Source organism: Monodelphis domestica, chromosome 4 (assembly GCF_027887165.1).
Source record: "Monodelphis domestica isolate mMonDom1 chromosome 4, mMonDom1.pri, whole genome shotgun sequence".
Lineage (NCBI taxonomy): Eukaryota > Metazoa > Chordata > Mammalia > Didelphimorphia > Didelphidae > Monodelphis > Monodelphis domestica.
In genome coordinates this window covers 212738610-212882788 of record NC_077230.1, presented here as the reverse complement: position 1 = coordinate 212882788, position 144179 = coordinate 212738610, and positions in this window count along the sequence as shown.

Here is a 144179-nt window from a genome sequence, read left to right as displayed (position 1 = left end):
ACTGACTTCCGGGTAATCATGGCTGCAATCTAGACGCTGCACGCTTTCTCTCCCCAGCACCGAACGAAATAGACTACATCAAAGGAGCATAAAATCACCTTTGGAGGAACAGAAGGACTCCCCAGTACCCCACAGAGGCAAAGGTACGTGGGGCTTGAACATTTCCACACTGAAATAAGAAGGAAAAGCTTGCACAGAAAAGTGAACTGAGCCGCCCTTCCCCCACCCCACCTCCCCCACTAAACCAGAGTGAGCTACCTGAGCGCTCACCGGGACAGCGAGTCAGTGGGGAGCGTCTCTGTCTGGGGGGGCACTCCAGGGTCCTTGGGATCTGGGGACTGCCAGGAAAAAACGTCTCAGGGCGCTTTCACTGGAGAAGCCAGCGGACTTCGGGCGGGCTGCGCTGAACAAGGCGAGCTGATTATCTGGGCGGAGCTGAATACCTGGGCTCAGCTGAATACCTGGGCGCGGAGGCTGGGAAGAACTGGTCTGAAGCAACCTAAATTCACAGAAAAACCACTCTTATAACCCAGACCCCAGACCAAAAAGGAAAGGGAAATAAAACCACCAAAGGGATGGCTCACATGGCCCAAAATCAAGCCTCCAGGAAGAAAGGGAAAAAAGTGACTATTGAAAACTTTTATGGTGGAAGTACCCAAGGAAAAGAGAATGAGGAGGAAATCCAAAAAAATTCAGAACACGCCTCCCAAAATGGAAACTATCAACAAGCTCTGGAAGATCTCAAACTGGAACTTATCCAAAAGATGGAAACCTTCTGGAAAGAAAAATGGGAGAAAGAGATCAGCTGTCTGACAGATAAGAATGCTCAATTGGAAAAAGAACTCGAAGCATCCAATACAAGGGCAGACAAGGCTGAAAAGCAAATCCAGTCCCTAATGACCAGAATCAAGCACCTAGAAGAAAGTGAGATGATAAAACAGCAAGAATCAATAAAGCAAACCCAAACAATTAATGAATTGGAAGAAAACATAAAATATCTCACTGAGAAGGTCACGGACCTGGAGAACAGAGGAAGACGAGAAAATCTCCGTATCATCGGTCTCCCAGAAAAACCAGAGGTAAACAACAAATTGGATTTTATTCTAGAGGAGATTATAAAAGAAAATTGCCCCCACGTTCTGGAGCAAGGGGGCAAAATAGAAATAGAAAGGATTCATAGAACACCTTCTATACTAAATCCCCAAAAGACAACGCCTAGGAATGTAATTGCCAAATTCAAGAGCTTCCAAGTAAAGGAGAAAATCCTACAAGAAGCCAAGAAGAAGAGCTTCAGATATAAGGGGGCTCCCATAAGGATCACACATGACTTAGCGGCTAACACACTAAGAGACCGCAAAGCATGGAACACGATATTTAGAAAGGCAAGAGAGCTGGGTCTCCAACCAAGAATCAACTACCCAGCAAAACTGACTATATACTTCCAGGGGAAAGTATGGGCATTCAACAAAATAGAAGATTTCCAAGCATTTGCTACAAAAGACCAGAGCTCTGTGGAAAGTTCGATATCCAAGCACAGAAAGCAAGAGAAACATGAAAAGGTAAATATGAAAGAAAGGGAAAAGGAGATAAATCTTATCTTTCTCTTTAAGTCAAACTCTCTTCTATAAGGACTACATTTATATCTAATTATATATATTAATATGTGGGGAAAATGTTTTGTGTAACTCTCATAAATTGTATCATCATAAGAGTAGTTAGAAGAATCATGCATAGGGAAAGATTGGGGAATCAAGAAGATTTGGGGAAAGTTGGGGCAAAAAAGGAAAAGGGAGGGGGGAACCGTGATAATACTAAGATTAACTTCAAGAAATAGGGGGGGAGTCAATAGAATAAACTTTCCCATATAAAGATACACATGGGAAGGGGAGGGGAAGAACTCTCATATGAGAAGGAGAGGAAGAGAGCGTGAAGTGGAAGTACTTAAACCTTACTCTCAGTGAAATCAAATCTGAGAGGGAAGAACATCTAGATCCAGTGGGATCCTGAATTCTATCTTATCCATTAGGGCAAGAAAGAAAGGAAAATTAAGGAGGGGGAGGGGGGAGGGAGTACAAAAAGGGAGGGAAGGAGAGGGGGGAGGGGAAGGGAGCATAAAAAGGGAGGGGCTAGAAAGGGAAGCATCTCAAGGGAGGGGACTAGGGGGACTGACCTAAAGTAAATCACTGGTTCAAAAGGAGAAAGCTAAAGAAGAAAGGTCAGAACTAGGGGAAGACATCAAAATGCCAGCGAATCCACAAATAACAATCATAACTTTGAACGTGAATGGGATGAACTCACCCATAAAACGCAGACAAATAGCAGACTGGATTAGAACACAAAACCCTACCATATGTTGTCTTCAAGAAACACATATGAGACGGGTTGACACTCACAAGGTTAGAATTAAAGGTTGGAGTAAGACCTTTTGGGCCTCAACCAATAGAAAGAAGGCAGGAGTTGCAATCATGATATCTGACAAAGCCAAAGTACAAATAGACCTGATCAAAAGGGACAGGGAAGGTAAATATATTCTGCTAAAAGGAAGTATAGACAATGAGGAAATATCACTAATCAACATGTATGCACCAAATGGTATAGCATCCAAATTTTTAATGGAGAAACTAGGAGAACTGAAGGAGGAATTAGACAGTAAAACCATATTAGTGGGAGACTTGAACCAACCACTATCAAATTTAGATAAATCAAATCAAAAAATAAATAAGAAAGAGGTAAAAGAGGTGAATGAAATCTTAGAAAAATTAGAATTAATAGACATATGGAGAAAAATAAATAGGGACAAAAAAGAATACACCTTCTTTTCAGCACCACATGGCACATTCACAAAAATAGATCATACACTAGGTCATAGAAACATGGCACTTAAATGCAGAAAAGCAGAAATATTAACTGCAGCCTTTTCAGATCACAAGGCAATTAAAATATTGATCGGCAAGGGTACATGGAGACCCAAATCAAAAATTAATTGGAAATTAAATAACATGATACTCCAAAATCGGATAGTTAGAGAAGAAATCATAGAAACAATTAACAATTTCGTTGAAGAAAATGACAACGGCGAAACATCCTTTCAAACCTTATGGGATGCAGCCAAGGCAGTACTTAGAGGAAAATTCATATCCCTGGGTGCATATATTAACAAATTAGGGAGGACAGAGACCAAGGAATTGGAAATGCAAATAAAAAAACTTGAGAATGAACAAATTAAAAACCCCCAGAAGAAAACCATACTAGAGATCCTAAAAATTAAGGGAGAAATTAATAAAATAGAAAGTGACAGAACTATTGAGCTAATAAACAAGACTAGAAGCTGGTACTTTGAAAAAACAGACAAAATAGACAAAGTACTGGTTAATTTAATTAAAAAAAGGAAAGAAGAAAGGCAAATTAATAGCATCAAGGATGAAAAGGGGGATCTCACCTCAAATGAAGAGGAAATTAAGGCAATCATTAAAAACTACTTTGCCCAACTATATGGCAATAAATTTACCAATCTAGGTGATATGGATGAATATTTACAAAAATATAAATTGCCTAGACTAACAGAAGAAGAAATAGTTTTCTTAAATAATCCCATATCAGAAATTGAAATCCATCAAGCCATCAAAGAACTGCCTAAGAAAAAATCCCCAGGGCCTGATGGATTCACCAGTGAATTCTATCAAACATTCAGAGAACAGTTAACCCCAATATTATATAAACTATTCGACATAATAAGCAAAGAGGGAGTCCTACCAAACTCCTTTTATGACACAAGCATGGTACTAATTCCAAAGCCAGGCAGGCCAAAAACAGAGAAAGAAAACTATAGGCCAATCTCCCTAATGAATATAGATGCAAAAATCTTAAATAGGATACTAGCAAAAAGACTCCAGCAAGTGATTAGAAGGGTCATCCACCATGATCAAGTAGGATTCATACCAGGGATGCAGGGCTGGTTCAACATTAGGAAAACTATCCACATAATTGACCACATCAACAAGCAAACCAACAAGAATCACATGATTATCTCAATAGATGCAGAAAAAGCCTTTGATAAAATACAACACCCATTCCTACTAAAAACACTAGAAAGCATAGGAATAGAAGGGTCATTCCTAAAAATAATAAACAGTATATATCTAAAACCATCAGCTAATATCATCTGCAATGGGGATAAACTAAATCCATTCCCATTAAGATCAGGAGTGAAACAAGGATGCCCATTATCACCTCTATTATTTGACATTGTATTAGAAACACTAGCAGTAGCAATTAGAGAAGAAAAAGAAATTGAAGGCATCAAAATAGGCAAGGAGGAGACCAAATTATCACTCTTTGCAGATGACATGATGGTCTACTTAAAGAATCCTAGAGATTCAACCAAAAAGCTAATTGAAATAATCAACAACTTTAGCAAAGTTGCAGGATACAAAATAAACCCACATAAGTCATCAGCATTTCTATATAATTCCAACACAGCTCAGCAGCAAGAACTAGAAAGAGAAATCCCATTCAAAATTACCCAAGACAAAATAAAATACTTAGGAATCTATCTCCCTAGACAAACACAGGATCTATATGAACACAACTACAAAACACTTTCCACACAACTAAAACTAGACTTGAACAATTGGAAGAACATTAACTGCTCATGGGTAGGACGAGCCAATATAATAAAAATGACCATCCTACCCAAACTCATCTATCTATTTAGTGCCATACCCATGGAACTCCCAAAAATTTTCTTTACTGATTTAGAAAAAAACATAACAAAGTTCATTTGGAAGAACAAAAGATCAAGGATACCCAGGGAATTAATGAAAAAAAATACAAAGGAAGGGGGTCTTGCAGTCCCAGATCTCAGACTATATTATAAAGCAGCGGTCATCAAAACAATTTGGTACTGGCTAAGAGACAGAAAGGAGGATCAGTGGAATAGACTGGGGGCAAGCAACCTCAGCAAGACAGTATATGACAAACCCAAAGATCCCAGCTTTTGGGACAAAAATCCACTATTTCATAAAAACTGTTGGGAAAATTGGAGGACAGTGTGGGAAAGATTAGGCTTAGATCAACACCTCACACCCTACACCAAGATAAATTCAAAATGGATGAATGACTTGAACATAAAGAAGGAAACTATAAGAAAATTAGGCGAACACAGAATAGTATACATGTCAGACCTTTGGGAAGGGAAATACTTCAAAACCAAGCAAGAATTAGAAAGAATTACAAAATGCAAAATAAATAATCTGGATTACATCAAATTAAAAAGTTTTTGTACAAACAAAACCAATGTAACCAAAATCAGAAGGGTAGCAACAAATTGGGAAACAATCTTCATAAAAACCTCTGACAAGGGTTTAATTACTAAAATTTATAAAGAACTAAATCAATTGTACAAAAAATCAAGCCATTCTCCAATTGACAAATGGGCAAGGGACATGAACAGGCAATTCTCAGCCAAAGAAATCAAAACTATTAATAAGCACATGAAAAAGTGCTCTACATCTCTTATAATCAGAGAGATGCAAATCAAAACAACTCTGAGGTATCATCTCACACCTAGCAGATTGGCCAACATGACAGCTATGCAAAGTAATGAATGCTGGAGGGGATGTGGCAAAGTGGGGACATTAATTCATTGCTGGTGGAGTTGTGAATTGATCCAACCATTCTGGAGGGCAATTTGGAACTATGCCCAAAGGGCGATAAAAGACTGTCTGCCCTTTGATCCAGCCATAGCACTGCTGGGCTTGTACCCCAAAGAGATAATGGACAAAAAGACTTGTACAAAAATATTCATAGCTGCGCTCTTTGTGGTGGCCAAAAATTGGAAAATGAGGGGATGCCCCTCAATTGGGGAATGGCTGAACAAATTGTGGTATATGTTGGTGATGGAATACTATTGTGCTAAAAGGAATAATAAAGTGGAGGAATTCCATGTGAACTGGAACAACCTCCAGGAAGTGATGCAGAGCGAAAGGAGCAGAACCAGGAAAACATTATACACAGAGACTGATACATTGTGGTACAATCGAAGGTGATGGACTTCTCCATAAGTATCAATGCAATTTCCCTGAACAATCTGCAGGGATCTAAAAAAAAATACTACCCACAAGCAGAGGATAAACTGTGGGAGTAAAAACACCGCTGAAAAGCAACAGCTTGACCACAGGGTTGGAGGAGATAAGACTGAGGAGAGACTCTAAATGAACACTATAATGCAAACTCCAACAACAGGGAAATGGGTTCGAGTCAAGAACACATGTGATAACCAGTGGAATCATGCGTCGGCTATGGGAGAGGGAAAGACGGGGGGGGGGGGGGGAAGGGAGGGGAGGAAAAGTAAACGATATTTGTTTCCAGTGAATAATGTATGAAAACGACCAAATAAAATAATATTAAAATTAAAAAAAAAAAAAACCAAGGAAGACTTAGAAAGAGTCACAAAATGCAAAATAAATAATCTGGAATACATCAAATTAAAATGTTTTTGTACAAACAAAACCAATGTAACTAAAATCAGAAGGGAAACAACAAATTGGGAAACAATCTTCATAAAAACCTCTGACAAAGGTTTAATTACTCAAATTTACAAAGATCTACATCAATTGTACAAAAAAATCAAACCATTCTCCAATTGATAAATGGGCAAGGGACATGAACAGGCAATTCTCAGCCAAAGAAATCAAAACTATTAATAAGCACATGAAAAAGTGTTCTACATCTCTTATAATTAGAGAGATGCAAATCAAAACAACCCTGAGGTATCACCTCACACCTAGAAGATTGGCTAACATTACAGCTAAAGAAAGTAATGAATGCTGGAGGGGATGTGGCAAAGTAGGGACATTAATTCATTGCTGGTGGAGTTGTGAACTGATCCAACCATTCTGGAGGGCAATTTGGAACTATGCCCAAAGGGCGACAAAAGAATATCTACCCTTTGACCCAGCCATAGCACTGCTGGGTCTGTACCCCAAAGAGATAATGGACACAAAGACTTGTACAAAAATATTCATAGCTGCGCTCTTTGTGGTGGCCCAAAACTGGAAAACGAGGGGATGCCCATCAATTGGGGAATGGCTGAACAAACTGTGGTATATGTTGGTGATGGAATACTATTGTGCTCAAAGGAATAATAAAGTGGAGAAGTTCCATGGAGACTGGAAGAACCTCCATGAAGTGATGCAGAGCGAAAGGAGCAGAACCAGGAAAACATTATACACAGAGACTGATACACTGTGGTACAATCGAAGTTAATGGACTTCTCCATTTGTGTCAATGCACTGTCCCTGAACAATCTGAGGGATCTAAAAAACATTATCCACAAGCAGAGGAAAAACTATTTGGAGTAAAAATACCGAGGAAAAGCAACTGCTAGACTTCAGGGGTTAAGGGGACATCTCTGAGGAGAGACTCTAAATGAACCCTCTAATGCAAATACCAACAACATGGAAATGGGTTCAAACCAAGAACACATGTGATACCCAGTGGAATCATGCATCGGCTATGAGAGAGGTGGTGGGAAGGGGGGTGGGAAGAAAATGATCTTTGTTTCCAATGAATAATATTTGGAAATGACCAAATAAAATAATATTTAAAGTGAAAAAAAAGAAAAAGAAATTGAACAAGTTATCAAAGAACTCCCTAAGGAAAAATCCCCAGGACCAGATATATTGACAAATGAATTCTATCAAACATTCATAGAACTACTAATACCAATACTATACAAACTATTTAACAGAATAAGCCAAGAAGGAATTCTACAAAATTCATTTCATGACACAAATGAAACTGAATCCAAAGCCAGGAAGGTCAAAAACAGAGAAAGAAAACTACAGAAAAATCTCCCAAGTGAATATAGATGAAAAAGTTTAAATAGAATACTATCAAAAAGACTTCAGCAAGTGATCATGAGGATTATTCATTATGACCAGGTAGGATTTATACCAGGAATGCAAGGATGGTTCAATATTAGAAAATGATCCACATAATTGACCATTTCTATAAGCAACCCAACAAAAATCACATGATTTTTGCACAATAGTTGCAGTAAAAACTTTGACAAAATACAACACTCATTCCTATTGAAAACACTAGAAAGTATAGGAATAGAAGGTATGCCATCAAATTAATAAATAGTATCTATCTAAAATCATCAACAAACATCATCTGCAATTTTAAAAAATGAGAAGCATTCTCAATAATATCAGGAATGAAAAAAAAGATGTCCATTATCACCGCTATTATTTAACATTGTACTAGAAACACTAGCAGCAGCAATTAGAAAATAAAATAAATTGAAGATATTAAAATTTGCAATGAAGTGGCAAAGCAGATGATATGATGGTCTACTTAAAGAACCCAGAGAATCCACTAAAAAGCTAGTGGAAATAATCAACAACTTAGAAAAGTTTCAGGATACAAAATAAACTCACATAAATCATCAGCTTTTATATATTTTCCAATACATCTTAGCATCAAGAGTTAGAAGAGAAATTCAATTTAAAACCACCCCAGAGAATATAAAATATTTAGGAATCTACCTGCAAAGACAAACACAGGAACTAAATAAACACAACTACAAAAAGCTTTCCACACAATTAAAACAAGATCTAAATAATTGTAAAAAACATTAATTGTTCATGGATAGGATGAGCTAACATAAATAAATGACAATTTTTCCCCAAGCTAATTTACTAATTTACTGCCATGTCTATCGAAGTATAAAGAAACTTTTTACTAAATTAGAAAAAAAAAACATAATAAAGTTCATTTGGAAGAACAAAAGATCAAGGATATCAAGGGAAATAATGCAAAAAAAGTGAAGGAAGGTGACCTAGGTCTCAAACTATACTATAAAACAGTTGTCATCAAAACAATATGACACTGGCTAAGAGACCCAAGGGACAATCAGTGGTAAAATTTTGGGGTTAGTGACCTCAGTAAGACAGTCTATAATAAACCCAAAGATCCCAGCTTTTGGACCAAAATTCACTATTTTACAAAAACTGCTGGGAAAATTGGAAAACAGTATGGGTGGGATTAGGACTAGATCAACATCTCACACCCAACACCAAAATAAATGTAGAATGATTGAATGACTTGAATATAAAGAAGGAAACTATAAGTAAATTAGGTGAACACAGAATACTATACATGTCAGATCATTGGGAAAGGAAAGATTTTAAGACCAAGGAAAAGTCAGAAAAAAATTACAAAATGTAAAATGAAAAAGTTTGATTATATTACATTAAAAAGTTTTTGTACAAACAAAACCAATGCAACCAGAATTAGAAGGGAAGCAACATATTAGGGAAAACATTCATAATCAAACCTCTGACAAATGTCTAATTACTCCAGTTTATGAAGAGCTAAATCAGTTGTACAAAAAATCAAGCCATTCCCCAATTGATAAATAGGCAAGGGACAAGAATAGGCAATTTTCAGATAAAGAAATCAAAACTATTAATAAAGACATGAAAAATTGTTCTAAATCTGTTATAATCCGAGAAATGCAAATGAAAACAATTCTGAGGTATCACCTTACACTTAGCAGGTTAGCTAATATGATAGCAAAGTATAGTAATGAATGTTGGAGTGGATGGGTTAAAATGGGACATTAATGGATTGCTGGTGGAGTTGTGAACTGATTCAACCATCTTGGAAAACAATTTGAACTGAGGCTGAAAGGGCTAGAAAATAGTACATACTCTTTGACTAATCAATAACATTACTAGTTTTATATCCCAAAGACATGAAAAAAAAGAATGACCTCTGTGTACAGAAATATTTACAGAAATTCTTTCTGTGTGGGCAAAGAATTAGAAAGTTAGGGGATATCCATCAATTGGGGAATAGCTAAGTAATTTATTGTATAAGATTATAATTGAATACTATTGTGCTGTAATAAATGATAAACAGCAGGAACTCAGAAAAAGCTGGAAAAACTTCTATGAACTGAACCATAGGGAAATGAAAAGAACCTGAAGAACAGTATATTCAGTATATTCAGTGATAGGAACACTGTAAAATAAATGAGAATGACAACTGCTCTCAACAATACAGTGATTTAAAACAGTCCCACAGGACTCATAATGAGGGATGCCATCTGTTTCCAGAGAGAGAACTGATGGAATCTGAATTCAGGTAGAGGCAAACTTTTTTTACTTTATTTCTTAATTTTTTTTTCTTGTTTGAATTTCCTTCCACAAAAAGATTAATATGAAAAGATGTTTTACATGACTGCAAATGTAGAATCTCTACTGATTGTTTACTATCTCACTGTGGGAATGAGGAGGGAAAGAAGAGAATTCAAGACAAAATTATTTTTAAAAGTTTGGAAACTGTTTTTACATGTAATTGCAGAAAAAAATAAAATAAAACTAATAAACAAAAACAAATATTTATTTAGCACTTGCTATATGACTGTTACTCTGTCAAGTCTGGAAAGTAAAAAGAGAAAAACAAAATATCCCATCCTCTTAGGAACCTTAAAGCCTACTGAGGTAAAGAACATAGATTTCTGTCCTTTCTCCCCACCCCCTTCTGTCTCTGTCTATAAATCTGTCTTTCTGTCTGCCTATATGTATATATGTATATATATGGAGAGAGAGAAAAAGATTTGATAACCTAAAACATATTAAAAATTATTTCAGATTGTTTGGAGGAGAGTTTATTAGTAACTAGTAATTAATTTTAATAGTAATAGTAACAAGGATGGCTATGAAGAAACAAGAATTGGTGGTCACAAAAAGGTACTTTAGTATGCATAGTTTAAAACTTTGATACATGTGGTTTCTGAATATAGCCATTAGGCTGAATTTTACAAGAGTATGTCAATTCCCAAGTCTTTCAATCTAGTAGAGTAAATTTTTATTTAATTAAGATGTGTGAAGTAGATGTAGGCTGGGTATGCCTAAGGTGGGAGTCCAAATTTCATTGGTCCTGCCAGGATCAAAGGAATCACAGAAGTAAGGATTGATATAGAGTAATGCAGCACATTTCACGTACTTATGCACAGCCAGACCAGAACTGTCATATGAGTTACTATGTAGTGCGCTGTAAAGGGAAACCCTAGATTACCACTGAAATACCACTAGATTACCAATTCTGAGAATCTGTGATTTCTCAAGATAAGACTGGAACAGAAGGCTGGGGTTGAAATTTTATGGCCTTACCTCCTAAGCCAAAGGTTTACTTGAGTAAATCAGGAAACACTTAATCTTTTGACCCAAGAAATAACCTAGTCAGTTTGATGATTTAGGGAGATTTTGCAGTGGTGTGAAGAATGAACTGGAAAGGGGAGAGATTGAAGTGAGGTGGCCCAATGTATATAATAGCCTAGGTAAGGGATAATTAATCCCAATGACATATATAAACAAAGTTTCATTTCCAAAGATTATTCACAACTCATTTTCAATTATTTTACTGGAACAACAAAGCTAGAAGAGTAGGAAGTAGTAGAAACAAGAGGGACATTGAAAATAAAAGAGACAATGGTAGAGGTTGTTTTTTTTTTCCCAATTGTTTCAGCAATTTCCAACACTTCATGATCACTTTTGGGATTTTATTGTTAAATATACTGGAGGGGTTTACCATTTTCTTCATCTCATTTTACAAATGAGGAAACTGAAGCTAACATGGTTAAGTGATATCCTCAGGGTCACACAGCCAATAAGTGTGTGAGGCCAAATTTGAACTCATGAAAATGAATATTCTGACTGTGTGCTAGCATTTTACCCACTGCATTACCTAGTTTTCCAAAGTACTCACATAAGGAAAAAAAAAAAAACCTTTCTATAATCTTTTCATGCATATCCTCTCCATCCTTTGTGTAGGTATTTGGTATCATTCTTCCAGATAAGAGCTACTGACATTTTTTTTTAGAATGACTAGGAGTTTTTATGGTTAGTGAAACAAATTCACAGGGTATATATCTCTGAAGGTATCACTGAAGCTATCTATTCCTATCCATACTTAAAACATTAATCATTTCTGCAATGCAAGTTTTGACAAGTTTTGGTTTAAATATATCTAGTGAAGGGGATCTTACCATAGGCTTGGATAGCCCATTCTTCCCTGGAAAAGTCTTGGAAATTCAAAATTATTTTCATTTCAGCAAACTTAAGCCTTCATCTCTACAACATTTCCCTATTATTTTGCCTTATAAGGTAAAGCAAAACCAATCTAATATTGTTCTACTTAACAAACTTCTAAATACTTTGAAAATGACTATCACACCATTTCCTGGCAAGGTCTTTTTCTCAGACTAAATATCTCTCAGATATCATGGCATGAAATCAGATTTCTTTACTGCTTTCTTTGCCCTTCTCTGGATGCTCTATAGCTTTTTGTTGTTATGTGGATATATAATATAATACTATAGGTCAGGTATAAAATGGCAGTTTTCAGTGGGTCTATGACTCCTTCTTATTGTTACAACAGAGTGGATTAAGACCTGACAGTATTTGGTATTTATTAGGCAGTCACTAGGTTCTAATTCATGATTTTACAAATGAGAGCATCTGGATCTATAAGCATAAATGAAACTGCTCAATTCTACTTATATGATAAAGGACAACATTGAGTGAATTAAAGAACCCAAGTTCTTTAATTTCATGCCCTTAAGTTAAAAAATAAGACAATTATACATAAAAAAATTAAAACTTGTAGTCTCCAAAGTTATCTTTTAGACACATCAAAGGAACTTTAATATATGAATTCATACTGCAATGAGAATTTTAATATATTTTGCATATTTTAAGTACATGGTAATTCTGGATACACTTTAGTGCATGGATATGGATTTTTAAAAATATAAGTGCAATCTTTCCTTTTTTATTTTAGAAACAAGAGACACAAGTGTCATAGCTTTTGGACAACCATTTGTCACATACCATCTCTAACTTCCAACTCAGGCAGGAAAATGATCTTGTGCATTAAAAAATGACAACTTAGGGACAGAAAGTACTGAAACCTCATAAAGAAACAGTTTTTGCAAACTGGCTCAATAACATTTCGGCTAGTATAATCTAATCACTTTCAACAGTTCTGTTTTGATGACATTTTTGTCAAAATCCATGAGTAAATAAAATTTGCAATGACAGAAAAAATACTCTAAGTCCAGTGGCATTAGTACTAGTCAGAAGCAAAGCTTCTTTTATTGCCTTAAAAATAATCTGTGGGTGGTGGATTCAAGATGGTGGCATAGAGGCAGGAAAAGTTCAGACCTCTGAAAACCCTTCCTTACCAATTACAAACTAAATGCTCCTAGGGTAATGAGAATCAAACCTAACAACTAGACAGAGTCAAGGAACCCTCCTGCTGGACTCAATTCAAAAGGTACACCACCCAAAAGAATTTGAGAATATTTGAGTTTAAGGGGAAGGAAGAAGGAAGGTCCCAGGGCCACTCCCTCACCTAGAGTGCTAAGCCTCCAGTGGTAGCAGGAACATCTCAGCAGGCAAAGGCACTGATCTGGAGGGAGTACCTTGCAGGCAGAGCTGTTCCAGGCTCACAGCATCCAACTCAGGTGGTGGGGAAGGAGCTGAAGAGGGACCACACAGCAGGCAGCCTGGTCAAAGCAGCAGAGACACTCCATATTACTCTAGCCTTCCTGGAAGTTTTGGCCTCAGGGCACATCCAGCCCACCCCAGCTGAAATTAATCCCATCAAAAGTCTTCAGAGGTCAGGGAAACTCAAGCTCTAACACCCCTCTCTCACAGACTGGTTGACTTTAATCCAATCAAAACCTCCAGAGGACCTGGAAGCTCAAGCTCCAACACCACTAACCCACAGACTGCACTGAGAGATCTCCTGAAAAAGCTACAAGAAGGGAGACTGACAGAAAACCCCATAATAAAAAATGAGAGGAACAAGAGCACAGACATATGCAGGGAGCAAAGAAGGGGTAACTATGAGAAAACAACAGAAAAAGAAAAAAAATTACAATCAACAGATTCTACACAGGCAATGAACAAAGAGCAAACAGAACAGAGAAGGAGGAAGGAACATCAAGGAATAAAACAGAAATCCCGGCAAATTGGAAATAAGCTTTGGAAGAAATCAAAATTCAATTCAAAACACAATTAAGAGAGGCTGAAAACAATTGGGAAAAGAACTTAAAAACTAAGATAAGTCATCTGGAAACAGAAAATAGTGTCTTGAAAGCCAAAATCAACCAACTTGAAAATGAGGCAAAAGAGATGAAACATAAGGCAAAGAAAATGAAACATGAGGCAAAGGAGATGAAAGATGAGGTAAAGAGGATGAAAGATGAGGCAAAGGAGATGAGAGATGAAATAAAGAAAATGAAAGATGGCCTCCAAAGAAAATCAGACCAGAAGAAGAAGGATGACCAAAAGGCCAGGGATGAAATTGAGTCTTTCACAACCGGAATACAACAACTAGAATTAAGTGACCTCACAATGCAGCCGGACACTATAAAACAAAACCAAAAGAATGAAAAAAATGAGGAAAATATGACACATCTCATTCACAAAACAGAAGATTTAGAAAATCGTTCCATGAGAGACAACTTAAGAATCATTGGTCTACCAGAAGACCATGACAAAAGAAAAATCCTGGACATCATACTAAAGGAAATCATCCAAAAAACCTACCCCAATATTCTAGTACAAGAGAGAAAAGTGAAGATTGAAAGAATCCACATATCACCTCCTGTACTTAATCCCCAACTAACAACACCCAGGAATGTTATAGCCAAATTCAAGAACTATCAGACCAAGGAAAAAATATTACAAGGTGCCAAGAAGAAGTCATTCAGACACCATGGAAACACAGTGAGGATAATACAGGATCTGGCTGCATCTACACTGAAAGACCAAAAAGCATGGAATATGATATGGAATATGAAAAGCAAGGGAACTATATCTACAACCAAGAATCAACTACCCAGCAAAACTGACTATATTCTTATAGGGGAAAAGTATGGTCATTCAACAAAATAGAATTCCAAGCATTTGTAAAGAAAAGACCAGAACTGAATAGAAAATTTGATGCACAAGTACAGAACTCAAGAGAATCATAAAAAGGTAAATATATGGAGAGCAAGAAGGGAGCAGCCCCTTCTGGTACACTCTGGCATGCATACCATGGGTTCATCAACATGGGCCTAGGACATGGAAGAAGCATCAGCAGGGGGTCTTGGTGTTAATTGCAACAGCAGAAAAAGTGTTGGGAGCTCTCAGTTCAGAGATGGTCTAGAGAAATGATACCTGGTCAGAAAGAGACTTCAGGGGACTTTTTGCTGCCCCTTATTGTAGCTGGAATTTATTGGCAACTTTTTTGCCCATTAGAAACTGGGTCACAGTTTAAGGATGGAGAAAGTACTTGTGATTGGTCACAAGGGTCACAAGGGAGCAGAGACCCTGATCATGGGATCAGAAATAAGATGAACAATAATACTTTTAACAGAAGGGGAACAGTAGCTTTTAAACACCAGAGTATTGAGCAAGACAGAAACGAACATATCTTTCACAGTATAACAACACTGTGGATGTGTCAAAATCTTTTAGATACCTAGAAATAGCTCTGAAAACAGGATAAAAGACCTTAAAATAGGACAGTGCCTTCCCATCTCTAAGATAGCAGAGCCTAACTTTTAGTTCATAGTGGAGAAAGTGATTGGGAAAATGAGCAAAAAATGAAAAAAAAATATTTGATTCTAAAAAGCTACTATCATGCCATGGAAGACCAAGACCAAGACATAAATTAAAAAAAAGACATCAATCTGAGAACAGATATAAGCAAAGTTTCAAAGAAAAATGCTAATTAGTCCCATGTCCAGCAATAATTCCTGTCAGAATTCAAGAAAGTTATGAATAGCAGAGAAAAAATTGGGAAAACAAATGAGTTATGAACAATAAAATTATGAAAAGATAATCAATAGCTTTGTCAAAGAGTAACAAAGAAAAATCGTTTTAAATAACAATATTTGTTTGATGGTAAAAGAGGCATAAAAATTAACTGAAGGAAAAAAATGTTTTTAAAAACCAGAATTGGTCAAATGTGGGGAAAAGGTATAAAAGTAAATAATTCCCTAGAAATTAGAATTTGGCAGTAATAACTCCATGAGACATAAAGAAACATGAAGAAACAATAAGACAAATTTGCAGAAATTAAAAAAAAAATGTGAAACATCACACTGGAAAAACAACTTGACCCAGAACTAAAGATCAAAGAAAGATGATTTAAGAATTATTGGACTCCTGAAAGTCATGATGAGAAAAAGACTAGATTATTTTATGAAATTATATAGAAAAATAACCCAGTATATTAGTAATAGAGGCAAAATAGAAGTGGTAGCAGTGAGCTAAAGGAGTAGATGTATCTCTACCTTTGAAAAGCATCTGGGATAGATATGGAACATCCAGAAAAAAGGAATACCACTAGACTTTTAATAAAGTTAGCTCGTATTTATATAGTGCATTAAAACTTTCATCTGATTTTACCCTCACAATAATCTTGTGAATTAGGTGCCATTACCATCCCCATTTCTGGGGATGAGGAAACTGAGGTATGCAAAGGTTATATGAGTTGCTGATAGTCACACAGCCAGTAAATACCTGAGGTTGGATTTTAATTAAAAGGCTAAGTCAGGGCAGGGAAAGGAAGGCAAGAAAAATAAAGTTTCAAGCTTCTTAAGAAAACAGTTTGAGGGGGCAGCTGGGTAGCTCAGTGGATTGAGAGCCAGGCCTAGAGATGGGAGGTCCTAGGTTCAAATCTGGCCTCAGACACTTCCCAGCTGTGTGACCCTGAGCAAGTCACTTAACCCCTATTGCCTAGCCCTTACCACTCTTCTGCCTTGGAGCCAATACACAGTATTGACTCTAAGACGGAAGATAAGGGTTTAAATAAAAAAAAAAACAGTTTGAGTAACCAAGAGTGAAAGATGCAAACATCTATAGATAAGTGGGAGTTCTAATAATTTATTGATAGGGCCTAAGGGGAACAAGGGAGTCTGCCACAAGTTCAAAATTTATTATGAATCCATGCCAATATATACATATATGTATACATATAATATATATATATATAAGTTTTCTCTAACAAATAAAAGGAATATTACAACATCATTGACCAATCATAAGTTCTTGAGCATTACATCATCCTTAGGGATATAACTTTCTCACAAAAAAATTGCATGTTGAAAGAATTTAACCAGAATATTTTACTCAAACCCAAACTACTAAGGGATAATGACAATGACTTGAGGGTATACAGAAATTATGGAAAAAGAAAGTCTAGGTCATTTGATCATGATATTACAGAAGCTTTTTTGGTTAGCAAAATAATGAACAGCTCAAGGATTATTATGGAGGAGGCTTTCAGGACATGTCTATATTTTGGTTATAATTAGACAATACTTTCTGAGCTGGTTTCTTTTTTCTTTCTTTTTTGTTTTTTGAGATCTTGGCCTTTCCATGAGAACATAGTCAAACTCATAAGTATGTATTGTATGGCTGCTTTTTTCTCAGTGGATCCAATTTGTCCTAAGGTTTATTCATAGATCCTCACATTCCTAATTAGTTCCTAAATGTAGTCTTTCTTTCCTATGTCTAGATAAATTTGCTGGACTGTCAGGAGATCTGAGTTTTAATATTATCGGGTATTACCTCATTGTGTCATCTTTAAAAAATTATTAATTTTTCTGGATCTTATTTTCTTTACCTGAAAAATGAACAACTTGAATAGATGACTTTTTAGGTTCTTTTTGGCACTTCTGTAATAGGAGAGAACTGACTTCTTAGGCCACAATCCTAAGAATCACATATGGTTCAAGCTTATATGGATTCTTGGGAACCTTCTTCTGGAAACACATGATGATATAGAATAGAGGGGTCATCACTCCAATTCAGTACATGTACAGTATAGGTAGTCTTTAACTTTTCTGTTTATGATTATAAAAAAAATTAGATGTTAAGCCAAAAACAGAGTATGCATAAAAGAGTTTTCTTTTTTCTGGTGTGATTGACTTTTGAATATTAGAAAATGCATGGCCCTAAAAACTCAATGGAGTCCATGAGCAAACAGAAGCAAATTGTTCATCAGTTCTCTTCCTTTTATTTATGTAAAATAAAAATTGAAAGAATCAATTACCCCCTGAAAAAGACCCCAAAATAATAATTTTTAAAATCCCAGGAGTATTACATTCAAATCTCAGAATTTCTGAATCAAGCAGAACATTTTTCAATCATCCAGAGATAATTCAGATATTATAGAGCCACAGTCAGGATAACACAAGATTTAGGAATTTCCATGTTAAAGGAGCAGAGGCCTTGGAATATGGCATTCCAGGGGACAAAGGAGCCAAGATTACAATCAAGCCTAACTTACCCAGCAAAACTGAGTATCATCTTTCAGGGGGAAATGAATATTTAATGAAATAGAGAACTTACAACTATTCTTGATAAAAAAAAAGAAAGAAAGGAACCAAATAGAAAATCTTACGTTTAAACGTTTTAAAAGTATCATTAAAAGGTAGATATGAAAGGATAATCAATCACAAAACCTTAATCATAATCAAGGCACTTAGAGGAAGTCTTCATAGACATAGGGCACAGTTTTGAGTTAATTATATTGGAATCATCTCCAGAAAATATGCATGGGTTAGAAAGAGAGATACACTAGTAAGGGCGAAGAGAGGGAGAATAAAAATAATTTTATCACATAAAAGAAGATCACAATGAACAGCTTTTATAGTGGAGGGGAAAATGGGAACATGATAGGCAAATGTTTGAACCTCATTTTCATTAGAATTCATTCAGTTGAAGGGAAGAGGTCAGTGGTAGTAACATGATCTGAGGCAAAACAAAAGCAAAATTTGACCTGATTGAAAGAGATATTCTAGGAAATTATATTTTATTAAAAGTTACCATAATTAGGGAATTAATATGGAAAAAATTATACCAAGTTTCTCTGATAAAGACATAGTTTCTTAAATATTTGGGAAAGTCAAATTTATTAAAATAAGAACCATTCCTCAAATGATTAAAGATCATAGAAATAAAAAGGCAGTTTTTCATAAGAAATCAAAGGATATCTATAGTCATATGTAAAGAAGTTCTAAATTATTATTGATTAGAGAAAGACAAATGAAAAAACTCTGAGGTACCAGAAATTATAAATGTTGGAGGGGATAAGGGAAAATAGGTACAATAATAAACTATTGGTGGAATAATGAATTGGTCCAATGATTTTAGAGAACAATGTGGAACTATACCCAATGGCTATAAACTGTATATATTGTAAGGGGTAAATTTTATGGTTGGACTGAATATATATATTTTTTAAGTTGGTCGCCAGGGATTTATATTCTAAATCCCAATGAAATACTCAAGTCAGAATGGAATTTTATGGTGGTTTATTTACAATAGAAGGAAGAAATTAAGAATGAGATAGAGGAAAAAGGGAAGGATACTTACCCTGGCCTGGTCTGAAACAGTCAGGAGTTCAGAGGCCTCAGTCAAGGTGTCTCTCCAGAGTCTAGTGACTCCAGAAAGCCAAGGGAAAGGCAATCCGAAGAGATGGGTCTTTCCAGGGCCGTTGCCTCCAGAAAAGCCAAGGAAAGGGGAATCAGCCTTATAACTCACCACATGATCATTTAAGGGAACCAGTTTCAGGTCTCATGCTCGAGATCCTCCACAGACAAGTTCCACCATCAATTCCCTCTCACAGGAAGTGACTTGGAATATAAAGGCAATTCTTTATGTCACTTCCTGTGTTTTACGCATACTAATGGAGGCTTAAACTTGGCTTTGGATGGTCCAGGGGGTCAGTCATTTTTTTCTGATTTGTCACTTGCTAGCACATGTGGGTCATAAACCTTTCTCCCCCACACTTAATATTTAAGTGGGGGTGTATACATTCCTTGTTGATAAAATTCTAAAGACTAATCAAGGTGGAATAAATCTAATATTCCACAATATTCTTTGATATATAGATTGTAATGATTATAAGTGAACTAGACACTGGTGTTACTTTAAGGCTGGTAAGATGGTCAAAGGGGGCTTGTGAAAGTGCTGTTTAGTAGTAGTCTAGATGGGCAGACTCCTATACTCTCTCACGCATCCTTGGGTAATGCTGTCAGAGTTTGTTACTCAGTAAATTGGGGTTCCCCTGTTATGTGAGTGTGATGGGAAGATGAAAGAAGGTCTCCCCTATCAGGTGAAATAAGAGGTACCCCAGATTTCCCTGGCACAAGGATGTTATGGAGACAAGACCTAGTCTTTGACTCAGTGGGGAAGGGGTCTTGGTTCGCACTCTATTATGACTGATCTAGCTACAATAAATACCCTTCCTTTTAGCCCCAAGAAATAAGCCACATGAAATATCTGACTGAGTGTATGAAGATTTAATGAGCAATAACAATAGGAACGTTGGGGAGTTGGAATGATGAAATTGGGGTCCCTGATCTATTCCCCTAAAAGTCCACTACTCTGGCAGCTGTCAAGTCCACCAGGGTTTCTCCTTTCCTTTCTCACTTATTCTCTCTATCATATTTATAATACTATTGGGCTAGAATAGCCTGAACAGGTACAAACGGAAAAGGGAGAGAACTGGGCTCTCTGGCAGAGAGTCCCCTACCCTCCTGGGTCTGAAGGGTCTTGACACTCTTTTGAGATGTTCCTTGAGGAAATATGTTGTAAAAATACCTTGGTAGGAGTAATACACAGGTGGATCCTTTATTGACTCTTGGCAAGATCCCCAGCAAAGAAAATGCTTCCTACCTGTTTGAGGTCTCCACTGAAAAGCCTCCAGAGTTCTTCACAGATCTTTGCTAAGTCCCTTCTTCTCTCCCAGCATCCTTTGCCTCCAATGGTCTTTTCTGTCAATCAACTCTTCTTTCAATATTCGATCTTTTCCCCTTCTGCAGCCTGCCCATACAAGATATAAATATAGATCTATAAATAAATAGATACATAGATACATAGAGAGATATGTATGTGTATATATATAGATATAGATATGTAATAGAACTAGTAGTGGATGTACATTTATGTACACATTGATACTCGTCATTTTTGAAGCTGAAGTCCAGTAACTTGTGCTTGAAGGTCAACACAAACAGAAGATGACAATAAGCAGAAATGAAAAGAATTGAAAATTAATACTGATCTGATCCATTACAGTGTCTTTGAAAGTTAATGTAGAATAGTCCTGAACCATTTTAGGGACTAGACTAGCTGCCATGGGGAAAATCTACCTTGGCTACATACAGTAAGTAGCAAAGAACTGTCAATATATTGAAGTTATATGACTTGCCCAAGATAAAAGAGTCATTATAATTGTAGGAAGATCATGGTTCAAATCTGGCTCTGTCTCCATAAACTCCCTTGCTGCCGCTAAATGGAGGATCTTGCCAAATACTCAACCAAAGAATTGAGATCTTCCCTTGACTACTGTTCTTATATCTTTCCTTTTGTTCATAGCCAGACCCCACCAAAAAAGCTCCCTGTATGAGTCTCAGGTTTTTCATTGTAGATTCACTGTGAAATCCCTAGAAATGTGGCTTCTGACCATGATTCTCAACAGAAACTGTTCTCTCCAGAATTAACAATGATACATTAATCACCGAATCCAGTTTTTGTCCTCACTGAACTTTGACATCATTTATGAGTATATTTTCACTGAGTTATCTTTCTGGTACAGTAGATAAAGCACTGAGCCTTATAAAAATTAAAATTAATGTGTAATAATAAAAATTTTATATTTTAGGAGATTTATTAATAAGCATTAGAAATAAAGGAATAAAAGGGATACAAAATAATAACCATGTGCCCATGGCTAAATAGCCTATTCAAAAGCCCTGAGTTTACCATCACCACCTTTGTAACATCAAGCCAAAGAGAGAGAGTAGGACCACCCCCTCAATTTATTCCCTGTCTACAGGAAGTACGTAATGACAGGAAGTCAGTGGGTTCCCAGGAAATGTAGTTTTTTTTTTTTAGGATAACACATTTTCAATTATTCATTCTCCCCTGAAGATCAATTTGAGGGGGTGGCTAATCTCCCCTATTTGATCATTTAACATAATAAACTTTTAAATTGCAGTAATTTGGGGATAAAAGGGAAAAGAACAAACCCATGTTTTCTAGGTGAATTGACAAAAATCCAGTTGGGGGCAGTCCCCTTAGGCATAAGAGTATACTTACAAAAATAAATGCATTTAACCCCGCACAGTTCAATTCATGACATTCCAAAATTCACTCTGGATCTTCTGGTGTAGCATGTTGTTTGTGCAAGCATCTTCATGGTGCCTTCTCCAAGCATTTTACTTTCTGGATTCTGAGAGGTAGCATGTTTCTTATCCTAAAATTACTCTCAAAAAGAATTTAAACTTTGAATTTTAGAATAATAATACATTCCCCTCCTGAAGAGGGTGTTGAAAAATACAGGAATCACATAGGAATGTATGACTGAGTTATGAGGTATATGAATCAATTGGCAAGAGAAATCCAAAGCATAACAAAATCAAAATTAAAAAATAATTAGTGGATAAAATATAGACTATCAAAATCTTATGTGTAAAAATTCTAAGTAAAGGAAAAATTAAACTATAACAGTTCCTTGAATCAGGGCCTGATTAAAATGATTTAAGCAATTATGCATTTACCCAGTCAGTAACAACAACTACAGAAAACTTGCCACTCTAGCAATAGATGGGAGCCAGGATGGAGTCAGAATAATCGATGTTATGTATTTTATATAGAGTGTGTAGTACAAGGAAGACCTGCACTTAACACATGTTAAACAGCCACAACCTCAAGGCTCACACATGAACAAGTACTTGTGCTCATTGCCCAGAATGTCATCAATCCACATAGGATTGGTTTCATCTCTTTGACCTTGTGTTCGACTGACACTATGCAAGTAGTTTTGTGCTTCTTTGGAGCAACTGTTCAATGTCTCTTTTTGTATTTCCTTCTCCTGGAATCATTAAGCAAAGTCTCATAATTTTTCAAACAAACATTGGCATCATTTTTATAGTATAAACCTTTTTGGGTACGCATTGACATTAAGGCAAATGTATTTTAAACTTGTCTTACTGAAAAATAAACAAAAATATTCTCAATACTGTTGACATGTGCTTCAGATACCAAAAGGAGAAAAGAAAATAAAAGTCATGCTATATTGCACATCAAAGGAAAAACAACAATAAAAAGTTTAAAAAATAAAAAAAATTATAGCTTACAAACATTGGCACACTGTGTCAGTTAAGAAAACGTAGAATACAAGGGTTTCTCACCCCAAAATGAGATCCATTTCCTTTCCAAACTTGGCCATGAACTACTGTGAGGGCAAGTGATTTTTTTACAAAGTAACAGTTTTTTTTTTTTAAATAAAGATCCGTAGTATAACAGCTAATGAACCTTCAAGAAGTATCAAAATCCCCAAGGTCATAATAGCTCATTTAATGACAATAGCAAACAAACCCACTATCATTAGGATTCACATGTCTGCTTTTGACAAAAAAAAAAATTTAGAAGCCAATGGATACTTGTCACAAGTTTTTCAGGTGTAGCAATATTTCAAAATTTTCTGAGATATTTTATAAAAATTCTATTACTGCCATCATTACAAATGTGGCAGAGAAGCCTAGGAAAAAACAAACTCTGTATTGTTGATGTAGGGTCTAAAAAATATCACAAACAATCCAGATCATTCTGGTGGAAAGGTAGAGTAAGCTGAAGAGTTACAAATGGGAGATGCTCCCTCTTGGGAGTCATCAAGGGGTATCATGCCCTGGGAAGAACTTCCCAGCTCCTTTGGTATGAAACCATTAGGTCCCATCCATTCACATTTTTATAAATGTGGAGGTGGGGATATAATTGCACTTCACTTCAGCTACTAAATGGACCTTTTATCTCTTGTTTCAAATAATTCCGAGGCAGGCAAAATGATCAGTCAGAGTTGTTGAAAAAAATTCTAAAAGTCATGTCTGAAGACTCCTTAAAATCAAATTGAGATATTTAGCTCATTAAAATTTCCAGTTTGTTAATGATGTTGATGGAATCCATTTATCATCTATGTGACAATTAACAAAGCCAGAATGGAAAAAGAAAAAGAAATCTATTTTCATGGGCTTATACAATGATATTTTGTTCAGTAGATAGGGGAAAGATAACAGATTATATCTAATAGTTAAAACATAGTAGATTAAAATGAATCAGTGTAACAGAATAATATTGATTTGCTTTGTAAGGAGGAAAGGGGGATGATTTTTAAAAGGGTTGGAGTGAATTATTTAAGAGTATCGTCTCCAGAAATTTAATTTATTCCAAAGAGATTTATTTACAATTCATTTGCAAAATGTGGAAAGGGTGAAATAAGAAAATCAGAGAAAGGATATGGTAAGACTTCCCTGAGGTTAGTTTTTTCAGAGAATCCAGTAGTTAAGAGTCAGCTTTTCACTCACCAAGTGTCAATTCAATCAGTTCCTTTGTATTTCTTTTACTCATAGAAAACTCCACCATTCAAATGGTCATTAAACAGTCCCAAAATGACATCCTGCAGGTGTCTCAAGCTCAATATATCCAAAATAGAATTTATTATTCCTCTTCTCCCTGGAATCTTCTTTTTTTCCCTTCTACTTTTTTCTTGGCAGCATTACATCCTGACTTTCACACAGATTTGTAAATTAAAAGTCATCCACAACTCTCTTTCCTCAGGATTTTTGTCAGTTCTACCCTTAAAATATCATATATTTGGCTATTTACCCCACTGACAATGGTAACAGTTATATCAAGTTCCAATCATACTTCACCTGGGACTAATTAACCCTCTAATTCTTCTTAACTGTAGTCTCTCTCCTCTCCAATTCATTCTCCACTGAACTATCAAATTAATATTCGTTCCTAAAACTTGCATATGAATTATATCACTCCCCATCTCAAAAAGGTTCAATGACTTCTTCTCTCTTAGACAGGGGAAACTGTGAATACATTTCAAGGGGATGGTTAACTTTTACAAGAAAAACTGAATTTTTATATTTAATTAATATTTGTATAATTCATAATTTGACTTATTTAATGCATTTAAAATAATATTCTGAAGAGAAACCCAGAGGTTTCACTAGTCTATAAAATAAATCCATTACTCATACACAAATACACACACACATAGTTAAATATTCATGCTGTGGTTTAAAATGTAAACTCTTTTATTTTTGACATTTGATATTTGACGTTTGACATTTTGATATTTTACAATCTGATTCCAGGTTATCTTTCCCATTTTAGGGCTTGATATTTTCTTTCACAAACTATCATCTAACCAAATTATACTTATTTTTGTCACAGGATAAATTAATGGAGGTTAGTTATCCCATTTATGTTCCTTTATCCAGGCTGTTCTCCATGACTGAAAAAAAGCAAACAAACCAAAAATAAAATTATCTTGTCATCTCTTGCCTTTAGAAGTAGAACCCTATATCCCCTCAAAGCCCAATATAAGATTCACATGTTAGAAGCTTAAATTGATGATATTTTGTTGATTACTACTTCCTTCCCCCCAATAAATCTATATATTTTCACTTGTCTATGTCTATTTGACTACAGTAGAGTGTATATTGCTTAAAATAAAAAATAAACTTTAATTTTTTTATCTTTGTTTCTCCTGAACCTAACACAAAACCTGGTGTGGATAGAATACGACACAATGTTGAATAAATTATTAAACCTTAATATAATAAAATAAAGCTAGAAGAAAAAAAGAAGCAAGCCAGACTACTTGCAGAACTGAATTTAGAAAGATAAAGTAAAGGTTGTAGGAATTAAAATTAGATGGATTTTAATCCATTCTGCTTTTTGCTTCCATTTTATGGGTGAATTGATCCCATTTATATTCACAGTTATGATAACACTCTGTATTTCCCTCCATTTTGACATCCTCTTCTAATCCTAACCTTTCTCCTTTCATTCTTTCCCTCCCCTCCAGCGTTTCACTTTTAATAACCCTCTCCTCCCCGCCCCCTTATATTACTCCCTTTCCCACCAACTCCCTACTTATTCCCCTCTTATTGTAGAGCATTTTGATCACCCATTCAACCTTTCCCTCTCTTGTATTACTCTTCTTCCCACCACCCCATTTCTTATTTTTTTTCAAATTCTCTATAGGGTAAGATACAACGAATCTGTCAGTTCTTCCCTCTCTTAACCAATTTCAATGAGAATAAGGTTTAAATGTTACCTTTTATCAACCTCTTCTTTCCTTCCATTGTATTGTTCTTCTACCTCCTCCTCCCCTGAACTTATTTATGTGATATATTTTACTATTTATATTATTTCTTATTTCTCTTTTCCCATTTCTCTTAGTATTATCCACTTTTTCATTCATAATTTTGTTACTTTTTGACATATTATCCTAAATGCCTTACTACTATGGCCTTTATGTATATTTCTCCTAACTACTATGATAATGATAATTTTTAAGAGTTAGAAATATCATCTTTCCATATAGGAATATAAGCCATTTGACTTCATTGATGGATTTAATTTTTTTTCTTATTTATAATTTTATGCTTTTCTTGTATTTTGTATTTGGGCATCAGATTTTCTGTTTAACTTTCATCTCTTCTTCAGAAAATGCAGAAATCTTCAGTTTTAGCAAATTAATTAAATTCAATGACCATACTTTCCCCAGAAAAAATATAGTCAGCTAGGTAGTTGATTCCTAGATTTGAAACCAGTTACCTTGCCTTCAAGAATATCATATTCCAAGTCTTCTCATCCTTCAATCTAAGGCTGTCAGATCCTGTGTGATCATGACTGGGGCTCCAGGATATCTGAATTGTTTATTTCTAGCTGTTTACACTATTTTCTCCTCAGCCTGGGAGCTTTGGAACGTGGCTATAACATTCCTGCAAGTTGTCATTTGGAGATTTGATGCAGGGGGTGATTTGTGGATTCTTTAAATCTCTATTTTAACCTCTTATTCAAGAACATCTGAGCATTTTTTCTTGGATAATTTTCTTGGATAATCTTGGATAATAAAAAATAGTATGGTATCCAGGCTTTACTTTTGGCTATGATATTCAGGTAGTCTAATGATTCTTAAATTGTCTCTCCTGTATTTTTTTCCAGATCAGTTGTTTTTTCAGTGAGGAATTTAATATCTTCTATTTTTTTCATTCTTTTGATTTTGTTTTAATATTGCTTTTTTGTGTCTCTTGAGGCCATTTGCTTCTAATTGCCCAATTCAAAATTTTTAAGATTGAATTTCTTCCATGAAATTTTGATCCTCCTTTTCCAGCTGGTCCATTTTTCTTTTGAAGTCAATTTTTTTTTCATCCTGTGACTTTTTTTACCTCATTTTCCAGTTAGTCAATTCTGGCTTTTAGATCACTATTTTCTTGTTTGAATACATGTGATTCTGTTTCCAGATGACCTTTTTTGCTTTTTAAGCTATTGTTTTCCTTTTCCCATTTTCTTCAATCTGTCTTATTTGAATTTTTAATTCCTTTTTGAGCTTTTTCAGAGTCTGAGTCCATTTCCCTGAATTTTTGGAGGTTTTGCTTGAAGTTCTTAGATCCCGTTGACCTCTGCTGCTTCTGTTCTTTGGTCTTTATCATCACAGAAACTTTCAATTGTTGCCTCCTTTTTTTAAACTCATCTTCCCAACCAACACAATGCCCTCACCTCCATCCCCCCAACCCCTTTGGACTGTAAACTTTGGTTTACCAGAACATACCATTTAAGCTGCTCTATCCTGGAGGGAATCTTCAGTCTTCCCTCTTCTCTACTGATATATTGGGTTAGACTGGTGGATCCATGCTAATCTTCCCTGAGGTCAAATCTTCACAGTAGCCTGCTGTCTCGAAGCTGAGGGTACCCAACTGCCACAGTTCCTTCTTACTACCCAGTTTTGGAGGCTTGGCCCTCATGTGGAGTATCTGACGTGCCCTGGTGTGTTTGTAGCCCCTGCCTGGGAATCCCTCATTTAGTCCATGTGTGATCTCAGGTCTCAGCACAGTAGGTGGGGAAGGAGTGTCAGTTCTCTCCTTAAATGTTGGGAATTTACTCTTTCTGCCTACTTTTCATGTTGTGTTCAGCAAGAGAGTCCTATGGCTCTAGCTTTTTGTTAGGTTTGGATTTCTGTCTTTTTTGAAGTGCTTTTTAAAGATTGTTATGGAAGGATAATCAGAAAGGTTTCAGTTTTTGCTGCTCCTAAACCACCATATTGACACTGCCCCCTAGTAAAATTGGATCAGCTCTTTGAATTAGTTGTTAGGAGGGTCAGAAATTGAAATCCAAGATATTCTAGTGGTATTGTTTTTATTTTTATTTTATTTTATTTTATTAATATTTTGTTTTATTTCATTTTAATAGGAAGACCAAAATGCAAAAAATATTAGAAGAATAAAATTTAAATGACCAATGAATTTTCTGGATCATTAGTCCTCTTTTTAAAAATAAATAATATCTACTTAAAATAATTTAAAATTAAAATGGATAGAAATAAATTCTTGTAACAGTCTTCATATTTTCATGTATTATCACTGAAACAATCTACAATTAAAATACATATCATACAAGCATTTTTGTACATGTACATGTACATGAGATATTCTAAAACTGTTATTGTAGTTTTGCTAAATATCAGGAAAAATTAGACTAAAGAAAATATTAAAAACAATTTCATGAATATCATCATTTAGTTACTTTTCCCTTAAGATGTAGGTTAAAATGTAAATACTGGGTTGTTTAAATTATTATTCCACTACAGACATATTTATTCACTTGGTTTATTCTTTTTCATAAACATGTGAATAAGAATGCTTGAGAATTGGGATATAATTGTTAAATGAATGTATTAGTTAATTCAGTCTCAATTAGGAAATCCATTTAAACTCAATCTGTTGTCACAAATAGTTTTTGAATGTCCTAAATCACTATTAATTAGAGAAATAGAAAGCAAAACAAGTATGAGGTACTACAGCTATCAGATTGGCTATCATGGCAGAAAAGGAAAATGACAAAATTTGGGGAAGTGGGAGAATTAAGACACTAAAATACTGTTGGAGGAGTTGTGAACTGATTCAACCACTCTAGAGAGTAATTTTATCTAAACTCAAAGGACTATAAAACAGTACATACCCTTTGGCCCAGAAATATCATTACTAAGTTTGTACATCAAAGAAATAAAAAAGCAAATGGAGGAAGGACATATTTGTAAAAATATTTAAAGGAGCTCTTTTTGTGGAAGCAAAGAATTGGAAAAAATGTGGATACCCATTAGTTGGGGAATGCATTTCTTAGTATGTGGTTGTAATGTAGGAACTCAGAAAAATCTGGAAAGGCATGAACTGAAGCAGAGCAAAGTAAGGATAATGTGGAAAATAATGTACAGAAAAGTAGCAATATAATATGGTGCACAACTGTGAATAAAGTTATTCTCAGCAATACAATGATCCAAAATTATCCCAAAGAACTCATGAAAAGATTCCAAATGGTTCCAAATAAAGAACTGATAAAGTCTGAATCCAAAGTATTTTTTTTCTGTTCTCTTTTACTTATTTATTTATTTGGTTAGAATTTCCTTTGCAAGAGGATTAATGTGGAAAAAATGTTTTAGATGATTTCATATGCAAAAACTACTTTGGCCTGCTTAACATCTCATAGGGGGGAAGGAGAGAGAGAATTAGATATTCTTTTTAAATTTTTGGAATATGTTTGGAGATGTTTGGCAACTGTAACTGGGGAAAATAGATTTATATTTGTATATATATATATTAGTTTTCTTAATTTTCTTATTAATTTACTCTAGTGCCTTAACACATGATTTACTAATATTCTTGGAATAAGAATGATTGGTATATATCTCAGGAGACTATCCAAATATGTAAAGACCTAGAAATGCTTTCAGTGTCCCTATTTTTCATTTCTTGGAGATCAGTGCACACATGACTAGATGTGCTTTGTTTTATTTTGTCTTTGATGATCACCTTCATTGTTTTGCAAAACCTTAAATTTTAAACAAAGTTATCTGGCTCTCCTGACTCCCAGTTTAGCTAGGAGATTATGTATTTTCTGGTTCAGGGGGTTTCTATATTCTTCCCAAATTCTCACTGTGACTGCTGCTAACATCTATCCTTACACTTTCTGTAAGAAATAATGATAGTTAAAGTCAAGACCTTTATTCCTGTTTGTCTCTCATTTTAATGACATCTTCAAACAGGTTATTTTGTAGCTTCCATAAGTACATTCAGAGTTTCCTTTTCTTTATCTTTATTTCTAATATGATATATACTTTGACCTTTATTCTAATCAGTTGATGATCTTTCTATAGACAATTTTGAAATGAATAATATTTCTTCAAAGACATTTCTTTTGTCTTTTCATAAGTTCATATAAGACATCTAATGGTTTTCTGAAGCCACCCCACTCATCATTTCTTATAGGAAAAAAGGATTATATCACAATGATATATCAAAACTTGTTCAGCAATTTGGCAATTGATGGGTATCCCTCACTTTCCAAATCTTTGCCACCACAAAAAAAAAGCTGGTATGAATATTTTTAACTAATTGTTCCTTTTCCCTTTTACCTCATCTCTTTGGGATATTGGCCTATTAGAAGCATTGATGGACCAAAGGACATGCACAGATTTATGTCCCTTTGAGCATAATTCCAAATTAGCCTACAGAATAATTGGAACAATTCAACATTCCACTGATGGTGCATAGTGCATTGCTTTTAACATGCTCTCCACCATTTGTTATTTCTTATAGGTGTGAAGAAATTGATGCTATCTTTAAACATGTGAAAAGTATTCTAAATTACTACTTAGAGAAACACAAATTAAACTAACTCTCAGATATCACTTTACACCTATTATATTGGCTAATATGACAGAAAAAGAAAATGACAAATGCTGGAGGGGGTGTGAAAATTATTCTTTGGTAATTGAATGATGTCACTGAATGAGTAAATTAACAGGGATAATTATCATTTTCATTATGTTTGCTTGTTCTAGCCATATTTCTCCAGTTGTTTAGATTAATCTTTATTTATGTGAAAGATATTTTGTAATTGGTTTCATGAAATTCCTGGACTTCACCTGACAGGGAGACTCCCAAATAATTTATATAGTCGAAAATTTTTTTAAATGAAATTTCTCTTTCTATATCCCTGCTGGGTTTTGTTGTTAGTAGGCAGAAATGCTGATAAATTATATGGACTTATTTTTTTAATGCAAGAGTAGTTTTGCTTCCTCATTGCTTACTTTTTATTCCTTCAATTACTCTTTTCTCATCTTTTTGCCATATTTCTAATATTTTATTGAATAATAGTGAGGATAGTGAACATCCTTGCTACACCCCTGACCTTACTGTGAAGACTTCAAATTTATCCTAATTATAGATCATGGTAGCTCTTCATTTAAGAAAGATACTACTTATTGTTTTAACACTCCATTGAGTTTTTGTTTTTCAGTATTTTAATAGGTATGTATAATTCATTTTGTCAAAGACTTTTTCTGCATCTATAGATCTAATCATATCATATTATTTTTGTTATTGATATGTTCCTTTATACTGATAGTTTTACTAATATTGAATCAACCCTGAATTCTTAGTATAAATTCCCCTTGATCATAGTGGTATATTGTGATATTTTATAGTATTTTTGTTGAAATGTAATGTTTTCATCAATATTAATTAAATATATTTTTTTTAAATTTTCATTATTTTTGTTCCCTTTGGTTTAAGTATCAAAACTATGTTTGTGTCATAAAAGGAGTTTGGGAGGGTTTCTTTTACCTACTCTTAAAATTGTTTCTATATTATTGGCATTAATTGTTTCTTTAATGTTTGGACATATTCATTTGGAAAGGACTTTCCTTTGGAGCAATTTATGACTTTTCCCATATGATTTTCTAAGATACAGTTACTTAAGAGTTCTACTTCCTCTTCTGTTAACCTAGGCAGTTTATATTTTTATAATATTCATCCTTTTCATTAGACCATAAGTTTTACTGGCATATAACTGAACAAAATAACTTTTAATATGTTTCAAATTTAATTTTCATTGGTTATATATTCAAAAATTTAATTTTAAATTTGTTTATTGTCATGTAAAACACACCTCAGTATTGGCAATTGTTTTAACAGCACACTCATACATAACCAAATTCCCCAAAATAAAACAAATACACTGATAAGAAAAATAACTCCAACAGCTATTTCTCTCTTGGCGGATAGCATTCCCTGTAATAAATTTTTTAGGATTGTTCCAGCTCATTACATTTCTGAGAGTAGCCATATTTTCATAGCTAATCATCATAAAAGATTGCTCTCGTTATGTATAATGTTTCCCAGTTCTACTTATTTTACTCTTCATCACTTCTTGCAGAAACTTCCAGATTTTTCTGAAATCATCCTGCTTATCCTTTCTTAAAAAATAATAGTATTCAGTCACAAACATGTACCACAATTTGTTTACCTATTCCCCATTTAAGGGACATCCTCTAAATTTCTAATTTTTGCTATTACAAAAAGAGCACTTATAGATATTTTTTTTTCTTGGTACAAATAAATCCTTTCCCCTTTTTTAAAATTTTATCTTTTGGATAGAGACCCAGTAGTGATATTACTAGATCAAAAGATTTACCATTTTTAGTAAAGTTCCAACATGCCCTATAGAATGATTGGATAAGTTCATAACTCCACCAAGAATGCATTAGTGCCCCAATTTTTCCAAATATCCTCCAACATTTACTTGTTTCCTTTACAGTCATAATGACCAATTTGAAAGGTGTGCAGTGGTACCTTAGCATTATTTTAATTTGTGTTTCTCTAATCAAGAGTAATTTAGAATGTTTTTCATATAATTATTGATGGCTTTTATATCTTCATCTGAAAATTGCTTCATATTTTTTGAGTGTTTCTTTATTGGAGAAGACTGTATTATTTTAAAGTTTAACTTAGTTCTCTATAAATTTCAGGAATTGGACTTTATCACAGAAATTAATTGCTATTCTTTTCCCATTTTATTGTTTCCCTTCTAATCTTGGTTACATTAGTTTGGTTTGTATAAACATTTTTAAATTTAAAATTATTCATTTTATATCTTATAATATTCTTTATCTCTTGAGTGGTCACAAATTCCTCTTTTCCCCAAAGCTCTGCCAGGTAATCTATTCTTTGTTCCCCCAATTTAGTTATGGTATCACTCTTTATATCTAAATCAGATGTCCATTTTGACTTTATCTTGGTATACGATATGAGATATTGTTCTATACTTAGCTTCTGCCATACTATTTTTCCAGTTTTCCTTCTATTTTAAATGAAACACCATAAAATTCCATTCTGACTTGAGTATTTCATTGGGATTTAGAATTTAAATCCCTGGCAATAAACTAATATATATTCAGTCCAACCATAAAATTTAACTCTTACATTAGCCAGTATCAGATTGTTTTGATGATTGGTGCTTTATAATACAGTTTGAGATCTGGTTTGACTAAATCACCTTCTTTCACATTTTTTTAATTATTTCCATTAATGTTTTTGACCGAATTAATTTTGTTATTTTTTCTAGTTCTATAAAGTAATTTTGTTATTTGGGTATGACATTGAATAAATAAATTATTTTAGGTAGAATTGTCATTTTTATTTTATTAGCTCAGCATACCAATGAGCAATTAGTACATTAAAAATTGTTTAGATCTGACTTTATTTGTTAAAAAGTGTTTTATATTTGGGTTCATATAATTCCTCTGTTTGCCTTGGCAAGTAGATTCCCAGGCTTTTTATTTTATCTAGAGTGAGGAATGAAATTAAATGAAATTAAATGAAATTTCTCTTTTTAACTCTTGCTCCTGGACTTTGTTGGGAATATATAGAAATATTCATGATTTAGGTAGATTTATTTTGTATTTTTCAAGTTTACAAAGGTTATTAATTACTTCATCTCTAAGAGTCTATAAGTATACCATCATATGATCTGAAAAGAGGGATATATTTTAGTTTCCTTGTTCCCTACTTCAGTTCCTTCAATATATTTTCTTCACTTACTGTTAAAGGTAGCATTTTAAATGCAATATTAAATAACAATGGTAACAATGGGCATCCTTGTTTCATTCCTGATATTATTGAGAAGGCTTCTAACTTATCCCCATTGTAGATGATACTTACTGAAGGTTTTAGGTAGATACAACTTGTCATGTAAAGGAATAACTCATTTATTCCTATGCTTTTTAGTGTTTAATACAAATGGATGTTGTATTTTGGCAAAAGCTTTTTCTGCATCAATTGAAATAATGATATAGCTTTGGTTAGGTTGGTTATCAATATATTTATTTATACTGATAGTTTCCCTACTATTAAGCCAGCCTTGCATTTCTGGTATACATATCACCTGATAATAGTGAATGATCCTTTTGATACATTGCTTTGATATCCTTGCTATTACAATATTTAAAAAAAGATTTACATCTATATTCATTAGTTAAATTGACACATACTTTTCTTTCTCCATTTTTGCTCTTCCTGTCTTACATAACAATGCCATATTTGTTTCATGAAAAGAATTAAAATGTCAGAAAGCAATAATCAAAAATTGTTTCTACATGTAACAGAAAAAAAAAGTAAAGACATAAGGAAAGAAGGAAGTAAAGGAAAGGAAATATATATATATAGTCTAATGTACTATTAAAAATTAAACCTTGTCTATGATAGAGAGTAGATAAAGTAAAGTAGTATATTAAATCAAGCTCAAGGTTTTGGTAAAAAAATTAGTGCTGAATTCAAAAACTTTTTCAGACATGTTAATTCTATATGAGTGATAGGAGCAACATCTAAGTTTCCTTAATATAAAATACTTAATGTTCCCCTCAAAGAACATAAAATTATACTCCAAATTGTAAAGAATAAAATTTAGGGGAGAGGGGGAGACTGAGGCAGGTAGAAATTAGTTACTCTCTGCAAGGAGTACTATATTTTTTAGAGGTTTATTAAAGGTTAAAGATTAAGAATATACAAGTAAGAAACATGTGCCTAGGCCAGAGGCCTAGACAAAATAACCTCACATCATGGAAGAGACGCCTCTGCTCCAAACGGGGAAGTCCAAAAAAAAGCCCGAGCCCTTCAAAAGCCTTTGCTTAAATATCTTCTCGATCTCGGCCCAGGTGAGATTACAAGGCATTCTGGGGAAGTGGAGCAAAGGCTCATGGGGATTGTAGTCCTGTATTCGAGTCTATTTTTTACATCCCCCCGTGTGATCATTTGTGGAAAAATTAATTTTTCCCCAAAAGGATCATAAAAACATAATAAACTTAAAAGATTACAATAGTGTGAGGATAAGAGAAAAAAGAATAAAACCAATAATTTCTGAACACATTGACAAAAAGCCGTTAGGGGGCAGTCCCCTTTGGCATAAAAGTATACATACAAATAAATGTTCAATCAACCACACCCAAAGTTCAATTTTGTGCAACTTGTGGTCTGGAGGCTTCTTCATGGTGGCTTCTCCATCAGTTCAGTTCTGGATTCAGAGAGGTAGCATCTTCTTTACCTAAAATTCTTCTCAAAAAGAATTTAAACTTTGCAATTTAAATAATGATATTTTTTTACATTCCCCCCGTGTTGTGGGTGATTGAAAGATTCAGAATCAGTTAGGGATGCATGGCTGAGGTATGAGGTATATGAATCAATTGGCAAGAGATATTAAAAAGACACCAGAAAATCCAAAAGAAAAGAAAAATTTCTGGATGAAAATATAGACTATCAAAGTCTTATGTGTAAAAATTCCAAGTAGAAGAAAAATAAATCTATAACAGGTCCTTGAATCAGGGCCCAATCAAAATGATCTAAGTAATGATGCATTTACCCAGTCAGTAGCCAGGACTACAGAAAGTTACCACACTATGAGAGGCAGAAAAGGGGACCAGAGTATATAAGCCAAGGTTCCGGGAGCCAAGTTTGAGGTACTTGGTAGAATGTGGAACAAGGAAGACCTGCTTTTAACACATGTTAAACAGCTGCAACCTCGAACCCCAAACAAGTTCAAGTCCTCTTTGTCTAGGCTCAAAGTGACGTCAATTTCTCCAGGATTGGTTGGTCTCTTTGACCTTACGCTCTATTGGCACTATGCAGTGGCTCTTTTGTGTATATCTTGTCCTAGAATCAGACAGAATCATTAAGCAAAGTCCCATAATTTATTTAAATAATTAGTGGCATCATTTTCATAGTCACAAGCTTTTTAGGGCATGCATTAGAAAATGTATCTTAAATTTGTAGCACTGAAAATCAAAAGGTTAAAGAAAATCTTAATACTGGTGACATGTGCTTCAAATATAAAAAGGAAAGAAAAAATAATTAAAAAAAACTGAAAAAGTATATTGCACATGCAAGAAAAATATAACAATAAAAGAGCTTTAAAAAATTCAAAAATATAGCTTATAACCATTGACACTCTGTGTCAGTTAAGAAAATATAAAATACAAGGCTTTCTCACCAAAAAATGAGATCCATTTCCTCTTTGTATCTGGCCATGATCACTGTGAGTAGAAGGCAAATGAATTGAATAAGGTTAACAATTTTTTCATCTTTAAAAATATAGTAGTACAAATATGTAGATATCAAAATCCCCAAAATTCTCAATAGCCCAATTAATTACAATAGCAAACAAACATACTTTCATATTTCACATAAGTTGCTGTATGACATTTTTAAAACCTATGAATTGATGGACATTTGTCACAATTTTTACAAATGTAGCAATCTTTCAACCTTGGTAATAAACATATTTTTTTTTTTAAAACAAAGTAAAACTCATCTTGGGTTAAGAACATAATCAAGAAATCTATATATCATCCTGGTAGAAGTAAAATAGTGAGCTGAAGAGCATAAATAAAGGGGTGCTCCTTGTTCTTGGAGGCTTTTCCCAAGGGTACAAATGCCCTGAAATTAACTGCCCAACTTCCATTCACATGTGGGAAGGTTGGGGGTTATAAAATACATTTCACTTCAGCTACTAGAATGGGCCTTACCTCGTGGTAGGGGCAGGCAAAAATAACCAGACTGTTAAAAAAAAATTCCAAAATCATATTTAAAAAACCCTTAAAATCAAATCATTTGAGGTATTTAGCACATTACATTTTCCAAAGGTTGTTAATACAATTATAACCAGTTCTGAAGTCCATCTATCCTCAGCAAAATAGAAAAAAGCTGTTTTTTCATATATGGGCTTATTCACAACAATATTTGTTCAACAGTTATAGGGGAAAAACAACAGAATTTTAAAACTCAGTACATTCAAAATAAATTCGATCAACCTTCAGTTCAAGCAGAATAATATTCAATCCAGTAATATATGAACTTAAAATCACAAAGTTATATCTTAAACAAAAAATGCAATAGTATACAGAGATGTTTATAAACCATTGGAGTCTGAAATGCCTTAGAATATAGCCTTTAGTCTCTTCAAAGTTCCTTGGGGTTTTTTTTTTGTTTGTTTGTTTTTATTTATCCATTTAAATGTCTATTGTCCGAAGGTAGAGTAGTAAAGGCTAGGCTATGGGGTTCAAGGGATCCGTCCAGGGCCCCACAGCTGGGAAGCATCGGAGGCCAGATTTTAGCTAGAGACCTCCCGTCTCTGGGCCTGGCTTCCAGTTCGCTGGGCCACCCATTTTCCTCCCCAAAGTTAAAGTTGAATCTTTGGGCTGAGTCTGCTCCCAGACGGGCAGGCAAAATCAATGAAACTGCCAGAAGAATCAAAAATCCTTTTAAACAGCCCATTGCTATTAAGTTTCTGTTTGAAAAGATCTGTTTCTTCTCTTTAGTCTTTTCTGTCTTTCCCCTCTCTGATACCCCAGTGGCCAATACCCCCAGCCACGTGGAGGCTTAGCCTAAGGGAAAATTGCCCGGTCTCCTCTCCCCTCCGCCCACGTGGCCAATACTGTTACCAGCTGGTCGCAATGAGTCCTGAGCGATCTGCTCCAAGGATCTGGGTGATGAGCCGGCTGGGGTTGTGCTCGAGGGTCTGGGGCGCAGAAATAGGCAGGCAGCGGGTCAGTGAGAGGCCAGGAGCTGGAGCTGGAGCGGCTGCGGGGGGTGGGCAAGGCCGGGACCAGGTACCAGGTGAGGACAATCAGGGCTGCAGGCTGAGGCAGGAAGCGGCGGGGCAGGTCCGGAGCCTGTAGCAGCTTTGCGAGGGTAGAAAACCTTGGCCACAGAGATATGGCTCAAAAAAAAATTTTTTTTTTCTTGGTACTAGATATTAAAACTGAATTTAAGATCAGAAAAGAAATCAGAAGACTGAAAGTTCTTTTTCCCATTAGGTCGCCATAACTGTAAAGAATAAAATTTAGGGGAGAGGGGGAGACTGAGGCAGGTAGAAATTAGTTACTCTCTGCAAGGAGTACTATATTTTTTAGAGGTTTATTAAAGGTTAAAGATTAAGAATATACAAGTAAGAAACATGTGCCTAGGCCAGAGGCCTAGACAAAATAACCTCACATCATGGAAGAGACGCCTCTGCTCCAAACGGGGAAGTCCAAAAAAAAGCCCGAGCCCTTCAAAAGCCTTTGCTTAAATATCTTCTCGATCTCGGCCCAGGTGAGATTACAAGGCATTCTGGGGAAGTGGAGCAAAGGCTCATGGGGATTGTAGTCCTGTATTCGAGTCTATTTTTTACAAAATATAATTTATCCAAGTGAAAAAGACATTAGCTACTGTCATATATCTTAGCCATCTAAATACAAAAAAATCCATCTGGCATGAGGAGTCAAGGGTTCCTTGATCTTGATACATTTTTTTTTCTGACCAGGCATGTTAGCATGGCAAATGTGGAGGCATGGAAACTGTCCCCAAATAGATGGTATTTTAATGTTGAATGTTTTCTCCTTTATTTTGTTAAGTGAACCTCCTTTTTTTTGAAGCATTAGTTGGTCTATGAGTATCTCATATTATTCTATTTTCAAATCTGAACCATTAGACTTGCTTGTAAGACAGAAGTGAAATAAAAACATTAAGCTTTGCTAAATCATCTAATCTAGCCACTTTATGCCTTGTGCTATTTTTATGACTGTAATATTCATTACTAGAAGGAGTTTACACACACACATCTTTTACATTTTGTATCAGGTCCATGTGTAATAGGTACATGAAAGATTTTATGGACATTATACTGTGGAAGATACAATACCAAACTATAGGGTTCCAAAGTCACAATTCCAACTTCCCTTAGAAAATGGATCATTAATTAAGAGACAAAGCATCCCAAGTAAAGTTTTGCCAGGATCTTGGCATGCGTTCCTCCTTTTTAACATTTTTTTCTAATACCATGGTAACAGTGAATGAATCAAATAAGTAGGTATAAATTCTCCACATGGCTCTTGATACTAAAATGAAATAGAAATTACTTTTTGAGAGGTCTTTGCAGGGCACTACAAACAACATTTGGATGACTGCTGCCAGAGATACCATGGAGTTCAATAAGTTTGATACTGTCTCCTGCCTTCTAACTGCACTTGCATGCAAAGACTAAAGCTGTTATACCATAAAAAGAGTGAGAGAGTGCATAGCTCATTTATAGAAACAATGAATGACAGCATAATGCATGCTGAGCAGGAAAATATATAATTTTTCTTGAAGTAGTTTTATGAACTGCTCAGAAAGTATTTAAATAGTCAAGGGAAGTTTTATATATTTCCTGGATGAAAAATATTGTGACATTACACATAAAAATGATTGGCCATTTAAAAACTCGTAACATAGATGAATGTCTTTAACATGGAAAATGAGTATATTCACTCCAACTCTTTGCTGTTTTTATTACTCTGCCACTGGAGCATTGAAATTTGTTCTTTTCCAGCATTTGCATTTTATTAACTATAAAGAATATATTGGAACTTCTAAGTGTCATTGTTTTCAGAAATCTTTGAAAAAGAATTATAGTTGTCTAAGTATTCAAACTGGGAAAGTATTACACAAAGATATTAGTTTTTCATAATGCTTCTCATTTGAATAGCAAATAACAAAATTATACCCTTCAAAAGACCTCAAAATATTCTGCAATTCTATAATTTTAATACTAATTTCAGAGGAAGTCTGCTTCATCCAAAAAAAATGTCTAACCTATTTGGAAATGATACTTGCAGTTCTTTAATATTATACTTCAGTTACTTAGGAAGAATATTCCACAGCCTCTCAATAAATTTCCAGTTTCTTATGACCTTGTTCTGCCATCACTGGAAATGGAGAATAACTATTTCATTGATTAAATCACTGCCATAAAGCCATTTCTTCATTTCCTCCAGACTCTACACTTTTTATTTCTTTCATATCTCCTCCAAAACCTGTCATGAGTTGTCTATATTTTAAAGTACAATTCAACTGTCTCCTACCCCAGAAAGCATTGCTTTATCCAGTTAGTAGGTAATGACCTTTCATATGTACTCACTCTCCCCTTGCCCTTCATTACAACATTCTATATAATCTTCTCTCATACATTTATACATTATAATTATTTGTGTATATTTCATATACTTCAATTATATAAAAAACCCATAAGAAGTAGGATTGTTTTGACTTTATAATCTGCAGTGATCTGTACAAAGCAGGATGATAATAAATATGTACATTGTTGCATCTCTCTCTGAATTCCCAATGCATTTTGAATTCATTTAAGATATAGTATTTGAAAATGAATGCAATATTCAAATAATGCCAGAATTAGTTCTGAATATAATAACAATAATGATAACTAATATTTATATAGGCCATTAAGGTTTTTAAAATGTGATGCAGTTGATGATTTCAATCTAATTAGGCACAAAGGGTTTAATAACATTCATTTCAAAAAACAAGATTGGCAAATAAGGAATTAACCACAGCATTTAATAAGAAGGTTTAGCAAAGAAAGCTATGAAGAAATAATACAAAAAACTATGATTCTTGCTTCAAAAACAATATGGAGGAGAAGGAAATTTTTGCACTGGCCTCTGAAAGTGTATAATGTAGAAAATGTAAGTTGGCCACCATTTTGTAAGAAAAGTTTTAATGACTTAAAGGTTCAAAACTATAAAGAGTAGTGTGCCCTTAAATTACAATTTATCAGGATTAAAGAAATACTTTTTTAAGAATTTCAAGGAGAAAATAGATGAAAGAAAATGTAGAGAATGAGAGAAACATATTAAGCTATAGCAGAATGTTGTCAGAGAGTAGGAAAATAGGACATGGAAAATGATTGAAGGACTATGAGCATTAAGGCCAAAAAATGGTCGTGACTCTTCTTTTTTTTAATTTTATAATATTTTATTTGATCATTTCCAAGCATTATTCATTAAAGACAAATATCATTTTCTTTTCCTTCCCCCCCACAACCCATAGCCAATGAGGCATTACATATTTTCTTGATTCGAACCCATTGCCATGTTGTTAATATTTGCATTAGAGTGTTCGTTTAGAGTCTCTCCTCTGTCATGTCCCCTCAACCCCTGTAGTCAGGCAGTTGCTTTTCCTTGGTGTTTCCACTCCCACAGTTTGTGCTCTGCTTATGAATAGTATTTTTTCTCCTAGATCCCTGCAGATTGTTCAGGGACATTACACCGCCACTAATGGAGAAGTCCAACACGTTCGATTATACCACAGTGTATCAGTTTCTGTGTACAATGTTCTCCTGGTTCTGCTCCTCTCGCTCTGCATCACTTCCTGGAGGTCATTCCAGTTTCCATGGAATTCTTCCACTTTATTATTCCTTTTAGCACAATAGTATTCCATCACCAACATATACCACAATTTGCTCAGCCATTACCCAATTGATGGGCATCCCCTCTTTTTCCAGTTTTTGGCCACCACAAAGAGCGCAGCTATGAATATTTTTGTACAAGTCTTTTGTCCATTATCTCTTTGGGGTACAAACCCAGAAGTGCTATGGCTGGACCAAAGGGTAGACATTCTTTTTGTCACCCTTTTGGCATAGTTCCAAATTGCCCTCCAAAATGGTTGGATCAGTTCACAACACCACCAGCAATGAATTAATGTCCCTACTTAACCACATCCCCTACAGCATTCATTACTTTCCTTTGCTATCATGTGAGCCAATCTGCTAGGTGTGAGGTGATACCTCAGAGTTGTTTTTATTTGCATCTCTCTGATTATAAGAGATTTAGAACACTTCTTCATGGGCTTATTAATAGTTTTGATTTCCTTATCTGAAAACTGCCTATCCATGTCTCACCCATTTATCAATTGGAGAATGGCTTGATTTTTCGTACAATTGATTTAGCTCTTTATAAATTTGAGTAATTAAACCTTTGTAGCAGGTTTCTATGAAGATTTTTTCCCAATTTGTTGTTTCTCTTCTGATTTTAGTTATATTGGTTTTGTTTGTACAAAAGCTTTTTAATTTGATGTAGTCAAAATCATTTATTTTACATTTTGTGATTCTTTCTATATCTTGCTTGGTTTGAAAGTCTTTCCCCTCCCAAAGGTCTGACATGTATACTATTCTGTGTTTACCCAATTTACTTATGGTTTCCTTCTTTATGTTTAAGTCATTCACCCATTTTGAATTAATCTTGTTGTAGGGTGTGAGGTATTGATCTATTCCTAATCTTTCCCACAATGTCCTCCAATTTTCCCAGCAGTTTTTATCGAATAGTGGATTTTTGTCCCAAAAGCTGGGATCTTTGGGTTTGTTATATACTGCCTTGCTGAGGACGCTTTCCCCCAATCTATACCACTGATCTTACTTTCTGTCTCTTAGCCAGTACCAAATTGTTTTGATGACTGCTGCTTTGTAATATAGTTTAAAGTCTGGGACTGCAAGTCCCCCATCATTTGTTGTTTTTTTTTTTACTATTTCCCTGGATATCCTTGATATTTTGTTATTCCAAATGAACATTGTTATATTTTTTCTAAGTCAGTAAAGAAATTTTTTGGGAGTTCAATGTGTATGGTAGTAAATAGATAGATATGTTTGGGTATGATGGTCATTTTTATTATATTGGCTCATCCTATCGATGAACAATTAATGTTTTTCCAATTACTCAAGTCTAGTTTTAGTTGTGTGGTGAGTGCTTTGTAGTTGTGTTCATATAGTTCCTGTGTTTGTCTCGGGAGATAGATTCCTAGGTATTTTATTTTGACTAAGGTGATTTTGAATTGGATTTCTTTTTCTAGTTTTTGCTGCTGAGCTGTGTTGGAGATATATAGAAATGCTGATGACTTATGTGGGTTTATTTTGTATCCTGCAACTTTGCTAAAGTTGTTGATTATTTCTATTAGCTTTTTGGTTGAATCTCTATGATTCTTTAGGTAGAAAAATCATGTCATCTGCAAAGAGTGATAACTTGGTCTCCTACTTGCCTATTTTGATGCCTTCAATTTCTTTTTCTTCTCTAATTGCTACTGCTAGTATTTCTAGTACAATGTCAAATAGTAGAGGTGATAATGGGCATCCTTGTTTCACTCCTGATCTTATTGGGAATGCATCTAGTTTATCCCCATTGCAGATAATATTAGCTGATGGTTTTAGATATATACTGCTTATTATTTTTAGGAATGACCCTTCTATTCCTATGCTTTCCAGTGTTTTTAATAGGAATGGGTGTTGTATTTTATCAAATGCTTTTTCTGTGTCGATAGAGATAATCATGTGGTTCTTGTTGGTTTGCTTGTTGATGTGGTCAATTATGTGGATGGTTTCCCTAATATTGAAACAGCCCTGCATCCCTGGTATAAATCCTACTTGATTATGGTGGATGACCCTTCTGATCACATGCTGGAGTCTTTTTGCTAGTATCCTATTTAAGATTTTTGCATCTATATTCAATAGGGAGATTGGTCTATAGTTTTCTTTTTCTGTTTTTAACCTGCCTAGTTTTGGAATCAATACCATGTTTGTGTCATAAAAGGAGTTTGGTAGAACTCCATCTTTGCTTATTATGTCAAATAGTTTGTACAGTATTGGGATTAACTGTTCTCTGAATGTTTGATAGAATACACTGGTGAATCCATCAGGCCCTAGGGATTTTTCCTTTGGATTTCATTTTCTGATATGGGATTATTTAAGAATTCTATTTCCTTACCCCAAAGAGATAATGGACACAAAGACTTGTACAAAAATATTCATAGCTGCGCTCTTTGTGGTGGCCCAAAACTGGAAAACGAGGGGATGCCCATCAATTGGGGAATGGCTGAACAAACTGTGGTATATGTTGGTGATGGAATACTATTGTGCTAAAAGGAATAATAAAGTGGAGGAGTTCCATGCAGACTGGAACAACCGCCAGGAAGTGATGCAGAGTGAAAGGAGCAGAACCAGGAGAACATTGTGCACAGAGACTAATACACTGTGGAATAATCGAACGTAATCGACTTCTCCATAAATGGTGGTGTAATGTCCCTGAACAATTTGCAGGGATCCAGGAGAAAAAAAAACACCATTCATAAGCAAAGGATAAACTATGGGAGTGGAAACACCGAGGAAAAGCAACTGCCTGAATACAGAAGTTGAGGGGACATGACAGAGGAGAGACTCTAAATGAACACTCTAATGCAAATACTATCAACAAAGCAATGGGTTCAAATCAAGAAAACATCTAATGCCCAGTGGACTTACGCATCGGCTATTGGGGGTGGGGGGAGGAAAAGAAAATGATCTATGTCTTTAACGAATAATGCTTGGAAATGATCAAATAAAATATATTTAAAAAATTCTATTTCCTCTTCTGTTAGTCTAGGCAGTTTGTATTTTTTATATATTCATCAATATCACCTAAATTGGTGCATTTATTGCCATATAATAGGGCAAAGTAATTTTTAATGATTGCCTTAATTTCCTCTTCATCAGAGATGATGTCCCGCTTTTCATGTTTGATGCTGTTAATTTGCTTTTCTTCCTTCCTTTTTTTAATTAGATTGACCAGTACTTTGTCTATTTTGTTTGTTTTTTCAAAGTATCAACTTCTTGTCTTATTTATTAAATCAATAGTTCTATCACTTTCGATTTTATTAATTTCCCCCTTAATTTTTAGGATTTCTAGTTTGGTTTTCTGCTGGGGGGTTTTAATTTGATCGCTTTCAAGTTTTTTTTTTTTTTTTGCATTTACAATTGATTGATCTCTGCTCTATGTAGTTTGTTAATATATGTACTCAGGGATATGAATTTACCTCTTATTACCGCTTTGGCTGCATCCCAAAAGGTTTGAAAGGATGTCTCACCATTGTCATTTTCCTCGATGAAATTATTATTTGTTTCTATGATTTCTTCTCTAACTAAATGATTTTGGAGTATCATATTGTTTAATTTCTAATTAGTTTTTGATTTGGTTTTCCATGTACTATTAATGATCATTATTTTTATTGCCTTGTGATCTGAAATGGCTGCATTTATTATTTCTGCTTTTCTGCATTTGTGTGCCATGTTTCTGCGACCTAATGTATGGTCAATCTTTGTGAATGTGCCATGTGCTGCTGAGAAGAAGGTGTATTCCTTTTTATCCCTATTTATTTTTCTCCATATGTCTATTAATTCTAATTTTTCTAAGATTTCATTCACTTCTTTCACTTCTTTCTTATTTATTTTTTATTTGATTTATCTAAATTTGGTAATGGTTGGTTTAAGTCTCCCACTAATATGGTTTTACTGTCTATTTCTTCCTTCAATTCTCCTAGTTTCTCCATTAGAAATTTGGGTACAATATTATTTGGTGCATACATGTTGATTAGTGATATTTCCTCAGTATCTAAAGTCCCTTTTAACAAAATATAATTACCTTTCCTGTCCCTTTTGATCAGGTCTATTTTTGCTTTGGCTTTATTAGATATCATGATTGCCACTTCTGTATTCTTTCTGTCAGTTGAGGCCCAGAAGGTCTTACTCCATCCTTTAATTCTGACCTTGTGGGTGTCTACCCGCCTCATGTGTGTTTCTTGAAGACAACATATGGTAGGGTTTTGGATTCTAACCCATTCTGCTATTCATCTACATTTTATGGGTGAGTTCATCCCATTCACATTCAAAGTTATGACTGTCACTTGTGGACTCCCTGGCATTTTGATATCCTTCTTTAATTCTAACCGTTCTTCTTCAGCTCTACGTTTTAGTCCAGTGATTTACTTTAAATCAGTCCCCCTTGTCCCCTCCGTTGAGATGTTTCCCTTTCTAGTCCCTCCCTTTTTGTTCCCTCCCCTCACCCCTCTTCTTCCCTCCCTTTTTTGTGTTCACTCCCCCCTACACCCCTTGGTTTTCCCTTCTCCCTTCCCTTGTTGGATAAGATAGAATTCAAAATCCCAATGGATCTGGATGTTCTTCCCTCTCAGATTTGATTTCCCTGAGAGTAAGGTTTAAGTTTAAACTCTCTTCCTCTCCTTCTTATAGGAGTTTTCTTCCCCTCCCCTTCCCATGTGCATCTTTGTGTGAGAAAGATTATTCTATTTGGTCTTTCTTTTCCCCATATTTACACATTACATTTTCCCCACATGTTAGTATACATAGATTGATATAAATGTAGTCCTTATAGAAGAGAGTTTGAGTAAAAGAAAAAGATAACATTTTTCTCCTTTTCCCTTTCCTTCATATTTACCTTTTCAGGTATTCCTTGCTCTTTGTTTTTCGATATCGAACTTTCCACAGAGCTCTGGTCTTTTCTTGGCAAAAACTTGGAAATCTTCTATTTTGTTGAATGTCCATACTTTCCCTTGGAAGTATATAGTCAGTTTTGCTGGATAGCTGATTCTTGGTTGAAGACTCAGCTCTCTTGCCTTTCTGAAAATCATGTTCCATGCCTTACAATCATTCAGAGTGGAACTTGCAAGGTCTTGTGTGACCCTGATTGCCATTCCTTTATATCTAAATTGTCTTTTTCTGGCTTCTTGTAGGATTTTTTCTCTTGTTTGAAAGCTTTGGAATTTGGCAATTTCATTCCTGGAAGTTATCTTTTTGCGATTTAGTGTAGAAGGTGTTCTGTGAGCTCTGTCAGTGGCTGTATTACCCCCTTGTTCTAGCATCTCTGGGCAATTTTCTTTGATTATATCTTGTATTACGATGTTGAGTTTGCTGTTTATTTCTGGCTTTTCTGGAAGTGCAATTATCCTTATATTATCTCTTCTCCCTCTATTTTCCAAGTCTGTCACCTTGTCAGTGAGATATTTTATGTTCTCTTCTAATTTCTTTGTCTTTTGGCTTTGCTTTATTATTTCTTGCTCGTTGTCTTCGAGTTGCCTGATTCTGTCTTTTAAAGCCTTGTTTTCCTTTTCACTTTGGTCAAACTGGTTTTGTAAATGCGTGAATTTCTTTTGCATTATTTTCCACTTTTCCTCCCAGAAGGCTTCCATCTTTTTGATCCTTTCTGATTCAAATTTTTCATGGGTTGTGGAGTGTTTCCATTTCCTTTGGAAGATTTCAGAGCATTTGCTTGTGTTTCCTCTTCTCTCTCCTCTGTATTTTGTATTTTTGCTCCATAAAATGTGTCCAAAGTCTCCCCCTTCTTCTTTTTTTCTTGGAATTTGGGGGCTTTTGTGCTTCTGTGCAGTTTGCCATCTCTATCTGAGTGGGGAGGACTAGGTTTTCTTATCTCTGACTGGTTTTCAGATGTTTTAGCCCTAGGTAGATTGTCCATTCTATATAGTTGTTGTTCTGTCTTCCTGGGGAAGCCAGGAATAGCTAGTGTTTCCATGTTACTGCTTTCCTCAGTTCCCTCCCAATGCTTCTCATTTGCATTACTTCCACGCTTTGAGCCTGGCTTGGCACTCTCTGTGAGGTGTTTCACTTCCTTTGCCGGCCAGCTAAGGCTGCACTGTGAGAGGCCTGAGCTTCCAGGAGCTCAAGGGCTCCTGATAAGATTAGCTTTTACTGGGTTGAACTGCGTATGCCTTGAGGCAGGGACCTTCCATGAGACTTGGATGGAGGGATCCAGCCAGGGGTTTACACGCTCCCCCATCTCTTTGTGTTTTCCTGCTGTCTGGGTGCCCCCATTGTTTTCAGGAAGTGGCCTTCAGAATAGCCAGCCCTGAGCCTCTGAGGTTCCCTCTGCTGCCTTGGACTTGGTGCTCTGGGTTGGGGGGGATGGGTCCTGGGACCTTTCTTCTGCCTACCCCTTAGGTCTGAGTGATCTCAGGTTCTGATTTGGGGGGGGGCATACCTTTTGATCCAGGTCCAGGAGGTGGGTTCTCGGGGTCTATGCTGTTGATCGTTTTGAATTTTGGTGCCCCAGGAGCATATAGTTTGAGTTCAGTAATAAAGGGTTTCCAGAGATCTGAACTTTAGCTTTCTCTAACCCCCATCTTGACCGGAAGTCCGTGAGTCTCTTCTCATAGAAGGAAAATCTGGAGAATTTCATGAAGAAAGATAAGAGCATCTTGTTTTATAAGAAGAAAAGTATTATGAACAAATAGATATCTCTTGGTGAGATGTTATCCACTAATATTTAGTCAGTTCATTAATAAGCATTGTTTAAGCATCTAATATTTATCAGGCACTCTGCTCAGTGCTTGAGATAGATAAGAAAAAAAAGAGTTATTGCTCTTAAGAAGCTTCTAATCTAAAGGGGGTGACACCTGACAAAAGGAATCTTAAATCAGGAAGAAGAAGGTACTTGACACAAGGGTATAGTGGAATCCAAGTGTAAAGGGATAGCTGATGGGAAATAAAGAGCTCTGAAAGCCCTCATAAACTTTGGAGAGTAATTCTTTATCCTGCCTTCCAGAATTCTGGAGGGGCAAAGAGTATGGAAGATATTAATGAGGGTGAGTATCAAAGTTGATGCAGTCTCTCAAGATGGTTAATTTTCAGTCACTAAGGTTTCCTGAGAACATGATTTTGGTGGAGTCCTAACAAAATATTCAAGTGCTGAGAAAAGAAAAGGAAGAAGGGACAACTAATTATAGTTGGTGATCCTTTATTGAGGGGACGCTAAGAAAGCCAATTTTCAGTCTAACATAAACAGAGTAGTCTGCAATCTTCCTTGGATATGTATGCAGCATGTTACAGAGAGCCTAGTGAAATTTATGACAGTACAGAATATTCAGTGATTTGATTAATGTTGGCTGATAAATGACCTGAATTGGAATGAAGAACACAAGTTTAAATCCTTTTTAGATGTCTCCCTCTATAGATCTGAACAATTCAATTTTTGTGCTTCAGTTTCTTCATATAAAAAATGAGGAGTTAGACATGACTGTCTTTATGGTATCTTATAGCTCTAAATCTGTGATTCTATAGTCATGTGTTAGAGAAAAATAGTGTAACTAGAGAGAATCTATGTTATATTTTAAAATCTTGAAATTTGAAGATTTATAAAGACCAGGAAAAGAAACTAAAACTGGCTTTAAGATATGATTAATTGGATGATCTTATTCTTAATTTATTTACACATCCATTCCATCAAAAGCATGTTACTAATTCAAAAATAACAATAATATCACACATTTATGTCCTAAAACACTTATTCAAATATTGGATTGCATTTAGGTCAGCAATGTGTTAGGTTATACCTCTGTTGATCTTTCTGCATTATGCTTAGTTTAATTTAACACAGTCGGAACAGAAAGAAATCAAACATTCTGTGGTTATGCTATTCACCAGCAATTAGCATGCAGTTATGGTTTTGGTTTCCTTAATGTTTATACATTATCCCTTGTTCTATTTTCCTGTCCCCTGCTTAACCTTTATTAAATTTCAGCCTTAGAATATCTTCTTTCTCTTTTCCTTCAATCGTACTACAAAAACTACAATGGAGGAAGTTATACACTTTTACTAACTGGGTCCATTAAACATTTATTTTCATTGTTGCTGGATAGTTTCTATTAATGTCCCACTCTTCATGATCCCATTTGAGGTTTTCTTGTCAAAAATAATACAATGGTTTGCCATGTCTTATTTCAAATAATTTTGCAGATGAAAAAATTGAGGCAAACAGGGTTAAGTGACGTGTCCAGGGTCACACAGCTAATATGTATATGAGGATATATTTAAACTCAGGAAGATGTCTTTCTGATTCCAGTGCTTTGCCTATGGTGCCAACTAGCAGCCCATAAAATGTATTATCAAATATCAATTCAGTTCTTACTATAGTATGCTAATTTTCTTCACTGAAGACTTTCTATTCCATTCTCATTAACATCTGTTTCAAATTTCTTCTTTAAACCACGAATTGTCCTCCTTTCCCTTCTTAGCAGAGAAATTTGACTCATATTTAACTTGAAATTGATTCTTTCCATTGTGAGTTTACTCTTCTGTCTAATTCTCTACTTTTAGAAATGACAACATTATGCTATTCATTTCCTTTACCCCAATTTTGTTGGATGAAATGACTCATTCCTAAATCTAACCCATCTGTATCTGTTATTATTCAATCTCCACTCCATCTCCTTTGGGAAATTGTCCTTTATTTTTATCAATAATTCTCTTCAGTATACAATGCTTTTCTTCTTTTCCCACAAATTCTCAGATGCCATCAATCCTTCAGAAACCTTTACTGATTCTAACATCCTGTCAAGTTTCTGGGTAGCTCTCCTCACAACTAAAATCTGGGAAAAAATGAAGGGTTTTTGTACTTTCCTCTTTTTTCTAACCTCTCATTTATTCTTAAGTCTCTTGTAACCTGATTTACATGGCCACCAAAGTTAGCAGCAATCTTTATAGTGCTAAAACAAATTACCATTTTTCAGACTTCATTCTTCATAACCTGTTCAACATTTGTTAATTTTTGCCACAGGCAGGAAAGTTCTAGCAATTATTTATCAACAAGCTCTCCAAAAAGTATGTAAAACAGAGTTTTAAATTTATTCTGAATTGTTAACACTTTAGCACTTCTTTAAGTCTAGAGAAACATAAAAAAACAATAAATCTAGCCATGATTTGAATAGCATTTGCTGATTCCTGATGTGCAAATACTCACACTAAACCTTTAACAATCAGCTCACAAGAATCAATTTTAACTGTTTCCAGCACACCCCTGGATACCTCTCTTGACTATTCTTTATTTCTGGAGTTTCACAATACTTATTTAATAAGATTCCTTTCCTATATGTCAAAGATTTTAACTTTTTTTTTCAGCCAGCTCTGAGCTCTTTAACTGTTTTTTTTTTTTCTTACACCCACTGACAGGGAGACCTGGGTAGCTGAGTCTCCCCCTATGTGCTAGGTTCTGACTTCTCCCTCCCACAAATGCATCCCCAAGTCTCATGTGCTCGGGGTCATGTTTCCATGGAGAAGGCCCTGCTGCCTCCCAGCTTTTGTTCAGATTCTGCTTGGATGGTCCCTGTGCTCTACTATCCCCATGGCATAGAGCATTCCTGATAATCCTCCTGCTGTTACTGCTGCTTGTATTTGCTGCTACTGGTAAGTTGCCACAACTTTTTTCCCATCCATTCCAGCTTACCTCCTATGTTTCTTGCTCAATCTGTGCCCAGTGGAAGTCCCTTTCCCCTACCAGACAACTTTCAACCCACAAGGAGTCCTGGGCCTCCCTCCTAACTAAGCCCTCTTCCCACTCCAGCTAAGGGGTGTATTCTCCCCTAAAACCATCCAAGGAGCCCTATCTTAAACCACCTCACTAGCAAACTCACATTGGACTACATAACCCTTGCCCTTACCACCCCTTGTAGTGTTGCTGCTTGACCACTAAAGGCTAACATTGAGCATTCATTTTTTTTTTGCTGAAATGTAGTATCTTCTTTTCTACCACCAGAAATAGTAACAATAATATTTTGCAAATAAAATCCAATAAAATCATATAACATTATATAAAACAAAATAATATAAAATACTCCTAGCCCTTACCCTATCCCCACCCCTAATAATAATATAAATTTTAAAATATAAAAATAGATAATAAATAGATAAAAATGCATTCAAAATTATTTTCTTTCCCCATTACCTTTAATCTAACCTTCTAATTACAACTCCAAGCAGCATAAATGCTACTCTGCAAGAAAGTCTTCTAACTTTCACTCAACTGGAAACCTTTAAGTTTCCAGAATGCCTCCTTATGCTTATGTTCTAGTATTTTTCCCATATCCTAAATGTTAAGATATCAAAAGTTACCATTCATAAAATGAATGCTGAAGTGCAGTCCTAGATATCAATTCAATTGGACAATTTCACACACTCTTTCCATGATCCAATGGCAAAGGAAGATTCCGTCCAGACCAAAAATGTCTGCTCTTTGCAAGTCTGTTCATGAACTACAGAGAGAGGAAAATCCTATTCTCCCAAAATAGAGATTGAAGACCCCTCCCTTATGTCTCAGGTAGAGAACCTCCTCTCTTGTATTGTGCAACTCTTGGCTAATCCTCCCTCCCCTGTTCCTTTTCCCAAAGCTCCTTCTTCCCCTATCCTTTTTCTGACCCCATGTTGAACCCCAGGTCCTAGAAACCCTCATCCTCCTACCATACAGGTTCATACCCATACTGCCTTGGTATACACAGAGACAACTCCTAAAAAGCCAAGACCACTTATTAATACCAACGAAATTCTATTCCCTTTAAGTGAAGTGCCCACAATAGGACAGAATGGGGATGTGTTGAACTTATTACATCATATGCCTTTCTCATCCCAAGATATAAAAGAATTGAAATGAGATATCCCCATGTACTAAGGCATTTCTATAGTGGTAATAAAAAAGAAGGCCAACATATTCTTTCAATATGACCCTTCTTATAAGGATGTTGGAAAAATAATCCAGGCCTTTCTAAAAGAACATGAGAAGAATAAGATCATCTCTCATATTAGTAAATTCCAAGGGCAGAATTCAGCACACTGGCCAACTCAGGATCCTCATTGGGACAATAAGGATCCTGGGGAATATTTGCTATTAAATTGTGCTAGGGATGCAATTCTCAAAACAATGTAAGAATGCTCTGAAAGACCAGATGTTTGGGCCAAAATTTAAAGCCTTAAATAATTTGATAATGAGACACCCACCAATTTATAGATAGGCTCATTGAGCTGGTAGGTAGTTACCTGGATCTTGACCTTTATATTAGGAAAATAAGATGATACTTTGTCAACAACTGTAGCAGAGTGGTCCAGGATTAATTTAAAGCCCATTGCCCAAGATGGCCTGAGATGGATATTGAAGAGTTGAAGAGAACTGCTGTTTTTGTCTCTAAATATCATAAAGAAAAGCAGGTAGAAACTAACAATTTACAGGAAAAGATTCAGAAGGAACTAAAATCATTAACTAATAGAATGGATAAATGAGAAAAATTGCATGATACTCAACTAATGAAACTTGACCCTCTCCAAGAATGTAACTTCTGATCCCTTATCTGCCATTTTTGTGAAAAGAAGGGTCTCATAATGATGAAGTATAGGAATTTTTTCCAGGGAATCAGAAATAATATCCACTTGAATAATAATTGCAGAAATGATTATAGAACTAATAATTACAAAATTATTTTAGGAATCACAACTTTAGGATTGAAAACAATTTTAGAAATATAAATCAGGTAACTCATAACTCAAATCAAATGACCCCTCAACAGTAAATTAAGTGGGGCTCTTCTCCAAACTAGTCTGGGTGGTAATGGGTGGTAATGCTCCTTAGGTGAAACTGAAGGACATACTCAAATATTATGAAAGTGTATGGAGGGCATTGGTATTTGGATATCCATGTATTCAGCCACAACCATTACTCCTGGCTATATGTCAATTTTTGGAGGGGATACAACCATTGCCACATATATCAGATAATTATAAACAAAATTGCAAGAACTCCACGACTCTGGAGCTGCTATTCAAGCAGGCCTCAGATTGCTCACTTCATGATTTAAACCCAGGTGATAGTGTATAAATGAATAATTTCAAAAATACTTGGTTGACTGAACCTGCTTATGACAGATTGTTCCAAGTCCTATTGACTACACCAATAACTATTAAAATTGGGAAGAGGGACTCATGGATTCATTGTAGTCATGTAAAATAAGTACCTTCTGTGGATAGTGAATAATTGCCTATACTGATTATATTTGACTATTGATTTTAATAAAACTTCCCTATTCCTGGATCTTTATTTTGTTGCATTGTATTGGGTTGATCCTTCTACTCGAACAAATTGCCTTTATAGGACAACATATATATTACTTCAAAAAAGAAAACCTGTATTACTGACCAATATTGACTTGCCCTTTTGTGGATATTTTTTTTTGTATTTTCTTCAATATATAATTGATGCAATACCTCAATTGCTTTATCTACCTCATTTGTACTCACACTGCAGATCATGGCAAGTTAAAGAGAAAATGAATCTTATTTTTTGACAAGTAGTTTCTATATTTAACCTCTGTGATTGTGAAATATATACATTTTTGATATTTTTCATTATTGTTTTTTTCTGCATGTGTGATACAGTATTTTAGCTTTTTCTCTCATTTTTTTTATATTTGAAGCACATGTCACCAGCATTGAAAAGATTTTAACTAGATTGATTTTTGAAATAAATTAGCTAAGAAGTCCATTTGCCTAACATATAAATGTGTACCCAAAGAGCTTTAGACTACGGCAATCTGACACTAGTTATTTAAAAATTATGAGACTTGCTCAATGAATATGTCTGAATCAAGGAAAAACAGACCATAAAGGAGTACAAAAGTTGACCTGCAAAGTTCCAGAAAAGCAGAAAAGGTAAAAAACAAACAAACCAATTCTATGGGGATTGATAATATTCTGTGCAAAGAGGTCAAGGATTTGATCATGTGTGAGACTCAAGGTTGTGGCTGTTTAACATGTGTTAAATGCAGGACTTCCTTGTACCACACTATCAAGTACATAACATTGATTGTTCTGGCTCCATTATCCCTAAAAGCCAAGAAAAGGGTAAAACTAGGGAATGCTATTACCCATTTGATATGAGATCTAGTCTCTTTTTCTATTTCCTTTTTTATGATGTAGCAAATTTCTGAGGTCAAGATTACTAAATTCGGTTAGTGAGTGATTGTTGTTGCAGGCTTATGGAACATGGATCAATAAAAGAACCTGTTGAGATTTATGAATTTTTTTCCCTTTTCCTAGAATTATTCACATTTTTGATATTTTACATTTCACTCAGAGTTTGTTTTTTAATTTCTTTGGATTCTTTGATGCCTTTGATAATTGATTCATGTGCCTAATGACTAAACCATGTATCCCTGTGAGATTCCCTGTATCCTACTCAGGAGGGAATGTGTTAAACTCCTCAGGGGCAACTATGTTATTCTTGTGAACTTTAATTTGAATTTGAGCCCAGTTTGGAACAAGAGAATACCTCCCAGAATCTAGAAGGTGAGCTTTTTGGAGAAGGTGCCACAAATATTCCTGTAGAGACTGCACACTACACTAAAAGATTCAGAGTGATCTTTGAATTGGAATGAGGAGGGTGGGGGTTGAATGTATTTATTTTGAAATGTACACTCTTATACCAAAGGTGATTTCCCCCTAATTGGTTTTTTGTCAATGCACCTAATATTGGTTTTTTATTTCCTTTTATCTTTAAATTATTGTAATTTCCCTTTAGAAACTACAATATTGTATAAACTGTTAGTTAAAAATCTTTAAAGATTAGTTAATTATTTTTAAAATGATCCAATGGGGAGACTGGTCTCCCAAAAGATCACAGAGGTGAATGTGAAAAATAGAAATTTGATACATCTGAACCACATCTATCCAGAATCCTTTTCAGTTATGTTCTCACTTTGCATCCTAACATTTGGTAGATAAATTTTGCTGAAAACCATACTGTGGGGCTTTTTGGACTTTTTCTCAGATAAAGTGCTGCAGGTGTGGGTCTCTGGCTCTGTGCTCTTCTCACATGGCTGAAGGAACCCCTTTTATCTCTCACTTTGTTATTATTAAATCCTTTAAATTTAAATACTTGGAGTATTCATTCATTTTTACTCATACCACCAAAATTTTTTATACAATTAGAGAAAATAATTACAAAGTTCATCTGGAAGAAGAAAAGATCAAGAATATCAATGGAAATAATGAAAAAATATGAATGATGGAGCAGATCAAATTATTCTATAAAGCAGTGATTATCCAAACTATATGATAGAGTTAGAGTTAGAGATAGAGATCAATGGAATAGACAAGGAGTAAATGATCATAGCAAGATAGTGTATGATAAACCCAAAGATCCCAGAATTTGGAACAAGAACCCACTATTTGACAAAAAGTGCTGGGAGAGTTGGAAAACAGTATGTGAGAAATTAGGCTTAGATCAACATTTGACACTCTATACAAAGTTTAACTAAGTGGGTACATGACTTAAATATAAAGAGGGAAATAATAAACAAATGAGGTGAACATAGAATAATATATTTCTCAGATCTATGGGAAAGGAATTAAATTAAGACCAAGAAAGGGATAGAGAACACTAAAAAATGTAAAATGAATAATTTTGATTATATTAAATTTGAAAGTTTTTCTGCAAACCAAAATTAGAAGGGAAGCAACAAATTGGGGAATATATATATATATATATGTACATATATATATATATATATATATATATATATATATATATAACAAAAATCTCTGACAGAGGTCTCATTTCTCAAATTTATAAGGAGCTAAGTAAATTGTACATAAAAATAAAGCCATCCCACAACTGAAAATTTGCCAAGGGACATGAATAGGCAGTTTTCAGGTAAAGAAATAAAAACTATCAATAAGCACATGAAAAACTGTTCTTAAATCTCTCATAATTAGAGAAATGCAGATCAAAACAACACTGAGGTACCACTTCACACACAGAAAATTGGCCAATATGACAGTAAAGAAAAATAATATATGTTGAAGGGAACGTGGCAAAATCAGGACACTAATGCATTGCTGGTAGATTTGTGAATTAATCCATCCATTCTGGAAGACAATTTGGAATTATGCACAAAGGGTTTTAAAATATTATATTCCCTTTGACTCAGCCATATTATTACTGGGTTTGTACCCCAAAGAGATAGGAAGAAAAAATACTTGTACAAAATATCCAAACCTGTGTCCTTTGTGGTGGAAAGAAATTGGAAAATGAGGTTGTATCTCTCAATTTGGGAATGGCTGAACAAATTGTGGTATATGTTGGTGATGGAATACTATTGTGCTATAAGGATTGGTGATCTAGAGGCTTTCCGTATGAACTGGGAGAACATCAATGAACTGATGTAGAATGAAATGAACAGAATCAGGAGAACATTGTACACAGAAAGTAAAGTATTGTGGAAAAATTTAATGTAATGGACTTTATTACTAGTAGCAATGCAGCAAGCCAGGATGCCTGAAGGAGTTGTGTAAAAGATTGATATTCATATTGAGAGGAGAGAGAACATTGGGGGTAGAAATGCAAAAGCCAAACATATGACATCACTTACCACATGTATGTGTGTGTGTGTGTATATATATGTATATATATATATATATATATATATATACACATATACATACCTATATATGCATATGAGTACATGATTTGGGGTTGAGTCCTGAAAAAATCAGTCTGCTGCAAAAATGAATAGTATAGAAATATGTATCAAGTGACAATATTTGTGCAAATCAGTGGAATTGCTCTTTGGCTCTGGGAGGTGGGAGGGGGAAAATGGAAAGAAAATAAACCATGTATGAATGGAAGTACATTTTTAAAAAAATTAAATAAATAAAATTTCAAAAAAAGCAAAAATCACCTTTATATCTTCAGGACTAATAAGCCACATTATAGTAGTTTTAATTAAATTCATATCTCACTTATTAAATGTTTGTGGAAGGGTATTACTGTCTCTGGATTTCTCAGAGGTTTAGCAGTCCCTGGCCACAATAACAAAGAGGAATCTCAAGCCTGAGTGGTGAAGGCTGTGTAGGATGAAGATAGGAGACACAGTGGGTTAAGAGTTGCAAAGAGGAAGAGTACCAGAAGCCCAAGCCTAGGGCTTGATGCAGTAATTCAGGAAGTCTGAGATGAGCTTCTACCCTGTATGTCTGCAGCCCTTGGGCATCTGGTGATGGTTCAGGTATCTTCAGCATGTCATAATTGAAAAGGGAAAACAAATTATTTTGGGGAAAAAACCTGATCTCCAAGAGCAGTTGCTGAATTCCTCCCTATCCTCTAGCCAAGAAGAAGCAGGAACCCTGAAATCATTCAGGAAGAGAAGAAAAAGAAAGGCAACACCAGGAGAGATCAGAACATTAAGAGAAACAGGAAGAAAATGATCACTGTAACAGACACCACAGCTATTCTGATGAGAGGAAGACCACTATCAAGAGGCCTAGTGATTGACTGAATCCAGATGCCCAAAACATTCAGGAACAAGATATAGACAATTTTGTAACTCAAAAATAGAGGAACATTATCAGAAGAAAGATGTGGGTGGCAGCAGTAATAAGAGTGAAAAGATTGTTCTGAAATCTTCTGTTGACCATAGTAAAAAAAAAAATTAATCAAATGAAGAGGAATCCCAGGTTTGTACTGTGAGGGAAACTTGTTCAGGATGTCAACACGTTCAGAGCCCAGGTGATAAAGTACAGTGAACACCCAGAAGCATGGATCCCAAAGAAATATTGGTGCCTTTACCATTTTGAGAATGAAGAGGTGTTCTCTGTCATGTTTATTCACCCACAAACTGTCTACCTCCTCAGCTAAATTGGCAAATTGCAGATATTCTGATTAGAACACTAATACTGCTCTAAGGAGGATGCAGTATTTCAGTATTGACTAGTAGAATATGCTGGTACTGATGGAACAGTTGGCCAAAGGACAATTGTTTCTCAAAGATGAATTTACAGATGATTATAGATGAAGAAGTTTTCACAAATTTCTATCTTTCCAAAAACACCTGGGTTTTTACTTCTGACCACACAATCCTTTGCTATTGCTGCACCAATCAGATCTTTAGCAACACTGTCAACTGCTTATGTGCTCCTGTAAGATTGAGTTATTCTTTTTCCTATAATTTTTTAAATTTAATTTTATATTTTTGGTTGCAATAAATCACTTTATTTCCCTCCCTCCCCTCTGCCCTCCCTTCCTGCAGCTGACGCACAATTTCATTGGGTATTAATTGTGCACTTGATCAAAACTTATTACCATGTTTTTTTTTTTTTTTGTACTAGGATGTTCATTTAGAGTCTACATCCCCAACCATATCCCTTCAATTCATTTTTCAACAGCTGCATTTCTTCTGTGTTTTTATTCCCACAATGTTTCCTCTGAAAATGAATAGTGGTTTTTCTCATAGATTCCTCCAATTTGTTCAGGGTGATTGCATTGCCACTAAAGGAAAAGTCCATTACCTTAAACTGTAGCACATTGTCTCAGTCTCTTTGTACAATGTTCTCCTGGTTCTGCTCCTCTCACTATACATCAATTCCTGAAGGTTGTTCCATTGCCCATGTAATTCCTCCACTTTATTATTCCTTTGAGCACAATAGTATTCTATCACCAACATACACCACAATTTGTTCTGCCATTCCCCAATTGAAGGGCATCCACTCATTTTCCAATTTTTTTGCCACCACAAAGAGTGAAGCTATGAATATTTTTGTATAGTTCTTTTCCTTAATATCACTTTGGGGTACAAACCCAGCAGTGCTGTGGATGGATTAAAGGGCAGACAGTTTTTAGTGCAGTTTGGGCATACTTCCACATTGCCCTCCAGAATGGATGGAACAATTCACAACTCCACCAGCAATGCATTAATATCCTTCATTTGCCACACCCCCTCCAGCATTCATTACTTTCCTTTTCTGTCATGTTAGTCAATATGCCATGTGTGAGGTGATACCTCAGAGTTGTTTTGATTTGTATATCTCTCATTATAAGAGGTTTAGAACATGTTAGCTTGTCCCACCCATGAGCAATCAAAGTTTTCCCAATTGTTTAGATATAGTTTTATTTGTGTGGAGAGTGTTTTGTAGTTGCGTTCATATAGTTCCTGTGTTTGTCTTGGCAGATAGATTCCTAAGTATTTTATATTGTCTAGGGTGATTTTAAATGGAATTTCTCTTTCTAATTCTTACTGCTGAAATGGGTTGAAGATATATAGAAATGGTGATGACATGCGGGTTTATTTTGTATCCTGTGACTTTGCTAAAGTTGCTGAATATTTCGACTAGCTTTTTGGTTGATTCTCTAGCATTCTTTAAGTAGACCATCTTATCTGCAAAGAGTGATTGCTTGGTCTCCTCAGTGACAACGTTAATACGTTCAATTTCTTTTTCTTCTCTAATTGCTACTGTTAGTGTTTCTAGCACAATGTTAAATAATAGAGTTGATAATGGGCATCCTTGTTTCACTCCTGATCTTATTGGGAATACATCTAGTTTATCCCCATTGCAGATGATGTTTGCTGAAGGTTTTAGATATATACTGTTCATTATTTTTAGGAAAGGCCCTTCTATTCCTATACTTTCTACTGTTTTCAATAGGAATTTGTGTTGTATTTTATCAAAGGCCTTTTCTGCATCTATTGAGATAATCCTGTGATTTTTGTCATTTTCCTTGTTAATATGATCAATTATGTGTATGGCTTTCCAAATATTGAACCATCCTTGCATTCCTGGTATGAATCCTACCTGGTCATGGTCAATAACCCTTCTGATGACTTGCTGGGGTCTTTTTGCTAGTATCCTATTTAAGATTTTTGCATCTATATTCATTAAGAAAAATTGGTCTATAGTTTTCTTTCTCTGTTTTTGACCTGCCTGGTTTTGGGATAAGTACCATATTTGTTTCATAAAATGAATTCATTAGAACCCATTCTTTGCTTATTCCATCAAATGGTTTGTATAATATTGGGATTAGTTTTTCTTTGAATGTTTGATAGAATTCATGTGTGAATCCATCTGGACCTGGGGATTTTTTCTTAGGGAGTTCTTTGATGGTTTGTTCAATTTCTTTTTCTGATATGGGTTGTTTAGGTAATCTATATCTTCCTTGGTTAGTCTAGGCAACTTATAGTTTTGTAAAGATTCATCAATATCAACTAGATTGCCATATTTATTGCCATATAATTAGGCATAATACTTTTTAATGATTGCCTTAATTTCCTCTTCATTAGAGGTGAATTTTTCATCTTGGATACTGTCAATTTGGTTTTCTTCTTTCCTTTTCTTAATTAGACTGACCAGTACATGGTCTGTTTTATTTGTTTTTTTTCAAAATACCAGCTTCTAGTCTTATTTATTAAATCAATAGATCTTTGACTTTCAATTTTATTAATTTCTCCTTTGAGTTTTAGGATCTCTAATTTAGTCTTCATCTGAGGATTTTTAATTTGTTTACTTTGTAGTTTTTGATTTGCATGCTCAATTCATTGACCTATGCCCTCCCTATTTTGTTAATATATGAACTCAAGGATATTAATTTCTCCCTGAGTACTGTTTTGACTGCATCCCATAGGTTTTGAAAGAATGTCTCATCATTGTCATTTTCATCAATAAAATTAATAATTGTTTCTTTGATTTGTTCTTTGACTAATTGGTTTTGGAGAATCATATTGTTTAATTTCTAATTAATTTTTATTTACCTCTCCGTGTACCCTTACTAATTATTTTTCTCATTGCATTGTGATCTGAGAAGTTTGCATTCATTATTTGTGCTCATTTGCACTTGTTTTCAATGTTTTTATGCCCTAATACATGATCAATTTTTTTGTGAATGTACGATGTGCTACTGAGAAAAAGGTGTATTCTTTTTTGTTGCTATGTATTTTTCTCCACATATCTACCAACTCTAATTTCTAATTAATTTCTCTAATCTCTTTCTTATTTATTTATTTTGGATTGATTTATTTAGTTCAGATAGAGTTCATGTTTCCTACTAGTTTAGTTTTTCTATCTATTTCATCCTTGAGCTCCACTAGTTTCTCCTTTAGAAATTTGGATGCTATGCCATTTGTTGCATACATGTCGAATACTGATATTTCCTCATTGTCTATACTGCCTTTTATCAGGATGTAATTACCCTCCCTATCTCTTTTAACTAGATATATTTTTAATCTTGCTTTGACAGATATTATGATTGCGACTTCTGCCTTCTTATTTTTGGTGATGCCCAATAGATTTGTCTCCATCCTCTTACTTTCACCCTATGCATATCTACCTTTCTCATGTTTGTTTCTTGTCGATTGCATATGGTAGGGTTTTGGATTCTAATCCACTCTGTTATTTGCTTGCATTATATGGGTGAGTTAATTCCATTCACATTCAGAGTTATGATTACCAGTTGTGTATTTCCCAGGATTTTGATTTCTACTCCTAGTCCTGTCTATTCTTCTTTCACTATTTCCTTCTACACTAATGTTTGTTTTTAATCAGTCCCCCTAGTTCCCACCCTTATTTTACTTCCCTTTCTACCCCCCTCCTTCTTATTACCCCCATTGATTTCTTTGAAGTCTTTTTAAAACTACCTCCCCACCCTCTCCCTCCCTTGTACTGCTTTCCTCCCCATCTGTCCAGTTGTAACCCTTCTTCTTCCATATATATATATATATATGGCGTGAATTTATTCTCTGAGTCAATTTCAATGCATGTAAGGGTTGAGGATTTCCTATATCCAAACTCTTTACCCTTCCAGTGTATTGATTCTTTGTGACATATAAATTTACCGCCTTTTGTTTCTTTTCCCATTTCTTATAGTATTAACCTCTTATTTAGCTCTACTTGTATATATATATATATATATATATATATATATGTATATATATATATACATGTATATGTATTTATGCATACATATATCTATATACTTATTTATGTCTTGTATTTCATCCTATAAAGTTTGTCACTCTTCCCTCTAAATGTAATTCTTCTAGCTGCCCAGGTGATAACAATAGTTTTTAAGAGTTACCAATGACCTCTTTTCTTAGAGGGATACATATCATTTTAACTTATTGAGTCTCTTAAAAAGGTTTTGTTTTGTTTTGTTTTTATTCTTTCCCTTTTTTTAATTACCTTTTGATGATTCTCTTGAGTTCTGTGCTTGGATATCAAATTTTCTCTTCAGTTGTGGTATTTTCTTTACAAATGCTTGGAATTCTTCTATTTTGTTGAATTACCATACTTTCCCCTGTAAGAATATAGCCAGTTTTGCTGGGTAGTTGATTCTTGGTTTTAGATCTAGTTACCTTGCTTTCTGTAATATAATATCCCATGCCTTCTGGTCCTTAAATGTAGATGCAGGCAGATCCTGTGTTATCCTTACTGTGGTTCCATGGAATCTAAATGATGTCTTCTTAGCAGCTTGTAATATTTTTTCCTTGGTTTGACAGTTCTTGAATTTGGCTTTAGGATTCCTGGGTGTTGTCAGTTGGGGATTAAGTACAGAAGGTGATCTGTAGATTCTTTTTATCTCCACTTTTCCCTCTTCTTCTAGAATATTGGGGCACTTTTCTTGAATAATTTCCTGTAGTATTATGTCTAGCCTTTTTCGTTTGTCATGGTCTTCTGGTAAACCAATTATTCTTAAGTTGTCTCCTGGAATGATTTTCTAAATGTTCTGTTTTGTGAATCAGATGCTTCATATTTTCCTCACTTTTTTCATTCTTTTGGTTTTGTTTTATAGTGTCCTGCTGCCTTGTGAGGTTACTTAATTCTAGTTGTTGTATTCTAGTTCTTAAAGACTGGATTTCATCCCTGGCTTTTTGGTCATCCTTCTCATTTTGGCCTGATTTTCCTTGGAGGCCAATTTTTATCCTCCTTGCCTCATCTCTCATCTCCTTTGCCTCTTCTTTCATATTCTTTGCCTCATCTTTCATCTCCTTTGCCTCATTTTCAAGCTTGTTGATTTTTGTTTTCAAGACACTATTTTTGGTTTCCTGATGACTTTTCTTAGTTTTTAAGTTCTTTTTCCAATTGTCTTCAGCCTCTCTTAATTGTGTTTGAATTGCCTTTTGAATTCTTCCAAAACCTATATCCAATTTGCTGAGATTTCTGATTTATTATTCGATGATCCCTCCTTCATTTCATGTGCTCTTTGTTCATTGCCTACATAGAAGCTGGCTATTGTAATTTCTTTCTTTGTTTTCTGTTGTTTGCTCATATTTACCCTCTTCTTTATTCCCTGTATTTGTCTGTGCTCTTGCTCCTCTCATTTTTTTTTGGTTTTAGTATTTTCTGTCAGTTTCCCCTCTTGGAGCTTTGACAGAAGATCTCTCCATGCCATCTGTGGGAGAGGGTTGTTGGAGTTTGAGCTTCCCTGTCCTCTGGAGGCTTTTGATTGCATTAAAGTCCAGCAGTATATGGGGGAGGAGTGTTGGAGCTTGGGTATCCCTGACCTCTGAAGACTTTTGATGGGATTAAGTTTAGCTGAGTTGGGCTGGATGTTCTCTGAAGCCAAAACTTTCTGGAAGGCTGGAGCAATATGGAGGGTGTCAGCCTCTGTGGCCAGTCAGCCTGTTCTGTACTCCCTCTCCAGCTTCTTCCCCACCACCTGTGTTTGATGCTCTGAACCTGACCCAGCCCTGCCCTCAAGGTACACCCTCCAGACCATCACCTTTGCTCCCACCCCAGAGGTTCCTGCTGCCACTGGAGGCCTAGGGCTCTAGGTGGGTGGGCAGGAGGGGTCCTGGGACTTTCCTACTGCCTTCCCCTTAAACTCTAGAGTTCTCAAATTCTGACTTTGGGGGGGGGGGGCATACCTTTTGGATTGAGTCCAGCAGGAGGATTCCTTTGCTCTGTCTTGTTCTTAGGTTTGATTTTTTAGTCCCCCAGGAGCATTCAGTTTGTGATCAGTTAGGAAGGGTTTTCAGAGGTCTGACCTTTTGCTATTTCTAGGCTGCCATCTTGACTCTGCCTCCTATCTCCTTTAATTTTAAAGGAATTCTTGTGGATTGAAGAGGGAAGGTTTTAAACAGGGAAAAAAGGAGCTGAAGAGGTTCCCAAGAAATGGGCCAACTCTGATAGCCTGAGGGGATGTCTTCTCTATCGATTGATGTTGAAGATACCCCAGAGCAGGTAAGCATGGACCACCCTGAGGGACAAGCCTCCCCCCAGACCAAGGTTGCCCAGCAGGTGTCCAGTAAGGACCTGTCATGGTTGAATGGCTGTTCTTAGGTTCAGCTCCCTCTATGTCCCCCTGAAATGATAGTCCTCTTATCTTACTGTTGTTATTTAACTCAAGATGAATTTATTAACAAGTTTGGACTGGGAAGATATCATGGAAAAGAGATTTGGGATTTTCCTATTTTTTTTTAGTCTTTCTCAGCTTTTGAGCTGAGGCCAGGTCTCACAGGCTGGTGGAAGGTTTCTTTTATAACTGTCTAAGCTAATCTGTGATAGTTTTTTTTTAAGTTCAAAGTCTTTAGCACTAGATAGCAAGAGGAACAAATGGTTCTGAATTTCAGAGCTGGTTGGTTCTGTCTCTTTGGGCTGATGCCACTAAAGATTGGCCTTACAGTTCAAACCACTTCCCTTAAATTATTTTGTTCAATGACACAATCACAGGAATCCAGGTAGAGCACACAGTTGGGAAAAGTCCAGGAATAGAGGTACTGCTATCCAGATAAAGGTAGAGAGGCTCCTTCCAGTCCATGGGGCAGGAAAGTGAGCCTCGAGACTGTCACTCCAAGTTCCCCTCTCCCCACCAACTGTCATTCTTGTCAACATCTTCTCTTTAACTTCTGGACACTGTAAACCTTAAAATTTCTTAGACTTATAAACGTTGGGAATTTCACCATTGGGAAATTTCATACTTGAAAAATTTCCTATTGAGAGTGGGAACTCTATTGGAATGTGAACCCTATTGGCATGGGAGGTTCCTCCTCCTCCCTTCTTAAGATTACTTTAGGACAGAAACCTTTTGCTGAACAATGGAAAGGGCTTTGACCTATGCTTAAGCATAGAACAGGAATTTCTTTGAGTCATGACTGATTTTAGAATTGATACAATGGAGATACTTGGAATGACAGAACCAGGTCTTGGAAATTGCAATCTCCACCCTACTCAGTCCTAACAGGATTTAGGAAGGGCTGCAGCATAGATCAAAATTTAATTATTCCAATCTCTACCCTACTCAGGGTAACAGGATTTAGGAAGGGCTGTAGCAAAAGATCAAGATTTAATTATTTGAGAATATGACCTTCAACAGACATGTGCAAAGCCACAGACCTCTGGGCAGTCCTGGGTTAAGCTAGAGCCACCATTGGCACAGGGAGACATGGACAGTGATTGGTAGATGTGAGAACTGAGGGGAGGGAACTTGGATGGTTTCCTTAAAGATAGAGGGGTCTGAGGACTGAGGGGTGGTGGGAGAGTTTTGTCTCTGAGTGGTTGGAGAGGGGCTCTGAGGAGCTTGCTCTGAAGGAAGCTGGAGGTGGAGGCCCCTGAAACTGTTTCTCCATTTTGGTCACGTGAGTAATAGGGACTGGTCTCCTTTCTTTGCCCCAGCTATCTAAGGGCTTGGGCCTTTTGGCCCAGCCTAAACAGAAGGGGTATTTAAGCCCTATTCCCTTCTCTCCCCTTTCTCTCTCCCTCTCTCTCTCTCTATCTCTAATTCCTTTCTTCCTTCTGTTTGTAATTAAACTCTATAAAGGGTTGAAGGCTGACTTGAGTTTTCATTAAGGAATTACATAGCTGAATTCCTTGGCGACCTTAAATTAATATATATCAGTCTTTTAAAGTGATTTCCTTGTCACACCACACAAAGTTGTGCCATTACTGCACCAATATGATCTTTCGAAGCACTGAAAATTGTCCTATGTACCCCTGTAAGATTGATCTATCTACAGAAGAAATCTACTTGAGCAGAAACTCAGAATTTTTCCAAAGAGTCAATTATTAAAATGGGAGACAGGTGATGATGAGACAAGAGCACCAAGATCAACTCACTTCTGAACTTTGTCTCCATGCTTATCTCTCAGAATGCCCTTTCTCAACATTTGGCCATACCATTCCATGCGCAATAAGGAAACAATGGGTGACCTACCTGATATTACCTCGGTGCTATCCTCTTTAATATTAACTTGGAAATAATGCAGAACTACTTTTACCAGTAAAGAGATAGTTATAGTAATCAGCTGATATAATAGGGCCATGCACCAAGATACTATACAGAGTTAAAACCCTGGGTCTCTGGGCACAACATCTCTGGGAAAATCACCATGGGAGATAATTCTCAAAAGAGTAATAGAACTTGGGAATCTTTTATACCTGTTGGGGGCTTGGTACAGCAAATATACATAGACAGGTAGTAAGCAGGCTTGGGAAAGAGGCTGCAGGCTGAAGTTGGATTATCAGGGGTGGTCTCCTACAATTAATACAAAAGGAAAGGGTCAAGTCAAGGGCTGAGCTACTTGTTAGAGTGCTTTAATTCAATGGGAGAAACTACTAAGACAAATAAGGGTACTTAACATTTGACTATGTCTACTAGTCCCACCCAAAATGGGGTCTCCAATGTCTATTGTTCAGTCTGAAACAGGTGAGTCTGGTACTTTCCTTGGGGTGAGTTCTGAGGAGGGAGGGATGAAACTTGAAACTTGTAACAAGTCCAATTGACAATATCTAGGATAACAGAGATAGGGAGTCAAAAATCTTGAACCAAAATCCAAGTTCTGTCACTAGCTTGTTCGGTGAACCTGGAAGAATCTCTTAATATATCTGAGCTATAATTTCCTCATCTTTAAAATGGGGATTCCATCTACCTCAAAAACTTTTTGCAAGGAATGCATAAATAATGAACATAAAATGTTTTATAATCATTAAAATATTTGTGGAGTTGAATTGAATGATAGATACTCAAGCTAATGTCATGAATTTAAGAGGGGAATGTAAATTGTATTTAGTAAACTATGGTCTCTCTTAGGAGACTTGTGAAACCATGATTATTTATAGTGACCCTCATGGGGCTTGTCTGGAAACAATTTGTAGCAAGTTTTCAGATAAAGTAGTCAATTTTGTGCAGGCAAGGGAGGGCAATGATTAGAATATATTTGATCAATTTTTGCTTTCTCAGGACAAATTACCTACATATACCCAGCCTTTAACTTATCCAAAGAGTTTTTGACTTTGGAAAGAAAGAGAAGCCTTTCTGATCAATCTGAATCAGAAATTCCTTAAATGGGGAAATAATGGGTGCTATACTTATTCATGTATTTAGTGGTAGAGTGTGCTTTCTGTGCAAAGATTAGGCTTGTGCATTTGGGAATAGGATTAATTAACTGAAAAACATGCGCCTTGGAGTGCTTTGTCTGATATTCAAAAAATCTAACATTTCTGTCTAAGATATAGGGTATTTAAGAATGAGAAAAAGCAGTTTTGGTCTATCTGCCCTTATTCCCTAAATGTACTCTTTGAACTTGCACAAAGTTAAACATTACCTAATGTACCCTTTCTACATAAAAAAAACTATTTTGTGTTGTAAATGTCATATTTCATGGTTAAATATAATCTATTAGTCTCATATCTATAGGTCTCAGCAGATAGATATAGGTTTTCTGTTTCAAAGTATAAGATTAATTGTAAAACGACAACAACAGTTTTTTAAAGAAAAGTGTCATATTACCAGACTAGCTATTCCATCTTTTCCTGATGTAATTTCTGTAGTAGACAGAAATTATTACCCTCAAAACAAATTTTAAAATGACCTTTTAACACATCTTCCATTTCTTTATCTTTTTTCTCCTATTCACCAACATAATTTCTAAAGTGGACCAATTTTCTCTTTTATCTTGTCTGATCTGAATATGTGTGAAATATCTTCTTTTTATATTCAATAATATATTATTAAATTCAGCTTTCTATATTTTCTTTGTCCACAAAATTGTTCAATCACTGGTTTCCATATAGCTTTGCATGAAAATAGAACAATTTAAGCATAAGAACTAATGTGAATAAATTTGAAATTCTCAGAACAAGTAAAGTTTTGGGATCAAAGCACACTCATTTTCTCATTCCAAAAATTGAACCAGGTTATTGTTTGTGATTTTCAAGTTTTATTTTTTATTTCCATTATATTGTTTTCTCTTATGAAATGAGCCCCTAAAGTTTACAATGGAAATTACACATGAAGTAGAGTAAATTACTTCATTCTATTGAATTGAGTTTTTGCTAGCAACTAATTTAAATGAATGAATTTTGTAAATAGCATCAAGTTATTAACAATCCATTATTAGATAGGTATTCCTGATCTTGAAAATCAACATGTTCACAAAGATAGCAAAGTAATCCTCAGTAGCTCTGGGCAACCATGAGAATCCTCTCCAACCAATGAATAAAATATGCCACAAAATGAACACAAGAGTGAAAGAACCAACAGGGAAGCACAGTGAAACAGCTTTCTGGAAAATAAAAACCCCAAAGGTAGTCAATGAACATCCGGAGCACTAGGGTGAGAGGAGAATATACCTAGCAAGAAGCTTTGGCAAGGAAGGAAGAGTAAACAAAGAACAAACTCCACACCTCACACCCCACATCTGCTGTACAAGGTCCTGGAACCTATACCTGAGCCAACATCCAGAACCTAAGACCCTCCTGGAACAAATAAAGGTAAATGAGGAATCAAGAAACAATAAATCAGAAGCAAAGGAATAAAAAATAGAGGAAAATATGAAATATCTCATTGGAAAAAACAACTGAAGTCAAAAATAGATCTAGGAGAGACAACTTAAGAATTATTAGACTACCTGAAAGCCAAGATCATGGGGAAAAAAATCTTGGATATCACATCACAAGAAACTATCAAAGATAACTGCCCAGGTTTTCTTAATAAAATAAAATTGAAATTGAAAGAATTCACAGATCACCTCCAGAAATAAATCCTCAAATGACATCTTCTAGGAATATAATATAAAATTCCAAAGTCACCAAGTCAAGAAGAAAATCCTTAAGTAGCCAGAAAGCAACCATTCAAATACAATGGAGCTACAATCAGGATCACACAGCACCTAGTAGTTTCTATATTAAAGGACTGAAAGGAAAGGAATATAATATTTAGGAAGGCATAAGATTTGGACTTAAAACTCAGAGTCACCTATCTAGGAAAATTGTGTATTTGCTTTGATGAGAAGAAATAGATATTCAATAAGACAAAATATTTTCAAGCATACCAGAGGAATAAGTCAGACCTAAATAAAAATTTGAAGTTGCAATACCACACACAAGAGAAGATGAAAGGTAAATCAGAAAGAGAAATTTAAGGAAGTCAATTAAATAAAAATATTTATATTTGTATATATTTTTTATATTTTATATATTTTTATATAAATGGAAAGAGGACTTCTATAAAAGTAAAGATTATCAAAAGGTAATCATAGTAGTAGAGAAGATAGAAGGAATTTATTAAGAAAGAGGAAGGAGAAGTAAGCAGATTATAATGATATATATATGTAAATATGATCATATGGAGCTGTATGTATATATATATGTATATATATATATGCAATGATATGTATGCATATGAATGATATGTATGAAAATCAATCAATGGCTGAGAGGGTTGCCCTGAGAGAAAAGAGAAGGGAGAGATAGAATGGGGATAAATTATATAACACAAAGAGGTGTTGAATTCATTATAGAGAGGGGAGGGTAAGGATGGGGACAGGCAATGCTTAAACTATACTCTCATTGTAAAGGGCTCAAAGAGTATAAAGCAAATATATACTCAGTGTGGTATAGAATTCTAATTTACCCTACTCAATGGGATATTGAATTCTCTCAAACCCCACAAAGAAGTACAAGGGGAATAAGACAATGGAAGGAAGGTAATAGGAGGGAGGAGAAAGAGGGAGCAATGACAAAAAGCAAAATACTGGTGATGAGGAACAGAGAGAAAGGGACTAGAGCAGAATTTAAAAGGGATAACATGATGGAGGGCAATACACAGTTAGTAATCATAACACTGAATGTGAATGGGATGAACTTACCCATTAAATGGAAACAGATAGCAGAGTGTATTAAAAACCAGAATCCTACTATATGTTGTTTTCAAAAAACATATTTGAAGCATGGTGACATGCAGATTAGAGGTAAAAGGCTGTAGCAGAATATCTTATGCATCATCTAAAGTAAAATAAAAACAAAAAAAAAAACAATAGCAGCAATCATGACACCAGGCAAAGACCAGGCAAAGCTAAAGTAGAAATTGATCTGATTAAAAGAAACAAGGAAAGAAATTATTTTCTGTTAAAGTGTTATATAAGTAATGAAGTAATATTATTACTAAACATTTATGCACCAAATGGCATAGCATCTAAATTTCTAAAGGAAAAATTAAAGGAGTTCAAGAAGAAAATATATAGTAGTATCATAGTAGCTGGGAATCTCAAACTTCCCTTTTCAGAACTAGATAAACCAAACTAAAAATAAATAAGAAAGAAGTAAGGGAAGTGAATGAAATGCTAGAAAAATTACAGTTAATAGATATTGGGAGAAAACTGAATAACAATAAAAAGGAATATACCATTTTCACAGCAGTATATGGTACATATGCAAAGATCCACCATAGACTAGGACCTAGAAATATTGCAAACAAATGCAGAAAAGCAGAAATCATTAATGTAACTTTCTCAGGTCATAATGTGATAAAAATTATAATTAACAATGTCTTGTTATGGGGAATTTAGGAAGGGGGGAAAGGTCTATACAAAGGGGAAAGGCACACGTAAATAAATGAGTTTATTAACAAAGAAAGGGATGATAGGGAAGGAAAAAGGGGAATGGATTGTATCTGTCTATTTGCCCCAACATATTTAACTCAGTATAGTTAATTCCCTAAACTTAACCTGTCTAACTAACTCAACTAAAATTTTCTAAGGATAAGTCCAACAGGGAACCCAGAATCTCACACACAGAATCCTTGGTGGGACTGGTAATAGAAATCCAGCTGTTGAGTCCTCAGATATTCCAGAAAGACAGAGAAAGCCTCCTCCAGAATCACTCTTCCACCAGAATGTATGGGGAACTTCTCAATCCTTTTGATCTCATTCTATGGCAGCAGCTTACAAGTTGTGGTGGTCCAGGGAGAGAATCCAGATCCACACCCTTCAGGCTTGACCTTCTTCTCCAGACAGACAGTTGGAAACCTGTCCCTTCAACAGCTTAGACCTCTTACCCAGCCAACTCTTGGAGAATTCTGTGGCTTGAGAGCTATCAATAAATTCTTTGCACTTCTGTGCACTTTGTAACTTCCCTCGCTACACCATGGAAAGGCAAATTTAAAATTAATTGGAAATCAAATAATCTAATTATTTAAAACATGTAGGTCAAAAATAATAAATCATAAAAACAACTGAGGATTTGATTAAAGAAAATGACAATGAGGAGTCATCATACCAAAACCTATGGGATACATCCAAAGCAGTCCTGAGTATGTAAAGCAACAATATCCTTACAGAAGAATTGGGCTTCCAACTTAAAAAAATTAGAAAAAGGACCATTTAAAAATCCCCACATAAAAACTAAATTGAAAATACTAAAAACTAAAGGAGAAATAAATAAAATTTAAATTAAAAGAACAATTGAATTAATAAATAAAAATAGGAACCAATACTTTTAAAAAAAACAAATAAAATAAATTACTTGTTAATCTAATAAAAAAGAGAGAAAGAGAATGAAATTCATAGTATCCAAAATGAAAAGGATGATCTCACTTCTAATGAAGAGAAAATTAAGATAATTATTAAGAACTATTTTGCCCAATTATATAGCAGTAAATATGACAATATATGTGAAATGGGTCAATATTTTAATATATATATATAAATTACCTAGATTAACAAAAGAGGAAATAGAATACTTAAATAATTCCATCTCAGAAAAATAAATTGAACAAGTCATCAAGACATTCCTAAGAAAAAATCCCCAGGGCCAGATGAATTCACAAGTGAATGTGGTCAAATATTTAAAGAACAACTTATCCCAGTACTATTCAAATTGTTTGACAAAATAAGCAAAGAAGGAGTCTTACCAAATTCTTTTTATGACACAAATATGGCATTGATTCCAAAGCCAGGCAGACCAAAAACAGAGAAAGAAAACTACATACCAATCTCCTTAATGAACATAGATGCAAAGATCTTAAATAAAATACTGGCATAAAGACCACAGCAAGTTACCACAAGTATTATTCACTGTTACCAGGTGGGTATTATATCTGGAATGCAAGAATGGCTTAATATTAAGAAAACCATTCATATAATTGACTATGTCAATAATCAAACTGACAGAAATCACATGATTATCTATATAAATACAGAAAAAGCCTTTGACAAATTGCAATACTCATTCCTATTGAAAACACTAGAAAGTATAGGAATAGAAGGGCCTTTCCTCAAAATAATAAACAATGTATATTTAAAACCATCAGCAAATGTCATCTACAATAAGGACAAGTTAGAAGCCTTCCCAATAATATCAGGAGTGAAGCAAGGATGCCAATTACCACCTCTATTATTTAATATTGTTCTAGATATGCTAGCAATAGCAATTAGAGAAGAAAAAGAAATTAAATGGATTCAAGTAGGCAACGAGGAAACTAAACTATCACTCTTTGCAGATGATATGATGGTATACTTAAAGAATCCCAAAAATCAACTAAAAGGCTAGTGGAAATAATTAACAACTTTAGCAAAGTTTCAGGGTACAAGATAACCCACATAAATCATCAGCATTTCTATATATTTCCAGCAAAACTCAAAAGCAGGAGTTAGAAAGAGAAACTCCATTTAAAATAACTCTATTCAATATAAAATAGGTAGTAATTTATCTATCAAAACAAACATAAGAATTATATGATCACAGCTATAAAACTCTTTTCATACAAGTAAAACTAGATCTAAATAAAAATATATTAATTGCTCATGGATAGTGTTAAAGGGAGTTTCTTAATCTCTTCCTGTCTCTAAGAGCAAAGTTGCTAAGTAAGAGCTGCACAGATGAGAACAGCACTGACAGACTTATGTGAAAAATGAAGATTCCATTACCTAGGAGACAAGGAAGATATATAAGGAATGAAAGAGTTGATGGTTGGACTTTTTTCCTCAGAACTTTGAGGGAGCAAGAGTTTGTCTCTGAGGGGACTTTTTTCTTTAGGACTTTGAGGGAGCAGGAGATTGGTTTGTCTTTGTCTCAGTCAGACTGATTGTTGAACTATTGACAGTTGGGATAGTAAACCAGATATAAGGAGGTTATAGGAGATTAGTTTTTATTGATGAGGTAGTTATGTAGCAAATATGATTTTAGGTAGACAGTGTAGAGAAGTTAGGCCTGACCTGGTTCAGGCAGAAGCACCTGTCCTCAAAGACAGTTGGATTTTGGGTTTTTTTTTAATAGAAATTTTAGTTAGGATTGAGATTTTAGGTTTAACTATAAGATATTATAGTAATGTTCTCACATTCCTCCTTCCTTTTTTCCTATCTGAACTTCTTCCCAAAATAAACTCTTTTGTGTTTTATGAAAAGTTTCACCTCATATTTTGTGAAAAGAAATTTTAACCCTTAACAATAGGATGAGCTAACATAATAAAAATGACAATGCTATTGAAATTAATCAGTGCCATACCTATCAACCTATGAAAAAAAAACTTTTTTAAAGAATTAGGAAAAATATAACAAAATGTTCTTCTGGAAGAATAAAAGATCAAGTGTTTTGAGGGAAATAAAGAAAAAAATGTGTAAAGAGTGGGGGCCTAACAGTACTATATCTTAAACTGTTTTATAAAGCAGTGGTAATCAAAACAATATGGTACTGGCTAAGAGACAGAAGGGAGGATCAGTAGAATAGACTAGATGTAAATGACCTCAGCAAGCTAGTGTTCAATAAACCCAAATATGCCAGCTTATGGGAAAAAAACCTATTATTTTACAAAAACTGTTGGGAAAATTGGAAAACAACATGGGAAAATTAAGTTTAGATTAATATCTTACAGTGTATACCAAGATAAATTCAAAATGCATAAATTACCTAAATATAAAGAGTGAAATCATAAATAAATTAGTTGAATGTAGATTAGTATACCTGTCAGATCTGTGGGAAAGGAAGGAATTTAAGATGAAGAATGAGATAGAGAACATTGCAAAATGTAAAAAGAATGACATTGATTATATCAAGTTAAAAAAGTTTGTACAAACAAAATTAATGCAACCGAAATTAAAAGGAAATAAACAAACGGGGAATTTTTTTATATCAAAACTCTCTGACAAAGGTTTAATCTCCCAAATATATAAGGAATTATGTCAATTGTACAAAAAAAAAATCAATCCATTCCCCAATTGATAAATGGTCAAGTGACATGAATAGGCAGTTTTCATATGAAGAAATCAAAATTATCAATAAGCACATGAAAAAATGTTTAAATCCCTCCTGATTAGAGAAATGCAAATTAAAACAATGCTGAGGTACCACCTCATAACTGGCAGATTAGCCATATGGTAGCAAATAAAAATGATAAATGTTGGAGAGGATGTGGAAAAATTGGGACATTAATACACTGCTCTTGCAGTTCTGAATTGGTCCAACAATTCTGGAGGGCAACTTGGAATTATGCACAAATGGCTTTAAAAGAATGCATACCCTTTGATTCAGCCATACCACTGCTGGGTTTGTACCCCAACAGAGATAAGAGGGAAATATTTATACAAAAATATTTTTAGCCATGCTTTTTGTAGGGGAAAAAAACTGGGAAATGAAGAAGTATCCATTGATTGAGCAATAGCTGAACAACTTATGGCACTGATGGTGATGAAAATACTATTGTGCTGAAAGTAATAATGGACTGGTAGAATTCCATGTGAATTGGAAAATCCTCCAGGTGTTGATGCAGAGTGAAAGGAGCAGAACCAGGAGAACATTGTACACAGAGACATATATTATGACACAATCAAATGTAATAGACTTTTCTACTAGCAGCAATGAGATGATCCAGTAAAATCCAGAGGAATTTAGGAGAAAGAGCACTATCCATATATAGAGAAAGAAGAGTGGGGACAGAAACACAGAAGAAAAACATGATCCATCATGTAGTTTGATGGGGATGTGATTGAGATCTTGATGCTAAAAGATCACTCTACTACAAATACGAATAATATGGAAATAGGTTTTAAACAATGTTACATATATATGGGGTGTATGGGGTGTATGAGGTGTTCAGGGAGGGGTAGTATCTCTGGTATGAAGGGTTTCTCATGCCCTCCTAGGGCAGCTCTCCAGCCTCTGACCCCCCCCTGACACCCAGCTCTCACTTGTGGCTCCCAGTAGCTGCTAGCATGCGGCAGCGGCCACACCCTGGGCAACAGCTTCGACAGGCCGGCTAAACCTTGTAAGGGTAGCCATTGGGTCATCGACCCCTGGTGAACAAGGGCTCTGATCACCCAGCATGTGAACACTGTTTCGGCGGAACAGGCAGAAGAAACCAATAAGAAGGTTCAATGGCTGAGATGGCGACACAGCAAAGCACTGTGGAGTGCTTAGGGTGTGTTGGAGCACAAAGGACAACACGGCTACCCAATGCAGCTGAGGAAGTCTGCAGGCATAACAACTTTTCATGCCACTGGATCCAGGCTTCCAACACCGAGAGAGTGGGACTGTCTCTGTGCATCGACTTTTCTACTTAAATCTCCTTCATGCACAAGTATCTTTGTGCACACTCATCTATTCCAACCCTGCCTACCCTTTTCAAGATCTGTGGCGATGAGGGAGTGGCGACGCAACAGGTGGAGATGACCACTGGCAGTTGTAGTCACGATACTTCACATAGGTGGCCCATGGGCCAGTGGTCATTCGGCCCTGTAGGGCAGCAGTCCTGGGTGACTAAGCAGCCCTCTCTAGGACAGCACTGCTCACCCTAATCAAGGGAGGGGACTAGAAAAGGTGTTCCAAACATTGCCTGCCCTACAAACACCCGGTTAGCACACCGCAGCAGATGAGTCATACCTTTAAGTGGTCGAAACCAAAGAAAACAAAACTCAAAGAAACTACTAGGAGCATGGAACATCAGAACATTACTTGACAGAGAGAATACCCCAAAGACCTGAGAGAAGAACAGCTCTATTAGGTAAAGAACTGGTGGGATATAACATCGGCATTGCAGCATTAAATGAAACACGCTTACCAGAAGAGGGATCACTCAGCGAACCCACCACTGGATGCACCTTCTTCTGGAAAGGTAGAGCCACAAGTGAAGACAGAATATACAGTGTTGGCCTGGCCATCAAGACCAACTTGCTCAAACAGCTGCCAGACTTGCCTGTGGGCATCAGTGAGAGGCTCATGAAGATCTGTTTGCCTCTCAGCAAAGACCGGTATGCCATAATCATCAGAGCATATGCTCCTACACTGACCAGCACAGAGGAGACCATTGAGCAGTTCTCCTCTGACCTGAGTGCCATCCTGCACTCAGTGCCCACAAATGACAAGCTGATACTACTGGGAGACTTCAACGCCCACATTGGCCAGGACCATGAAAGATGGAAAAGAGTGCTTGGCAAACATGGCGTGGGCAAAATGAACAACAACAGCCCACTGCTACTCAGCAAATGCTCAGAGTTCGAACTCACCATCACGAACACTGTGTTCAGAATGGCGAACAAATATAAAACAATGTGGATGCACCCACAATCAAAACAGTGGCATCTCATTGACTACATCTTTGTACGCCTGCGAGACATCCAGGAAGTATATATCACCAGAGCCATGAGAGGAGCTGAATGCTGGACAGACCACCGAATGGTTAGAGCGACTCTTCAAATACGCATTGCACCTCACCATCCAAAAAGCACCCAGACAGTTTGCGCATTTTACAACGTAAGTGATCTTAGAGATCCATCATATTTGCAAACATTCCAGTCCAGCCTGGATGACAAGCTGTCTGTCAAAGGACCACTCACTGGAAGCTCAACTGAGAAATGGAATCAGTTCAGAGACACAGTGAAGGAAACGTCAAATGTAGTCCTAGGCCCCAAACAATGCAACAACCAGGACTGGTTCGAGGAGAACAACTGTCTATTGAGGACCTATTGAGCAAAAAGAACAAAGCCTTTATGGAGTGACAAAATAACCCAAACTCTGCTCCTAAAAAGGACAGATTCAAGTCTCTCCAAGCCACGGTGCAGCATGAGATCAGGAAGATGCAAGACCGATGGTGGGGAAAAAAGGCAGAAGAAATCCAGTGCTTTGCTGATATGAAAAACTACAAACAATTTTTCAGTGCCCTCAAGACTCTCTATGGGCCATTATAATCCACCACCACTCCCTTGCTATCCTCTGATGGTGACACTCTCATAAAAGATAAAAAAGGCATCAGCAACAGGTGGAAAGAACACTTCAGTCAGCTTCTCTACCAACCCTCTTCAGGCGACCAAAGCGCCCTTGACCAGATCCCCAAAACTGCACCATGGAACAACTTGACATCCCTCCAATAGGGGAAGTCCAAAAAGCCATTAAACAAATGAGTGCAGGCAAGGCACCTGGTAAAGACAGGATCCCAACCGAGGTCTACAAGGCCTTAAATGGAAAGGTGCTCCAGGCATTCCACATAGTGCTGACCAGCATATGGGAAGAGGAAGACATGTCCCCAGAACTCAGAGATGCCTCCATCATAGCCTTACTTTTCTCTTCATTAGAGTTGAGGTCTCCCTTTTCATCTTGGATATTGTCATGGTTTTCTTCTTTCCTTTTTTAAATTATATTTACCAGTACTTTGTCTATTTTATTTGTTTTTCAAAGTACCTGCTTCTAGTCTTAGTTATTAAATCAATTGTTCTTTGACTTTCAATTTTATTAATTTCTCCTTTGATTTTTAGGATCTCTAATTTAGTCCTTATCTGAGGATTTTTAATTTGTTCACTTTCTAGTTTTTTTTAATTTGCATACCAAATTCAATGACCTATGCCCTCCCTAATTTATTAATATATAAACTCAGGGATATAAATTTCCCCTGAGGACTTCTTTGACTGAATCCCATAGATTTTCAAATGATGTCACTTAATTGTCATTTTTTTCAAAGAAATTATTTTTTCTACGATTTGTTCTTTAACTAACTGATTTTGGAGAACATATTGTTTAATTTCCAATTAATTTTTGTTTTGACTCTCCATGTACCGTCACTAATTATTATTTTCATTGCATTGTGGTCTGAGAGATTTGCATTTATTATTTCTGCTCTTTTACACTTGTTTGCAATGTTTTATCATATGGTTAATCTTTGTGAATGTACCATGTGCTACTGAAAATAAAGTGTATTCCTTTTTGTCCCTATTCATTTTTCTCCACATATCTACTAACTCTATTTTTTTCTTTGGTTTCATTTACTTCTTTTACCTCTTCCTTATTTATTTTTTGGTTTGATTCATCTGGTTCTGATAGAGGAAGGTTCAGGTCTCTGACTAGCAGAGTTTTTCTGTCTATTACATCCTTGAGCTCCACTAGTTTCTCCTTTAGAAATCTGGATGCTATGCCATTTGGTGCTTACATGTCGAGTACTGATATTTCCTCATTGTCTATACTGCCTTTTATCAGGAGGTAATTACCTTCCCTATCTCTTTTAACTAGATCTATTTTTACTTTGGCTTTTTCAGATATCATGATTGAGACTCCTGCCTTCTTTTTATCAGTTGATGATCAATAGATTTGGCTCCATCCTCTTACTTTTACCCTATGTTTTTCTCCCTTTCTCATGTGTGATTATTGTATACAGCAAATGGTAGGGTTTTAGTTTCTAATCCACTCTGTTATTCACTTGCATTTTATGGGTGAGTTCATTCCATTCACATTCAGAGTTATGATTATCAACTGTGTATTTCCCAGAATTTTGATTTCCACACCTATTTCTGCCCTTTGTGAACTTGGAAATTACTTCACCCTACTCAGACATACTTTAGGGGAAGATAAAGCTGTAATCTCCTGACTGAACAATGAAGGTACTTAGTTCTCACCTTATAGTAAAGCTAGAATGTTATTCTAAGTGTATTTTTAGATCTAATACAAAAAGATGTTAAGTACCTAAAAGGGTTAAATTAATCAGAAAAAGGTCAAGTAACTAACAAAAGGTGAACTTAACAAAGAAGTATGAAGTAGCTCAAAAGATATAATCTAACCAGAGAAGATGAGAACTAAAGAATGGGCAGTCCTGGAGAAAAGCGTCTGCTGTGATTGATAGACATGAAAATTTAGAGGTCTATAAAAGAGGATGAAAAGTTGAGATTCGGGCATTCGGACACATGGTTGATTTCAGGTGAAGAACTCAGCCTGTAGGAGCTCCCTCAGATAGCTTCCTTGAGACAGTCTTGTGGTGATTTGGATAAGACTGACTTCCTTTCCATTGGGCTCAAGGAGGCCACTTTGGCCAAGGCCTTTAACTCCTGCCTGGCTCAGCCTGAGCCAGAGCCATTTAAATTAAGTCTTACTCTTTCTCTCTCTCTCTCTTATCCTTAATTCCTTCTCTCTATATTAATTAAAATCATCATAATTTCCAATTGACATGGATATGTTTTTTATTTGGTATTTTCCCTGGTGACCAAATTAATTTAGATTTAAGTCACAATGCTAAAATTATCCTTTATACCTTTGTTTTTTCACTATTTCCTTCTACAGCAATGTTTTCTTTTTAATCAGTTCCCCTAATTCTCATCCTTATTTTAATTCCCTTTCTACCCCCTCCTTTCTTATTACCCTCTCATTTTCTTTACAGTCTTTTTAAACTAACCCCCACCCTCTCCCTCCCTTGTATTTCTTCCCTCCCCATCATTCAGTTTGTTAAACTTCTACTTCCATATAGGGTGCAATTTAATTCTCTGTTCCAAAATATTTGATTGTTCTTCCCTCTTTGAGTCAATTTCAATGCATGTAAGAATTCAGTATTTCCTATCTCCAACTTCTTTACCCTTCCAGTGTATTGATGTTCTCAACCCTCCAGCCATGTGCTTCTTTGTGACTTATAAATTTAGCCCATTTTGTTTCTTTTTCAATTTCTCTTAGTATTAACCTCTTTTTAAAAACTCTAATTATATATATGTGTGTGTGTGTATACATATACAAATATATATTTATACATAAATATATTTATATACATATTTATGTCTTGGCGTTTCATCCTTTACAGTTTTTCACTGTTCCCTCTAAATATAATTCTTTTAGCTCCCCAGGTGATAACAATTTTTAAGAGTTATCAATATCCTCTTTTCTTATCATGATATATATCATTTTAACTGATTGGGTCCCTTAAAAATTTTGTTTTGTTTTGTTTTGTTTTCTTTTTTCCCCCTTTCTTAATTGCCTTTTGATGATTCTCTTGGGTTCTGTGTTTGGGCATGAGATTTTCTGTTCAGATCTGGTCTTTTCTTTACAAAAGCTTGGAATCTTATTTTATTAAATTACCATACTTTCCCATATGAGAATATAGTCAGTTTTGCTGGGTAGTTGATTCTTGGTTGTAGACTTAGTTCCCTTGCTTTCCAGAATATCATCTGTGTAGATGCAGCCAGATCCTGTGTTATCCTCACTGTAATTCCATGGTATCTGAATGACATCTTCTTAGCAGCTTGTAATATTCCTTCCTTGGTCTGACAGTTCTTGAATTTGGCTGTAACATTCCTGGGTGTTGTCACTTGGGGAATAAGCACAGGAGGTGATCTGTGTATTCTTTCAATTTCCATTTTTCCCTCTTGCTTTAGAATGTCAGGACAGTTTTCTTGGACAATTTCCTGTAGGATGATGTCCAGGTTTTTTTCTTTTGTCATGGTCTTCTGGTAGACCAATGATTCTTATGGTGTCTCTCCAGGAACAATTTTCTATATCTTCTATTTTGTGAATGAGGATTTTCATATTTTCCTAAATTTTTCATTCTGTTAATTTTGTTTTATAGTTTCCTGTTGCCTTGTGAAGTCTCTTGCTTCTAATTGTTGTGTTCTGGTTTTTAAAGACTAGATTTCATCCCTGACTTTTTGGTCATCCTTCTCCTTTTGGTCTGATTTTCTTTGGAGGCCATCTTTCACCTTCTTTGCCTCATCTTTCATCTCCTTTGCCTCATTTTCAAGCTGATTAATTTTGGCTTTCAAGACACTATTTTCTCATTTTATTTCAAGTGCCTCTGTTTACACGTGACTTATCTTGCTTTGTAAGCTATTTTCCCTGCTGTCTTCTGTCTCTCTTAATTGTGTTTTGAATTGTATTTTGAGTTCTTCCAAAGCCTATGTCCAATTTGCTGGAGTTTCTGTGTTTTTGCTTTGTGTTCCTTGTTCTTCCTCTGTTACATTTACTCTTTGTTCATTATCTGGATAGAAGCTGTTGATTGTAATTTCTTTTTTCTTTTTCTATTGTTTACTCATATTTCCCCTTCTTTCCCCCCTGTACTTGCCTGCACTCTTGCTCCTCTCATTATGTGTTGCTTCTGTGGGTTTGGGCTTTTCTGTCAACCTTCACCACTGGAATTTAGCAAGGCACTCAAAGCAGTCTATGGGGGAGGGGTGTTGCAGCTTGAGTTTCCCTAACCTCTGAAGGCTTGATAATATTAAGCCTAACAGAGTTGAACTTGCAGAGTTGGATGGGCTTTGAGGCCAAAAACTCGGGAAGGGAAGGGGCAATATGAAGTGTCTCACCTGTGCCTAGGCTGCCTGCTCTGTGCTTCTTCTCCAGCTGCTTCCCCACCACCTGTGTTCTACACCCTGAACCTGGCATAGCTTTCCCCACAAGATAGTCCCTCCAGAGTAGTGCCCTTGCCTACCCAGAGATTCCAGCCAGTACTGGAGGCTCAGTACTGAAGGTGGGGGAGGGGACTTTGGATCTTTCTTCTCCCTTCTCCTTAGATCCCATTGTTGTTGAATTCAGGCTTTTGAGGGGCATACCTTGTAACTTGAGTCCTGAAGGATGGTTCCTTGTATCTATCTTGTTATTATTTTTGTTTTTGGGTCCCCTAGGAGCATTTGATTTTTAACGGGTAAGGAAGGGTTTTCAGTGATGTGAACTATTGCTGCCTCTATGCCACCATCTGGACTCTGACTCCTTCCAAATTCTTTCTGAAGTTTTCAGTACTGTCTGTTGATAGAACATTATATACATTGTTCAAAAGTAGGATTTCAAATGTTTATGTACCTACTTTTTTAACCTCTATTACCTTCTACCTTGCAGACAGTCCATACTCTTATAAAAATCTTTATTATTTATCTTGCTTACTTTTTATAAACTGTTCCCAATTTATGAAGTCAGAGAAAAATCCAAATGTCTATTGATTACTAATTTGCTCCCCTGTTTCTGATATCTAATTTGAGAAGGAAACCAACAGCATATCCTAAATTCAATAAAAAGTAAAAACTTGTATTGGTGACTTAGTTTCCCTGCTTGTTTGGCAGTAGACTGGAGAAACTAAAAAATCCCATAGTAAGGGGTAATGAAAAATTTAGAGAAGTAGGAAGAAACCTGAGGATAGCCTGTCGAAGGACTATTGTTAACCATGTTCTCTTTCCCTCTCCCATCTTCATTCACCTCTTGCACTGAACTTAAGATCTTAGTTCTCAATCACTGGTGTTTGACCTGTTCACTAACTGAGTTGGGGTTGTATCCCACTTCCCCTAAATATAATAGAGAGATGCTCTGAATCCCACTTTTTTTCTCCTAACAATCATACCCTGGATGTTTTAAGTTAGGCTTTATGCTTCCCCTTATCTGGGTTAAAATGTACCATAATAAAGGTCCATAGTTGAATGGTTTCTGGCCTAATCATTTCTGAAATCCACATCATCTCTGAGGAAACTGTCACTTTTAGTCTTATGATTTCCCACTGTCACTGTGATTGTTCAGGAACATATTACCTCATTACCAGAGTAATTCAACTTAATATAACTCAATGAACATTTGTTAAGCACCGACTATGTGACAGACAGTGTGCTAAGTACCCCCAAGTAGTTGTCCTATTTCTCCCTACTAGTCATTCTTACTGATTTTTCAAAGCTCATTTCTTCCATTTAAATTCTCCTGCTCTCCTCAGCTAGAAGGATATTCTCCTTAACTGAACTTAACTAAGTTTAAATTTCTACCTTCCTTGTAGAACTTATGTGTTACTCCTTGTATTAAAGTTGTTTATGTAAACTAATTTTCTCCCTTTCTTACCTTTGAGTGTTCTAACAACAGTAATCATGCTTTAGATCCTGGAACAAAGGTACTTAATATTTGTCTCATAGACCCCTTTGACAATCTGATAAAGACTATGTACTTATTAGCAGAATAATATTTTAAAATACATAAAATGAAATAGGATTATAAGGCAATGTAATTATATTAAAATGTAGTCAACAAAATTTAAGGATAAAAATAATAAGTTCACAGATTGTAGATTATGCATCATGGCCTAGAACATTAATATAAATAAGATTCTTGATATATTTCCCCTGAATGAATAAATGAGTAGATAGAAGAACACAGAATTAGTGATTCTGATCTGATTCATCACTTATCTAATTTTTCAAGAATATGTGATCCATTCATGTAAACATTCATCTACTTTCCAATTGCAAAGAATATTTCAACCAGTTTAAAATGAGGAGAACAGTACTGAAAAATTATAGTAGGAGAAAAAAAAATCAGTGCCCCCAAACTGACTAGTTGATAAGACTTTCCAAATATATTTAGGAGGATTCCCAGATGAAAAACATCCATCCATCATTTACAAGCTTTCCAATTCCGTAAGGCCTGACAAAACTTGTGTCTTTATTGTATGCAAGAATGAAAGAGTAGAATCAGTACTGGATTGGGAGTCAGAGGATCCTGATCTCAAGGAGTTAACATTGTATTGAAGGTGTCAAGGGGAGACAAAATACAGAGATATCTTCAAAATAAATAAAAGATAATTTTATGAGTAAGGAAGCATGATCGGATTTACATGAATAGCTACAAAACAAAACAAAATAATAGACATGAAAACTAATAGTGGAAAAGAAAATAATACAAGTTTTCTTTAACAGTTATTAGTAGTAATCTAGGGCAAATAATATATAATAATGGTGATTTTTAGGATTATAATAAAAATCCTTTCCCATGTCTTTGCTGGTATTTTAGTGGAGTTCACAAGGAGTATATAGAGAAGGAACTAAATGTGGAGGAAAGTAGGAATGTAGATGAGGTTGACTCTTATTCTCCTTTCCCCTCTCTTGAGTGAAGCTGTTGATAGCTGCGGCACAGGTATTTCAGGGTTCCCTGGTGAGAAAGAGTGATGGAGAGATGAAGAAAGGTCTCCCCTATGAAACAAACCCAGAGATGATCTCAGATTCCCTGGCACAGAGAGGATCCGGAGACAAGCCTCAGTAGAGGCTTTGCCTCAGCAGGGGAGGGTCTTGATGGCTCTATATTGAATCTTCATTCAAATACCTTCTCAAGTTCAAACCAAGGTGCTTGACAAAATCTGACTGCGGTTTAGATGTTTAGTGATGAAACTAAGTTGGGAGATGGAAAGTGGGACTTGGTATCCCTAATTATTTCCTAACTCAAGCTTTGGCCCAGATAGCTTATTTTAGCTGGCCTAGGTTACTCCGACCTGATCCCCAACTAAATTAACTAAATTATCCAAACAATTTTATGTATATATGTATATATATATATATATATATATATATATATGGGTGTTTACATACCCATATACCCAGACTGGAGGGGGGAGAGAGCTGGACTCCCCCTTCAGTGAGTCCATAGCTCCTCTTTGGTGTTTGAGGGATCTCCTTATCAGTAGGCATATGGTTAGACATGTAAGACAGCTGATAGCTCTGCAGAAGAAACTTGGATGTTGAAACAGAGTAAGTCTCCTTCTGGCCCTTGGTGAGATCTTTAGCTAGAAAAACATGTGCAACTTGGTCAAGATCTCTGCTCCCAAAGCCAAGAATTCCATCTGGATCTTTCCCAAGTCACTTTTTCTTTCTCAGCATGCTTTGCTCTCCAACCAATGTTTCTGACACTCAAACCCCTCATGAAGGATTCCAATTTCCTCTCTTGCACTGATCTTTACACATGTAATCTCCTGGGTCTCAGGTTTTTTCTCCCATAAAATAAGGGGGTGAGACTTAATGACCCTTAAGTAATCTTCTAACTATAAATCTTTTATCCTGTTATTCTAAGAGAAAGTGATTCCCAAACAATGATGATATTTCAGAATGACCTATGATGGAGATAATTTTATCATCATATTAAAAACTAAAGTACTTCTGGTCAAGATGGCGGCTTAGAGAAAGCTAAAGTTCAGACCTCAGGAAACCCTTCCCAACCAATCTCAAACTATAAACTCCTAAGGCACCGAAATTAAAAAATATCAACAGCATAGACCCTGGGAATCCTCCTCCTGGACCTGGACCTGGATCAAAAGGTATGCCCCCCCCCCCTCAAAAGCCAGAACCTGAGATCACTCGGACCTAAGGGGTAGGAGCTCAGAGTCCAAGGCTCCGGGAAGCCTCAGCCCAACCTCCCTCAGAGATCAGGGTCGTCTGAAACAACAGCAACCCTCAGGGTGGGCAAGAGAGCCTCACCAGCTGGATCCTGCTATCCAAGTCTCAGTGAAAGTCACTGCCCTCTGAGCTCCAGGAAGCCTCGGCCCCTTCCCCCACAGAGAGCAGGGTCCTCTGAAACAACAGCAACCCTCAGGGCCGACAAAACAGCCTCATGGCCAGCTATTCCGAAAGCAACTTCCGGAAAACAACTCGACCGAGTCCAGTCAAGGGGGCACCTTAGCAACAGGGAAGCAGATAGAGCCGGGGGAGAGTGTAGCCCCCTGGTCCAACCCTTCCATTCCAGTTCCAGTCAAAGTCATTGCCTTAAGGCATACTCAGTTTAACCCAGGGAAAGCTCATAGAACCGACAATCTGACCAGGACTAAAGCCTCTGAACACCAGACAGAGATAAGAAAAGCTAATCCTCCCCATTCAGAGATGACAAACTCCACAGAAGCACAGAAGCCCCAAAATCCCAAGAAAAATAAGAAGAAAGGGGCAACTTTGGACACATTCTACGGAGCCAAAGTACAAAATACAGAGGAGATAGAAGACAATACACAAGAAAATGCCCCGAAACCTTCCAAAGAATAATGGAAACTCTCCACAAACCCATGAAGAATTTGAATCAGAAATGACCAAAAATATGGAAGCCTTCTGGGAGGAAAAGTTGGAAATAATGCAAAAGAAATTCACGCATCTACAAAACCAGTGTGATGAAACTGAAAAGGAAAACCAGGCTTTAAAGGCCAGAATCAGGCAGCTGGAAGACAAAGATCGTGTAAAAGAGCAAGAATTAATGAAGCAAAACCAAATTACCAAGAAATTAGAAGAGAACATAAAATATCTCACCAACAAGGTGACAGATCTGGAAAATAGAGGGAGAAGAGATAATTTAAGAATAATTGGACTCCCAGAAAAGCCAGAAATAAACACCTAACTCGACATGGTGATACAAGATATAATCAAAGAAAATTGCCCAGAGATTCTAGAACAAGGGGGCAATACAGCCATTGACAGAGCTCACAGAACACCTTCTACACTCAACCCCCAAAAGACAACTCCCAGGAATGAAATTGCCAAATTCCAAAGCTATCAAACAAAAGAAAAAATCCTACAGGAAGCCAGAAAAAGACAATTTAGATATAAAGGAATGCCAATCAGGGTCACACAAGACCTTGCAAGTTCTACTCTGAATGATCGTAAGGCATGGAACATGATCTTTAGAAAGGCAAGAGAGCTGGGTCTTCAACCAAGAATCAGCTACCCAGCACAAAAGACTATATACTTCTAAGGGAAAATATGGGCATTCAACAAAATAGAAGACTTCCAACTTTTTGCAAAGAAAAGGCCAGAGGTCTGTGGACAGTTTGATGCCGAAAAACAAAGAGCAAGGAATACCTGAAAAGGTAAATATTAAGGAAAGGGAAAAGGAGAAAAATGTTATCTTCTTCTTTTACTCAAACTCTCTTCTATAAGGACTACATCTCTATCAATCTATGTATACTAACATGTGGGGAAAATGTAATGTATAAATAGGGGGTAAAGAAAGACCAAATAGAATAATCTTTCTCACACAAAGATTCACATCGGAAGGGGAGGGGAAGCAAACTCCTATAAGAAGGAGAGGAAGAGAGGGTTTTTTACTTAAACCTTAATCTCAGGGAAATCAACTCTGAGAGGGAAAAACATCCAGATCCATTGGGATCTTGAATTCTATCTTACCGAACAAGGGTAGGGAGAAGGGAAAACCAAGGGGGGAGGGGGAAGTAAACACAAAAAAGGGAGGGAAGAAGAGGGGGGAGGGGAAGGAACAAAAAGGGAGGGACTAGAAAGGGAAACATCAAGGGAGGTGACAAGGGGGACTGATTCAAAGTAAATCACTGGACTAAAAGATAGAGCCGAAGAAGAAAAGGTTAGAATTAGGGAAGGATATCAAAATGCTAGGGAGTCCACAAATGACAATCATAACTTTGAATGTGAATGGGATGAACTCACCCATAAAATGTAGAGGAATAGCAGAATGGAAATAGACAGTAAAACCATATTAGTGGGAGACTTAAACCAACCATTACCAAATTTAGATGAATCAAATCAAAAAATAAATAAGAAAGAGGTAAAAGAAGTGCATGAAAACTTAGAAAAATTAAAATTATTTGACATATGGAGAAAAATAAATAGGGATAAAAAGGAATACACCTTCTTCTCAGCACCACATGGCACATTCACAAAAATTGACCATACATTAGGTCACAGAAACAGCACACAAATGCAGAAAAGCAGAAATAATGAATGCAGCCTTCTAAGATCACAAGGCAATAAAAATAGTGATTAGTAATGATACATGGAAAACCAAATCTAAAACCAATTGGAAATCATACAATATGATGCTCCAAAATCATTTAGTTAAAGAAGAAATCATAGAAACAATTAATAATTTCATCGAGGAAAATGACAATTGCGAGACATCCTTTCAAACCTTTTGGGATTCAGCCAAAGTGGTAATCAGAGGTAAATTCATATCCCTGAATGCTTATATTAACAAACTAGGGAGAGCAGAGATCAATCAATTGGAAATGCAAATGAAAAAACTCGAAAGCCATCAAATTAAAACCCTCCAGCAGAAAACCAAGTTAGAAATCCTAAAAATTAAGGGAGAAATTAATAAAATCGACAGTGATAGAACTATTGATTTAATAAATAAGACAAGAAGCTGGTACTTTGAAAAAACAAACAAAATAGACAAAGTACTGGTCAATCTAATTAAAAAAAAGGAAGGAAGAAAAGCAAATTAACAGCATTAAAGATGAAAAGGGGGACAGCACCTCCAATGAAGAGGAAATTAAGGCAATCATTAGAAATTACTTTGCCCAATTATATGGTAATAAATACACCAATTTAGGGGATATGGATGAATATATACAAAAATACAAACTGCCTAGACTAACAGAAGAGGAAATAGAATTCCTAAATAATCCCATATCAGAAATTGAAATCCAACAGGCCATCAAAGAACTTCCTCAGAAAAAATCCCCAGGGCCTGATGAATTCACCTGTGAATTCTATCAAACATTCAAAGAACAGCTAACTCCAATACTATACAAACTATTTGACATAATAAGCAAAGAGGGAGTTCTATCAAACTCCTTTTATGACACAAACATGGTACTGATTCCAAAACAAGGCAGGTCAAAAACAGAGAAAGAAAACTATAGACCAATCTCCCTAATGAAAATAGGTGCAAAAATCTTAAATAGGATACCAGCAAAAAGACTCCAGCAAGTGATCAGAAGGATCATTCACCATGATCAAGTAGGATTTATACCAGGGATGCAGGGCTGGTTCAATATTAGGAAAACCATCCACATAATTGACCACATCAACAAGTAAACCAACAAGAACCACATGATTATCTCAATAGACACAGAAAAAGCATTTGATAAAATACAACACCCATTCCTATTAAAAACACTAGAAAGCATAGGAATAGAAGGGTCATTCCTAAAAATAATAAACAGTATATATCTAAAACCATCAGCAAATATCATCTGCAATGGGGATGAACTAGATGCATTCCCAATAAGATCAGGAGTGAAACAAGGATGCCCATTATCACCTCTACTATTTGACATTGTACTAGAAACACTAGCAGTAGCAATTAGAGAATAAAAAGAAATTGAAGGAATCAAAATAGGCAAGGAGGAGACCAAGTTATCACTCTTTGCAGATGACATGATCGTCTACTTAAAGAATCCTAGAGATTCAACCAAAAAGCTAATTGAAATAATCAACAACTTTAGCAAACTTGCAGGATACAAAATAAACCCACATAAGTCATCAGCTTTTCTATATATCTCCAACACAGCTCAGCAGCAAGAACTAGAAAGAGAAATCCCATTCAAAATCACCTTAGACAAAATAAAATACCTAGGAATCTACCTCCCTAGACAAACACAGGAACTATATGAACACAACTACAAAACACTCTCCACAGAACTAAAACTAGACTTGAGCAATTGGAAAAACATTAACTGCTCATGGATAGGACGAGCCAATATAATAAAAATGACCATCCTACCCAAAATTATTTATCTATTTAGTGCCATACCTGTTGAACTACAAAAATACTTCTTCACTGATTTAAAAAAAAAATAAAGTTTATTTGGAAGAACAAAAGATCAAGGATATCCAGGGAAATAATGAAAAAATCCCACATATGATGGGGGCCTTGCAGTCCCAGACCTTAAACTATATTACAAAGTAGCAGTCATCAAAATAATTTGGTACTGGCTAAGAAACAGAAAGGAAGATCAGTGGAATAGACTGGGGGAAAGAGACCTCAGCAAGACAGTATACGATAAACCCAAAGATCCCAGCTTTTTGGACAAAAATCCACTATTCAATAATAACTGTTGGGAAAATTGGAAGACAGTGTGGGAGAGACCAGGAATAGATCAACACCTCACACCCTACACCAAGATAAATTCAAAATGGGTGAATGACTTAAACATAAAGAAGGAAACCATAAGTAAATTGGGTAAACACAGAATAGTATACATGTCAGACCTTTGGGAGGGGAAAGACCTTAAAATCAAGCAAGACTTAGAAAGAATCACAAAATGTAAAATAAATAATTTTGACTACATCAAATTAAAAAGCTTTTGCACAAACAAAACCAATGTAACTAAAATCAGAAGGGAAACAACAAACTGGGAAAAAATCTTCATAGAAACCTCTGACAAAGGTTGAATTACTCATATTTATAAAGAGCTAAATCAACTGTACAAAAAATCAAGCCATTCTCCAATTGATAAATGGGCAAGGAACATGGATAGGCAGTTCTCAGATAAAGAAATCAAAACTATTAATAAGCCCATGAAGAAGTGTTCTAAATCTCTTATAATCAGAGAGATGCAAATAAAAACAACTCTGAGGTATCACCTCACACCTAGCAGATTGGCTGACATAACAGCAAAGGAAAGTAATGAATGCTGGAGGGGATGTGGCAAAGTAGGGACAGTAATTCATTGCTGGTGGAGTTGTGAACTGATCCAACCATTCTGGAGAGCAATTTGGAACTATGCCCAAAGGGTGACGAAAGAATATCTACCCTTTGATCCAGCCATAGCACTGCTGTGTCTGTACCCCAAAGAGATAATGGACAAAAAGACTTGTACAAAAATATACATAGCTGTGCTCTTTGTGGTGGCCAAAAAGTGGAAAACGAGGGGATGCCCATCAATTGGGGAATGGCTGAACAAATTGTGGTATATGTTGGTGATGGAATACTATTGTGCTAAAAGGAATAATAAAGAGGAGGAGTTCCATGGAGACTGGAACAACCTCCAGGAAGTGATGCAAAGAGAGAGGAGCAGAACCATGAGAACATTGTACACAGACACTAATACACTGTGGTATAATCGAACGTAATGGACTTCTCCATTAGTGGCAGTGTAATGTCCCTGAACAATTTGCAGGGATCTAGGAGAAAAAAACACCATTCATAAGCAAAGGATAAACTATGGGAGTAGAAACACCGAGGAAAAGCAACTGCCTGAATACAGCAGTTGAGGGGACATGACAGAGGAGAGACTCTAAATGAACACTCTAATGCAAATATTATCAACATAGCAATGGTTTCAAATCAATAAAATATGTAATGCCCAGTGGACTTACACGTCGGCTATGGGGGTGGGGGGAAGGAAAAGAAAATGATCTATGTCTTTAGTGAGTAGTGCTTGGAAATGATCAAATAAAATATTAAAAAAAAGCTAAAGTATTGGAAATAACAAGCAGCTTACTCTTTTGTTTCTAGATCTTATCTAGATATTATACCTAGGAATATTAGGATTTAAAATATAGATTACAAATCTATATTCAAGGTATATATTGATACAATAAGAAAAATGTAATTTTGTAAATGTGATTTTGTAAAAGAATTTTTGCTATCTGAATTTCCCTTTTCTCCTAATTTCCTTGAAAGTGAACATGTCTTTAATGAAGAAGTAAAGATTATCTATGAAACAATAGCAATAGCAGCAATTACAACTTCATAGGTTTTAAGTCCTGATTTATTTGATATGGGTAACTTTAGTGGAATCCCTTGTTACTGTAAGTCCATCTTAATAATACCTGACAACTTATCGGTAGCCTAGGGGCAATTTGCTATTGATACCTTGTGCAAATGAACACAGAAGAAACTTTTGCAAAGCCCTTTCTTGGCTTATTTTTCAAGAAGTATTTTTCTTTAGTATTGAAGAACAGCATGGGCACTGCAGGGATGTCTGTGAATTTTTGATGCATAGTAAGAAAAGTTCCTTTCATTTACATTTTTATTCACAAGTTAGAGAAAGCATATCTATTTAAAAGGAATATAAAATGTAATAACAATGAGAAGAAAATCTGTGTGGAGGGAAAAAATAATTCCATCAAAAATCTCTAATAAGAAACTGATATCTATGATATAGAGGACATGGCACAGACATGTGTCAAGTTAGACTAATATTAAAAGAGAAGTTGTCAAAGGATAGGAAAACCATTTTTCAAGGAATATATGTAATTTATTAATATTTTGATGAAATAATGTTCTTTATTAGTAAGTATAAGAAAAATGAAATAATCCTGAGATTTTACCTGCCTCATGTAACTAGCAAAGATAATAAAATGAATTATTATAAAAGTACTTATTAAATGTTTACATTGCAAAGGTATTGTAAACCTCAAAATTTCTTAGACTTATAAACGTTGGAAATTTCACCATTGGGAAATTTCATACTTGAAAAATTTCCTATTGAGAGTGGGAACTCTATTGGAATGTGAACCCTATTGACATGGGAGGTTCCTCCTCCTCCCTTCTTAAGATTACTTTAGGACAGAAACCTTTTGCTGAACAATGGAAAGGGCTTGACCTATGCTTAAGCATAGAACAGGAATTTCTTTGAGTCATGACTGATTTTAGAATTGATACAATGGAGATACTTGGAATGACAGAACCAGGTCTTGGAAATTGCAATCTCCACCCTACTCAGTCCTAACAGGATTTAGGAAGGGCTGTAGCAAAAGATCAAGATTTAATTATTTGAGAATATGACCTCCAACAGACATGTGCAAAGCCACAGACCTCTGGGCAGTCCTGGGTTAAGCTAGAGCCACCATTGGCACAGGGAAAATGATGGACAGTGATTGGTATATGTGAGAACTGAGGGGAGGGAACTTAGATGGTTTCCTTAAAGATAGAGGGGTCTGAGGACTAGAGGGGTGTTGGAGAGTTTGGCTCTGAGTGGTTGGAGAGGTGCTCTGAGAAGCTTGCTCTGAAGGAAGCTGGAGGTGGAGGCCCCAGAGACTGTTTCTCCATTTTGGTCATGTGAGTAATAGGGACTGATCTCCTTTCTTTGCCCCAGCTATCTAAGGGCTTGGGCCTTTTGTCCCAGCCTAAACAGAAGGGGTATTTAAGCCCTATTCCCTTCTCTCCCCTTTCTCTCTCTCTCTCTCTCTCTCTCTCTCTCTCTCTCTCTCTCTCTCTCTCTCTCTCTCTCTCTCTCTCTCTCTCATTCTTTTCTTCCACCTGTTTGTAATTAAACTCTATAAAAGGCTGACGGCTGATTTGAGTTTTCATTTAGGAATTACATAGCTGAATTCCTTGGCGACCTTAAATTAATATATATCAGTCTTTTAAAGTGATTTCCTTGTCACAGTATGCACTAAATATTAGAGCTATAAAGAGAGAAAATGAGGCAAGCCTTGTTCTCCAGGAACTCACAATCCAATAAGCATAGAAAAAAAGAATGATCTCATGGCCACTTCAATGAAAGTCCAAATCAGATAGTGAGATATCTTATTTAATAAAATATATGTTAACAAAAAATTGTTCCTTCTGATACGGAAATATCTGACAACTGGGAAGTCTACCTCGTGCTCTTCCCATGGTTCTTCCTCTTACCATCTCATCATTGCAATTGGCTAATGTTGGTGATTCCAGGAATGGAAGGGCCTTTTCTATAAGGATTATTCCTTTGACTGATGGCTTCCAGAACAGAGCAGGAAGCAGAGCTGTTATTAGAGTAGTTTACTAATAGTCCCAGGGCTCTTGAGCTCTGCATCATGAACTGTCTTTACCAGTGTATGAAGGGAGATTGCTATTAAATGTACTTTGATTAAGCTAGCACATACCCATTTCTATTTTACTCTCCGACAAATAGTCAGTTGGGGAGGTGCTGTGAGAAAAGACACACACTAATTATTTTTAAACCTCTGGATAAGATCAACTATTCTTGGCAATAATTTTTTTTATTTTATGTTCCTAAAAATTTTTGTCCTCTTAACTCAGCAGTGATCTTATAGGATATCTCACCCATAAGATAAAAAGATAGAAAATCCTATATCTGGAATGTCCAAAGTTGTACTCTTTTGTGATAACATTTTTAAATGAAATTATAAAACAGAAAACCAAAACAACAACAACAAAATATAACAAACCAATAAAGTACTTCAAATCAAATTCTGAATGGAAGCTAGGATTTTCAGGCTAAAGTGAGAAATTCTTCTAGGCAAAGGTGATTTTCAAGATGGGAACAATTGGTGTGGAGCCTGGCTCAGAATTCACATGGTGGCAACAGCAGCAGTGGGACCAGGTTGTGTCAGCAGAAGCAGCAGCTGCTTTGAGAATGTATAATCTAGAGAAAAGAAGGAAATCTAGAAATAGTTTAAAAGAGATTGTAGGGGACTGCTGTCCTCACATTGTGCACAGGATTAGATACTGTTTGGCAATTTCATTGTCTACACAAATTTCCAGTTTGGGCATGAGTCCTAAGGAATAATATTGCTTCTGGTTATAAGGAATTAGGGGTCTTCTAAGGTAAGGGACCAGATAGCAGACCAAAGGTGCCATAACCATACTTCTCTTCAGTTTACATCAGCTTGGAAGCATTTAAAAGTTCAGAGTCCACAGAACTAGCTCTGAAAACAACAGTTCAAAAAAGTATGAAGCTTGAGACAGCCCCCACACCCATGCAAAGAATAGAGTCCAACATTAACATAAATTAATTTCAAGAACAAAAATAGGTTGAAAAATGAGCAAATAGCAAAAACTTAGAAGGACATTATATCAAAAAAGGTACAAACAGGTTGTCAGAGGTAAAAGAATTGCTGCAAGAAGTAAAATAGGATTTTTAAACATTGAATAAGTGATAGAAGAAAAAAACAATAAATAATTTTGAGCAATCTGAAAGCTATGATTAAAGAAAAACCTTAGATGACATATTTCAAGAAATTATAAAAAACCCAAAGATCTTAAAACTAGCAGGTAAAATAAAAAAAAAAATAAGGGAGGTCACTGATCATTGACTAAAGGAGATCCCAAAATGATAATTCCCAGGAATATTATAGAACAGTTCCAAAGCTTTTAATTTAAAAATACATTTCAAGAATCAAGAAAGAACTGATCAAATATTGTGAATCCAAAGTCAGAATCAGAAAAGATTCAGGACTACCATGTTAAAGGAGCAAAGTGCTTGGAATACAATATTCCAGAGGGAAAAGAAATTAGTAAAAAAAAAGGTTATCATATTAATCAAAACTGATTATCTTTCTGCAGAGGGATAATTGTATATTTGTAGAAATAGAAGACTTTTAAGCATTCCTGAAGATAAAATTAGAGCTGAATTGAAATTTTAACTTTCAAACACAAAAATCCAGAGAGGCATAAAAAAGTTAAACCTGAAAGAGGAGACATAAAAGACTAAATAAAAATAATCTATTTACATTTCTTTGTAGGAAGATGCTACAGAACATAGATAGAATTGATTAGAACCCAGAATATAGCAATACATTGTACATAAGAAAGCTGCTTGAAACAGAGATACACAAAGAATTGAAGTAAAGAACTGAATTGGGGAAATGAGGTATCACAGTTAATTGAGAACCAGTCTTAAAGATAGGAGGTCCTGAATTCAAATCTGTCTTCAGCCATTTCCCATCTCTGTGATCCTAGGCATGTCACTTAACCCTAATTCTCTACCCCTTATAGCACGTCTGCTTTGGAACTAATACACAGTACTTGCTTCTGAGATAGAAGGTAAGGTTAAAAAAATTCTAAATATATAACTGAAGCAGAATCTATTATGCCTCACCTAAAGTAAAATAAACAAATAAATAAAAATGGTAGAGGTAGCAATTAGTATATCACACAAAGCTAAAGCCAAAATGTACCTAATTAAAAGAGCTTAGGTGGAAAACTATACCTGATTAATGACACCATAGAAAATGGAGTAATATGATTGCTAAATCTCTACAGATCAAATGGTAAAACATTTAATTTCTTAAAAGAGAAGTTTAATGAATTATAGGGGAAAATGCAAAAAAAAAATAATGAAGACCTCAATTTTTCCTCTTGGACTTAAATACATACACACACACACACATACATATATATATACATATATATTAATATAAGGAGTTATAAAACTTTAGAAAAGTGAGAAATGATAGGCCTCTGGATTAAGATAAAGGGGAATAAAATAAATATTTTTTTTTCTTTTCAGTTGTACAAGGCACATTCACAAAAAGGGACCATATACACTAACTACTTCACAAATGCATAAAAATAGAAATGTTAAGTACAGACTTTTCAGGCCATAATATAAGGACATTTACATTTTTAAATGGTTTATGGAATCAGATTTAAAATTAATTGTAAATTAGATCATCTAATCCTGAAGAATAAGTTGGTTGAAGAACCAATCATGGAAACAATATTTTTATTAATGAGAATGGTAGCAATGAGGCAATATTCCAAATTTGTAGAAAATCAGTACTCAGGGGAAAGTAGTGCTTAGGAATATATAAATTTCTAAATACTCTCATTACAGTAAGAGAATGAATAGATTATTGAATTTTGGAAAAAAACATAAAAAAGTAAAAGAACAAATTTAAATCCCCTATGTAAACCAACATATAAATTCTGAAAATTAAAGGAGAAATTAAATTGAAAGCTATTAAAATTTAATAAATAAAACTAGGAGTTTATGAAAATAATAAAATATTTGGATAGAGAGGAAGCAAATGATTTTGATTAAATAAATAATATTTTACTAAACAAAACAAATACAAACAGAATTAGAAGGAAAGCGGGAAGCTGGGGGAGATTTTATAGTAAGTTTCACTGATAAATGTCTCATTTTTAAAATATATATAGAATTGAGCCAAATTTAAGGAAAAAAAATGAACCATTCCCTGGCTGATTAATGCTCAAGGTATGTAAACAGGCAGTTTTCAGGAAAATAATTTAAAAATATTTTTAAAATCACAATAAATCATTATTAATTAGAGAAAATAAAATTAAAACAACTGAGATACTGCCTCATATCTATCAGATTGGCTAATATGACAGAAAAAGTAAATGACAAATTCTGGGGTTGACATAAAAAATGAAACACTATGCATTGTTGATGGGCTTGTGAACTGGCCTACTTGTCTCAGAGAATTTTTTTTTGAACCCTTACCTTCCATCTTACAATCAATAATGAGTATTGGTTCCAAGGTAGGAGAGCAGTAAGAGCTAGTAAATAGTGACTATGTACCTTGCCCAGAGTCAAATAGCTAGAATATATCTGAAGCTAGATTTTAACCCAGGACCTTATGTCTGGGGGAATGGCATTTAATCTACTGAGTCACATAGGTGCTCCTGAGAAAAATCTGTAACTATGGCCAAATGGCTAAATAACTGTATTTACCCTTTGACATAAATATGCCAGGAACAGGTGAAGAGAGTACCATGACTAAGTTTAGGAAGATTTGTCTTCCCGATTCACATCTGACCTCAGATACTTACCAACTGTGTAATTATAAAAGTTACTCAATCCTGTTTGTCTGAGCTTCTGATCTTTGCCAAGAAAAAGCCAAATGGTGTCACAAAATGGTGGATATAACTGATAGTACTGAGCAACAACAAGAAGAAATAATGTTTTCTAAAAAAAGTTGTTTCCAGAAAAATCCTGGAAATTCTTATTATCCATTAAAAGCAATATTATAATGATGATCATTGAGAAAGACAACTATCTGATCAATACAATGATTCAATATAATTTTGAAGGCCCTATGATAAAAAGTCCCATCCACCTCAAGAGAACTGATGAACTTTCAGTAGAGTTTGCAAAAGGAAATTACTCTTCCCCCTCACAATTATCTGTACCTGGTATGGGGCCCAGAAGCAAGGACTGTGTGAGAGAAATTATTAGCTATGTTGAGTCATGAGAGTAGAATAGCAGTCACAAAAATGAAGAAATGGATTCAAGAATATTAGGAGACCAGGAAGGCAGAATTATCGTCCATGTAATACTTTGTTGACTGTGGGCTGCCTTTTGCCCCACCTCCAACCCAGGCAGCTCAATTAATTAAAATTTGTAGTGTGTCTATTATTGGAGAGCTTCTTTGCTAGATTCTAGGGATATAAAGTAAAAAAAATGAAACATGCTGTCTTCAAGGATCTTAAATTTTGGGGGAGAGATAACATAAATAAATAACTTGACAGATGGATTGACAGATGAAGAAAAGGAGGTATAGATTAGATACAGAGAGTTGATAATAATAAAAGATATATCTTTATATATATATAATAAATGCAATGCAATTTTAGAGGAGTGAAATTTGATAAGTACAGAGCAAAATAACATTTACAACAATGATGTACACTACACCTAAGATAATAGAAAAAATAAAAATACAATTCTGCTGTACAGGATGTAAATACAAATATCAATCTTGATTTCAGAGGACCAAAGTTAAACATATACTTTCCTTTCGGTAGAGAAGTGATGAGGAGTTGGATGGGATACAAGTAAGTATTTTTATGTGCCTTCCAGCAGGGCTGCTTTGAAAAGTGGTTTTGCTTAATAGTTTTCTTTTAAAAAGAAGTTTCTATTGGAGGTTGTTGGGAGGGGTTAAGTACATTACCACACAAACATTAAATGGAGCCCAGGATCACTCCCACATAATCATAAGACATCAGGGTAGGACTTTTGTGGCAAATTCATATCATGATTATATAAATATAACAAAAACAAGTGACATAATGAAATTGTAATTAAATTGAAGGATAACCTATAGGTTCACTTGAAAGGAACAACAGTTTCAAAGTGTTAATTTCACTTAATACCCAAAAGCCACAAGAAATATCTATTGATGAGATATTTTTTCATCTTTCTTCACTCATCTTGACCATAGAGAAAAATGTAATTTTTACATCAAAAAGCTGTAAATAATATACATATATTATATATCATATATATTCACTAACTATGTTTTGGTGCATATGGATATGTGAAGCACTCAGTTGAGTATTGCCAGTCACCATAAGTCTAAGGGCCCAGGGACTGGAGATTTCTTCCAATCCCAGTCCTTTATTTGATCTCTTAGTTTCTTCTTAATTCATTGCTTGATTTGGGTTTCTGAAGTTTTCTGAAGAATAAATGTATTTCTGGCTCTAATCTAAGGGATTAGAGCCTCTCTAGTTAACCCTAGGAGAGGAGTTTTTAAAAGAATTTAGAGAACAAATATTAGTCAGATACAGTAGAATAATAAATTTTATCCTCTCACAGATAAGTAACCCTGGGCCAGAAAAAATAATAGAATAATTATAATTAGTAAGGAGTCTAGGTCCTGTAGGAATATTTGCAATAGGACATTAAGTATTTTACATTTCTGCTTCCCTGAGTATACAGACCAATTCATGACAAATAGACTTTATATAAACAGCATACTCATTGCATTTTTATTTATATGTCATCCCTATCTCCATGAAGCTATTTTCTTTCTTTTTTTATTTGTATTCCCAGTGTTTAACACAATGCCTGCCAACTGGCAAGCCTTTAATGATATTTTTGACTGACTATCTAACCTATTGACAACCACACAGTGACTGAAAGATATAAGTGCTTTTTATTCTTTTTTATTAATTCTTCTGGCCAACATGTAGGCTTAAAGTAATTCTTCAAATAATGCATTGCCTAAGTTTCTAAGATTAATAGCATCATAGATATGACATTGTTCAGTAACATACTGAGTATAAATATCAACAAAAGTATAGTGGTGTTTGCTGGAATCAGGAATATTCTCTGGGTAAAGTAAAAATAGGGCAAACATTTCTTATCAACAGCAAAGGTAGCCAGAAGCTTTTCTTCTCCAAAGACATTTTTAATTGAAAAAAAATTATTTAATTAATTAATTTAGAATATTTTCCATGCTTATATGATTTGTGTTCTTTCCCTCACTTGCACCCCCCCATAGCCAATGAGCAATCCCACTGGGTTTTGCATGTGATCAAGACATATTTCCATATTATTAATATTTGCATTAGGGTGATCACTTAGAGTCTACATCCCCAGTCATATCCTCATGAACCCATGTGATTAAGCAATTGTTTTTCTTCTGTTTTTCTACTCCTATAATTCTTTCTCTGCATGTGAATAACATTTGTGCTTATTAAGTCCCTAAGAATTGTCCTGGATCATTGCATTGCTGCTAGTAGAGAAATCCATTACATTCGACTGTGCCATAATGTATCAGTCTCTGTGTACAATGTTCTGCTCATTTCATTCTGTATCAATTCCTGGAGGTTGTTCCAGTTCACATGGAATTCCTCCAGTTCATTATTCCTTTGATCACAATAGTATTCCATCACCAGCAGATATCACAATTTTTTCAGCCATTCCCCAATTGAAGAACATCCCCTCATTTTCCAGTTTTTTTTTTTGCCACCACAAAGAATGGGGCTATAAATACTTTTGTACAAGTCTTTTTCCTTATTATCTCTTTGGGGTATAAACCCAGTAATGGTATGGCTGGATCAAAGGGCAGGCAGTCTTTTAGCACCCTTTGGGCATGCTTCCAAATTGCCATCCAGAATGGTTGGATCAACTCATAACTCCACCAGCAATGCATTAATGTCCCAATCCCAATGACATTTTTACCAGCTGTATCAAGCTTTGAAACACTTTAGGGTCTCCTTAATGAGATCCTTTGCCATAGGAGAGATTGACTTTGTCATTCCCCTTTGGTAAAAACAACATGAATGAAAAATACATATTACCCAGACTATGGCATGCATTTGAATGAACATTTAATTTCATCAGTCTATTATTGTTTGTTTTGGAAAGATACTGTAGGTAGGCAGAAAGCTAGTCTGAGAATCAAATACACTGAATAGCCCTTGAAAAAATTTATAGTGCTTTGCATGTCAGAGTACTAGCTATTGTCCATATCTGTCTTTTCTCCCTTTTCTCCCAATGATGATAAATAGATGAAATTGATAGAGTACTGAAGTCTCAAAGTCCATTGGAATTAAAGCTGAAAGGAACTGAAAGAGGGTGAGAAAATTCTCCTCATTTTTCAGGGAAAGAAACTGAGGACAAAAAAGATGAAAATATTTATTTGACCATAAAGCTGGTGAATGTATGAGGTGAGATTTGAACATACATCTTCCTGTTTCCAAAGTCACCATTACCTTTGACCCAAAGGTAATTTTGAGTAGAATAGTATATTTGCATACAAAATGTAGCATGACATATATTTCACCAGAAAACTTGGTGGGCCAATTTTGAGTGAGAGTGGACAATAACAGATGGATGACCTAAGTTCTAGGCTCATAGTTGCAAAACATTAGGAATTAGAAGGTATCTAGCAAAGTGTGCAGATTGTCTATGAAGAATCTATGGAAGGACATGAATAAGAATGTCTCAGGATGATAAATTATGGATGGATTAAATTCCTGCTCATACTTTTTGTGAATGAGTCACATACCTGTTCTCTGGGAAGAATACCCACCTAAATAACATCAAGGAATGTACTGAAGCATTTATCTGACAAGGTCAACATTATTTTCCTCCATAATACAGTACCATTTTTTTTTTTGGAAAATACTCACAAGGTCTCATGCCCTTAACAAAGACTAAAGATTTCAAAAATCTGGCTTTGAGCCAATTTGTTTCATACTGAACTTGAAATGTCATGGAAAATGATATGGGCCTGAATGCCCTTGAGTCAATGTTTCCTTCATCTCTTCTCTTTTCCAAACTAAGACCCATAGGCAGGGTCATTGCTGGCACTTCCCAAGGGGAGTAGGTTAATTTAAACAGGTATGAATGAACTCCATCTTCTACTACACAAAACTACTGCTATAGTTGGTGAATAAAATATTCCCATAAAATCCACAAATTTAAAATATAAAAATGCAAACGATGTCCTATTTCCTTCAAGGTGACCATTCATTATGTTCCTTTGAGACTCTAAGTAAGACTGGAAATAAACTTAGCTGTTGCTAGCACTGTGAGCAGAATACAGACAGATGTCTGTGTGCCAGCTGTTACTCTATTTGAACTACACTCCAACTCCTGAACTGCAGAAAAATTATGTTGTTCTGTAAATGAGAAGTCATTCTGAGGCTTACCTATCAATTTTAGCCTAAAATGTGATATTTTCATAGCTTTAATTGCTTCTTGAGAAATTATATTAATAAAAGGACCATATTGCCTAGTAGTGTTTAGAGTGATAATAGTAAATTGCACTAGGTATCCCTCATTACCTTAGTGCCTATTATCTCATGCTGTGCTGACAATTTCATAATCTTAAATGTGTTATCTCACAGCATATGATGTGCTCTCATTTTGGAGTGGTTGAATTTTCAACTTGTTTGCCAATATTTGTCATTTTTTGTCATTTGCTCACAAAGATAGCAGCATTGCTTCAGGCCTATGGGAATACCATTTTGTATGTACATAAAGCACAAAACTATATATATATATATATATATATATATGTATATATATATTCTATGTATATATAGGTAATAATAACAGTAATCAAAATAGTAACAAAAGCAATAATAATATTTATAAATCACTTTTTCTCTGCAAAGCTGTTTAAATATATTATTTCAATTGATTCTCACAATAGCCATATTATTTTCTCTATTTTAGAGATGAATAAACTCAAACTGATGTGTATAGTTTATTTAGGTTAACACAATTAGTATTTGAAGATTGTAAATGTAGATCTTACTGGCTCCAAGTCCAGAACTGTCTTTTAACACCAAACAAATATTTATTGACTGCTATGATGTTGATTCAATTTTTTTCTGCTTGACACATGAACTAAAAAAGAAACCTGTAGATAAAATTATGTCTTCTTTTCTTTTCCTTCTGCCTTTCTCCCTTCATCCACATTTGACATAACTTAATTCAACATTTATTGAGCATCTATTACTATGTTTGGGACCCTGTTCAAGAGTTAAGGATAGAAACACAAAATTGCAACCATTTCTAGTCACAAGGAGCTTACATTCAACAAAATAAACCTTCTAATGAATTGATGCTATAAATCAGATGACTTACTGTCAACTTGAAAAAAAATTAAAGGGAATTTTATGCTTAGATGACATTATCATGATCCACAGTGAAATAGGAGAGGTAGGGCAAAGTAATTTTATGATGCATGGTCTAGTTCATTGTAATCATCTACATCTGGAAGAAAATGAAGAACTGCCTGAAGGAAAAGACCTTTGACACAAGCACTGAAGGATAAAATGGAAATAAAAAAGAAGATAAAGTCCTTTTAAGGCACTAAAGAAACAATGGGCTACAGTTAATTGGTAGAGTTAAGTGAAAGTAAACATTGTTCCAATCAGGAAAAGCTAATCAGTTCAGGCAGAATGACTTTAGTTTAAAATCAGTTGATGATGGGATAATGAAAGGACGATGTCCCCAAAATATCACTTTCATAACAGGTCTCTACATTATACTTCAGGGCACTTGTAAGGTATTTTCTGAGTCCTTCAGGAACTCTTTGGAAGCTGAATCCGGTAATTTGTATTACAAAGCAAAGCAAATTGTTCTGGAGAAAAATGGAAGTCAGAAAGTCAATATAGGAGAATTGAAAGAACTATGAATTGGAAATGAGTTAAGTGAGAATGGGAAATATCTGTAAAAACTGTCAATGCAATCTTCCCAACTTCTTTTTTTAATTTTTATTTAAAATTAATTAATTTATATATTTAGAATATTTTTTGTGGTTACATGATTCATGTTCTCTCCCTCCTCTCTTTCCTTCCACCTCCAAGAGCTGACAAGAAATTCCACGGGATTATACATGTATCATTGTTTAAAACCTATTTCCATATTATTAATATTTGCAATAAAGGAATCATTCAAGTCAAAATCCCCAGTCATATACCTATTGAACCATATGATCAATCATATGTTTTTTCTTCTGCATTTCTACTTATTCAGTTCTTTTTCTGGATTGTCCTGGATCATTGCATTGCTACTAGTAGAGAAATCCATTGCATTTGATTTTGCCACAATATATCAGTTTCTGTGTATTGGTTCTGGTTTTACTAATTTTCCTCTGCATGAATTCCTGGAGTTCACATAGAAATCCTCCAGTTCATCATTCTTTTTGGCACAATAGTATTCCATCATCATCAAATACCACAATTAATTCAGCCATTCCTCAATTGATGGACAGCCCATCATTTTCCAATTTGTTTTTCCACTGCAAAGAGCAGGGCAATGAATATTCTTGTACAAATCTTTTTCCTTATTATCTCTGTGGTGTACAAACCTAGCAGTTGTGAGGCTGGAAAAAAGGGCAGAAAATCTTTTAAAACCCTTTGGGCATAATTCCAAATTGCATTCCAGAATTTCCCAACTTCTCATGCATTAGTTTAGTTCTCTGATAAAATGCCAATTTTCCAAGTTTCAGTCTTGATCACTGTTCATGTGAATTATTAAGTATATTAGATATTCAATTAGATTTTCAGTTTCCACTGTGTTCTGATCACAAAATTAAGGTCAACATAATTTTTCTAACACATACTCTAGTTCTGGTCATGTCACTCTATTGCTCAAAAATTACAATAGATTCTAAATGCCTTTGGGAAAAGATTAATTTTTTTCAGTTTTCCCTTGGTAGATCTTCAGTCTGACTCCATCCTATTTTTGTCTCATTGTGCACTCTCACTGTACATTATTCTCTTTCCTATGATTTGTTTTACAGTGAAACTAACTTTCTGTTCCCCAAAATTGCCATTTCTTCTTCCATCTCTGTCTTTGTATAAGCTGTACCTGATAATAATAACTCAATCCTATTACTTACAAGTATTAAAAAAAAATCAGTTTCCAGTTCCGGTTAAGATGACGGCTTAGAGAAAGCTAAAGTTCAGATCTCCGGAAAACCCTTCCCGACCGATCTCAAACTATAAGCTCATAAGCTCCTAAGGCGCCGAAATTCAAAACAATCAACAGCACAGACCCTGGGAACCCTCCTCCTGGACCTGGACCCGGATGAAAAGGTACGGCCCCACTCAAAAGCCAGAACCCGAGATCACTCGGACCTAAGGGGTAGGAGCGCAGAGTCCAAGGCTCCGGGAAGCCGCAGCCCGGCCCGGCTCAGAGAGCAGGGTCCTCGGAACAACAACCCTCAGGGCCTTCTATCCGAGTCCCAGTGAAAGTCACTGCCCTCGGAGCTCTCCCGGCAGACAGCAGGGTTGAAACAAAAGCAACCCTCAGGGCCTTCTATCTGAGTCCCAATGAAAGTCACTGCCCTCGGAGCTCCCCCGGCATAGAGCAGGGTCAAAACAACAGCAACCCTCAGGGCGGGCGAGGCAGCCTCACAGGCTGGATCCTGCTATCCAAGTCTCAGTGATAGTCCCTGCCCTTGGAGCTCCAGGAAGCCACAGCCCATCCTCCCGCAGGCGGACAAAACAGCCTCATGGCAAGCTATTCTGAAGGCAACTTCCGGAAAGCAACCTGACCCAGAGAGCAAAGGGAGAGTGTGGCCTCGTGGTCAGACCCTTCCATTCCAGTTCCAGTGAGGCATATTCAGTTTAACCCAGGGAAAGCTCATAGAACCGACAATCTGCCCAGGACTAAAGCCTCTGAACACCAGACAGAGATAAGAAAAGCTAATCCTCCACATTCAGAGATGGCAAACTCCACAGAAGCACAGAAGCCCCAAAATACCAAGAAAAATAAGAAGAAAAGGGCAACTTTGGACACATTCTATGGAGCCAAAATACAAAATACAGAGCAGATAGAAGATGATATACAAGAAAATGCTCCAAAACCTTCCAAAAGAAGTGGAAACTCTCCAGAAACCTATGAAGAATTTGAATCAGAAATGACCAAAAAGATGGAAGCCTTCTGGGAGGAAAAGTTGGAAATAATGCAAAAGAAATTCACGCATCTACAAAACCTGTATGATGAAACTGAAAAGGAAAACCAGGCTTTAAAGGCCAGAATCAGGCAGCTGGAAGACAACAATCGTGTAAAAGAGCAAGAATTAATAAAGCAAAGCCAAAATACGAAGAAATTAGAAGAGAACATAAAATATCTCACCAACAAGATGACAGATCTGGAAAATAGAGGGAGAAGAGATAATTTAAGAATAATTGGACTCCCAGAAAAGCCAGAAATAAACACCTAACTGGACATGGTGATACAAGATATAATCAAAGAAAATTGCCCAGAGATTCTAGAACAAGGGGGCAATACAGCCACTGACAGAGCTCACAGAACACCTTCTACACTAAACCCCCAAAAGACAACTCCCAGGAATGTAATTGTCAAATTCCAAAGCTATCAAACAAAAGAAAAATCCTACAGGAAGCCAGAAAAAGACAATTTAGATATAAAGGAATGCCAATCAGGGTCACACAAGACCTTGCAAGTTCTACTCTGAATGATCGTAAGGCATGGAACATGATCTTCAGAAAGGCAAGAGAGCTGGGTCTTCAACCAAGAATCAGCTACCAAGCAAAACTGACTATATACTTCCAAGGGAAAGTATGGGCATTCAACAAAATAGAAGACTTCCAACATTTTGCAAAGAAAAGACCAGAGCTCTGTGGAAAGTTTGATACCAAAAATCAAAGAGCAAGGAATACCTGAAAAGGTAAATATTAAGGAAAGGGGAAAAATGTTATCTTCTTCTTTTACTCAAACTCTCTTCTATAAGGACTACATTTATATCAATCTATGTATACTAATATGTGGGGGAAATGTAATGTATAAATAGGGGGTAAAGAAAGACAAAATAGAATAATAGTTCTCACACAAAGATTCACATGGGAAGGGGAGGGGAAGCAAACTCCTATAAGAAGGAGAGGAAGAGGGGGGGGTTACTTAAACCTCAATCTCAGGGAAATCAACTCTGAGAGGGAAAAACATCCAGATCCATTGGGATCTTGAATTCTATCTTACCCAACAAGGGTAGGGAGAAGGGAAAACCAAGGGGGGAGGGGGAGAGGAAGAACAAAAAGGTAGGGAAAGAGAGGGGGGAAGGGGAGGGAAGAAAAAGGGAGGGACTAAAAAGGGAAACATCAAGGGAGGGGACAAGGGGGACTGATTCAAAGTAAATCACTGGACTAAAAGGTAGAGACTAAAAGGTAGAAGAAGAAAAGGTTAGAATTAGGGAAGGCTATCAAAATGCCAGGGAGTCAACAAATGACAATCATAACTTTGAATGTGAATGGGATGAACTGACCCATAAAACATAGACAAATAGCAGAATGGATTAGAATCCAAAACCCTACCATATGTTGTCTTCAAGAAACACACATGAGGCGGGTTGACACCCACAAGGTCAGAATTAAAGGATGGAGTAAGACCTTCTGGGCCTCAACTGATAGAAAGAAGGCAGGAGTGGTAATCATGATATCTGATAAAGCCAATGCAAAAATAGACCTGATCAAAAGGGATAGGGAAGGTAATTATATTTTGTTAAAAGGGACTGTAGACAATGAGGAAATATCATTAATCAACATGTATGCACCAAATACTATAGCACCCAAATTTCTAATGGAGAAACTAGGAGAATTGAAGGAAGAAATAGACAATAAAACCATACTAGTGGGAGACTTAAACCAACCATTATCAAATTTAAATAAATCAAATCAAAAAATAAATAAGAAAGAGGTAAAAGAAGTGAATGAAATCTTAGAAAAATTAGAATTAATAGACATATGGAGAAAAATAAATAGGGATAAAAAGGAATACACCTTCTTCTCAGCACCACATGGCACATTCACAAAAATTGACCATACATTAGGTCACAGAAACATAGTACACAAATGCAGAAAAGCAGAAATAATGAATGCAGCCTTCTCAGATCACAAGGCAATAAAAATAATGATTAATAATGGTACATGGAAAACCAAATCTAAAACCAATTGGAAATTAAACAATATGATACTCCAAAACCATTTAGTTAAAGAAGAAATCAGAGAAACAATTAATAATTTCATCGAGGAAAATGACAATGGCGAAACATCCTTTCAAACCTTTTGGGATGCAGCCAAAGCTTTAATCAGAGGTAAATTCATATCCCTGAATGCTTATATTAACAAACAAGGGAGAGCAGAGATCAATCAATTGGAAATGCAAATGAAAAAACTCGAAAGAGATCAAATTAAAACCCCCCAGCAGAAAACCAAACTAGAAATCCTAAAAATTAAGGGAGAAATTAATAAAATCGAAAGTGATAGAACTATTGATTTAATAAATAACAAGAAGCTGGTACTTTGAAAAAACAAACAAAATAGACAAAGTACTGGTCAATCTAATTAAAAAAAGGAAGGAAGAAAAGCAAATTAGCAGCATTAAAGATGAAAAGGGGGACAGCACCTCCATGAAGAGGAAATTAAGGCAATCATTAGAAATTACTTTGCCCAATTATATGGCAATAAATACACCAATTTAGGAGAAATGGATGAATATATACAAAAATACAAACTGCCTAGACTAACAGAAGAGGAAATAGAATTCTTAAATAACCCCATATCAGAAACTGAAATCCAACAAGCCATCAAAGAACTTCCTAAGAAAAAATCCCCAGGGCCTGATGAATTCACCTGTGAATTCTATCAAACGTTCAGAGAACAGTTAATCCAAATACTATACAAACTATTTGACATAATAAGCAAAGAGGGAGTTCTACCAAACTCCTTTTACGACACAAACATGGTACTGATTCCAAAAGCAGGCAGGTCAAAAACAGAGAAAGAAAACTATAGGCCAATCTCCCTAATGAATATAGATGCAAAAATCTTAAATAGGATACTAGCAAAAAGACTCCAGGAAGTGATCAGAAGGATCATTCACCATGATCAAGTAGGATTCATACCAGGGATGCAGGGCTGGTTCAACATTAGGAAAACCATCCACATAATTGACCACATCAACAAGCAAACTAGCAAGAACCACATGATTATCTCAATAGATGCAGAAAAAGCCTTTGATAAAATACAACACCCATTCCTATTAAAAACACTAGAAAGCATAGGAATAGAAGGGTCATTCCTAAAAATAATAAACAGTATATATCTAAAACCAACAGCTAATATCATCTGCAATGGGGATAAACTAGATTCATTCCCAATAAGATCAGGAGTGAAACAAGGATGACCATTATCACCTCTACTATTTGACATTGTACTAGAAACACTAGCAGTAGCAATTAGAGAAGATAAAGGAATTGAAGGCATCAAAATAGGCAAGGAGGAGACCAAGTTATCTCTCTTTGCAGATGACATGATGGTCTACTTAAAGAATCCTAGAGATTCAACCAAAAAGCTAATTGAAATAATCAACAACTTTAGCAAAGTTGCAGGATACAAAATAAACCCATATAAGTCATCAGCTTTTCTATATATCTCCAACACAGCTCAGCAGCAAAAACTAGAAAGAGAAATCCCATTCAAAATCACCTTAGACAAAATAAAATACCTAGGAATCTATCTCCCGAGACAAACACAGGAACTATATGAACACAACTACAAAACACTCTCCACACAACTAAAACTAGACTTGAGCAATTGGAAAAACATTAACTGCTCATGGATAGGATGAGCCAACATAATAAAAATGAACATCCTACCCAAATTTATTTATTTATTTAGGGCTATACCCATTGAACTCCCAAAATATTTCTTTACTGATTTAGAAAAAACCATAACAAAGTTTATTTGGAATAACAAAAGATCAAGGATATCCAGGGAAATAATGAAAAAAAACACATATGATGGGGACCTTGTAGTCCCAGACCTTAAACTATATTACAAAGCAGCAGTTATCAAAACAATTTGGTACTGGCTAAGAGACAGAAAGGAAGATCAGTGGAATAGACTGGGGGAAAGCGACCTCAGCAAGACAATATACGATAAACCCAAAGATCCCAGCTTTTGGGACAAAAATCCACTATTGGATAAAAACTGATGGGAAAATTGGAAGACAGTGTTTGAGAGATTAGGAATAGAGCAACACCTCACAGCCTACACCAAGATAAATTCAAAATGGGTGAATGACTTAAACATAAAGAAGGAAACCATAACTAAATTGGGTAAACACAGAATAGTATACATGTCAGACCTTTGGGATGGGAAAGGCTTTAAACCCAAGCAAGATATAAAAAGAATCACAAAATGTAAAATAAATAATTTTGACTACATCAAACTAAAAAGCTTTTGTACAAACAAAACCAATATAACTAAAATCAGAAGGGAAACAACAAATTGGGAAAAAATCTTCATAGAAACCTCTGACAAAGGTTTAATTACTCATATTTATAAAGAGCTAAATCAATTGTACAAAAAATCAAGCCATTCTCCAATTGATAAATGGGCAAGGGACATGGATAGGCAGTTCTCAGATAAAGAAATCAAAACTATTAACAAGCACATGAAGAAGTGTTCTAAATGTCTTATAATCAGAGAGATGCAAATCAAAACAACTCTGAGGTATCACCTCACACCTAGCAGATTGGCTAACATAACAGCAAAGGAAAATAATGAATGCTGAAGGGGATGTGGCAAAGTAGGGACATTAATTCATTGCTGGTGGAGTTGTGAACTGATCCAACCATTCTGGAGGGCAATTTGGAACTATGCCCAAAGGGCGACAAAAGAATATCTACCCTTTGACCCAGCCATAGCACTGCTGTGTCTGTACCCCAAAGAGATAATGGACAAAAAGACTTGTACAAAAATATTCATAGCTGCGCTCTTTGTGGTGGCCAAAAACTGGAAATTGAGGGGATGCCCATCAATTGGGGAGTGGCTGAAAAAACTGTGGTATATTTTGGTGATGGAATACTATTGTGCTAAAAGGAATAATAAAGTGGAGGAGTTCCATGGAGACTGGAACAACCTCATGGAAGTGATGCAGAGCGAGAGGAGCAGAACCAGGAGAACATTGTACACAGAGACTAATACACTGTGGTATAATCGAACGTAATGGACTTCTCCATTAGTGGCGGTGTAATGTCCCTGAACAACTTGCAGGGATCCAGGAGAAAAAAAACACCATTCATAAGCAAAGGATAAACTATGGGAGTGGAAACACCGAGGAAAAGCAACTGCCTGAATACAGACGTTGAGGGGACATGACAGAGGAGAGACTCTAAATGAACACTCTAATGCAAATACTATCAACAAAGCAATGGGTTCAAATCAAGAAAACATCTAATGCCCAGTGGACTTATGCGTCGGCTATGGGGGGTGGGGGGGGAGGAAAAGAAAATGATCTATGTCTTTAACGAATAATGCTTGGAAATGATCAAATAAAATATATTTTAAAAAAAATCAGTTTCCTTTGAATCAAAGTTCTGGTAACAGTTCCAATAGGAATTTTTTCTTAGTGCTCCAATTGTTAGTTTTCTTTGTCTTCTCAAAATATCTATATCTAAAAATATCTTTAAATATATCACTACCCACTTGAATATAAATGTTTTAGAGGATTTTTTTGTGTGTGTTTCAATTTTGTCTATTAGACCCCTAGGGATTAGACTTTATACTGTATTTACTTAAGCATACTGAGTAAGGAAGCAAAGAAAGAACTCAAACAGTTTCCAGTATGTTTAGAATACATTTCCTTCTCATCCTTGCCTCTTAGAATCTCTTACTTCCTTCAAGGCTAAACTGAAGATGTACCTTTTATGCACAATTTATATTGATATCCCAGGACCACCTCCCTAAGAAAATTATTTTATGATTAATAATATGTCTAATGCATTAATGTATTACTTAACTTCAATAGAATTCAAGCTCCATGATGGCAGGTTATATAATTTTTGTCTCTCTATGCTATGCCCAATACCTCACATACTAGCATAGTAATTTCAGTGTAATTATGGTGGTTGGATAGAATTATTCTTGATGGTGTGCCTTGACTCAAAGTTATAGGACTTCAGGGTCCATGAATTAGGGCAGTGCACTATGAAGATTAAATTTTTATTAATTAAATTTAGGACAGTTTGTAGTCAGAACATTGGATCAGGTTGCACATCTTGGACAATTCTGTGCTAGGGATATATACATTAGAAAATGTAAAATGAATAATTTTGAGTATGTTAAATTAGAAGGGGTTGTACAAACAAAACCAATGTAACCAAGATTAGAATTGAAACAACTAACTGGGAAATTTTACAAAAATTTTCCCCGATAAAGACCTAATTTCTCAGATATATAAAGAACTAAGTTAAATTTACAAGAACACAAACCATTGTTCAGCTGATGAATGGTGAAAGGATCTGAACAAACAGTTTTCAAATGAAGAAATCAAAGCTATCAGTAATTACATAAAATATTTTCAATCACTTGTGATTAGAGAAATGCAAATTAAACAACACTGAGGAACCACCTCAAACTCAAGGGGATGGCCAACATGACAGTAAAAGAAAGTGTTACATGATGGAGGGGATATGGCAAAATTAGAACTTTAATGGATTGTTGGGGGAATTATGAACTAATCCAACTATTCTGTAGGACAGTTGGAAACTATGCCCAAAGGGTACAAAACAATGCATACTCATTGATCCAGCAATACCAGTACTTGGTCTGTATCCCAAAGATATATTTTTTAATGGGGGATAGGACCTGCTTGCACAAAAATATTTATTGCAACTTTTTTTTGGCAATGAATCAGAAGTTGAGAGGATGTTATTGAATTATGGGATGGCTGAACAAATTGTGGTGTAAGATGGTTATGGAATATTATTGAGCTATAACTGTGATCAGGATGATTTCAGAAAAAAAACTGGAAAGACCTACAAAAACTGATGCAAAGTGAAAAAAAAATCATAATCAGGAGAATATTGTATACAGTAACAGCAATAGTGTGGAATGATCAACTATGAAAGACTTAGCTGCTCTCAGTAATATAATAATATAATATAATTCTGAGGGGCCTGTGACAAAGTATGGTGTCCACAAACAGAAAAAGAACTGTTGGATTTGGAATGCATATCAAAGCATATGATTATTCACTTGACTTTATTTTATTTTGGGTTTGGGTCTTATATAAGTATTCTCTTAAAAATTAACAATATGGAAATGTTTTGGATGATAATGTATGTATAACCCAGGTCAAATTGCTTAGTAGTTATGGGAAGGGTGAGGGGACGTAGGAAGACATTTTGGATTATATAACTTCAGAAATTGTGGAAAATTATTATTACAAGCAATTAGTAAGATAAATATCTTGACAAAAAAATTCAACTTCTTATAATGGTAACATTGAGAACTACCACTAGAAAGACTGTATAATTTCTACTGTTATATCTAAAATAAATATAATGGAGTAATTTTACCTTAGATAGTAATTTCATTTAAAGATTGATACAGATTCAGACATCATAAATATGAATTAATATTTCATTTTTAAGCATTAACGATACTTATTAATGTCCACTAAGTGATATATAACATAGTTCATTATTTTTCTTTTTTTTTTAAACCCTTACCTTCCGTCTTGGAGTCAATATTGGCTCCAAGGCAGAAGAGTGGTAAGGTTTAGGCAATGGGGGTCAAGTGACTTGCCCAGGGTCACACAGCTGGAAAGTATCTGAGGTCAGATTTGAACCTAGGACCTACCATCTCTATGCCTGGTTCTCAATGCACTGAGCTACCCAGCTGCCCCCCATTATTTTTCAACATTAAATGCTGTCCTTGTATAGTAACCTTCATTCTCATTTAGACCCTTGAGGACAGGAAAATTCTATGAATGTTAAAGTACTAAAATTTTATTCTATAAAAAGGATATCTATTATTAATCACATTTACTATTTCATTATTAGAGATGCTTTATTGAATCAGAATTGAATATTCAAGCTTTATCTGAGCTAAGAAATCTCAAAAGAACTCTTAGAATTGTCCTTCATTTTAATATTGATATATCATTAATACCTTTCACTAGCATTTATTATAATCTCCCTTTTGAAAATACCTTGGAGTCAGGGATACATGAGTACAAATCTGTTCTCAGACACTAGTTGTGTGAAAATGGACAAGCCACTTAATCTCTGCCTTAGTATCTTCATCTGCTGAATGGAGATAATGATAACAATTACTTCCCAAAGTCAATGTAAGGATCAAATCAGTGGATTTAGTTACTAGTAAAGCCATAACAGCTATGCCTCTAAGACATGGTGGTGCTCCTGAAGCTATTGGGTCTAGTTAATCTGAATAATATGCAACTTGACCTTAAACAGGTCCTAAATTTTGGGATAAAACACCTGAAGCTACTCTTCTCCATTCATGTACATGAAGAGTGAATTTTTTTTTGTAAATTGGGATTCCTAGAGCAGAGACAGATAGGATAGTCTGTTTTAATTTAGTAAGAGGTGATAGGTGTTCTGCATCTAACCTAAGTGGTTCAGTGACTAAGTCTGTTGTCAATTCTATAAGGGATTTAGTGATTCCCCATAGCAAGGAATCCACTGTCTACAAAATCCCTTTGTTCCTAAAATTGCCCTCTACTGTTTCTTGCTGGAGGAAGCCCTCAATTTCTGAGTATCTTTTACAAAATTAGGGGAAATGAAGTGGGCACCATCAGTTAAAATAAACCCTAAATACTGTTTGGGGAGATACCACTGAACCTTTGCCTTTGATATTGTGGGGAAAAAGATCCCTACCCCTTACACTTGATTGGATTTTAGTGATAGTGATAGGTTTAAGATAAACGACATTCTAAAATTCATTGTAATTCTAAAGTGATTAATATAAATTCCATTACAATCTTAATATAATCAGTAAAATTCATAATTTTTACAAGGATTTCTAACTAAAGCATAAAAACTGCTTCTAAAAGGATATCTACCCCCACCCTAAGTTTGTACTTTCTTGCATCATAAGATGCTGACTATCTGAATCTCATGTCCGAATATGGCACACATATCATGCACCCTTTTCTGTTTGGATATAGTCATCCTTTCCCCCAGATAGAGAGAGGTAAAGGTCATTTGACTTGATTAAGTCATTAGTCAAAAGACTAATATGGACTTTCTGAAATTAATTAACCAATCAGCTTTGTAATTGGGTAACTGTTTCTAAATAAGGTCCTTATAATGTTATGCATTGTGAGATTGTACAGAAGTATTCATTTTGCTATAAAAACCAGGTCTCAGCCTCTGGGCATTGTCTCTTGCCGGGGTCCGACAATGTAATGCATGCAAGAAAATGCTTTTATTGGACGATTTGGTGCTCTTCCAATAAAATCTAACTTTCTACCTTGACTTGGAGAAATTTGGCTTTTTGACTTTATTTACCTAAAGTGTCTATATGGAGTCTGTGGGTTTCTATTTTACAACAAGATCTTGTGTTCTCTCTTATGTAGTTATAAAAGAAGATGTTTAGTATCTTGACATGCTGTGGTAATTTGTGAGTCAAAGAGCAAATCATCTGCAAAATGTATCAAACGGCTCTCCTTAAAGTTAATATTTGTTAAACCTTGTGTTAATATATGTGAGAATATTGTGGGACTTTCCAAATACACCTGGTACAAACAACATCAAGTCCATTTGGAATGTTTCCAGGTGAAGGCAAATACATTTCTGGAATCTTCATGAATGGATATTGAGAAAAATGCAACACAAATCTATTACTGTAAAATAATTGGAGGTTCTAGGAAGAGAGGAAATAATTGTGGGTGGACTTGGAACCATAGATTTTCTTTTGATGACAGGATTATTTACAGCCCTTAAATCTTGTACAAACCAATAGTCAGGCTTTCCATTTTCATCTAATTTCAGCTTTTTAACAGGCAAGATAAGTGTATTATATTCTGATTTATATGTAGTTATTATTTTCTGCACAGTTAATGAATTTATCACTAGGGTAATTCCCTGGATTTCCTGTTTTAATAAGGGATATTGAATAATGGTAGGAGGTGGGCCACCTTTTCTCTTAATTTGAACAGAAACAGCTGATTTAAGTAGGCCTACATTGGAAGATATGGCCCAGAGAGACTCAGATATATCAGAGGATATTTCAAAGGTGGTTTTATCCACCTGCTCACTATACAAGAGAAGTACAGGGAGCCAATTTAAAGACTCCTCAGGAAATTCTAGCATCATAGTATCATCTTGAAAGCAGGTTATTGTGGTTCTTAGTTTACACAAAAAGTCTCTCCTTAAATTTATTGGGAGTCAGCATTAGAAGGAAAGAATGTTTCACTGATAGATGTCCCACAGACACCATTCAAGCTGAAAGTTTTGGGACCTTAAGAGGTGCTCCTGACACCCCTATTACATTTATAGAGCCAATGGAATCACAATCAAAATCAGGTGTACTCATTAACACTGATATAGAGGTTCCAGTATCTAGAAGACAACCATAATGAGTATTTCTGACTTTCAAAGTTACATGCACTTCATTACTATTTGGGGAAGAATGGACTGGGATAACTAGTGTTAAAATATCAGTGTCTGGGAAATCAAAGGTATCATTCTCTGATTCCAGAGTCCTTTCTCCCCTCTCTCTCCCATTTTGGATATATTGTTGTAACATTTCATTTTCTTAATTCAGATTAATATTTCTAAATGTGTTCCTATTATTGCTATTATTTCTATAGTTATTAATATTTCCAGAATAGTTGTTTTTCCTGAAGTTTCCATTATTTCTGAATACCTGATTCCAGATTCTTCAGTTTAACATTAAGTGACCCCCTTTTCTGCCTAAATAACACATTGTTATCTGTTTTGTAGATTCTCACATAAGGGCCATGGTCATCCCATAATTTTCAAATCCTTTTTTCACTCTGGTATGGAGGGTTTCTCATGCCCTCCTGGGTCAGCTCTCCAGCCTCTGACCCCCACCTGACACCCAGCTCTCACTTATGGCTCCCAGTAGCTGCTAGCATGCGGCAGCATCCACACCCCGGGCAATGGCTTCAACAGGCTGGCTAAACCTTGTGAGGGTAACCATTGGGTCATCACTGACCTCTGGTGAAGGTTTTGCTCACCCAGTATGTGAAGACTGCTTCGATGGAACAGGTGGAAGAAACCAATAAGAAGGTTCAACAGCTGAGATGGTGACACAGCAAAGCACTGTGGCGTGCTTAGGGCGTGTTGGAGCATGAAAGACAACACGGCCATCCAATGCAGCTAAGGAAGTCTCCAGGTGTAATGATTTTGTGTACCACTGGACCCAGGCTTCCAAAGCTCAGCTTGCTACTGCACTGTTGCGAGACATGGACACTGTACCAAAAGCACATGAAACAGCTGGAGAAATTCCACCAACGCTCTCTTTGGTCAATCACGAGCTCTTCACCCAAGTATTACGACATGCTGTGATTGATCCAGACCTGGGTGTCTACATCAAATACCGACTAGATGGCTCAGTTTTTGCTGGGCTCAGTTGCCCAGCAAAATTCGTCAAACTGATCCAACTCTTTCATGTCGACATGACAGGGGAAGTCTTATCTGGTGGAGAGACTTCCAATCGCTTCAACATCTCCAGTGGCGTGAAACAAGGCTGCGTCCTTGCTCCAGTGCTATTCAACCTATTCTTCACCCATAAGGATCCGATGGCAGGACCAAATCACTAATCAAGAAGTCCTTGACAGAGCCAACTCTACCAGCATTGAAGCAATGGTCCTCAAAACCCAGCTATGATAGTCTGGACATGTCATCCGCATGGACCCACAGCAAATACCAAGACAGGTATTCTACAGTGAACTGTCATCTGGACTCAGGAAACAAGGCTGACCAAAGAAAAGATACAAGGATCAGCTAAAGTCAAACTTGAAGTGGGCTGGCATTACACCAAAGCAACTAGAACTCGCTGCCTCTGTCAGAAGCAGCTGGTGAACCCACATTGACGATGCTGACACCACCTTTGAAGATGAACAACGGCAACATCTTGCTGCTGTGCGTGAACACCGACACCAGGCCACAACTGCACCTCCCATAACAACTGGCATCCAATGCCCCATATGCCACAAACTATATGTCTATATGTCTTACATATAGAATCATTACATATTGGTTTTTCCCCCATTTGATTGTCAACATAATTTACAGAAATAAAAACAAGATGAAATTCTATCAAAAATCCAATTTTAGATAAAATTAATATGTTCACTAACTAAATAAAATGTGCCCATTTATAATGATCTTTTACTTTTCTTCTCCATTCTCTTTTCTTTTTATCAGGCATGACTTCAGCTCATTAATCTTTAATATGGAATATTATCAAAAGGATTCTGAAAATTAATAGAATACTGAACTTTAGAAATCCTTTATGTCAATAAGATTTTCAAAGTGCTCCATTAAGTTAGATATATTCTTCCATTTTTCGAACTCCACTGAAGTATTTTAATTATGTTGCATATTTTCTAGACATTCACATATATTTTGTTTACCATTAAAACTACCTAGCACTAAAGACAAATTATACCCCTTTTACATAGTTAAATCAGAGTTTTCATGACTTTTATTAATCCTTATGGCAGTAGGTCTTCATAAACTGTCTCCAAATAGCATGTTCATTACCTTAACCTGGTCTGTAGGACAATAAGGAGATTAGATTAAAATGAAAAAAAGGTATTTTTTGTACCTTTGCTTTTCCCCCTTTAAAAAAATTATTCTCAAAAAACCCAGTGCTTTAAAAGATAGTGCTTTAAAAGATAAAGACTGTGTGCAGATTCAAAAGTCCATTTTAGTTAGACAATGGAGCTTTAATAACATTCTTGAGATGAGAAAAAATAAATTTCTAACTTTCATGTGCACGAGTCACTCTATACATTGCTCTATTCAGGATATTCAATTTGACCTATGTTGAAAATATAATCTATGCTTTAAAAAGTGCAGTATAGCAGATTTTTAACATATTTTAAATAAAAAATGTTACGATGGATTTGCTTGTATAAGAAAGAGGAAACAAATTTTCTGCCTGAATAAATAAATGTATTTTAAATTTCTTCTTCATGGGAGAGAGGTTCTGGATATCCCTATGAATTGGAATGCCTAGGTATATTATCTTTTTTTCATAACTCTAGGTAAGAACAAACTAATATTTTACAGAGACTTGGAATGCCACTACCTTGAAAATTCCAACAAATGAAAACCATGAAATATTGGGATAACTTCAGGATTTCTTGGTCCCTGAAATCTCCAGAGTGCAATAGCTTAATTGGCTTGAGTTGCCTCCTCTCACATCCATTCTCTTATTCTTTTCCTCTCAAAAGGTACATGAACATTTATGTTCATAGCATCTCAATTAACCTAGACACTTCAAGAAGCCATCTAATTCTATTGCCCTTATTTTTCATATGACAGAACTGAGGCAAACCTTAAATGACTTATCAAAGATTGTATAAAAGATTAGTGCTAAAGTCAGAATATGAACCCAAATTCTCTGACTCCACAGATAGGTCTCCTTCCTCTGCACCATTCTGAAAATCAGCAAGGGGCCCCCTCACCAGATAAGATGCATGAGAATGAACCTCTCTATTCCACATTCTTGCTACAAGAAGCTTTAAGGTGATAACAAAAGTAGTGCTGGAAGAAGCTCTGACAACCAGATTACAATGAAAAATGTGCACTTCTTTGGAGAGTTGATTTTAAGAATTTGCCAGGACACCCCTTGAGATAACACAAAGAGGTGGTGTCCAAGGAAGATTAATGAATTTCATGTGGGTAGAGTTGAGAGGTGTTAGGAGCAAGAATGTTGTCTATCTTGAGTGATGCTAGGGAGGTTTCTGGTATGCCACTATCTGAAATAATGAAATATGAATCTTCCTTTTTTCAGTTTACTATAGTGTAAAAATAAGAATAAGATGAGCAAATCTTTAGCTCAATCAGTTTCCAAAGTGATCCAATTATAAGTGGTACAAGGGCAATAATTTGATTTCTAGGGAGAAAGTAGGATGCAGTCCTATTTATACCTACTCCTGACTTCATTTGCTTAGTCTTGTCTAGTAAATTGTATGCCCTGGAGATTAAAGAAGTTGAGGACCAGAAAGTAAGGCAGATGGCAGCAGAGTTGAACAGTGGATTGAGCGCTGTACCTATAGTAGCTCAAATCTAACCTCAGCTATTAACTAGCTATGTGACTGGGCAAGGAACAAAACCTCCATATGCCTTTTTTTCTCATCTCTAAAAAGAATGCAATAATAGAACCAACATCTGAAGGTTGTTGTGAGGATAAATGAAATCATATTTGTAAAGTACTTTGCAAACCTTAGAACACTCTATAAATGCAAGTTGTTTTTTATTTATAATCAGAATATGGTAACAGAGAAGAGTTCACTGGATGATAGCAAACATGGGTCAGTTTGGCAAAGGATGACTAACAGCTTTTAGTTCAATTAGATCACCAAAGGACATGTGTAGCAGCTTTCCATGGAAAGAGGTAACATAAGAAAAATATTTTTATTTTATTTATGATATCTTTATGACTGTTATTTTCACCAGTCTTGTAAATTCCACATCTATGTGCCTTCCATATGCATATGTTTACTCCACGTTTGTTTGCTCCTTGATTTTGAGTATTTCGGGGTCTTCCCTTTTGAAATGGGACTGTAGTATAATACATGAAAGAAGATGCCCAATATATATGTTGATATTTAAGATAATATTTATAAATTCATTCATTTTTGTTAGGCTCTTAAATAAATTTTGTTCAAAACCCATGTGTTCTTGAAAAGCTAAATTTGCATTTGTTTAATTTAATATCTGTTTATTTCAGTTAGTATAAAATGAATTCATTTTATATAATCTTTTAAATAGAATATGTAATTAGAATGGTAGAAAAGCTATTCCCAGTTGTTAACTGTGTATACATAGTGAGTTAGCATAAGACCTCATATTATAAATCTTCATATGTTAAGTACACATCTTTACTATCTCCTGATTCTGAATAAAGATAACAGAAGCAATCATAGAGTAAGCCATAAAATTAGGAATATTATTTGCTTTTATGAGAATTTATGTCAAAAACAGAGTTCTCAAATTTTATGACTCAGATGGCTGTTTACCTTTATGTCCCTTCTTAAGAGTTATTGTCTGGAAATATTAATTATAAGAGATACCAACTTACTTGGATCTGATATTAGAACTTATCAGCTATTAGCTAGCAGACTATGTGGGTTTTGTTAATCAATGATTTGTATCAACTGTCAATGGCCTATAAAAACAACTCTGAATATCCACAAGATATCTTTTATTACAAAGTAAAGTAAGTGGCACCCCTTCCCAAAAAAAGATATTTTTTATTACAGACTGGGAATGATGGGACCACTGAACAAAGTGAATTTTTTTAGCTCAGAATTATGAACAAGACAATTCTTTATTTCTTATATTATCATTTGTGGTTTAAAATTTAATAGTCCCACTCTCAGGAACTTCTCATTTTCTCAATTGAGAAATCATATCAGAACTATTTGAGGCTACAAACATACAAACAGTGATGCATATGGCCTGCTTAGGAAAGCCTGAGTTTGGATTTTAAGGTACCTATCTTGTATTTGATCTTTATTGGTCTCTTGATATTATCTATATCAAAATGGATGTGGTCATACGTTTTTTAAAAATCATTTAATTTTTAGAGGTCTAGAGGTCAGGAATTGTTATAGTTACAGTTGGATGGTAACAGTTGAAGGTTGCCAATTACTCTAATGCTTTTGAAGAAGCCTACAAACAAGAGAATGGACCCAACTTTGGTCCATTTTTCCTAGAAATTATAAGCTAGGAGGTATTTGGATTGTTCAGAACAGAGCTGAAATGTAAGATGACTATTTGAGAGTCCTGAACACTACTTATATTATGTTATTTTAAGTATCAATTCCTGAAGTGCATGATAGCACCTATATAATATAAATCATATTACCTGGTATCTCATGATGGGGAGAGGAAGGAGGGCAGGAGAGAACATGGATTGAAAAATGTCAAAAACAAATATTAAAAACTGTATCTACATGTATTAGAGAAATATTATAAAATAGCATCAAATAACTTCCTAAGAGATTATAATGGTAGTATTAAGTGAATTTGCTGATTTCTACTTTAAGTTTTGTAAATGTATAATGTGAAGCTTTATTGTTCTTAAGTGTTTTTGTGTGTAAGAAGCAATTACCATTTCCTTTGGCAATCTGTGAAAAAGTCTCTGGAAAATACTATGGTAGGCACACTTAGAAAAGTCAAGTAACAACAAGAAAATGGGCCCATGCTGGCACTTCTGAAAACATGAACTAATATTTTTTTTGACATTACAAAGACAAGATGAAATATAAAATACCTTATTTATCAGTATGCCTTCAAACTAATATATACTCTGTTTGGATTTAATTATTTGCTTGTTGAGAGAGCATAATAATAGTTGAGTTAAGTTACACCAAATCCTGTTTTTTATATCCATTCATATTCCTTATGTGTGTATAAAATAATACCTAACATATCCAATTGACTTTCTCCCAATCCCCTTGAGGAAAGGTAGATATGATCTCCAACCTAAACTTGAATTATGTTTTCCAAAGGCTTAATGTGCTGAAAAGTGTAACAAAAGATAGTTTTCTGCCCTCTCATTAGAAGCCATCTCCTTCCCTCCCAGACATGCACAAACACACATACATACACAAATAACTCAGATCCTATGAATTTCAGGGAATGAGTAAAGTAAAAAAAAAAGTAATATTATATAGATATATAAAAATTTGTCTCATCTTAAAGCAGCTTCTATACTACCCAGAAGGAACTTTATAATTTCAGCTTTTTTATGTCATTCCTGGTTGCTATATGATTTGAGAGTGGCTAGGGATCCACAGGAATCTCCTTATCCTTTTAAAGCTTAAATGATAAAATTAATTTGTCTCAAAACATAAGCTCTAGCCCTTCTCTATTACCCATATAAATTCTTTATTGCCATAGGCCCTCCCTTGGTGTTGGCTTCCCATGAAAAATATAAAGGAAACCTTGATTTCTCTACTTCATTAACATATGTAAAAGTTAGAATAATATAGTGAATTGGAAACTGACCTCAGAGAAAGAAATACTCATATTCAAATTTTGCTTTATATGTATATTGGCAGTATGTCCCTGGGAAAGTCATGTAGTCTCTGTGCCCCATAACACTCTCCTAGATAAGAGATTTCAAATAAAACTCTGATTTATGTTAGTTAATAATATTCCTCACAGGGTTTTCCTACACAAATGATGTCACAGGTCTATTTTAAAAAGGAAATGACCTTCATGGCTCTATCTACCTAGAATGGAAAACATTTTCATCTACCAGTAGATGAATCAATGATGAAACATTTATAAAGTATCTATTGTGTGCTACTAGAGAGTCAGATACAAATTTAAAAATTAAAGTATCTTTACTTCAAGGGTAACCATTCTAATGGGAGAGAAAATGTGTTCATAAATAGACATATGTCAAAAAGATATAAAATACATAAAAGATACATTTCAGAAGTGGTAAGTATGATATCTGAGGGGAGATGTTGAAAAAGCCTTCTAGAAGATTATATGGATTGATTAGAGTTTTGAAGGAAACATGAAATTCTAAGAGGTAGAGATAAGATGGAAATACATTTAAGATATGAGATACAAAGGTTATGAAGTCTGTGAGATGAGAAGTAATCTTATATGTGAGAACATTTAAGAAAGACCAATGTGAATGAACCATATCCCATTTTAAGGGTCATAAAGAAAGACTGAGATTAAATGATCAAAGGCTTTATATAGATTAATTTATATTTGGCCCTAGGATCAATAATAAAACATAATAATTTATGGAGCAACAGAATGACTCAGGCAAACATTTACTTGATGAGTATCATATTGACAGACATGTGGAAGATGGTTTAGAAAGTAGAGAGAAGTATTAGGGAAAAAATATCCCTCTTCCAGAAAGAGACCAAAATTAATGAATATTCATTCAACAAGCATTTACTCTTACTGTCACAAAACTTAAAGATGCCCCCTATCTCTCCCAAGGAGCTCAACTATAATTAAGAAGGTTATCTAGGATGCCCCACAGCTATTGTTATTTATTCTCATTATAATATCATTGCCCTAGTGTTGACACCTTGTTCAAAGTTTGGAGAGTAGATTCCCTTGTCTTCTTGGCAACATCACCAGTGTATTTGAACTTTGAATGATCCCATAGAATTTTGATTCATTCCCCATTGTTTAACATTCATGTGAGTTTCTGAAGGAAACTTCTTCTTGCATATCTCCAGTGAGTATTTCTTATTTTTTTTATTCTAAGATTTTTTGTCCTAGTGACATGTATTTCTTTCTTTCTTAAAAACAAAAACTGTACTTCATGACTTAGAATCAATACTATTTATTGGTTCCAAGGCAGAAAAGTGGTAAGAGATAAGCAATGGGGATTAAGTGACTTGCCCAGGGTCTCATGGCTAGGAAGTACCTGAGGCAAAATTTGAACCTAGGACCTCCCATCTATCTCTAGGTCTGGCTCTCAATACACTGAGCCACATAGCTGTTCCTGGGCCTATATTTCTTAAAATACTTGTTAATATATGATTAAGTTCAATTTTTTTTGAGAACCTTGGGGATGAGAAGACTTGCTATAGTCCCCATGCCCCAATAGTTTGCTTTCAATGAATTACATTTTTCTCATGTGTAAACCCCATGTCTATCACAAAAAAAATTTTTCTCAGTAATTAAAAAAAATATGTCCAATGGAATTAATGGATATTCTTTATACAATAACAGTCCTTCAGAAAGTTGTAGATGAGAGAGCTGTTACCTTCCTCACATTTATGTACAAGTTGTGGTGATGATATGTCAGCTTTTCCTTTTTGTCCCATCTTTGATATATTTTAGCTATGCTCTCTTTCTTTGAAAAGACTTGAAAATACCTAGGAAATAGAATATGAGCTATTTGGAAACCTGAATTGTCTTGATTTTTATTTGAATACCACCACTTCAAAATTAACCAATTAGCATTTGTCAAATTTCTACTATGTGTGATACCAAGTTTCCAAGTACAAAAAGTGAGACTATTCAAAACAATTCTCTATTCACATGTACTTTTCTGCATTTTTAAGAAGTGATTAATAGGTGTAATTTTATTTATTAATTCTGTCTTGTCATCTCCTCACTGAAATTGAATCCATTGCCAGATCTTGTTTCTGTCTCCATAATATAAATCACAGATATCTCTATTCTCTTCCTCTTGTAACCTCCACTACAGTCTAAGGCTTTATTATCTCTTTTGCCTAAACTATTTTAACATCCTTCTACTGATTCTCCCTGCTTCACATTCATATGGGTTTATTCTGTATCCTGAAACTTTGCTGAAGTTGTTCATTATTTCCACTAGCTTTTTAGATGATTCTCTAAGATTCTTTAAGTAGAACATCATTTCATCTGTAAAGAGTGATAGCTTGATCTCCTCATTTCCTACTTTAATCCCTTCAATTTTTCTTCTCTAATTGTTACTGCTAGGGTTTCTAGTACAATATTGAATAAAAGAGGTGATAATGAGCATCCTTGCTTCATTTCTTATCTTATTGTGAAGACTTCTAACTTGTCCCCATTGCAGATGATACTTGCTGATGGTTTTAAATAGATACTGTTTATTATTTTTAGGAAAGGCTCATCTATTCCTCTACTTTCTAGTGTTTTAAATAGGAATGAGTGTTGTACTTTGTCAAAGGCTTGGCCTGCATCTATTGAGATAAAAAAAATGATTTCAGTTGATTTGGTTGTTGAGATGGTCAATTATTTGGATGGTTTTCCTAATATTAAACCATTCTTGCATTCCTGATATAAATCTCACCTGATCATAGTGAATAATCCTCATGATAACTTGCTGCTAGAGTATTTTTGCTAGTATTGTATTTAAGATTTTTCTATCTATGTTCATTAAGGAGATTGGTTTGTAGTTTTCTCTCTCTATTTTTGGTCAGCCTAGCTTTGTAATGAATATCATATTTGTGTCATTAAAAGAATTTGGTAAAACTCTTTTGTTGCCAAATAATGTGTATAATATTGGGATTAGTTGCTCTTTAAATGTTGTTAGAATTTGCTTGTGAATCTATCTGGTCCTGGGGATTTTTTCTTAGGGAGTTCCTTGACAGCTTGTTCTATTTCCTTTTCTGAGATGGGATGATTTAAGTATTCTATTTCCTCTTTTATTAATTTATTTATTTGTATTTTTGTAAATACTTAGCCATTTCACCTAGATTATCACATTTATTACCATATAATTAGGCAAAATACTTCCTAATGTTTACCTTAATTTCCTCTTCATTAGAGGTGAGGTTGCTATTTTCATCTTTGATAGTGTTAATTTGGTTTTCTTTCTTTTTTATTTCAATTTGCTAGTACTTTATCTATTTTATTTGTTTTATCAAAGTACCAGCTCATAGTTTGATTTATTATTTCAATAGTCTTTTACTTTCTATTTTATTAATTTCTCCTTTGAGTTTTATGATTTCCAATTTAGTTTTTATCTGGGGATTTTAATTTGTTCACTTTTGAGTTTTTTTAAGTTGCATACCCAATTCATTGACCTCTTCCATCTCTGATTTGTTAATATATGCACTGAGGGATATACATTTTCCCCTGAGTACTGTTTTGACTGCATCCCATAGATTTTGATAAGCCTTTTCCTCATTGTCATTCTCTTCAATTAAATCAGTAATTGTTTCTTTGATTTGTTCTTTAACCCACATGTTTTGAAGAATTCAATTATTTGATTTCCAAGTATTTTTATATCTGCCTTTCCACCTGCCATTATTTATTATGATTTTGTTGCAGTTTGACCTGAAAATTTATTATTAATGCTTTCCTACATTGGTTTGCAATGTTTTTATGCCCTAGTAAATCGTCAATCTTTGTACATATCCATGTGCTGTTGAAATGAAAGTATATTCCTTTTTATCCCTATTTATTTTTGTTATCTATTACCTCTAAGTTTTTTTAACATTTCATTTACTTCCCTTACTTTTTTCTTATTTTTTGGTTCAATTTAACTTGTTCTGATAGAGGAAAGTTGAGCTCCCCCTCTAGTATGGTTTTACTATCTATTACCTCTTTAAGCTCCTTTAGTTTCTCCTTTGGAAATCTGAATGCTGTACCATTTGGTGCACATATGTTGAATATTGATATTTCTTCCTTTTTCATCAAGATGTAATTACCTTCCTTTCTCTTTTAATCAGGTCCATTTTTGCATTAGCTTTGTCTGAGATCATAATTGATACTCCTGCCTTCTTTGTCTGTTATAGCCTGGTAAATTCTTCTCCACCCTCTTACCTTTACCTTATGTAGGTCTACCTGCCTGAAGTGTGTTTCTTATAAATAATATATGGTATGATTCTGGTTTTTAATAATTCTGCTATCTGCTTCCTTTTTATTGGTGAGTTCATCCCATTCACATTCACAGTTATGATTACTGTCTGTATATTCCTCTCCATTTTGACTTCCTCCTTTGATTCTGCCTTTTCTTACTCTCCCTTCCAACTTTTTGCTTTTAGTCTTTCCCATTTCCTCTCCCTGATGTTCTCCCCCTTCCTATCCCTTCCCCTCTTATCTATACCCCTCTTACTATATTGCCTTTTAAATTACCCCCCAATCCCTCCCTCCCTCCCTTGTTTTGTGCCCCTCCCCACCATCCCATTTATTGCCCTTCTACTTCTCTATAGGGCACTATACAATTCTCTGCCCCAGTGGATCTAATTATTCTTCCCTCTCTGAGTCAATTTCAATGTGCATAAGATTTAAGTATTACTTTTTACCAACCTTTTCCACCCTTCCATTGTATTGGTCTTCTCCACCTCTCCCACAATGCAGTTCTTTATGAAATATATATTTACCCATTTTATCTCTTTTCCCACTTCTCTTAATATTATCCTCTTTTTTAAAAAAATTAAACCCTTACCTCTGGTCTTAGATTCAATACTGTGTGTTGGTTCCAAGAGAAAAGAGAGGTAAGGGCTAGGCAATGGGGTTAATGTGACTTGCCCAGGGTCACACATCCAGGAAGTGGCTGAGGTCAGATTTGAACCTAGGACTTCCCGTTTCTAGGCCTGACTGTCAATCAACTGAGCCTCCCAGCAGCCCCCAGGACTATGGTATTTTTTAACCTTAGTTTTTAAATATTTTTTGATATATCATCCTATACAATTTGTCACTGTACCCTCTAAATATACTACTTCTAGCTACTCTGGTGATATTAATCATTTTAACAGTTACCAATATCGTCTTTTCTTATAGGAATACAAACCATTTGAACCTTTGAATCCCTTAATTTTTTCCCTTTTTAAATTCCCATTTGGTGATTCTTTTGAGTTCTGTGTTTGAGCACCCAATTTTCTGTTTGAGACAGGTCTCTTCATTAGAAATGTTTAAAAGTCTTCTATTTTATTAAATGACCATACTCTCCTCTGCTGGAATATAGTCAATTTTGTGGGGCAGTTGATTCTTGTTTGTAGTCCCAGTTCCCTTCCTTTCTGGAACATCATATTCCATGACTTCAAGTTCTTCAGTGTGGATGCAACCAGGTCCTATGTTATCCTAACTGTCTCTTCATGATATCTGGATAATATTTTTGTTTTTTAGAAACTTGTAATATCTTTTTCTTAATCTGGAAGTTCTTGAACTTGGCTATAACATTTCTGGGCATTGTCAATTGGGGATTTAATGAAGGAGATACTTTGTGAATTCTTTCAATCTCTACTTTACCCTCTTGTTCAAGAATGTCAGGGCAGTTTTCTTGGATAATTTCCTGTAGAATGTTATACAGGCTTTTTTCTTTTGTCATGATTTTCTGGTAGTCCAATAATTCTTAAATTGTCTTTTCTCAATCTATTTTTGTTTGTTGTTTTATCAATAAGTTGTTTCATATATTCCTCAATTTTTTTTTCATTCTTTTGATTTTGTTTTATAGAATCTTGCTGCCTCATGAAGTTATTTGCTTCTAGGTATTGGATTATAATTTTTAAAGTCTGAATTTCATCCCTGGATTTTTGGTTATCCTCCTCCTTCTGGTCTGATTTTCTTTGTATTTCATCTGTCATCTTCTTTGCCTCAGTTTCAAGCTGGTCAATTGTGGCTTTCAAGACACTGTTTTCTTGTTTTAGGTCATGTGCCTCTGTTTCCAGATGACTGATTTTCCTTTTTAAATTCTTTTCCATTTTCTTCAACCTCTCTTAATTGTTTTTGAATTGTGTTTTGAGTTTTTCCAAAGACTGAGTCCAATTTGCTGGTGTTCCTGAGTTTTTCCCTGGTGTTCCTTGGTCCTCTTCTGTTCCATTTGTTCTCTGTTCATTACCTGGATAGAAGCTGTCGATTATAAATTATTTTTTTTCTTTTTCTGTTGTTTACTCTCCCCATGTCATTGTATGTATTCTTGTTTCTCTGTTTATTTGCTCTATCTGTGGGCTTAGGATTTTCTGCCCTAAAGGAACTTCTATGCTCATCTGATTAACTGATTTAGGCTGATGGAGCTAACCAGTTGTATTAATGTGCCCCAATGCCAGATCTTCCCCAGATGCCAAAAGACACTTGACTTTTTCTGTTTTCAAACCTCCATCTTGACTCCACCTCCTCATTGATGTTTTTAATGACACTACTAACAAGAAAATATGTTTTGTCTGACTTCACATGTGTAATGGTTATATTCCTTACCTTCTCAGTGGGTAGATGAGGTGTGGAAGGAAGACAGAGCAATTTAAACTTAAAAAAATTAATTTTAAATGTAAAGATAATTTAAAGAAATAAAATTCACTTCTCTTTAGCTGTAATAATGTTTCAATAAATGACTGATAGACATTTCCACCCAAATGTCCCAAAGATATAGGTCCAAAATAGAACTGGTTATCTTCCCATCATATCCTACTTTTCCTCACAACTTTCCTATTTTTACTAAGGATACCATTATTCTTCTTATTCTCAATTTTACATCTTTGGAATCTTCAACTCTTCATTCTCTCCTAATACACATATCAAAACAGTTGTCATTTCCTTCCCATACTAACTTTGTAATGCTTCTTATATCACTCCCCTTTTCTATGTCATCATCCTACACCATATCCTATCAGCTCTCTCCTTAACTACCTTTTAGTTGGTTTGCTTGCCTTAGTAAATTTTCCTCTGTAGATTTGAAAAAAAATACAATTCCTACAACACAATTATGACTATTTTGCTAATCTGACCAATTTTGCTAATAAAGAAGTTGTAAATGATTCTTCATTGCTTCTAAGATAGAATGAACATTTCTCTATTAAAATACAAAGAATTTTATAAACTAGTTCCAACTTTTTTTTTCCTGAAAACTCTCATATAGTTCTAAATTACATCTAAATTATCCTACTTACTTGTCCTTATACACATCATTTTGTCTACTAATTCTTAATCTTTTGTTTTGAATACTTCTGCTCTTTATATCTACTTCATAGAATCTCTTTCCATATCAAGTGGAACTGAAGTACAGCTCTTCACAGAAGACCTTATAAGGTTTCTCCAGATGTATCATGCATTATTCCCAATTATTTCATTCAGAAGTATATAACAATGTGCCTAAATTCTTATTTTTTTAAAGAATAGAAAATATAAAGATATAAATTCATCTTTTGTAGGATCATTGTTAGGTTCTATAAGACAACTTTAGGAGCAGAAATATTTCCTCTGAATTTATGTACATCATTGTGTTCTCAAAACAGTTTTGATGTTTTCCTCTATGTATATTGCAAGAGTTTTTCAGTTCACATAGGTTACATGTTATAAGTATTTGATATGTCAAAATCTATTCCTCATTTAAAAAAAAAATTATATGGGTCAGTCTGGTACTTAAATGTTTGTGGGTACCATTTTTTGTAATGTTATTCTAATTCCAATAAATTTATTTTGTTGAAATCTCAAGGATGTTTTGAAATGTATATTTGTTCTGACAATTTGTTTTCTGTTATTCTCTGAACAATAGACTTTCAGTTTATATTTCAGGCTACTTGTTTTTTTTTTCTTTTCTGTAGGGGTTTCATAACTAATATATTTTTGCAATTCCTAGTGAAATGTTGTACAGATTATAATATTTCCTTGAAAAATCCATACCAAATAATAAGTGCTTGCTCCAGAGGAATAATGATTATTATTCATGATTAATAGTAGAGATGATCTAGTGATCTGGTCTTGAATTACTATGATCAGTTCCTCCATTTCTATAGACAAGTTCATATGACATGCATTCAGCATTTCTTTGTCAATATACTGATGAATGGATTAACTTTTATCTTGAGTTTTCTATTTTTCTATTTTAGCTATTTCATTATCTCCATCCAGAAATAAGTAAGTTTTGTTATTATTACTAATATTTTATTTTTACTAATTTTAGTTACTATTATCTTTCTTTTCATTTAAATATCCAAGAGTTCAGATCTAAATATATATATGAAAATGACTAGCCTTCTATGATTATTTTCATTTAATGTTCAAAGAACTATTAACAATATGCTTAACTATTTTTATTGTTTATGATTATTAATATCATTTGAGTTTTTCATGAGAGTTTAAAAAATCTGATTCATCCATTTAACAACAAATTGATGATATACATGCCTGATTTTCTATTTAATAAGAATGAGAAATTATGCTAAATATTTGTAAATTATTTTTATAGTATGACAATGTAATAATCTCATAAAACATCCATTTATGTTAACATTAAACTGGCTAGATGTCTTTGTCTTCTTCCTTCTATGCTCTTATGTTATGAAGAGAAAAGCAATACAAGTTTCTACTTAGATATTTGAAAATATATTTCTTATTCTTCCCCAATATCTAATATTAATTCCCAAACATTATTAACAAAATAGTTCAATCATATAGGGCAGATAGAGAAAAATATATTTTTAAGATTATCCTATAGTTTTCATTAGGTGTACTGATTTACTGTAAAGAAATTACTTTTTTATATTGAGCATGTCTCTAACTAGAATTCTTGCCCTTGGGGCAAATTAGGTTGACTAGGCAATGGAGTGGTACCATATAATACTCTGGCCATAGACAAAACCATTTGAAGTAGTTAGGGGAGAAAGAATCTTACCCTTGAATTGTTTGAGTCATGGGGAATATAGGTGCTTGTACAGGAATGTAGTGACATAAGCTATAGAGTACATTCAATAATAACAAAAGCAATAAAAACAATTACAGTAATATCTAAAAGTAAAAAAAAACCTGCTCTTCTAGTTTGTTGAAAACTTGAAACAAATTCATATATGTCCCCTAGTAGTTATTAAATATGTATAAAATATAAATATAAAATTTATTTTAAATTTCTCCTTTTTAATCCTCCCAAACATTAGCACTTCATATCTAAAGTAACAACGTTATGACCATTAACTGAATCTTCTTTAGTTCTCCTGAATTTTTAAAATTAAAAAAGATAGTTATATTTTAAAAATATAGACTGAATTTATACAATATACATGAATACATTTCAGAAAACAGTTCTTTATATAAACAATTACTATTTTTCTTGAAAAGTGAATAGATTATTAGGTTTCTATTTTGCTTTTACAGAGAAAAGCTCAATAGTCATTTTATTTTTTCCACAAAAATATTGTCATCAATTTTCATTGTAGTAAATAAGAACTGCAGCATGCATATTATTCATCCATCATCGAACTATCTCATCTGTAGATAGCTTGAAAATAACTTTCAGGAAGAGTTTGCACCCTACTAAGTGCCTATAAAAAATGAAATATTGCATTAGATATGATGCATTGTTTTCTCTTTATTTTGCCCCATAGTGTGTAATTTCAGTTACTTCAAGGTTAACTGTATCCCAGCATTAAGCATTAGCTTCAGGAAGTTTTTGTTGCTAAGCAACAAACATGTAGTGACTATTCTCCAAACAGTACCTAATGCTTTTGTGGTTTACTCATCTATAACTGTCTTATACTTTTATTGATCCTGAAATGTGGATTGCATTAGTATTATTAATAAATAATTGGTATTTTGTGTATAGTCTTCTCCTTACTAATTTGGAAACATATTCCCCATAGATTCAATTACCATTTTTAAGAAATGGAAGAGGGAAGTAAATATTATTTTCTCACTATTATTTGAAATTTATAAGGAAATAATTCCTAAAGTATTTTTAAAGTAAAAAAAAAAGAGAATTTGTCTAAGGAATGGTATAAGATATGTATTATTATATTGTAGAATTTTGCAAATTAAAGTACTATTATAGACTCTTTTTTTGTTTCAGATTATATATTTTAGACTCTCAGAACTCTCATAAAGAAAAAAAGTGTTTCTTACTTATGACTGGGTAAAACTGAACACCCCAATTAAAGAAAAATAATAAGAAGGAACATTTTAAAACCAACATAACATATATTTTAAAAAATAATTGATTATTTAATTAATATATCCAGTAATCTTCAAAGAACATTTTTGTAACACCTGCCCTCTATTTGGCATATCCCCAATGGTCCTAAATAAGAGTAGAAGAAGCTCAATAAAATTCTTATTGAATGAAATTAATTTCTACTTTCCTGGCTCATTTGTTTTTGTAATTTTTGAAGTGAATCTTTTGAATCATTTAAAAGAACAAAATAAATACAAGATAGTTGTGTAGAAATTAGGTAGGGCATTAGGAAATATACTCTAAGAAATTGTGTAGAAGATGTATCTTCAAATAAGTAATTTTTTTTAAACCTTACCTTCCATCTTGCAGTCAGTACTATGTATTGGCTCCAAGGCAGAAGAGTGGTAAGGGCTAGGCAATGGGGGTCAAGTGACTTGCCCAGGGTCACACAGCAGGGAAGTGTCTGAGGCCAGATTTGAACCCAGGACCTCCCATATCTAGGGCTATCTCTCAATCCACTGAGCTACCCAGCAGCCCCCTAAGTAAGTAATTGTATCAATTGATATGAAGATAGTCTGACCTGTAGGCATAGGAGGAAAAGAGTCTAAAAGCAAAGAGAGAAAAGGTGGAATGCAATGTGTAGGAAATATAGAGAAGTATACAGCAGTTTTGCTGGACAATGAAGTATAATAACAGGAATAATTCATATGAAGGATATCAGGATGATATTAGAAAATAAGTATTGTTTTATTATTTTAGAGATAAGCAGTAGAATGCCTGACTTGAGAAAGATTTGGAGTTTGAAGCAGAGCTGAGAGAGCATGTCAATTTCAAGTGTTGACAGTTATAACCATTTTTCTGCATCAGTTATTTCTCTGGCAGTTGGCAGACACACACACACACACACACACTCTCAGGGACTCTCTCAGGGCTGGAGGAGGAAAAACCTTTGACTCTCTGTCTGAGGGGAAGACCTGAAGGAGCTTAGTGTTTTCTTTTTCCAACTTGGGAAACAATATTGACTATCTATTTCTGACTTCATAAATTGGTTTATTACTGAGAAGACCAAAGAAAGTTCTTGTCTTTGGTTTGGACTCTGAGACTCAGAGTCCTAATGTGATTCTGGTTGAGATGCAAAAAGCTACTATTTGTTATTTTATAACTGGAAGGTGAAGTTAAGAATTATAAGGATAATAGTGGTAGTTTTATTTAGAATAGTATACATTTGGGTTAGTCAGATCAGGGAGGAGTATAGCCTGTGAAACATAGGAGAAGACAGTTCCTTGTGGAACTAGGGAGTTTATTTGGATTCATTTAGAATCCCTTGGAATTAAAAATCCTTGTTATTGTAACAGTTAAAATTTAGGGGAGATGGGGAGACTGAGGCAGGTAGAAATTAGTTTCTCTCTGCAAGGAGTATTATATTTTTAGTGGTTTATTAAAGTTAAGGATTAAAAGAATATACAAGTAAGAAACATGTGCCTAGGCCAGAGGCCTAGACAAAATAACCTCACATCACGCAAGAGACAGCCTGCTCCAAAACGGAAGTCCAAAAAAAGAGCCAAGCGAGAGCCCCTCAAAAGCCTTTGAATCAGCTTAAATGCCTTCTCGATCTCGGCCCAGGTGAGATTACAAGGCATCCTGGGGAAGTGGAGCAAAGGCTCATGGGGATTGTAGTCCTGTATTCGAGTCTGTTTTTTACATTCCCTCGTGTGATCATTTGTGGAAAAATTAATTTTTCCCCAAAAGGATCATAAAAACATAATAAACTTAAAAGATTACAATAGTGTGAGGATAAGAGAAAAAAGAATAAAACCAATAATTGCTGAACACATTGACAAAAAGCCGTTAGGGGGCAGTCCCCTTTGGCATAAAAGTATACATTCAAATAAATGTTCAATCAACCACACCCAAAGTTCAATTTTGTGCAACTTGTGGTCTGGAGGCTTCTTCATGGTGGCTTCTCCAACAGTTCAGTTCTGGATTCAGAGAGGTAGCAATTTCTTTACCTAAAATTCTTCTCAAAAGGAATTTAAACTTTGCAATTTAAATAATGATATTTTTTTACATTATCCTCATATATTTCAATAAATATTTTATTTTTAATAATCTCTTTACTGTCCTTGCCACCTGGCCCTGAAGGTAAGTCCACATTTGAGTTTAACTTCACTTTATAACAGAAAATACTTTTGATTACTTTTTTTATCAAAAAATTTACAATTTTTTATCAAAAGTACATTTATCAAAAGTATCTGAACAATTTTGAACCTGTATTTGCATATTTTTCCCATCTATTTTTATGTCTTGACATTACTTTTTTTACAAGGATCAAAAGAAAGATTGGCACAAATTGTAAGTGGCTTCAAATGCCAAACAGTGGAATTTCTATTTTATTCTAAAGGTAAGTAGAATGTCACAGTTTATTGAGTAGAGGAAGAAAATAGATATTATAATTTTTAGACTATGGAATTTAGAAAAGAACTCTGAGATCTAGTGTAGAATGACAATTTATTAACTCACTTGGTTAGGTGACTAACATTATTTTGTGTATGGAAGTTAAGTCATGATTACTTAAATGATTTAAATTACATATTCTGAAAAGTATGTAGCAAATTTCCTTCTATCAAAGCTTCCATTTTCCCTGCTATATTTACTAATTTCCTATGTCCAATATCACTGGATAAAGTCAGAAAGGCCTCTTGAATTCTCTGACATTTACAAGCAATTATTTTCAATTATTTTATTGTGCTTGAGAAATCTAAGGACCATATTTACTTGAAACCAAAGGATATATATCTGGTGTGTTCTAAAATAATTTTTGAATTAAAAGAATAAAGTTACAATAGTAAAATAGTTTCTTATTTAGCAAAAAACAATCATTTAGTCTCTGGGGCCATAAGAATACTTGAATCCATTTTCTAATAATAAAGAAATATGGATTTGGTGATTATTTGCCCAAATGGAAAATTATTTTTAAAATGTCAATGAAACTCAACTAGAAATGATCTATTATTGATTTGAGCAGCAGTTGGGTCATTCTTGAAAGAATTAAGATGTAATTGCAGGCATTTGAGGATTTATATTCTCATTAGTTTGGAAGATGAACCTTATTTCTAATATCCAAATATTAATTGTTCATTCATTCATTTGTTTCTTCAATATATATTCTTTTGGACTTCTGCTATATATAAAATGTGTGATGATGGGATTAACTCTCCCCTGCCCATTTTTAGATTTAATCACCAGAAGTGTGCACACCCCACTTACACTTGAATAGGGGAGTTCTGTGACCCATGTGTGCAATAGGGGGTGATGAGTCAAAACCCACTAACTGCCCCTTGGGCAGCCATAAGCAAAGCTTTATCTGTAATTGGTACACATAAAAATGGAGAAAGGCATAGGAAGTGATGCAAAACAAATGTCCTATAAAAGGAGTTACAACTTCCTATGGGAAGATCTTCTGGAGTTCTTCATTCTTCGGAGTTCTGAGTTCAAGTTGGAGGCTGGTGAAGAATCTGCTTACTGAACCTGAGACCTTAGGCTTGATGTGACTGTTCTTAAATCTCTCCCTTTAAACTATCAGGGAAGTGAGTGAAAAGGATTGACTCCTTCCTGGATTTTCTGAAGGCCTCAGGATAAGCCTTCCCTCTTGAGAGAGGATTTACACAAGAAATGTAAAACAAAATCCTGGTTCCACAAACTTCTAATTTAAATTTTATTTGCAGGACAAATGAAATACTTATATGCACAAAACAGACAACTAATAAAAAACAATAAAAGTAATAGAATAATAAAAACTGTAGTAATACAGATAAAAGGTAATATATATATATATATATTAATAATACACATAGACTGTTTTGTAATATATTATACATATACATAATTTAATTTTTAATTTTTAAAAACCCTTATCTTCCAGGCAGAAGAATAGTAAGAACCAGGTAATGGGTCTTAAGTGACTTGCCCACAGTCACAAAGCTGGGAAGTTTCAAAGACCAGATTTGAACCTAAGATCTCCCATCTAGAAGTCTGATTCCCAATCCACTGAGCCACACAACTGCCCCTTATATACAAAATGTTTATGTTCATTTAAAATGGATATAAATGAAAATATAGAATTTAGCTGTCTCTTGAAATACAGGAGACATTGGGCATGGGAATGAGGAATAATCCCAGGAAAGCTATGGAGTCAAGAATTAGCCTGTGTCTGGGAGAATGGCTGATATTTTTTTTTTTTGCTTTAAAAACATTTTTAGGAATTTTCAAAAGATCCTCTTCCCACAATGTTATCAAGATTTCTGACTCATATTTCTATTTCATTAATTAGAATAAATGCAACATGAGATGGGAGAAACAATCCTGATGCTAAATTTAATAAGCAGAGCACACAACCTTTATAAAGTCTACAACATCTCAAAGAAAATACCATAATATATCTCCTTTTCCACTGCTGCTCTACCACACTTTTTAAATTACCAAAAGAATTGGTGCTTGTCAATTACAAACATCTCAAGGCTTCCAAAAGAACAGGATTATATCAAGTCATTCTTTCCTACTAATGATATAACAATAAATCTGAGATTAGAAAACTATGATAACCTTCAAATTCTTAAAATTATGAAATTATTTAAAACAGTAAGCTTTAATGAGAATGTGACATATGGTATAGCCTCTTTAGAGAAAATAACCATTTACAAATAGGTAAGGTCATGTGCAAATAAGAAGTATAACAAATGTTGTAATGTAAATGTTCAATAGTTCCAAGTGCTTCCCTACCAGCTAAGTCAGAATTGATTTCTGTTTTTTGAAGACTTGGGCATTGAAAAGTATTTTATATTTCAGTGCCTGGTATTTTCCTCATTATTTTATTTACCGGGAAATCAGTAGGGGCTCAATGAGCTCTTGCCTTAATTTTACTTGTTATAGAAAAAAAATTACAAAATGAAAAATCTGAGATAAACTTTGTGGACTTTTGGTTGATTTCTTTTTGCATAAAACTGTGTTTTTCCACTCCAAATGCTTGTCAGATTATGTCTTGACTCAAAGAGATGATTGTGTTCCCTCCATCTCCTTTCCTAGATGATAGTATATATATGCTTGAAGTTGGGTTTTTTTTTAATTTGTTTTAAAAATAGTTTTCCTACTATCCGATTCAAGAATAAAAAGTTCATAGTCAGCTTGAACCAATGTATGAATTCATTAGTTTACTTAATTTTTTTGCCCATATAGACAATTTTCCCAAAGTAAATAATTTACCAATATTCATTCTCTTACAAAATCTATTTTTAAAAAATATGTTAACATATTTTAATAAACATTTAGTCAATCATTATAAAATTAAAATTAATGCACAATAATAAAAATATATTTTAAGAGATTTATTAAAGATCATTAGAAATAAAGGATTAAAAGGGATAAACAATAACACCACATGCCCATGGTTAATGAGCCTGTTCAAAAACCTCTGCCTTACCACCACCATCCTTGCCAAAAAGCCAAAGAGGCCGGGACCTTCCACATAACTTCCTAATACCTCCTGTTTAGAGGAGGTACATAATGACGGGAAGTCCATGGGCTCCCAGGAAATGTTGTTTTAGGGTAATAGATTTTTACCCTGGTCTCTCCAAAGGATCATGTAAATATAACCACTTTTTAAATTACAATATTTTTGAGGATAAAAGGAAAATAGAACAAAACCAATGATAGCTAGGCACATTGACAAAAAGCAAGTTAGGGGGCAGTCCCCTTCAGAATAAGATTAAAAACAAAGCAAATGCATTTCAACGCACACAGGTCAAATCACCACATCCCAAATTTCACTCTGGATCTTCTGGTACAGTGTGTTGTCTGTGCAAGCATCTTCAAGATGCCTTCTCCAAACAGTTGACTTTCTGGATATGGAGAGGTAGTATACTTCTTATCCTAAAATTACTCTCAAAAGGATTTAAACTTTTCATTTTAGAATAATAATACATTCCCCAGTGAAGAGGATGTTGAAAAACACAGGGATCACTTAGGGATGCATGGCTGAGTTATGAGGTATATGAATCAATTGGCAAGAGAAATAAAAACAAATAAAATAATCCAAAGAAAAAAGAAAAATTTATAATTTCTGGATGAAATATAGTATATCAAAATCTTATGTATAAAAATTCTAAGCAAATGAAAATAAACCTATAGCAGATCCTTGAATCATGGCCTAATTAAAGTATTATAAGCAATTATGCACTTACCCAATCAGTAGTCATGACTACAAAAAGTTTTCCACACTATGAAAGACAGAGAAAGGGACTAGATTTTTGTGATTCAGGTAGGAGCCAAATTTGCGATACTTGGTAGAATGTGGGACAAGGAAGACCTGCCTTTGACATGTGACAAAACAGCAGCAACCTCGAACCCCAAACAAATCCAAGTCCTCTTTTCTTGGCTCAAAATTACATCACTTCCCCTGGTATCAGTCTCTTTGACTTTGTACTCAATAGGCACTATGCAGTTTAGCTTTGTGTTTCTTTGGCACTGTGATATATCTCTTTTTGTATTCCTTTCTGTTGGAATCAGACAGAATCATTAAGCAAAGTCCCATAATTTTTTAAATGGCATCATTCTTATAGTTTAAATCTTTTGAGTATGCATTGACATTAGAGCAAATGTATTTTACACTTATATTACTGCAAAATTAAAAAAAAATTAAAAGAAAATCTCCTCAATACTCGTGACATGCTTCAAATACAAAAAGGAGAGAAAAAATAAAACTGAAATACTATACTGCACATGCAAGCAAAAAACAATCATAAAAAAGGTTTAAAAATAAAAAATATATACAGCTTATAATCAGTGACACACTATGCCAGTCAAAGAAAGAATACAAAGGTTTCTTACCAAAAATGAGATACATTTCCTTTTTAAACCTGGCCATGATCTCTTGTATGAGTGCAAATTATTTTTTTTTACAAAAGAACAGTTTTTTATAAAGAACAGTAGTACAACAGGCAATGCACACTCCAAAAATATCAAAATCCCATAAGTTAAAATAGCCCATTTAATTACAATAGCAAACAAACTCAGTATCATTTGGATCCACATGATTTGTATGATATTAAAAAATCTTTAGAAGCTAATGGATACTTGTCACAAGCTTTTTTCAGGTGTAGCAATCTTTCAACCTTGGATTTTATATATATATATATATATATATATATATATATATATATATATATATAAGCTATTACTGTCATCACTATGAAAATGTGGCACAGGAATCTATAAAAGATACAAACCTCTGTACTGTTGACATTGGGTCTAAAAATGTCACCAAGAATCTAGATCATTCTAGTGGAAGGGTAGAGTAAGCTGAAGAATTACAAATGAGAGATGCTACCTCTTGGGAGCCATCCAGGGGTACCATACCCTAGAAACAACTTCCCAGCTCCTCTGGTATGGGACTGTTATGTCTCATCCATTTGGAGGTGAGGATTATAATAGTGCTATCACACTTCACTTCAGCTATTAAATGGACCCTTTACCTCATTACAAATAACTCAGAGGCAGGCAAGACTATCAATCAGAGCTATTGAAAAAATCTAAAATTCATGTCTAAAGACCCCTTAAAAAACAATTTGAGATATTTTGCTCATTAAATTTTTCAAAGGTTGTTAACGAGGTGGACAGAGTCCATCCATCATCTATGTGACAATTAACAAAGCCAAAATGGAAGTAAAGGCTGTTTATAGCCTTTTAATATAGTTATAGAGAAAAGGTAACAGAAGATATTTAATAGCTAAAAACACTATAGCTAAAATAGCTAAAACATCAAACTGGTTCTTTCTAACAGAATAGTATTGAACAGATTAATATATGAACTTAAAAGAACAAAATTAAATCTTTAAGTGGACAATCAGCAAAATACAATTAAGATACAGAGACTTTCAAAAAACAATGTAGTATGAAAAGGCTTAAAGATTTTTATATCCAGACTCTTTAAAGTTCCTTTATCTATCTGTTTATATTCCTTTTGTCACAGTGAGATAAAATCACTCCCTGAACATGGTGTACAAATTGGAGGCATTTTAGAAATTGGGCAGTCCCCAATGGCAAGGGGTTGCAGAGAGATGAATTTTTTCCCTGAATATCAGGCAAGATAATTAATTGAAAGGACACAGTGCACCCAGGAATGGTAGGAAGAAAAAACACCCTGAAACTGGGAGTTTTTTTGATATAGGAAATGCACTGCTCTTTCATAGAGTGCTCCATGCTTGCAATTTTACTTCCTGTTTGGAAGAGTAACCTTTCTTCCCCTTCCCCATGGGTTGAAACACTAGGGAGAAGTTTGCTTTCCCTGCCATGTGGACAGGGAGTTGAGAGGCTAACTGTTGCCTAAGGAAAACACACCCTGGTTTATTACCAGCTGCCTGGAGATTGGCTCCAAGAACTCCCTGTTTGTGAGTTCCAAACACACAGTGGCAGCTACCAGCAACTCAACAGGATCAGCAATAGCAGCCAGTGCCAGGGTTAGGGCCAGACCTGGGGATCAGGAGATCAGTAGCAGATGGCTACTACCGAGGAGACTGGATAAGCGGCAGTAATTCCAGAACTATCAAGGAGGAACTCTACTCAACCAGATGGGCAAGAGAAGGGGCTTATCTCTTCTCTGGTAAGGGTCCTCAGCTAAGTCCCTCAAACTAAAGCAGCTGGGATGGTAGGGTGGGAGACTGACAAAAAGTAGGGACAACAGAAATAATAAAAACAGCAGGAACAGCACAGCAGCTGTGGTAGAGGGTTTGGAGTTCTCTCAGAGCTCAAGAAGGTGAGGGGCGAAAAGCTGTGTCAAGAGAAATATAACTGAAAAATTATCTAGGCTAGCTTAAAAAAGTGAGAATTCTTTTTCATTGCTTTGTGGTTGCCAAATTGTAAATTTTAAAATTAATGTGCAATTATAAAAATATTACATTTTAAGAGATTTATTAATAATTATTAGAAATAAAAGAATAAAAAGGATGCAAAATAAAACCTCATGCCCATGGCTAATGAGCCTATCAAAAACGCCCATGCTTACCACCACCATCCTTGCCAGGAATCCAAAGAAGATGGGACCCTCCATGCCACTGCCTAATATCCTTTGTCTACAGGAAATATGTAACCACAGGAAGTCAGTGGGCTCCTGGGAAATGTAGTTTTTTTAGGGTAACCAATTTTTACTATACACCATGCAACTTCTATTTATCAAGTGCCTTCATATGTGAGGGACTAAGTTATTTTAAAGAAAATCAACTGATACCAACTCTATGTTTTGTTTTTTTGGTAGAATTAAAAGTACAAGATGAAAAAAATGGCATAAATATTTTGAAAAGGAATAAATTGACTGTTTTCTCTAATAGTAGTACCATTATGCCAACTGCAATAGCTTCACCCTGTTTTGGACTTTGATTTAAAATATATTTCTGTCATTTTGAGGAAATGTTTCCTTTCCCTTTCCTTAATTTAAATTATGAATAATAATTAAATATACATAACCTAATGACTCCACAGAAATTTCAGAATACAGAATGACAAAACTAATTAATGAAGTTTGTTTTAAGTTATTATTGGATATATAACTAGAGAATTTTTAGAGAACACTTAATAAAATTTTCTTAAATTTGAGACAAAACAGAGTTAAATAGGTCAAGTGATTAACCATAATTTTCTAAAGGGAGCATATTGGAAGGAAAAATATTAAATTCTACTTCTTCTGCATCCAAATTTAGGGAGTTTTTTTTCCATCAAAGGATGAATTGTTTTAATTATCAAGATAGAAAATCAGTATTGACCTTGCCTTGACAATATAAAATCTAAAATTTTAAGCATGATAGAAATTGCAGCTCACAGTCCATACATTACTAATCAATAATTTTGTATAAAACATTTCATGGTTTTAAAATACTAAAAACATGACTTTACAAGTGCATTTTTATCATTTGAGAATTAATGTAGAGAATATTAGAATAAGAAACAATCTTGGATGTAATTTTTTTAACCAACTCATTTTAGAGAAGATGAAAGTGAAGAATATACAAGTTACTTATTTATTTGTAAAGATACAGAAATATTATGTATCAAGCCAAGATATAACTTATGTGTTGTTCCCTGTTTAATATTCAGATTATCTCTAATTTAATTCTTTATGATATCTTTGGATAAGGAGATATTTCAGATTCATCCTCAAATAATTCCATATGTGACTATTATTTGTTGCTTAATAGTTTA